The 106,897-nt window shown below is 40.1% G+C and overlaps 2 protein-coding genes across 2 annotated transcripts in view; both read right to left on the bottom strand.

Moving 5' to 3' along the window:
- Positions 1 to 766: 766 nt before the first annotated feature.
- Positions 767 to 70,769, bottom strand: LRRC1 (leucine rich repeat containing 1). Its single transcript, XM_056487955.1, has 14 exons — positions 70,259 to 70,769; positions 54,971 to 55,088; positions 40,866 to 40,944; positions 37,641 to 37,730; positions 23,670 to 23,726; positions 22,024 to 22,087; positions 21,206 to 21,280; positions 19,344 to 19,488; positions 16,691 to 16,809; positions 15,634 to 15,717; positions 6,550 to 6,665; positions 5,463 to 5,635; positions 3,804 to 3,940; positions 767 to 1,991 (listed from the first exon to the last, which is right to left on the bottom strand). Exons 1-14 carry the CDS (start codon positions 70,415 to 70,417, stop codon positions 1,833 to 1,835), a joined length of 1,575 nt encoding a protein of 524 aa, XP_056343930.1. The 5' UTR covers positions 70,418 to 70,769; the 3' UTR covers positions 767 to 1,832.
- A 26,216-nt stretch (positions 70,770 to 96,985) lies between these two features.
- LOC130250585 (elongin-A-like) overlaps positions 96,986 to 106,897 on the bottom strand; it is a 22,645-nt gene continuing 12,733 nt past the window's right edge. Inside the window, exons 2-10 of the mRNA XM_056486401.1 lie at positions 105,344 to 105,456; positions 103,588 to 104,287; positions 102,113 to 102,212; positions 101,122 to 101,295; positions 100,486 to 100,583; positions 99,543 to 99,723; positions 99,086 to 99,209; positions 97,263 to 97,381; positions 96,986 to 97,147 (exon numbers count right to left, since the gene is read on the bottom strand). Of these exons, the coding sequence (XP_056342376.1) occupies positions 97,089 to 97,147; positions 97,263 to 97,381; positions 99,086 to 99,209; positions 99,543 to 99,723; positions 100,486 to 100,583; positions 101,122 to 101,295; positions 102,113 to 102,212; positions 103,588 to 104,287; positions 105,344 to 105,456 (1,668 nt within the window). The 3' untranslated portion in view covers positions 96,986 to 97,088. The remainder of the gene's footprint in view (positions 97,148 to 97,262; positions 97,382 to 99,085; positions 99,210 to 99,542; positions 99,724 to 100,485; positions 100,584 to 101,121; positions 101,296 to 102,112; positions 102,213 to 103,587; positions 104,288 to 105,343; positions 105,457 to 106,897) is intronic.

Here is a 106,897-nt window from a genome sequence, read left to right as displayed (position 1 = left end):
AGCTTACCAAGAATAACCAGGAGAACTCTCCCTTGGGAACAATAAAACTGCACTACCACTGAACTGACCGAACACCTACAAACCTCCAGCACCCTCCTGCAAAATCATGTCTTGAAGTTTAAATGAGGAATCTTTGGGAACAGAAATTAAAACTAACGTGCTTTGCAGGGTTAGATTTGAATACCTGTAGATGGCTTGAAACACCTACTTGTTCAGTAAAGGAAAGACAGCAGTCCCTTTTGTAAAAGCTTCAAATGAAAATTTAGAGTTAAATTAAAAAATTATCACATCTTGTAGATAATTAATTTGAACACAAGTTATTATGACTTCTCAGATCTCCTCCTTTTCTGTCTTCTCCCAGATACCCTCATACAACCAACACTCACTGGAAAAAAATGTTCAGTAGAAGAAGGGCCATGGTTAGCCACACAAAACTTCAGGTCTTTAATTTGTTGAAATTGCATTATCTAACACTGAATACGTGACATTTCTGCTCTGCACCTTAAGTCCCTGCACTGAAGCAGCCAATGGTCTTTGCTAGCTCTTGGCACATACAGAACTCAGAGTCATCAACATCAGTCTTTATGAGCTTTTGTTATTTACTGAATTCAACTCAGTTAATACTTACCTTTATTAATAAACCAGAATTCACAGATTCAGTAAGACCTTGAAATCAGCATTGGACAACTGAAGTGCAACACAGTAACAATGATAGCATTGATGCATAGATACTTTAATTGCTGTTTCAATGATACATCACATCTACTGAAGCTTTTAAAGTTGTTTTTATTATGGTTTTATAAATTTTTATAAAACCACCAAAGCACTTTAAAGAATCATGCTTTCTTGTGTAATACATAAAACTAATTCCATACTGTGCTTCTGAAAGCCTATCGTGCTGTTTTTCAAGTTATTTTACAGATGGCACATTTAAAAAAAAAAAACAATGGAAGCATGAATTTCTAGTGACTGCAATGCAACAAGGCATCCAAACCAAGATGTTTCATTACAACTAAGTTAAAGTGTGAGTGCATTATGTAATAAACAATAGCTGTTTGGTCATTTAATCTTAATTCTGTTTACAACAAAACTAACATTTGTGCTTCACAACCTAAGATCCCATAATATAAACATAAGTTCTCTGCTGTAAAATTCCCAACAAATTACTGTTCAAAAAGAAAAACATATCTAAAGCAGGAGACCAAATCTACTCACTTTCCTCAAGAATTGCTGTATTTAAGACTAGTATGACATACCAGACACAATAAGGCACAATGGGTGGTACAAACAAATGAATACAGCTGTCCATGAAACTTGTTCTCTTCCACAAATACTAAAATATGTACCGCTCAAGATAAATTTTTCTCTTAAAAATGAAATACATCATCTTGTTATGAAAGTCCTATACAAAAATTTAAAATTTACACCATCTGAGCTGCCAAAAAAATAAAAAAGTGTATCGATTTCCCACAAAACTATATTTCTCACCAGCACACCCAGCCACTGGGAAGGAGATATCCCAGCACTCTGGAAAAGAAAAGCATTATTTCCCCTGTGTTTAAGACAAAAATATTGTATTCTGCATACAGTAGTGTATTACACTTAAAAAAGCCTAGGACTATTAAAATTACAATATTGATTTGGAAATTATTGGTTCACTGCCTGGATGAAATAAGGCACTTTCTTCCAGCAGGCCGCACTTCTCATGTGTATGGAGACGATGAATCAGGTTCTGGTTAAAAACAAAAAGGGGCTCAGTGAGGTCCCAGGAGACGACAGGAACATTTCAACAGCAGGGGAAGACACAGGAGGTAAAACCTGGAGATGAAACTCTACACGGAAGTGGTCACTCTGTCAATGGCATTATTGACCTCGTTTTTGTTTGAATCCAGTCCTTTAGCAGCATTCATATCATTCCGTAAATTCTCCACTGTCTTTTTCATGTTCTTTAATTCTCCAGGGTGTGGAGTGGCTCGCCTTAGAAGTGTTCTCTAAAAATAAACAGTGCAATAAGTGGTTTTGCTTTTGTCTCTCTGCAGAAACAACATACACTTTCAAGGCTTCAGCATTCACATACCAAATATTAAGTATCAATTTTTTTTCATTTTTTTCCCCTCTTTTCCTTTTCAAATTGCAATGCTCTGTGCTGAGCATTACTTTAAAAGCTGCTTGTTTATGAAGACAGGGAAAGAGATTTTAAGAAGTCTCTAAGAACATATTTTGTCCTCTTCTGGACTACTAATCTGAAAGCCACTCAAGTGAAGTACAATTACAAGTTATGAAGTGAAGACTCTTTCATAACTATACTTGGGGAATTTCTTCTCCCCAAAACCATACAAGTGATTTAAGATCACACTTAAAACATTCATCTGATTTTGAAAGAATCCCACAAGATCTCTTTACAGTTTTAAAGAGTGTTTTAAAGGGTGTGGAGCTCCATTTGCCTTTCAGCCCCACCACACTGGTTCTCTAGTTAATTGAGAACAAGCACCTTGAGAGGAAGAAGGAGTATTTCTCTCCCACTTTAGACAGAAGAATGTATATCACTGTGCTGAAACCTTTACAAGGAAAACAAGATTCACAAAAGCCCAGTTAGCATCCAGGCTGGAGACCAACAGAACACCACAAATGCACTAGATGTGTAATACATGTATGCATGCAATTATTTTTTAGTGGCACGCATGTTAGCTGTGCAGAGTACAGCAGAACTGATAGCCCACAAGTGGGTGCTTTGGTCAAGACTGCTTCAGAAATCTGCCCTTCTTCCTCCTCAGTAAGATCATGAACTTTTTTCCCCTAATCAGGCAAATCAAGCACTTATCTTCAACACCTGAGCCTTCACTACTCTGTGGACATTCTTGGGTCTGCAAGGTTGTTAAGCAGCATCATTCTGAACTCCCTATCAAGTCAGTGAACCATGCCCCTTAAGAGACATTTTGTTTCTGCTGCTTTAGAGTAAGCAACTACCTTACTTGTTCATTTCCAAACTGAAGTAAGAGTCTTTATGGTCACTTTTTAAACTAAACAATCCAGACAGTGCCCTGAAGTATCTCAAACTGAGATCTAGTGAGGACCACCAGCAACGTTTGAGAGCATCCGAGAACCACACTGAAAACGTGACTGAAGCAGCATTTAACTTTACCAGGAGTTTTAATTGCAATAAAAGCTAGTAAAACTACAGATCATGTTGTGTATTGATCTTCAGGATATGCAGAGCCCAACTTAATGGAGAGGTCTTATAAGTACAGTGACAGATGTTCCCACATCCTTTGTTTAAGTGGGAGACTAATGAGCAACATTCCTGCTGTCTATGGACACTATGGTTGGTTCAATGCAAATGGTGGAGTTAAAAAAAAAAAAAGAATGAGAGAGAGCAAGAAAGAGATTGGAAATAGAAATTAAAGAGACAAACAATAGCAAACTTAAAGGAGACACATGCCAGAGTGCTGGAATCCTAAATTAGACTCTCTAGACTTTCAGGCAGTAAAGCTTCACAGAGGTAGATAAAGATCCTATCTTCTTTCTGGAAAGAAAACATCCTGAGCAGACAGAGGAAAACAAAGCAAAACAGAAGACAGCCCTGCATCAAAATATAAAAGCTATATTCAAAGCAGAAAAAACAAAGGCATTTAAAGTCAACACAAAAAGTTGCAGCAGCCAACATGAACAGTTTCTTCTCCAGATGTACACACAAAGCATGCAGTCCAAGCTGAAATATTTACAGCAAGAATGCTCAGAGACTTTTTTTACTTCTGCAATAATGTCAGAGTGTCTGGAGGTGTCCAAAGGCTTGGGAAACATACCATTTCATTTTCCTCTTCATCTTTTTCATCTTCTAAGAAGCGAATTGCACTGACTCTGTTCACTGCCCGCTCATTCCACGTTTCATCTGACATTTCATTTACCAAACTCTCCAATGCACCACATCGTGGTAGGTTATCTGTTAGAACAGGAAAATGTAACTCAAGATTCACAGCAACATGCATGTGAAGTCACACAATCAACATGCTATATTGTTCATAACTGCAAACAATCACTCATCCAATACTTTTAAGTGGCTATTTCTACTGGTTTTGGAAGAAAACAGAACTTGCATTAGTTTTCTGTTATCAAGTACATGCACTAAACGGTTTCTGTATAAATTAGGTATTTCTGTACTTGGACTGTTTCAGAGTTTTAGAGTACTGGTTATATAATTCAATATACTTGCCACTATACATTCTTTTCTTGTGGAACATGGCTGCCAGCTGACATTAGCCAGTTCCCTAAATGGCATTCCATAACACAGGATCATTGCTTTTACTAACCTCATCCTTTCAGTATTGCTAGGTATACACATCCAACAACCTTTAAATTCCAAGCCTTCTACCCTTGAAGCCATGAGATTCTTCTGGAGAGGAGGAAATCTAATTTCTAGTAGTAAGGCCTTTAGAGAAAGTCAACCTCTGTTACTCTTCTTAGTCCTCTCTAATTCTAAAGGGGTTAATTCATATATTTATTTTAATTCTTAACTATTCTTAAAATCCAGGAGCTGAAAACAGAGGCACTTCTACACTCCTACCATTTAAATGGTTTCTATTTGCTCCAGCCATATATCATTGAAACACTGCAATTAAGTCTGGGTACCTACAATACAGACACCCACTGAAAAGCTGAACTTTTCTCCTCAGGCCCTTTTGTACTCAGTGGAGAAGAATCTACATTCGTTTTTTTTTCAAAGTCCATTCTTGGATGGGATAAATTACTCTCCAGTCATTACAGCAGAAATTTAAATATTAGCTCAGATGAATCCCCTTGAATGCTCACACACAGCTCTAAAAGCTTGAGGACAAAAAACATTCAGAAGTTACTGGAGTAGCAACACAGTCAACAAAAGAGTTTATGGTTCCACCTGGCCCAGAGGCAAGTTTCATCACAAAAGGGAAAAGCAACCTATACAGCAATTCTACACTTGCTAATGAATATAATAAAGTTACTGTATGGCACCTTTGCCTCAAAGAAAATTAGCTTGCTAAAAAGTAAAAATTCCATTGTTTAGTATTTGCTATGCAATTTATTTTGCTGGTAAAGACACTGCAGTTGGAAAACCACAATTTTTCCACATATATATACATATATATATATATATATATATATATATATATATGATGTATAATCAATGTACACAGATATGAACACCACTACTGGGCCCACTGGCAAGCCTCAAAATAGTGATATGAGTAATTCTTTTTTTTCCAGGTCTGTATTTTACTTATTGCAGCTGCTGTCACTGTATTTTCAATAAGACACAATTGAAGTTTTCAAGTCTTCTGAAGACTAGTAGGATAATAGAAAAAAAAGTTTTAATATTGAAAATTCAACCAGAACTTTGCTACTTTGCTCACTAGAGCTTATGTATGTTTTACAACTCTTTATGGGACAGCTCTTCTATACATAATGAAAAGCTGACTCCAGGCACTTACCTTGGCAACCAGGCTCAGAAGGCATTTGAGGAAGTAATACACATGTTAAAATTTTTTCTCCTGTTTCAGGGTCTGTGTCAGTCTGAAATGTCAGCAGAGGTTGGGACTGGTTATCAGACAACCACAAAGCCTTCAGCTTTAAGGTAGTCAGTGAAATGGGAAGATACGTCAGCCTAGTTCAAAAAAGCAAAGTAAAAAAGTCAGGGCAATCCCTGGGAGACTTAACAGATGGTCATGAAGTCCACTCAAGTATACATTGCTGAGTTGGAACAAACAGGATTGAAATGAATGCCTCTAATAGAAGGCATTGCAGTAGTCATCAATTCCAGCTACTCCATTCTTTTAAAATAACAAAAAACCTGCAGCTTAACTTCATTATAACCCTCTGAAGCTGAATAACAGGTAGAACTATGCTGAGCTCTCTCTACTGCAGGAAAGTGCCTGGGAAGGCAGGCAGCTGCTTCCCATCAAGAGCTTCACATGTAAACAGTGGCCAGAACAGAAATACATAAGTGCCTGTGAGACAATTATATTGCATAGATGAGATGCCATTCACTTTTCTTCTGTTTTGGGGTTTTTTTTTCATTTAACTTCCTACTAAGAAACTGAATTAATTTGCTAGTTTGTGCTTTAATCCACTCATTTTTGCACGTTGATATTTGAAGCGTTAAGATTTGTGAGAAGCTGCAAGGTCATCAAAGTTCCTTGTTCCTCACACTGTTTGGTGAACATAAAACATTCAATATTGGTGCCACTTGACATTACAGCTTGGTATCTTCACCTGAAGCTCTATCCATTGCCTAGATTCTCAGTTCAATTCAGAAATATATGAATCCAGAAGGCTTTTTTTAAAAAATCCAATCTCTTCCTCAGGGTCAAAGTAATCCAAAACCCACATTCACGACAACACACAATTTATGCTGCTTTTGGCCCAGGGGGAAGATTACTTTGACAATTTCAACAGTAACACTAACATGAATGTCATAACTAGTTTTTTATTACTCTGTTCTTAGACATAGTATCTTTAGCTATCAGAAAGAATTAAGCAAATACAGCAAAAGAACATGAGAACACAAAAATCTCTTGCCTGTTCCCAGCAACATCCAGGACATGAAGTTCAGTGGCCTGTGAAATCTCAGAGGGAATTCGAGCTAATCTGTTGTCACGTACAGAAAAGACGTTAAGACTGCAGCAGCCCCCAACCTACATTTGAGAAGAGGGGATAAAAAAAATGCAAGTCTGGTTTTGTTGCAGTACCACAGTGTAACAAAGGCATGCAGCACGGGTCATGGAGTGTGTCACAGCACATCCAAGTTACAATGCCTGCCAGACACTTCCCCCAGAGGTACAGACTGCAAACAAGTCTTAGCTTAGGAGAAGTCTGTAGGAACAGTCTCTTGAACATCTATATCTGCAAATAATGGATATCTTTACATATAGGTCACATTCTAGCTATCTTTCAGAGCCTTCCACACCTGGAAGAAACCAGTAACCACACAGAAGCTGTGCCCAGCATTCATAAAAAAATCCCTACACTTAAATTTTTCTAGCTCTACATTTCACATATTAATTCATTCTTTCCTCATGGCAACTTTATATCCAAGCAAGTGCAATAGGGCTCGAAGCAAGGCAAAATGCTAAACACACCAATCAACTCCCAAAATTTGCTGAGTCCACAAAGATTAATGAAGAGTTCACTAGAAGCAAAAGACTGAGTAAAATGTTTGATGTCCTGATTCATAAAAAGCACTTCATTTCAACACAATTCCCACATGAACTGGCCTTCTTTAATCTATTTGAATCTAATATCCTCTCTCTCTCTATCAATTTACCCAAATATAAGCATTTGCATTCTCAAGCTAATTAGTTTTTTGGGTGCAAAGATGGGATTTTCCAGCTTTACCTATAAAAATCTACATTTTGCACCAAAAGTAGCTGTTTTCAGAAAAATAAACCCCCCACGTATGATTTAACAAAAAAAAAAACCACCTCATTCTAACTTTATGTTCCAGAGGGAACTTCTATAAACAGGAAGATTATTAGTTGTAGCAACTCAAAAGCTACTTCAAGTCACTCTTTGTTCCTATTAATAAAGGAAACTTACCTTTGTTTGCTTATTGTACAGAGTTTCAAAAAGCACTGTTGTTTGTTTGCCAGTTACAAAACTCACCGTAACAAGGGGAAAAAATTTTTTTCTTTTCTTACTCCAAGTAATAGAGGCAAAATACCCCAATGCCATTTGAAGCTTTCAAGTTAAGTAGACTTAGAATCTAATAATGGAGTCCAAATTAAACACAGTGGAAAATGTCAGGTCAATTATTAGAGGACATCTATAGTGACATAGAAAGTTCTTCTCTCACATTGTAGTATATGTAACTACACCTTGGCCAAAGTCCCCAAAACTAAGCTGAAATTGTGTTCTTGCTGTCAGTTTGTATTTGCAAAACCAACAACTGAGTCCAAACCCAAGACTGAGATAATAGACAAATAGCATAAAATATTTTAACTAGTCAAAGGAAAAATAGTGTTGATTTAACCTACACTATTTACTAAGGAAAAAGCCGCTTTTAAAGGATGCAACTGTGACTCACAAAATAAAACAAATGGAGCATTTACATCCCACTCACCTTCCTTTGTATCACAAATGCTTTTTAATGGAAGAAAACAGGAATCAGCTGCTCAAGGCTTCTGATTCACAAGCTGTTTACAGCAGAAAGTTAAAGCACTACATTCTTGACAAAACAAAATCTGTGGTATTTCCCTTTAATCACTGCTCTCTTGCAGCTATTTCACAAGATCATCAGTTTTCCCAGCCCTGTGTGTACAACAGAAGCACAAACCTTGCAAGCCATTTTAGCTTGTGAATCAAAGCCCTTAGAAAACAGCACTCAAATAGTAAGCAAACATTTCTTGATTCAAGAATTCTGCTATTCACTTTAAAGCGTGTATAAATTCTTAAATTATGTGCCTTCACACATTCACAGAACACAGTGTGATATTAAAAAAAATACATACACACCAAGTGTCTAATTGGTGTTTCTAACATGAGGAGCTGTGAAAAGCAAGAAATACAATTAGAGAATGTTGATGAGCTGTCAAGTGATGCCCTCAGTGTACACTAAGTGTTCCCTTTCCATGAATGGAGTTTGCTTTATTCAGTCTTGGAGCATGGAGATCCAAACAGGTTAGCCAAACAAACAAAGTAAAGCCATGCAGCCCTGATGAGACCAAAACTTCTATACTTTTGACAATGGAAAAATGCAGCAGTGGAACTGGGACAGCCTGAGTCATCATGCATTTAAAGCAATTTAATGAAAGGTAATAGTAGAACCATGGACTGAAGAATACTTACAGGGTTATCAATTTACCTGACCCATAATTTTCCAAGCGGCTAACAATTAAGAAAATACAAGAGATATTCAATTTATTTTTCTTTATCCATACTGGACAAGAGCATGCCAACAAATGGAGACATAACATACATTCTTCTACCGCCAAAGAGGGTTGGGACTCCTAAATCATTTAAACTTCAGTTAAATTAACTTTGCACTCTATCAGTCAACAGGCTGCTGTTCAAAGGTTTTGTTTCATTCAAAGGTAGTGAAGACCTTTTATTTTAATAGGGTAGTAGGGTACATAAAAAAGACACACTGAATTTTTTTAATGAAACTGTTTTTAGAAAATGCAGATAGCATTTAATGAGCAGCATCAACTGAGATACCACAAAGACAAAAAAAAAAAAAAAAAGACAAGATGACAGTTAAAAATCAACTAAAATCTTTGTCATTTCAAATGAAGATGGCACCCATCCAGCAGTACAGAAAAGACATCAGGTCCAACGTTTGAAAACCTAAACATGAAGCCATTCCACAGAGGCAAAGAGCACACACTACATGGCATGTGGAAAGGAAAACACTGCTGTGGCCACCACGGAGGAACAAGGTACCAGAACATCACTGGTTTGGCTCAGAGTGCTTAACTGAGGAAGAGCCATCCATGCTTCACAACAAACTGTGCCAAACCAGCACTTATGCACCAAGGACACAGCTGAGGCCACAAGTCCATTCACCAGTTAAGCACACACCTCATTTCCAGCACAGACTTCACTTAAGGGGGACAAGCATGTGCTTAGTTCTAGGCACAGGAGTAACTGTTCCAAGGACTGGAGCCTTAAAGAAGTCCTCAGACTCCTCTGCAGTGAGCAGGACATCAGGAAAAGATCTCACATGAGTTGTGCATGCCTAAGTCATCCTCCTGAGACTAAGTTCATTTTAGCAACTTTAACTTAAGGGTTATTGACTTGCCACATCATGCCAAGTCCAAAGAACAGTGAACCTAGATAAAAACAAAATGAAAACCACAAAAACAAAACCCACACATCAGTCAGGCAGTAAATGGTCACTCCTATGAAGTGGTAATTTTAAAATCTTTGATACTATGAAGATGGAACAAAACTGCATATTTGCATTCAGGTGGGCTTGACTGAGAGGATCATTGTCACTAGCAGGCCTCTGGATTCCACACAAAACTTTAACCCTTTACACCCTTTAATGGATGATCTTATAGCTCTTTTCTTCTATCTCAGTCTGAGGCTCATTTTTCTAACATAATCCTCATTCTGGAGAAGCAGTAAGGCTTGGACAAACAAAGACAGGACGTCAGCTCAGTTGCTGAAACTCCCCCTATGTTCTCATCATGACCAGCAATTAGCATTTCACCCTCCTGCTTTTTTCATTCATATACCCACTACTAGTCCATCTTAGTCCTCCAGAACTGCAAGTGTTACCAGAATGCTTCTCTGCTGGTGTTTCTAATGACTCAAAAGTAGATCTGTTTACTACTCAAAAGCTATGAATCAATTCTGCTGTCCTTTACCAGTCAGCATCTTTCACACAACTATAAGCAATGCAAAAAATGACATTTTGACAAACACTGTAATGATTAGTCTTCAGTTGTCGTGTGAATAGCTGAAAGTCCAGTGACACATCTCTTTTATTCAACTCTCAAAACAGTTGTCAGCATCAAAAACTCTGTATAAGTCTAAAAAATACAGTGGTAATTTAAACACAATTCCTCTTGTGATGTAAAATCTTTTCCAGTGTGTCATATCCAAAATTCTGCTTGGGTTCAAAGTAAATAAAAAGTCAGAATTTTCCTTGGCTCCACATAAAGTATACTAATTCTTTAACTGCAAGCACAGAATACTTTTAGGAGTGGAAAAAACTGCCCAACTCATTATTATTAACTATTATCCTGTTGTTGTTATTATTAACTTTAAATTGGCTAGGAAAATCTTCAGCAAACTCACTTCAACACCTCCTGCACCACTGGTGAATAGTAGGAGAGGAGCTCACCAAGACAGCTTCTCAGCCCTCTGACTCAGTACAAGTTTTCCTGCACTTTTCCTTAGTGCCCTTTTTTTTTTTCCTCTGAGACACACATACACAAATGAGAAAAGGGACAAGATATCAAAAGTTAAAATCAGGAAAAACTAAGTGGTCTCAACTTGTTTGAAAAAAATAAAATTTAAAAAGCACAGTCATTGCCAAAAAAAAAACCAACCCTGTAGTTTTACCGAATGGAGTAATAATTCTCACAGGATACCTCAGAGACAGGAAGTACACACTACCAGATCTCTGCAGGTTGTAAAGACTCATTAACAAAGCATATAAACTGGAAAACATTCCAAGGAGGTTATTTATGCAAGTGCCAAAATCAACACACCAGTTTCATCAGCGTTCCTGTGCCAGGGTGGGATTTCAATACCAAAGAGTCACCAGGCAGGTCTTTCAAGTTTCAAGGGAAAAACATTTGTAACTATGAACAGGTTTAGACATTCTCAGTTCTTGCTGAAGTTTGTTTCACCACTTCAGTCAGAGAGGGACTAAGATGCAAAACGGGATATTGAAGATGAAATCTGTCAGTGACTCAAGCCTTGGTCATACATTCAGTTCTTCCACGTTTTACCTTTACCAGCACACAATAAAGAAGAACCTTTGAACCAGGAAACTTCGAAGGTGTATTTGCATACAAACTCCTCAATAATCCCAAGCAAAGAACTTTTACATCAAAAGATAAAGAATGGTTTTACAAGTGTGCCTTGAAGCAGTCTTACAATGTAATGGTTTAACACTCAAAATCCAATTCCCTTAAACTGTTGACAAATCAAAACCAAATCAACTTCTTTCTATACCCCCTTCCCCAAAAAAACCACACACCGCCACAGAAAAGCTAAAACTCAGAGATTATCTCACTAGGCTACATTAGAGCAGGCACATAATTTCCACCATCCTATCTATAAAAGTGTTCTCTGCTACAGGAATGATTCTGGGTGAAATGACAGTGACACCAAGCAGATACAGAATTGGATACATGTACTTTTAGCTGAATTCCACTTTTTTCTACACACATTACAAAGCTGTTTCTTTATCCCTCTCCAGCAGAAACCAGTAACAGCCTCTCCCACATCCATTTTTTATCAAGATGAAGACCATATATGCACAGCTGCTTTAGCACTCTGTAAGGCTAAGAGAAAGAATGGAAGAGGTAAGAGAAACATGTAACAATAAAAAGGGAAAGATACTGAGGAAAAATATCTGCAGTGTGTACTCTACTTTTGCATTCAACTCTGCTTCTGTGAAGGGGGAACCAGTGTACAAGTACTAATTTTGATGTGTCCAAGACCCCATTCTTGGCCATACCATCTCAAGAAATATCTTAAGCAGCACAAAGCATGCAGGGGTGTTGAAAATTACTTCTGTCAGAAGCTTGTGCCTGGTTTTAAATCTTAGTCAGTCAGTTTAGGATCAAAATGAACAGAAAACATAGTATGCTTTCTCAATGTCAAGCAGAGCCTTCCAGCAGACAGAAAAACGGTGACACATTCTTCTGTCTTCCCTAAGTGCACTACCAATGCATTTTGTATTTTTTTTACCAAGTCAGTAACAATGAGAACAAAAATGGAAATAGAACACTTTATTCAAGACACCAAACTGTTCCTCCCTGCTGTCCGAAAAGAAACCCAGAATTGAAATCTTTGCCATTATCAGCCCCCTAAAATGGCTCATGGCACGTGGATGCTTTGCATAACAGCGAACAGTACTTGTTACACCTGTGCACTCAGTTTATGTAGAACAATGTTCTTTTAGAGCTATGAAATGTAACTCTTCACTTAATTCCTCTGAATTTTAAACTGAAAACGTGTTCTAGGAAGTCTTCACATTTGGTTTAAAGCAAAATGCTACTGGTTAAGAAAAATACCATACCAAGAAAATAAAGCTCCAGCAACAGATGGAACACAGGCAGAGAGCAGCAGATTCCCTTGTTTTTAAACTACCACTTCAGCAATGTAAGAAGGCACTCTAAAAACACTCAGGGAAAAATGTATACTGCACAGCCTAAGCCCAAGGAATACAAACAGAAACTTTGAAACTGAGAAGTCTTCTTAGCTAGACAGTAGTTTCTGCAATACACCCATATTAACAGTATTTTGAGGCACACCTTTGCCATCAGTTGTTTATGCCTTCAATTTGTAACATTACCAGCTTGGAATTCAAATGCACTGATCAACAGTGATATGACCCTGCAGTTACAAAAGGGCTGACTTCCTTTAATATTAAATATTTAAAAAAAAAATCTGCAGAGCAAAACAAAATCTTACATTACATGTAATTTCAAAGCATTTGCTCTAATGAGACAGACACGTTGGTGTGGACACTTTAAAAAAAAAATAAAAATGTTATTTCAAAGTCACTGATAGGAAGTCAAAGAGTTCTCTCTGTTTCCCTGCTAGCCCCCTTGGGAACCACCCTCTCCCATGTTTATTTCCTGGACTCTCTAGGCTCACCTCACTCCAGACACTACCTTCCATTTCCTCATTCTCCACCTTCTCCAAACACAGGCTCATCCCTGTCTTCCTCACACTTCTGTGCAGGTGTCCCACTCCCTCTCTCACACGCATAGATATTCTCCAGACACATTTTCATTCTTCACTTCACCTTGGATATCCCCAACACCTTCACTGACTTAACAACACATTCCACCTCTGAAAAATGTTGCTGGTTGCAAGTCTTCAGTATCTTGCTCAGTATTAATCCCTCTATTGTTGTGCACTGAGCTCCTGACCCCATGATACCCCCAAACAGACACACTCCATACTCATCCTGCTTTACCAGCTTCTGCAGCTGAGCCTTCTCCCCTTGCCTGCTCCTGGCCCTGCTTCTTCCAAGCCACACTGATTGCCCTTCTGCACCGCCTCCAATACCATATATTCCACTAACTGAGAAAAGTGCTTACACACTACACAAGTTTTAACAGCCAATCTGGAAATAAACTGTACCAGTAAAACCTTCCATGCAAAACTCAGAACAATTCTGCTCAAAGGTGAAGTGAACATAAAATTGCACAAGCCTCAAGTACAGGTATTTTAGCAAAGAAAGTCTTCTGCTGAATGAGCACAAGATCAGAAAGATATAAAGCTATTAGAGAGCAACCAAAGGAGGGCAGCAAAGCTGGTGAAGGGCCTTGAGGAGAAGCTGCATGAGGAGCAGCTGAGGGCACTTGGTCTGTTCAGCCTGGAGGAGACTGAGGGGAGACCTCACTGCAGTCACAGCTTCTTGTGAGGGGAAGAGGAGGGGCAGACCCTGATCTCTGCTCTGTGGTGTCTGACAGGACCTGAGGAAATGGTCTGAAGCTGAGTCAGGGGATATTTAGGTTGGATATTAGAAAAAGGTTTTCCACCCAGGGTTTTTGGGCACTGTAACAGGCTCCCCAGGGCAGTGGTCACAGCACCAGCCTAAGAGAGTTCAGGAAGTATTTGGACAGTGCTCCTAGGAACATGGGGTGACTCCTGGGGTGTCCTGTGCAGGGCCAGGAGCTGGACTCCTGACAGGTTCCTTCCAACTCACCATATCTTATGATGAAAACTGCTATCAAATACCAACCCAAACAGTTTCCCCAGGGTTGTGCCTCTTGCTAGGTTACACCATGCAACCTGTCTGGGTAAGCCCTATCACAATTCTCTGCTCAGAACCAGAAGCATCACAGCACAGAAGACACTGTTTTGCCAGAAGAGCTGCAGTACTCACATGTCTCCCCCCTCACCCTCCCTCAATTAGGTGATTGGCCTGTGGCAGCTCAGACCCAGGACACTGGAATTGCTGCTGCCAGTGCCACAGCAGCATCCTCTGCCCCTGCTTGATCCTTCTTCTTCAGACAATCAGCTCTACCCCATCTCCTTGCCACTTCACTTCCTTCTCACACCTCTTTCCTGAGCTGTCCAAGCTCCATAAGGAAGTGAGCCAGAGCTGATACTGCTCTCAATTTCCATCCATCGGCTGTCACCTGAGTACATAACCCTCCTGCTCCCTAGGTGACTGAAAGTGGAGAACAAAAGCTCAGAGCCACATGTTAGATAGGAAAACTAAGAGCAGAATTACTTGGATATAAATTACAGAGAAAAACTAGTACCAACAGAACCAACTCATAGCCCCATGCTCCAATCACAGGATGCTGCTTTCCTGACTTTGTTCCACAATTTATTGCTGAACTAAACTTGTAAAGTATTCATTATATTTAGTTTAACAACCCAGACTCTAGCCTCATTTCATTTCACATACTGTTTCAATAGACAAGAAGTCCTAGTGCTCATAGCTGTAAAATTTGAGGTATCTTGGTCACATCAGGACCTTAAATTTAAGGGCAAAAGCAGTCCAGAGATCTCCAAAAAGACTATCAAGACACTCACTGAGCCACTCTTCAGAGTATGAAACTTTCCCTTTGATATTGGTCACAAGAGTAAGGTGGGGAAGAGTGTGGCAGTAGTTTCACACTACATGCAGAAGTGACATATTGGTGCAAATAGCAGCATTCACCCTACCTGAGCTTCAAGTCTTCAAATAGTGCAGGACCTGACATCCACACTGGGAATTACCAGTTAAAAGCTAATTAGACTCAAGTTCATTAAAAGCTAATTAGATCCAAGCTTTTCAGTTCAACTACAAAGACATTTTGCACTTCCAAGCCACCAAATCACTACACATCTAGTGGACAAGTTTCTGGTGGTGATCAGTTTGGAAAGAATACCCACTGGACAGAAGTTGCCTGCTATTTCTTGTAGGCATTTGAAATCAAGAGTTTTCTATTTCTGCAGTCTCATCTGCACAAAACTTACCTCTTTGGGCAAAGATGTTAATTTGTTTCTATCAGCATTCAAATTGTTCAGCTTCTTTAGTTTTCCAATGCTCTTCGGCAATGACTATCACAATAAAAAAAATATACAAACAGAATTCATAAGTACTCAGAGTAGGGAAAAACCACTTAACTCACTTTAAAATTAATTAACAGTCTGATCCACTTTCAAAACTGAAGTGTAGTTAATCCTCATTACTGCCAGACTTTGTAAAGAAGATCCAAAGGTTTATATTTCAGAACAAGTGTCTAGGAATGTCAGTTTCTAACACAAATTCACTCATTAATTATCTCTGCACTACAACAACAGACACACAACAGTTGTGTACAGAATGCATGCACGCAGGATGCATTAGCTAACTTTGCTTCTCAGTTAGCTATTTCCTAACTCAGGTGCTGTGAACTGACTGTTGGAGAGGCCTCCTCCTAGCAGACTTAAGCTTCTAACTCAATCAAGCACCAACTGAGCTTAAGAAATGCTCAAACCTAGTTTATTTACAGACAGCTACTCTCCAAGTGTCAGAGTCACATGAAGCTTCAAAAAAATGGAAGGAAATACCTAACAGAAGGAATGCTGAGATTTTATTTTAATTGACAACATATCATATTTAATACCTGGCTAAAGCAGACCAGCAGAGCAAGGAGCAGCACAAGCTCTGCAGTGCTCAGTTTCTCAGTTTAAGCAAGACTGTTTCAGATAATGCACATCAAAAACTGGCAATATTGCAGTACAGCACAAACCCCAGCATAAAAAACACAATTAAGTAAGTGATACCTGCACTCCATATGCTCCAGTTCTCTCACTGGTCATGAAAGACTCAAGAGTGAACATGTAATTGCTTAAGCAGTTGAAGAGTAGATTGTTACTACACACAACTTGATCTCCAGCATTCATTTAACAAGTAAGAAATAAGGTGCATTTAAAGAAAATGCACTACTTAGCAGTAGCAAGGGTGAGTAACCTAATGAGCTAAGTGATTCAGCACTTAACTGCAGGTCTTATTACCACCTGCCATTTGAGCAGCCATGACCATGCATACCTGCAGCTGGTTTTCTGTGAGAACTAGTTCAGTAAGGCTTTCACAGTCTCCAATAGAATCAGTTAGTTGAATCAATTTGTTCTGATCAACCTTCAAAATGGAGAGCCTCCGCAGTTTTCCTGCACAGGAAAAACAACATGGATTTTTAGTCTAGTATCCTACAATACCTTTAATGGCATAATTTTTTACTGCTGCAAAACTTCCAGAAATCTTCTAAAACAATGATATTTTTTTAAGGCAAAATACAAGAACCCAAGCACTATTTCACTTAGTGCTTCCACTATTTTTGCAAGTTTTGATATCACTGAATTCATACTCAATAAAAATATTCATACCAAACATTTACGGATAATAAATAGTAATAAAGTTACAATCTGAAGTATATCCCATGTAAATATCAAGGATGTGTCTACCCAAATGACTATAAAAAGTTAAAATTACCTGCTTGTTCCTCAATTATACGATGTTTATTAATACAGGAATGTTCAGAAGATGACCTACACCTAATCAGCCACAGTGAGAACATCTTGCACTGAAGTGACAGCCCAAACCCAAACAGGATCAAGGTCTCTTTGTCTTAACAGACAACCTAATTAGTCAGACATGAAACCCAAGTTTATTCTTTAGATGAAAATCAAACTTCTTTGAAGATGATTTTCTCATGAAGTACAAAATACTGTTTCAGGGCAGAAAATTCACTTTGTTCTATTCCTTCATATCAGAATGGTCTTTGATGCAAAAGCTAATTCAGGGAGAGCCCAAGATAGAGAACTCAGGAGGCAACACTAGCTGCTGATACCTCCCTGCCATCCACATGTGGTTCAAAATAGTTGTAATAGTCTAGCGTACCAAATTCATCTGACACACCAAAAGAGAGCAACCTAAACAGAAACCTGAGGTTTAGCACAGAGAAGTGGCAGAGCTCTGCACCCAGACAGAATGAACCTGTGCAGCAGCACAGGCTGGGAAGTGAAATATACAGCTAGACAAGAGCCCTGCAGCAAAGGACATGGATACATACTACGGTGAGCACCAGGCTGAATACTAAACAGCAGTGAGCTCTCATCAGAAACAAACACCAACTGGACTACATTAGAACTACAGCCAACAGATCAATGGAAGTCGCTCTATCCTATCAACCTGCAATTAGTGAAACCACATCTGTAAAATCATTCTCAGTTTCATGTGATGTTCTGTCTTCCTCCTCAACTCCCCTGTTCCAGTGATGGGGGTCCAGCAGGAAGCTATCAAAATGGCCAGAGCACATGAGAGCTGGGGCTGAAGAAGCTGGCTTTGTTGACTCCCACCAAGACACAGCCAAGGAGGCATCTGGGAACTGCCCAGAACCACCTGCAGGGCACTCACAGACACGGCAGAGCCAAACTCCTCTGCAGGGCAGGTCAGGCAGCGATGCTGCAAATCCCAGTGTGGGAGATGCCATTTGCACAGCAGGAGCAGCTTCCTCAGGGATGGTGGTGCAGCACTGGCACTGCTGCCTGGGGGTGCTGGAGCTCCATCAGAGCTCTGGAGGCTGGTGAGACACAGCCACAGCTGGGCTGAGCCCTGTGCTGGTGAGAGCCCTGCTGTGAGAGCTCTACAGATCCACCAATCCCACCAGGGATTCCGTGATCAGCTGGGCAACAACCAGGAGCATCCACAGGGACCAGCAAGGTGCACTTCTGCCAACAAGCTCCACCCAGCCAGGTGCACGGGCTGCTCACTTTCAGAAGCTACAGCTCCATTTCTGATGCACAGAAACTGTACTGGCCAGCACAGGTCATCACAAAAGGCTGCTACAACTCCCTATCAAACACACATTAGGCAGCTGTAGGACCCACAGCTGTCACCCCACTCTCCCAAGTCTAAGTTCTAGAGAAACTTTTCTTAGTCTTATATAGACTATATAGGAAGGGGAAGGTCTGACCACTCTTTTCCAAATGTTAGATATAGTTAAACCACATTCACAAGTCCTCCTTCCCCTACTTCCCCTTTACTTTGGAGGGTTTAAAAAAACAAAGTCCTCTCAAGGAGAAGGCACACTCCTCCAATGTGGAAATTTCCAGAAAAACAGCTTGTTTGTTTACTTGTCACAACGACTGCATGGGTAAAAGGCATACACCTTAAAAAAGGTACTCAGGAATTCTTCAGTTACTGAACCCAATCTAAGGGTCAGAGACAGAAAGGCTGTAGTTCGAGTCCTCAAGGCAAACAGTCTTCCACTAGGTTCAGCAGAGGATTAATCACATTGTACAACTGAAGATAAATATACATCAGCATTCAAAATCCTGTATTTTTTGTAGTGATACTTTCCTCCAGTCTTATCAAGTGACCCACAGCAAGTTGCAAGCTAAAATTTTACAGTGTTAAAGGGTTCTGATGGTGAAATGGATACACTGGGAATTGAACAGACATATTAACTTTTATGCTGTTTGGGAGGTATCAAGTGAAGACTGAAAAAGGATTATGAGGCAGTCATTAAGCAGACAATTAAAATGCAGCATTAATAGAGCTATGCATTTGCTACTAAACGAAAGGAATAAAAACCAACATGAGACAAGCTCATCTCTTGCAGAAAAAAACTTAAAAAACCCAAATGACTTCCAGTTACAGTGGATTAAATGGTTCTGTGTGATAGCATTCACTTTGTACTCACCAATACCATCAGGTAAGACCTGAAGTAAATTCTGAGAAACAAGCAAGTCTGTTAAAGAAGTCAGACCACTAATTTCTTCAGGAAGGCATTCCAATTTATTTTCAGAAACATCCAGACAAAGCAGGTTTTTCAGGTTTCCTACTTCCTGTGATACAAGGAAAAAAATTTAAGTCATGCCCAAACACGTAAGAAAGCACTTTGAAAAATGTACCATCACAATGAAATTCCACAAAGAAAAACAATTATTTGTATGACCTTTTAATTGGCCATTCTTTGTATGACCTCTAAACACAGAAAAAAGTAAATAATTATTACACTTTACATATATAAACTAACCAAGTGATTCAGTCACGGTTTCTTATTTTAAAAATTAAACTGGCTTCAGCAGTTAGGCAAGCTATGCTGAGCACACCCAAGCAAGCACCAGCCAAACTTGGAGTTTCCCTCAAGTAAAGACTGCAGAGTTGGTTTTTTTTCAGAATGGCAGATTATCAACCACTACATAATTAAAGTCTACCCCTCCCAATCAACCCTAGGCAAATTAGGATTAGTGTCTCCTGGCTGCTACAGCAACATGCCATGACATCTAGGGATTTCATATCTTCACATCTCCCAAGTACAACAAATGTAGAAATAGGAATTGGGGGCATGTTTGAACTGCCAAGTTATACTGCCATTATCTACTGTTATTAATGACTACTTAAGTTTTTATCATGGCAATCCAACCACCAGACAGAGAAATACCTTTGCCTCTGTTAGCTATCAGAGCACACCCCCAATTCCCATGCACACAGGCATCCCTATACACAACTGGGGATAGATTTCATTTTAGCCATCCAAACCACCTTTCAGAGAACAGAAGAGCTGAGGAAGAAGTGCCTTTTACATATATGAAATTTTCATACAGCAATGGCCTTGATCCTAACTTACAAGATCAATTCTTTTACTTTTGACATGTCTACCTCTCAAGATGATCTTTCATTAAATACAAACCCTTTATTCTACAAGCTCATCCTTTGGACATTGGACAAAATAGACAGTAAAGGCCAGTTTCAATAGAAACAGCTGCTGAAGTCACACTTGACCTTTTATGAATGATCATCTCTATTTATTAGCTAAGTAAACCCACTAAACTGTAACTGATTTACAAGACACGCAGCTGACAGAGATCCATACAGCAAGTAACAGCAAACTGCAGGAGGAACAGAAGAAAACAGGTTTTGACTTGGCTGTAAGGGAAAAAGAGAGAAGAAGAACCATCCTACATATTACAAAGCTCTTAAGAAAGGGAATTTAGAGTGCCATAAGCTTTAAATGCTAAGTTCCCTCATCCCGTGACTGATGTGAGATGGGGATCTGCCTGCATAAATCAAAATTTCTATTTATGGCAACAGTTCCATATTGTACTTCTTCCAAACACCATGCTTAAATGGATGAAGATGACTACCAAAATATTAAAAAAAAAAAAAAAAAAAAAAAAGTATCCATGCTCAAAACTTTTAAAACTGCAATTCAGATAGATACACAAGGTGAGGGTTAACTCAGACAATTAATGGCTCCCTGATCTTAGGGCAAGAACTATAAACAGAGGATGTGTCATCCTACAAACTGAACAATGTGCCTATTAGGAAATAATTTCTTTGTCAAAATGGTTAAAAGAAAACTTCTGACAACATACAGTATCACAGCCAATCCCTTGCAGAGGAATTTATTAAGAGAAAACCCATACACACCCAAAACCAAACCCAGGCTAGGTAGACTGAGGAAAATATTCCATTTAAAAGCACTTCCCTGTAGGAATGAATGAAAAGGTTTTCATTCAAAAACATCTTCAAAACAGTATCAATAGAGCTCATTTTTACCTGAGGTATTTCAGCTAATTGGTTTCCATCCAACCAAAGGTCTTTAAGATTGAAAAGTGCACCAATTGTTTCTGGCTATAACATAAAAAGTAGTAAAGTTAAGTAGCATAGGGGCTTCAAGTAAAAAGAATGGCCACCCCACAATTACAGTCTAAGTAAACCAATTCTTACTGCAAGCACTATTTAGAGGTACCTTGGTTAGAAGTAGTAAGGGTGACTGTAAGCATTTGGGAACTCCATCATACAAATTACTATAGTTTAATAAGCTACCATTCTTTCCTGGCATGTACTAACAAATTGACTGCACACATTTGATCTACTGAAAATCCATCCAACATTTACCTGAATCACCTCAAGGGAGATGAGATATATTTTTGGTAGACCTCTCAACCAACCTTCAACAGTTTTGCCTCAGCACTTTCCCAAAGATTCCTACTCTCACCATGGAAATTGAACTTTCATCTGTGCTTATTAGCCCATCCAGCTCCTGACCCAAGTCCACATGGTCATTGTAACTGCAAGCACAGACAAGATTTTGTGTCCTTCTGCTCCTTTTTACTTCCATAAAAACAGCTGTGCTGCACTCTCATTTTCTAAAGATCAGCTGCAGTTTCTGAGTAAAGTGATACTGTACTGAACAAGACTGAGCAGATATGAACAGTGAGCTCCAGCTCACTGTCAAAATTCATCTGTACCTATAAAAAGACTCTTCCTCCAAGCATTTTTCTTTCTTCTGTTTTGGACATCCTACAACCTATTTAATCTAAATGATGCATAAAACAAGACCAGTGTGCAGTTTCAGTGGTATGTTCTCTTACCAAATGATAAAGTTCATTGTTTCCTAAATCAAGTTCTTCTAGTCGCTGCAGCTGGGCAAGTGATCTGTGAGATGAGATAAATCAAAACAAAACCACATTAGACTAAAACAACAGAAACCCCATGTATTTGAATAAGCTCATTTTACTGAAACTTGAATTTCAAATTACAATGCACTGTAGGCAGACAGTTATATTATCAGGTACAGACTATTTGCAGTAATATCTTACTGAAAAATTAAATTGGTTTGTCAGTGTTAACTGTATGCCCTTGAAACTTAGAACTTAATATAGACAATCAAATAATTACTTTTTTTTTTTTTTTTAAATAAAAATAAAAGTCCCCGGGGGTAGCAAATGCTAAATACTTTAGTACAGTTAGCTAGATTTATTTTTAGGGGAAATTTAAAGTTATGCAAACTGGATATAAATTCCCCATAATGATAACTATGTGACTCAAGACTCAATATCCATCATTTATCTTCTCAACACAATTCATCAATTTCTGAAACACTCAGCTTTTGAGATTGCTAACAGAGGGAGGCACAAAAGGATGTAAAAGAAGTTCAAACAGACAAGAGAGAGCCACCCTTCAAAATCAGGCTGTCACAGAGCTCTTTCTTGCTTTCCCCAAAGCTGCAGTAGCACAAAAACCATAGAGAATTAGAATTGCCAGCTACATTACCGACAGCCAGAACTTTCCAGGAGCAATAAAACTGTCAATATTTTTGATAGCTTCATACTGACACTTCATGGCCAAACTTTACTAGCAATTCCTATCTTCTGACCATTGACACTTAAGTGTCTTGTGGCTCACTGCTAAGAACTGCCACAACCAAGGCACTGGGTAGACTGACAGGATAAAATTACCTCAAAGCAACTGGGGAAGAGATTCTGATTAAAACAGGTTAAACCTTTTACAGTATCTATTATATTATCTCAACAAGCAGAACAGGAGTCACCAAAACTCTTACAAGAAGCAACCAGATAGTGAAGGAAGAAAACTCCTTCACTAGAGAAAGAAGAGGCTGCTTCTAGGCAGACAAAAAGGATGAAGTGTAAGATACCAAACTAGTCTAAGAAAAGACCACCAGTTCCTCTGCCACAATACAGACAGTACAGATAACATTTTTTCTCCAAAAATCACAGTGGGTGAAGTCAGACTTTAGACATCAGTAGGCCTAGTTTGCTACCAAGGGTTTCATCTCCAGGTTTTAGAAGCCTTTGGTTACTCAGCCCTGAATGCACTTATTTAAATGCTATAAAGGTCTAGAGTGAAAATCTCAGAGATTTTAGTGCCCTACTTTCACAGTTACAAAATTTCATCATGACAACAACCCAAATCACCACTCCCACTGCAGATGGGCTTGTCCAATGCATGCAGGAGATGTTTGGTGCTGCTGTATTTCAGATAGAATAGTTCTTTATAGAACAAAGCCAATCCATGCAGACTGCAGGCTCCTGCCACTAATCAAATACAACTATAAGTAATGGATGTAAGTAGATGTTGCTAAAAGAAGGCTGTATCTCATGTTGTCAGTTGGCTTTGAGTACTTTTTCTAGCTGTCACTCAGTTTCATATGTTAGCAGATTTTAGGAATAAGAACATTTTATGTTAATATTATGAAACACATGCAAATGCGACTTACTCAGGTAAATATGTCAGCAAATTTTCTCTCAGTTCCAGTGAAGCCAGGTTATAAAGACTAAAAAAAAAAAAAAAAAAAACACAAAAAAAATCCCACCACATTTTAATACCATGTTTTTATATTCCATATTTTAAGAAGAAATATGTGTGTTTACACAGCTTAAAGCAAGTTGCTATACACCAATTTTTTTCTTTAGTTACACCAGATCATCCTGTAAAAGGCAGAATACAAAGACTAAGTTTTTGCTTGTTTCTCTGTGATACTTCAACAGATTAAAGCTAGAAAGTAAACAGACAAAACACAAATTTCCATTTGTTAAAAGCTTTGTAGCTGCAAGTTACTAAACAGAGTATATTATATTTTACTTACTTGTCTCCAGAATCTGGCATGGGCTACCAAAGTTGCAGAGCAGCAGGTAAACCCATCACTGTGCTAATGACAGCGTGCTCATTACTCTAAGTGACATTATGCTGCTAAGCCGCTCACTTACTCCATAACCCAGGCTTTTACTAGCATCACCATAGCAACATTCAGATTTCTCAGGGGTTTATTTATGACTAAATGGAACACAAGGAGTCAGACATTATCCCAACACTATAATCTGCTCTAATCCTCCACCATCCCACGGAAAAATGAAAATCAGATATGGTGACTGCAAATAAGTTTTCGACAACAGAATTATGTTCTGTCCTGGTGTGCAGGGAAGGGGGACAGTGGGCTAGGCCTTAAATAAGATCTAGATAAAAAACAACAATTCCACTGAATCTGAAATAGATGTTAATGCTAAATTGTATACTCTAGGGAAAAAACAAACAAACAAAAAAGTCCATGCATTCAGACTACATAAAATTGAAATATTTTCTCATCTTAAACAATACCATCTTACCAAATTACAGAATAATTAGTCAGCTCCAGTAAAAAAAGAGCTGATAAAACTTAAACCTCAGGAAAAAAAAGAAGAAAAATCTTCACATTGCAACTTCAATACAGTTATCTAAGCAGAGAAAAGCAACAGAACTGACGTAATGACTAATTAAAAAGGAAAGCAGAATTTTAATGGATTGACTTTTGATGGTGGCTGAAAAATAAACCCTTATCTCATGCACCTCTTTCATACTGCAGTCAAAAAAACAGTGAATGAAATCTCACAGGAGCTTTGATTATGGTCTCAGCAGCCCTTTCCAGATTTTAAAATAAGCGCATTTTATATTTAAAACACATTTAAAGCACATTTAAAATAACCATTTTACCCAATGGGTTCTGTATTCCTCCAGAAGTATAGTTTAAATACACCATATAGGCAAAGATAGTTTAGTAGAAGTCTATTACAAACTCAATTAAAAGATAAGTGAGAATAACTCTGCTACTGCCACTCAAAACCACTGACAGAAATAAGCAAGCCATCACTCCCAACTACACAAGAGAAAACTCACACATGAAAATTTAACACTATATAAACACAAGTCAAGATGGGACACAGTATCCAACATCCTCACGGAAACCAAACAAGTGGAGCGGGAGAGGAAAGGGGTGATAAGAAATGTTCCTCTTCAAAAGGAATGTGGGTCTGATCTTGCTCACATTGCCACCCACAGACTCCATTATGTTTGTGCTTACAGGTTTTCTAGAAACATATTTCAACCCTCCTTGGAATGTTCCACTTTCTCTTCAAGCCTATATTAGGTGAGGTCCATGATTCATTTTTATCAAGAGAGTACAAAAGGGGTGTGGACATCTCCAAGCTGCCTTATAATCCTGTGTTTACACATCAGCCTGCATCTACTTAGCTCCCTCTCCATCACACTGAAGCATTGATGAGTAAAATGGTGCAGTCTCTTAATTTCTCCTCTTACCTCAGTCACCACTTTTGGCTGTGGCTGAACAGAAATCTTTGTCAGAGAAGCACATTCAACAGCAAGAACTTGGGAACCACCATCTCAACCAGCTTCATTATATCATTAGACTAGGACAGGCCAGTGAGCCAGCTCAAGAAACTGATCCTGCTTAAAAATAACCCAGCAAGGAGAGTAGCACAGATCCCCAGTCCAACACAGAATAAATGCCCTTCAACACCTGGGCCAGAACAGCTGCCAAGAAGGTGCAAGGCAGGCAGCTGTGCTGCAGCACTGTGAGCACCCCCTGGCAGCTGTGCCCTTGTGAGCATCTCTGCAGTGACTTGGCCCACCACACTCCCAGCCTAGGTTCTCTTATGTGGCAGTCAGCTACCTGACAGATTATGTTTTCATCTCTAAAGACATGGCTTTCTGAGGGAGAAATGCTTTATTTATTCTGCAGCTATTCTCACCCACAGCATGCTCACAACCAACCCTAGCTCTCCCCTGGAACAAAAGAATATATACTGCCCCACACTCCTTTATCCTTTTTACTTCTTACAAGGTCTTGAGTCCAAATCCAATATAAGCAGACTCCAATAACCAAAATTAAACTTCCCACCAATACAGAGAAGTTTAAACCAGCAAAGCTGCATCATTAGAGTAAAATATTATGTTTAAGATGGATCCATTCGATAGAGAGGTCAGAAAATGAAAGGAAATTTGTGACTTATTATTCTTAAATCTTGACTAGTTACAGAAACAGCTGCCAGCAAACCTATGTGCTGCAATCTAAAATGTGATAGCTATCATATAACATAGCACCATATAAAAGACATGCTGATGTACTGAAGCACTTATCTCCAATACATTAAAAAGCAGAGGTATAGCTCATCCCTACATTTACCAGCAGGTTCTTAACAAATTGTGTATGTACTAACATTGTTCTAATTTTATGTTTTGTTAAGAAACATAATTTTAAGAAAATTTTAAGGCTTTTGCAAGAAAAATTCTATATGATTTGTTATTTTTCAAGTATCTTTTCTGATTTAGTAACACTCTCTCCAGAAAGTGCAATCCTTCCTCTTCTCAGCTACAAATAGCTATTTTTCACAATATACTAAATGGAATAATTTCTTTTTTCCCTATGCCCTTAATTTCACAGGTGTACTGTCAGCCCAGTATTTCTAAAGTCCCTTAAAAGAACTAAAGCAAGCCATACCTTATTGATTTCAGAATCTTCCCCTAATTATAACCTCCACCTTGTAGAGAAAAATCAGTCATAGGAAGTTACCATAAAACACAAAAGGCAATAGCAATCTAATTCACTTAGACTAAAGAAAGACCCATCAGCAGCTGTTCACCAACTGTATTTAGAAATGCAAACACACCACAGAGCATTGCAGGCTGCTTTCCAACAAGCAGTCCTTGCTCCCCAAAAAAAAAATCCAACAAAAAATGGACAAGCAAATGTAATTTATATTCTAAAGGAGAAAGAAAAACAAAACAACAGCAAAAAAGAGAAAAAAAAATAATAAAAAAAAAGTACAAAAAAACCCACTATCATAGATACTATTTCACCACAGCTTGTAAAAAGCATTAATACTGTAATAATTCTCACTACAAAAGCTACCACACAGACCTCAAACACTGAGCATGTGTGTGAAATTACTGAGCACAAGGAAACAGACAAACCAGGCAGAGGATGAAGTTAACTGAAATAATTACAAGTTTTCCATCTCAGCATTCCAGATTATTTCCCCTGTAAGGCTGGAACCAAGTTAAATTTAAAGGTGCAACATGGCTAAAAATGTCACTTTCAGTATATACTCTTTCAGCACTCTACCTGCAGTAACTGTAGATATTTATATTCATTGTGTGAGCTAGAAGAATGAAGATAACGTGAAATGAATAACTGAGAACAAAACTAATAGCAACAAAGTAGACAAAAATGCTGGAAATGTCTTTCCTGATCATTCCTGTGAGGTTTTGAAAGAGAAACGCACAATTCAACACAATCTACAAAGAGGGAATACCACAAATATTCCTTCATCAACTGCAGCAGTCTACTCTAAAACAAAGGTTGGACTAGAATCATCCACTAAAACCAGAAACAAAGCCTGTTGTTCTTTTTCTTCCACAGCAAGTCAGTTTGGATTGATCACAATGAGATTATCAGCACCACCATGTTCCACAAAACAACCTTTTCACAGACAGATGACTCTCTAAACAACAGATTCACTGCAGTAGGTTAAAAGGCATCACTGAAGTTAAAAAAAGAAAAAAGAAAAAGAATACAGATGTTCAGCAGTTACTCTGGATGAAATTATATTTTCAGTGTACAGCACACATTAGATGTACTTTATTTTTTAACGTTATAAAATACAAAACTGATATGAGTCTATCCTAGAACTTCAACCTTTATTCCTCCATGGGGACAGAAAGTCAGCCTTAAGAGTAACAACAGACAATACAATACACCCCATTTCTATCACAGTCCCTGCAAAAAGACTAGGAGCTTCCAGCCCTTGGCACAGACCAGGTTTCTGAGAGAAGCACTGAGAAGAATGATAAGACATGCTATTTCCTTGTGGGGAGAAAGGAAAAAAACTAAAATTACAAAAGTGGAAAGAGAAATGTGGGAAAAGCTAGGAGAAAACAAAGACAGATGACAAAAAGAACTGATATAAAAGCTAAAGATTCTCAGTCAATAAAAACTGAACAATGCTCTTCTCTTGAGTAATAAAAGCTACACTTTTTAACCTTATGTCAAAAGCAGCACTCAGCTGAGCCAGCAAGACAAGAGTACAGGCTTTGGGAAATAAGGAAGCCAAGCTGGAAGAGATGAAGATCTAAAGCATCTGCAGAAATCCATGGCACAATCTGCACCCCTTCCAGCAATTTTTAGCTGGTTAGGGAATATAAAATCCCAAATGTAATTTTTCCTCACATTTGTAAAACTGCAAAAGAAGAGGAAGACAGGACAATGGGCATAGCCTCCATATTTATAAGAGAAGGTCCTGCACAATACGGACAGGCAAGGTGAAAACACAGTCTAGATTCTGAATATGGTCTGGTATTACACTTTTAATGCAGCAGCAATGACTCCAGAACACAGTCCAAGGATGTAACACAGAGCAATGAGAGATTAAGTCCACATTTTGACCAGTGCACCAGCTCCAAAGGACTCCAATTTACTGGGCCAAAATCTGAAGATTACTGGTACTTAGATACCCTGCCTAGGTATACAGCATAAACACTTTGAAACATTCATTATGACACTAAGCTGGGAAGGAAAGGACTCTCAATAAGGCAATTTAGTGTGGTTTTTGGTTTTTTTTTTGTTTTTATTTTTGCAGAAAAGGAACATATTTTTTTCTGTCCCTTCAAGGGTTTTCCAAGAGATAAGGTAACTGTGGTACTCTGACAATAGCATAAAAATGGATGAAAGTAGCCATATTTAAATATATTACCACCCATCCCCACTGGCCAAATAAAACTACCAATAATGTGTATGACCTGGCCCAGGACATATAGTTAGGTGACTATACACTCAAGTGACAGGATCCTAGTAAGCCACTGCCATCCCACAAGGCTTCTAGCTGCAGATCAACAATGCCCTGAGAGCCTGATGTCTAGCAGCTTTTATTCCCCAAGAAAATGGCAGAGTCAATCAATAACTAGCCAGCTCTCAAAATACCACTTATTCAGACTCTATTTGAAGGTACAGGATAGAGCTTTGGGATAGGCTCCTGTTCCAAGCCACAAAAAAAACCCAAAAAACTTTCCCTATTCCTCTCTTGACTGTTTCCTCAACTACACAGAGACCCTGAAAAGACCAAATGTCCAGACTCCCAAAGCTTCATCAACCACATCATCCTGGTTTGCATAAAAAAGTGTGGCCAGCGGGTTGAGGGAAGTGATTTTATTCAGCACTGTGAGACCCCACCTGGAGCACTGCTTGCAGCTCCAGGGGCCCCAGCACAGGAAAGGCACAGCCCTGCTGGAGCAGCTCCAGAGGAGGGCCACAAAAATGGTGAGAGGACTGGAGCATCTATCCTGTGAGGACAGGCTCAGAGTTGGCACTTTTCAGTCTGGAGAAGAAATTCTTTACAAGGAGGGCAGTGAGACACTCTAAGACACCCAGAGAAGTTTACAGATGCCTTCTCCCTGGAAGTCAAAGTCAGATAGAACAGGGCTTTGAGCAACCATATCTAAGGACAGATATTTCTGCCTACAGCAGAAGGGTTGGGTTAGATGACCTTTGAAGGTCCCTTCCAACCAACCCAAACCATTCTATCAAATTCAGTGCTTAAAGTTGGATTGTTCCAAGAGCTCCTGTAGCATGTACCCCTTTCAGAACTAACTACCACTTCAGTTCTTCCCTAAGTCTGCCTTATTTCACCTAGTTACTACACCTGCCAGCAACCCATCTTCCCTGTGTCTGAACAACCAGCTCCACCTGGATTCTTGGTGTCATGACATTTCCAATGCAACAAAAGCAGTATCAGCACATATAGAAGGATTATGCTTCCAGAAATTACTGAGTCTCTTAACACATAAGCACATAGTTGGTGATCTATATGCTCCAGGCATGCACTTTTCACACCTTTTTTAAAAGGTTCAACACTATATGCCTATTTTGCTTCCAACTATTGCATAATGCTGACATATAATCAGACAAAATTACCATGAAAGAACTTTGGAATTCATATTCATTATATGGTGACCTACAAATAGTACAATAGTCTTGCCTTGGTTACCTTTTGCTTCTTGTTTTACAAGATGTGAACAATAAAAAAGAGCACTAATGAACTTTTGCAAAACTCTTCTGACAGAACTGAAAGAGACCTTCTACCTACACCATGCAACAGTGGAGAGTGATTTATGCAAACTCTCAGATACTGAATGCCAGAAATTCTTACATGAGCTAGAAATTACAGGAAGTATTAATTTCCTAATTGAGGGCACTGCCTTATTTCAAAACAAACTGATCTTCACATACATGAAGTCCTGTGGTTCTACCTCAGAACACAAGAGAAGCTGAAAAAGCAACTACAAAGCAAAGTAACTAGATTTGCTTTTGAAGAAATTGTTATTTTGTCTCACCAATGTTGTTAAAGACCATTCCTTCAGAAATATCTTTGAAAGCTTTCCTCCTCCTCCTCCTTTTTGGAGGCAAAGTAACTTCATGTAACTTGTATCTAAATTAAATGTTATTCTTTCCTCTCAAGTTTAAGTGTACAGCATTCAGATGAAAGGCACAAGCCTTTCCTTAGCAGTCTACTTCTTGAGTTTGATAAGCAGAACAGCATTCTAGAAGTAATTCTTATAAATATCTGAAATTAAGGATTATGTTCTTAACATCTGTACTTTTCTACAGAGCTGGGAGAATTGGACACAAATGAAGGTGGGGAAATACTCCTTCTGAAGAGTGATTTTAAATAGGGACCAAAAAAGTGAAGTTGGTAATTTTGTAATCCCAAACTTAAATGGCAAGAGCACTGAAAGTCAGAGAAAGTGCATTTGCAGAGTCATTTACTTGAATTGATTTGTCAATACCATTAATTGGCTCATAAAAAGTTACATATCTTCCACAAGTAAAAACAGGATAAAAAGGCATTATGTCACTGAGGGAAAGTCTCAATAGATAGCCAGTAGTACAAGTCACATTCAAGTTTTAAAAGCAAAGTTCTACATTTATGGCCAAGGAATTCCCTAAATGTGTTACAGAGATAGTCTAAGTTGGTCTTATTTGCTTATCAAGATTACTGAAATGGATTGGGAAGGCTAATCCAATTGACTGTTATAGCAAAATATTGTTTTTAAATCATCTCCTGTTCCACTCATGCAACATCAATCTCCAACAACATCAATAAAAATGGAATTATTTAACTTTTAAAATATACTGCTAAATATGTGTTAAATATCTTTTTCTTGTGAAACATACAGGATGCAACATCTCTTATTTAAAGGCCAGATGGCACTGCATGTAATGCATGGCACTACATTGCTAGTGCTCCTGAAATAAACTTCCGAGTTCTTAACATTCAGTTTTGTCATTTACCAACCAGCTGTGATTAACACTGAATGCTCTACCTACTCAAACTCTGTAAATATTTCTTGCCATGCTAAATTCAGTTAAGCCACAGTAGGAGTTTTCAATACTATTTATATCAGCCTAGCCAGACCACCTACATACAGTCCTCCTTCTATTTGTGAGATAAGCTTCCCCGTCACTTCTGTTGGATCATGTAAGACTATGTTAATGAGACATTATTATGCTAAACCTGAAAAGAGAATTAAATTGTCTTGTTCCACACAATTTTAAGAACATTTTCTGTTCTTTGTGATGCTACCAGATGCATAAGCTAAACTTGAAACCTCCAGGCATACACTAAGAAAAGCAGCCATGGACTGGCCCAGGGATCCATTCTAAGGATTAGTACAACATTATGATCTGCTTCTGGACCATCTGTACTGAGCAGGTCACCCCTGCCTTTGAAGGTCTTTTATTCTCCAGCTACTTCTTTCATGATCAACATTAGAGATTTTGTTTCAGAAGCTGCTGAAAACTTTGAAACCTCTAGAGTTAAACACATAGATGCAAAACCATGGCCTCAGTGACAAACACGAAATCTCTGGGTATTTGTGGCTCCATGACTGTTGAAAAGCATGCCTGTAACAAATCTTTCTGCAAAACAATGCTCCTAAGCACAGCAACATTTGTTCTATTCTTTTCATTATGTTCACTTTCATAATGAAATGCCTTTTTCAGCATTCTACCTGCTAACTGCAAATGTTAAGAGGAAAATGTCTCTGCTTACCTGGTAATTCCCTTTCAGTAGTAAGGTTCCACAGATCCATTCAGCCTGCTTGCAGCTTGGGGGTAAACCAGACTCATCAGTCATCAGTATCAGAATATCCTTCATACCCTCCCCACCCAAAAGTTTCTGAAGCTAAAATAAAACTATGCTACTTTCCTTCATCACAGATTGTGCAGTTGTTCTTAAAAAAAAAAAGGGGGTGGGGGGGAGGGGGAAAGTGTGAATGATGGGGATACTACAAATTATTAAATTTCTGTGATCATTTTTTGAATCCTCAGGATTTTGAAATCACGTCCAAATAGGAGACCATCTGTGTATTTTTATGGGAGGATTAAAGATTGCATATGGCAGAGGAAAGCTTTTTTCATCTGCCATGTAGGCAACTTCCAAAATACCCTACCTGCCAGTCATGAATAATCTCTTACTTTAAAGCTTAACATCCAAAAAAAAGAAAAAAGAAAAAAAAAAAGAAAAAGTAATCTAGTAATCTTTATCTTTCCCGGGCACAGACAAGACTGCTGAAAAAATGGTGAAAGCTAAAAACTGGGTATGAGTTTGGTGTGAACCAGGTCTTAAATAATAATTTAGAACACTAGTGAAGCTCTGCCCTTTGCTTCATGTATATAAGAACTTAGTTGATTTTGCCAACCCTACAGAATGTGATAGATCACCGTCTTCTTCAAATACGCATTTCATGCTGAAAGGACTGTTTTTTCAGCTAAGGCAAATTCCTCATGAAGGACTGTTCTGAGTGTTCAATGCTAGATTAAACATTAGAGACACATAAAAGGCTTTCCAAAGAAGGTACCTGGATCTTATTCAAGCCTAAGAACCACAAATAAATAATAAACACACAAACTGACACAATCTCTCTTCTCTTTCTAGGCAATAGGCCATAAGACCACTATGCACATCTCTAAAATCATCAATCTTTACTGGTAAAAAAACAGTATTACAGTGATCTGAAGCCAACACTATAGAATGAACACATATGGACAAGAAAGGAGCTGGACACCAGAATATTCATGCTATTATTATAAGACATGCCCTAGAAAGCCTCACAAACATCCCAATTTATTCAAATATCATTACGTACAAGTACTCTGCTTTTTCAATTTCAGGAAAAAGTCATGCCCTGTGTCTTGGGTGCTATGTGAATAAGGAAGTCTTGAAGAAAAATCATCCTAGAAGCAAGGGGAAATTCCTAAATGTTACCCATGCTGGGAGGAACAGGTTATGCCTGCTTGTTGGGCAGCTCTAGACACAGACGGCCCTGCAGAATAGGCAAGGAAATTAGACTTGCTCTAATTAGACGGAGAAAGGCTGTAAAAGACACTCCTACTCACAGCTTAAATGGTGTAACTTGTTTCTCCAAAAGGCTCAACTAGCCAACAGGACAAGCCCTGCTCCAAGCTGCACCCACCTAATTATCAGCTTAAGTATCTCCCATGCATTAGCATTCACTGTTTTACTCTAAATAGCAACCAAACCATGAGTTAAGAGAACACAAATCACAGAGAAACGCAAAGAGCAGCACTGGTAATGTCAGGATATCTAGTCTGTTATCCAGTCCTGTTTTTGTCACACATCTTTCTAGGAAGCCCTGAAACAATACATGAGCTTACAAGAAACAGGTTTAATCCAGCTAGAAAAAACAGCACATGTAACAGCTCTTAGAAAAGCAGAGTGAAGTGGTCACACAGCATAAGAAAAGTTGACATACTCTGAGCATGGCTATGCAGAAGCAGGAGGAAAGACAAAAGGCTCAAGGAAGGCCTTGACTATGTTCTTCAAACATCCAGCTGAAAATACTTAAAAATATCTCTTTTGGCAATACAAAGGAAAATAAAAATATAGAAGAGCTGCAGAGAAGAATGCTTAACAGCACAGTAAAAGTACTGATGGAACTCTACATATCAGTAGTTTGAACAAGTTCAGACACTGGCCTGGAACAGTGAAGCTGAACTCTGGCACTCACACACCAGACCATGGGAAAAACAGACTGGATACCTGACTTCACAAGGAAGACACACTTCCACTAAGGGTTCATTGCAAGGCAATTCAAGTCTATTACCTGCCATTAGTAAGAACTTTCTCACTAACATTAAAGTACTGCTGTTAGTAAAAGATTTGCTTTCACTGCTTTCTCCATTTAAGACAGTCAGACAAATTTCCATCACCACAAGATTATAAGTAGGTGGCTAAAAAAAAAAAAAAAAAAAAAAGAACAGACACTAAGTACATACTGATCTCTGTGTTACATGAAGATGAGTTAGAGATTCTACTGGCTGTATTAGGCAGCTTCCTAGACACTAGCACTATAAGACTGTAAGCAATTAGGATGCATTTCTTCAAGGTTCCACTTACTCCAGTTGCCAGGAGACCTGCAGCAAGCACAGGGACTTCAAATTTTCTCCAAACAAATCCAACTATAGAAGAATAAATACCAGTATATGTTCGCTCATTATTTGGCAGATCTCATATAGAGCACATTAGTCAAGCCTATTCTATCAAATAACAACATGCATTATTATCCAAAGCATACTGAAACTCCAATAAAGACATTTGCTAACATATCCAAACACCTTTAGAGTCTTACACAGTCTGCTCAGCCAGAAAAACAAAATTAACATTACTTTTCAATTTCCAGCACTGGGGGAATGGGGTCCCAGCAGATGAAAAAGAACAAAGGAGGGAACAACAAGTACAAGTTTGTGGGTTTTACCTTTGGAAAAGCCACAGAGCATTTCACTGCTTTTACCAAATACAAGGTGATTGGCAGCACCATCAAATTCACTTGCAGTAAATGAACTAAAATTGGAAAGTTGCACTTGTTGGTAGCCAGACTGAGGAAAAAAAAATTCTTACTTATAGATTTAATGCTAAAAAATCAGTCAATTTCACACTCAGACGTGATCCATAACGACTTCAGGTTGCAGTTCTAGTTCACTACAATACTTCACAATAATTTTCAGTTGGAAACAGATAGAATCTCTCTGTTGGACATTCCTCAGCAGACTTCAGGAACAGTTATATTCTGAGTGGACACTCTATGACTTTCTCTCAGTTAGACTTTCCCATAGTTAGAAACTATGCATTTTCAGTCTAACCTTCCTGTTGACTTCCCAACATATTCCCCCCATTCTGAATATCTGATGAGGCAAAACCAACAGCCCCACACGTCTCTGCTTATTTAAATATAAACCCGGTAATAAAAATTTCTACTAATGCGATAAAAGTCTTTTTGTAAAAACACAATATTCGTATTCTAAACAGCTAATGTGGGAACACTTCCCAGATCAAAGCAGGCCTGTCAGAATTGAATAAAGGTCTATCTCTTCAGGAGAACTCACCAAGACCACCAGGGCAAGCTTGTGGCTCTTCCTAACACAAATGAAGAACACAGATTTTTATCTCTATATCAAGGATCAGATACTGACTTTAAAAGAGGATAGGTTGCATTGCTCTGTTATGCAAGAGATTACAGTATCACAGTATTTCCATTAACTGCTTAGGATTAGTACAAGGCAAATTTTTACCTTTCTTTCTTGAACAGCTCCATATATCAACATCTCTACAAATGCTGGCATCCTCATTTTAACTGTACTTGTTTGCAGCCATCTGCTCCAAATGAGAGCTATCACCACTCACACCACCAAATGAGAGGCAGAACAAGAACAAGAAGCCAGCACCACCACAGGCAGTGAGCTCGCTCTCAGGGAAGCCAACAACCTTCCCACAGCTACTGTCTGCAAAGCAGCAATCCACACCATGCTTTGGGCAATCATGCTTGTCGTGTTTCTTGTATTCATTTTCAGAATCAGGCAGGATCCCAAATTTTTGGCTTTGATTTTCAGTAAATGTGAAGCCTGAACAGGCCTTTTCTTAGCTGCCAGCGCTGAAAAAGCTGCATGAAAAGTTGTGTCAACTTTTACAGTGAAGGAAGAATATCACAGAAGTCCTGGCCCAAGCAATTTTTCTGGTAAGACTCTTCCCTAGTCACTGGGCACACACTATCTGTACCTGTTAGTGCTTGTGGGAGGTTTCAAAAGGTATTTTCCACTTGTGTTGCAGCTGGCATGGTGCCAGCTGAGAGCTTTCATACTCATGGGAAGTGGCAAAAGTAATGCCAGTCTGAACTTGACTACATTGCAGGAGCTCTTATAATTAAGATCCTTTCTGCAGGACTCCTCTGTTCAGAAATGTCTGGATTTTACTGAACTAATAACAAACCAGTAAAATGGATAATAGTTGTGTGCAGCTATTTGCCAGGGGAAAATAATGAAGATGTCTACGTATGCTCAAAGAGAAACTGGACAAGTACTCAAAAGAGAGATTCATTATAGGCTATCAACTAGACAAACCAAAATCCAGAACTCAGGAAATCCTCTGAACCAGAAACAGTCAGAATGGAAAAAAGAGTCATAACACACACACACACATATTGTTCTTCTAAATCCTCACTAGGCATCTACTTACAGCAACAGCAGAAGGAAGCTGGGCCAGATGAGCCTTTGAGCTGGATCAGTGATTCTCATGTATTTTAGTGAGGAGACATGGAACTACTACTACTCCTTTAAACTGGAAGAGACACCCATCTCTCCACTAAGGGGAAAGAGATTTCCTATCTGCAAGCATAGATGTTTCAGTCCAAAGGAGACACATAAACCTTGTTCACTTCACTTCCCACGTTGTCAATTTGAAAGTCTGTCCTTGCAACACTGATCTACCTTCCAGAGTGAACAAACATCTTAAAAGCATATAAAATTTCATCTTAAGAGCTTTTCCATGAGTCTTCATCTCCACAGCTCCCACTGAAGTTTTTTTCAAAACCAGGCTGCTCCCATAGCTAGTTAGGAAGCTTCTAAATTTCCATCCTGATCACAGCCAGCTTTTACCCATCTGTTCTTGTGCCAGCAATTGCCTGGTTTTGAGCTAAGCTGCAAGCCATCTGACATGTTCACAATAATGGATCAATGGTCTACTTAGGAAAGCAAAAGGTCAGATCAGCATGACAAAACACCAAATTAATTCTGCACCTAAAATTCCAAATTATTTTAAATCCTAAAGAACAGAGTTGAACTATAAACATACACACTTAAGGTTTTGCATTAACCTGCTAATGTCAAGTGAAAATGCCGTGTTTCAGGGTTTTTTAAAACAGATCCCTCCAACTTGAAAGAACAGAAGAAAATAAGGATAGACCTGTAAATAATTTTATAGGTGTATTAAATACAATTATGCGAGTCATTCATACAATAAGTGCAACAATAAATAAAATAAAAAAAAGTAAAAATGTACAAAGAACTTACTTCCCAATGTTTTCAGGTAGTGCTTGCAGAGAGATATCATTTACTGAAAGACACGTTAGATTCTGCAATTCAGGAAAGCTTTCAGGCAACCTGTGGAGACATTAATTCAAATCAAGGACTTCCAGAAGTATTCTCATTCATGTGAGCAAGACTTTATTTAGCAAATACACACACAGGGAGGAATGCCCAGATTCCAGCATGACACAGAAAATTCTAAGGATCATAAAAAGCCAGTCATGATTTAGAGTCTTTAAAGTTTATTCTGTGTCAAAGAACAGGTTATATAACACTCTCTTCCCTGCATGCAGTTTGCAGCTTCAAAACACTACAGGGCTTGAGAACATTTAAAGCATTTTCACAAAACTGAAAAATAAAATCAATCACATTAAAAAAAAAAAAACACCAACTTTTCTATTATTATTTTCCTGTATAATCAAATGGTAAAACGAAATTTTATTTTTATTCAGGCTCCAGTAACATATACACTTATAGCAAGGCCATTGTGTATTAGCTGCTAGGCTGCTCTTTAACTGCTGCTTTTTTGAAGAAACATGCTGTTCACTATGAAGACATTGTTCTGCTGTTACAGCATTTCACATTTACTGGTTCACAACACAACAGCATGATAATCTCCCCTTCTTACAGTATAAAATGCAGTTATATGCAGAACACTTCCAAGTTCCCAAAGCCTTTGGGTCCATCACCCAGCTGCAAGGTGAGGCTCCCCATTCCCCCACACTGAGGGGTTCCTGTGCCACTTGCTGCTCACTGGCAATACCAAGCAGCTCATTTTGCAGTTGCACAAGAAACAGGATGAGATAAAGGGGACAACTAGGTAAAGAAGCAGAAGCTCCTGGCCCAGTCACTCAGCTTCTGCTGGACCCCCAGAGCCTGCACCCTAAGATCAAGCTGTAGCATTTGGTTTGGTTCTTGCCCTCCTTATCACTCAGCTCAAGGCACATGGTAAGACCTGCAGGCAACCTGCCAAATGGAGACACACCAACAGGCAAATACAAATCTGCAGAGGGGAGATGGGGAGAAGGAAAAAGGCAAGTTACAATGTGGGGCAAGAGGGATTTTTCATGTGATCAATTCTGTACTGCACTGCTTCATATTCTGGACTTTATTAACAGAAGATGCTCAATATCTTCAAAATGTGAGCTCCACTGGAACTACTCATTACCACTCTAACAGGTTAAGAAAGGAATTAAATGATTTGATTGTCTTTTGCTCAGCCCTGATGTTAACTCAATGATTATTGTAGGTCCCTTCCAACTAGAACTATTCTAGTCTCTCTCCAGCAGACAGTGGACTTCCACATCTATAATAAATCTTATGCAAATATAAATTAAATACAATAAACGTAAATATCCACACATACATATGTATGAGTATCTATAAATAAATGCATCTGCTTTTTACTGATATAAATAATATATAAACCTGAAACAATCTGAAAACAGCTGGAAAAATGGTCTGCTAGCCACCTTTAATGCTCAGTTTAATCAGTGATTTAAGTTTGACAATGAGACAACTGTATTAGTGGTAGGACATTGATTGCAAAGATCTCCAACTGGCTTTTAAGCTTAGAGGAAATAAGGACAAGAATCAAGGACTAAAAAAAAGTTCTAGAATATTACACAAAAATAACTATTTGACTTTCCCACTTTGCCTGGGCAAATCCGTGCAAAAACTTACATGCTATTATTCAGGTAAAACTGAAATTCTGGATCTCATCACAGAAATACCTGGCAACCATATGTAAACAGTTCCTGGAATCTCTGCTTTCTAACTTACTAAACTACTAGGAGTGATGTTTTCCAGGACATGCATATGCTTTGGAGCCAGCTTTATCAAGAATTTTTAGAATTCCCTTAAATTATCAACAAAGAGTCATGAGATCTGTTTCAACACCACTGAAAAACTCTCTTGTGAATTCCATGAAGCTGTGACTGTGCATTACAGGTATTGTTTAAGGAAACACATTACTCAGGGCTCAGGCCCTATTGAGCACAGAGAATGAAGGATAACTAGAACACTACACTGACACTTTTGATTTCAATACCACGAGACACAGATCTGAGCTTTATACACTGCACTGCCTGGAAAAAAGCTGCTCAGTGACCCTCACCACTTGTGTATCTAAACATCAGCTCAGCCTCAGTTTGCTTTGCCGGATTTTTGTGGTATTATTATCCTCACTATATAAATAGGCTACAGAGCCACGGGGATTAAGATCACAAGTGTCCCTTTAAAGCTCAGCGATGTGACTTTCAGAGAACTTAGGAGGCACTATGGGCCATATTCAAAGCACGCTTCTGAAGAATCTGAGTGCACACGTGGGAGAAGCAGTCTTGCAAAACCACTGGAGTGGCTTAAGCTCTCACAGACTCCTGTTTGTTACACTGCAGCAGCCCAGGCAGCCAGCTAACCCTGCAAGTATCTGGCCATCTCAGTACAAAGCAAAGCAGGTCAGTGAGCACCCACTGTGAACACTCTGGCTTATGTGACTTGCTCAGCATCACAAAGGAGCTCTGTGGCAATGGCTGGTTCAAGAAAAAGCATTCAAAGGCTTTAATTAGCAAATCACCTCTTCCTTGCCATCTCCACTCTCACTTTACTAGATAAATTCCAAATTCTTCAGAAAATTGAACAGAGAAACGTAAGCAAAACTCCTCTTCCATACCAAAAGTGTGCATAACCTCTGAAGCTCAGCTCATGAGAACACAGGCTGGCAGCAGACACAGCAGCAAGCTGTGCACAAGCACAGTGTATTTCTACCTCATGTTACTGCATGTCACTGTGTCCCAATTGACAGGAGGGTGATGAAATGCTTGTCCAAGCTTTAATCATTAGTAAAAGCCATTATCTGCAGCAGCTGATCTAAAGTCTATTCCAAATCATCAGGCACCTGGCTTTGTGCCAATTCATTCGCTCTACCCATTGCTGTATGAACATGGTTTTCTTATGCATTTCAGAAAAGGAATGAAAATCATTTTATAGACAAACAGATTTAACAAATCAGATTTTTCAGGTTTGGCCCACCCATAGAAAGATGCAAATCACTTTTTATTCTGAACTTTTATTGCAGTCCCTGCCAGAGACAAACACAGTTGGCAATATTACACAGTCTAGGTCACAATTTCTAAGGGCTTATATAAAATTGTAATTATTACAGCAAGATTGCAATTCTGGTATGTCATTCTAAAAAGAAGGTGAAGTTACCTAGTCAGTGGATTGCCACTGAAATCTGCTACCTGTAGTGCTCTGCAGAATGAGATGCTTTCAGGTATTTCAGGAATATCTGCAGAAGGAAAAAAAAAAATGAAAAAATTGTCAGCAACTGTAGTGAAACTGCACTGAAATTATTGCATAATGGCAGTAAGTAACTCACTACTGCAAGGAGTTATCTTGGTATCTTTCAAGACATTTCAACATGCAAGACTGTTCCTGTCCAAGTACAGAACGACAGAAGCAGACACATTTTGTGCTTTTCACACCCCATTTTCTCCTCCTGCGCCATGTTCATCTTCCTTCTGCTCACCTGTCCTCCGTCTTTATCAGACTCTGCTCATGAAAAGGATCAGACAACCAAAGTGCTAGGGCTGTCCTAAAGAGCCAATTATAATCTGAATCTCTGGTGAACTATCAATACATGTCCACATTCTGTTGTGTAATTAAGTACACAGGAAAGGAAAACAGTGGAAGGAAGAAGAGAATGTGCAAGTCTCTCCACATGTAACATACACCTATTGAGCAGAAACATCCTCCCTGACACCATAGCCAAGTAATTCTGAAATTATGTTCACGCTGACCAGTCGCAAATAAGTCCTACTACACCATTTCAGACTGCCAGGAAGAAAACAGATATTTGTTCATGAGAACAGGTAGGTTTTTTTCAAGAAACTTCAATACAGCACATTTATCTACTCAAGTCAAATACATCTTAGAAATAAAATTGTCTTCTGGCACTCTTACAGCAAACTGAATATCCACAAACAGGCTGTGAGTCTTCTCATTTAGTACCTGTTTACTGTCACTGAGATCCAGCAAAAATTAAACAAATATTTTGGTTTCCTTGAATGTCAAAATTGATCTTTACGAATTATTCTGAAAAGTACATTTTTTTTAAAAGCATATTTTTAAGTAAAGGTTAGACTTCTGTTTCAAATTTCCACTGACCTTCACCAGCCATGTATAATCTAAATACACTGGAAACAAATTGGAAATTAGTTCTTTTCCTACCTAGCCAAGTAACCCAGAATTGACTACCTATGTATTTTGTTCAGATTTTCTTCCCAAAAGAGGTGTGATGGAGAAAGAAGGGTCAAAAAGAGGAAAGTACCTGTTCACAAGGTTCATCTCTTGCAAGTAATCTCATAAAATACATCTATTTTGAATGTTTCCCAACCCAGAACAGAACCACAGAATGGTTTAACTTGGAAAGCATCACCAAGTCCCACGCCCCTGCCATGGGCAGGGACACCTTCCACTAGACCAGGTAGCTCAAAGCCCCAAAACTTGGCCTTGAAGATTTCCAGGAATGGAGGGCATCCTCAGCTCTGGGCAACCTATTCCAGTGCCTCATCACCCTCACTGAAGTTAATTTCTTCCTAAAATCTCATCTAAACCTAGTCAAACAGACACTGGAACTCTTATCTTGCATTACAGCAACAACTAATACTGACACTGATCTTGGCTAACCAACAGCAAGTAAAGACTGTGTCATCCACTACCTAGTCTTCATGCTATTCATCCCTGGGAGCTAGCTGGAAACATTCTGAACTGGACATCTCTATTTCAAAGCTTCTGAGCACTGAGAATTACTTATATCTTTGCAACCAAGTCAGCATCCACAAATTTAAAAATGCATTTATGTACACACACAACCCTTTCACACAGAGATACATGCTTTAGCATGACAACCATTCTCACACTGTTTAAAAACAAGCCAAAAAACAAACAAGAAAAAAGTAAAGCTTAAGTAAAAATAACTACCCTAATTTGTTTGGGGGAAACAAATATATATACATAAAAATGCAACATATAAAGTAGAAGGTAAATCCTCATGCAGAAGCTTCTAAAACTATCCATGCTACTGATTTCCTCCACCAAAACATATTTTCACTGCCATACTGCAAAATAGTTTCTCTTGTACATCTGTATGATGTGCTACAAAACCCAGAAAATATGCCTTCTCAGCAAAACTCTTTTGACATGCTTTTTCTGTTGTAACAGTCTTGGATGCTATCTGTAAAAGCCAACAAGTACCCAAGCTAAGAAAAAATTACTCTAACTTAATATACCATTTTCAAAAACACAGTATAGGCACTGCTAATAGTTTGGATGCATTTGCAAATTACTGAATCTGTTCAGGAAATAAAATGTGTTTTCCCAGACTATGAAGTCTCTACATGAGCAAAACTCTTCAATAAGAAATGCAAACAGACACAGGGAAAACAGGAGAAATTCCATTTTTGTGGGTTTTTTTCAAATAATCTCTGACCCAGGAGACAGAGGTAAAGCAATGCTGGAAGGCAGACTTTTCCATGGTTGAGGGATTGGGTTAGGGAACACCTAAGGCAGACTTGCCTTCCACAAGTACTTGGGCCCTGCTGGCACATGTTCACATGTGCTGAGGGAGCTGGTGGAAACCACAGCCAGGCCACCCACCATCATCTCTGAAAGGTCATGGGGATGAAGAGAAGTGTCTGAGGACTGGACAAAAGCAAATGCCAGCCCAGTCTATCAAAAGGGCAAGAAGGAGGGCCCAAGGAACTGCTGGCCTGCCAGCTTCACCCAACCCCTCCAAATGGATGGCAAGAAGGTGATCAGGAATAGTCAGCACAGATTCACACCTGATCAAATCTATTGCCTTCTATAATGAAACAACTATCTGGATGGATGAAGGGAGAGCAATGGATATTGTCTCTGGACTGGAGCAAGGCTTTTGATACTGTCTTCCACAATAACCTTGCAGGCAAACTCAGGAGGAGCAGACTGATCATGAGCGGAAAGCGAGGCGGACAGAGAACTCACTGAGCTGTGAGTCCACACCTGGACAGCTGTGTCACATTCCAGGCTCCCCAGTATGACAGGGGGCTCCTGAAACACAGGGCAACAAAGATGAGGAAGGGACAGGGGCACCTCTCTTACAAGGAAAGGCTGAGGGAGCTGGGCCTGTTCACCTCAAGAAGAGACAACTGAGAGGGGAACTCGCCAATGTCTATCAGTAGCTAAGGGAGGGTGTCAAGGGGATGTTTCCAGGCTCTTCATGGTGGTGCCAAGCAATGGGACAAAAGAGAGAAACTGATGCACAGACAGGTCCACCTGACTATAAGGAGAAACATCTTTACTGTGCAGGTGACAAAGCATTGAAACAGACTGCCCAGAGAGGTTATGGAGTTCTCTCCTTGGAGATATTCAAGAATCAGCTAGACACAATCCTGTGCAATGTGGTCTAGGACAATCCTGCTTGAGCAGGGAGGTTGTATCAATGACCCACTGTGATCCTTTTCAACATTACCCATTCTCTGATTTTGCAAAGTGCATTTTCCTCCCCCTCACTTGATACTTTTTTACTATTCATTTCTCTCCTCTGCCTATCTGGACAGAGGATGGTCAAAAATTCAGTGCAGCTCTCTGAAGTTAGGAAATTATACAATTACTGAATTCAAAAAGGTTGAAATGTAACTTTTTCACTGCAAAGCATCTTACAAAGACTTCTCAAGCAAAACACAAGTTATGAGAAGATACTTTATCACTACATGTGAAGACTAGTGTAACATTGCACTGGCTAAATGAATTCAGAAGAGAAGAGGCGTAATTTGAGTGACAATTGTAGCAGAGAAGGTAATGGTACATAATAAAACCTAAAAACATAATCAACTGGAATGCAGCAGAGGATATTAAAATATATAAAGAAGTCCTTGTGTCTCTTGATGGATTAAGAACCTTTCACCATTAGTTTTGACTACTCAATTCTGGTACAGACATTAACATGTACATACCTGCCAATATCAGCAACCGTAAGGTTGAATACTTTTCTTGCAACTGCTGGATAACCAGCTCAAATCCTACTTAAATATGTAGGATTCTTCTAATGCTACACTCTGATGAATGCTTTGCACTTACAGGATGCCCCAGATGTTCTGGCATGCAGATTGTGCAGCACTGCTAATAATAAAGCCATAAACCAAACATAAGCCCTGTGACGTCTGACAGTACAGATACACTGACAGCAGAAAAGAAGTTGTGGCAGCAGCACTGGATCAAAATCAAGCTCAGCAGTCATGTGTACAAGAGGGCATGTGTGCCCTTCTCCATTCAAAACACCTCTTCAGATATTTATTGTTACAGTTCAAACAAGAATTTGCTAACGATTTAGCAAGCCCTGTACAAGTAACTTTAGAAGTAAGTTTGACACTAGGGAATTCTGTACTGTTTAGATGAGGAAATGACTTCTCAAAATCCTTCTGCTTGATGATAATCCTTTCTTCTCCCCCCCCACCCCCGTTTTTGAGGGGGGAAGATTTTTACAACAGTTACATCACACAATCCACAATCCCCCACTTTCCTTCCTCTAATGGCTGGGAGGGTGACTTTTTAAACTGATACAATTTTTGTATCACACATTTTTCCAGCATTCTATATTAAATTTCAAGAACTGATAATATTCCATCTACACAAAGGCTACAGTACAGCCGGCATCCTTTACACATCCTGCAATACTGAACATAATTTCCAACATCTAATCAATATCACAACAGCAATGGCCAGGAAAGTCCTAGGCTGTGACAGGGTTGCCAGACCAGAGCTACTCAAACAGTGACTCTCAAGTAAAAAAGCAAAAGTAAAAAAGTATTTTTGCAAGAACTTTGCTGAAGTCTCAGATATGAGAGATGCATCACATTCCTAAGAGAGAGTTTACCATGCTCCAGAGTCTTTCAGGGAGCAACTACTAGATGCAGTCATATTTTCCAACTATAAGGCAACACCAAGCACTGTGCATTAGGAGCACTGGAGCTGGCACGTTGCATACACCTCAGCCAAAGTCAGCTGAGCAGACCTGAAAAAAAAGTGGAAAGTCCACCAAGAGCACAGAACTTTTACATAAGACAGAGCCCTTTAACTGCTTAGTAACTAGTAGTAATTCATAAGTGTAATTCAGCAGTTGATTAGTTTACACAGAATTTATAGCCAAGGAAGCCCATTATAGACACAAAGACTGAATCCATGCAGCATTATCCCTCAGGAGAGATAAGCAGCACCAAACCAGTCTCATCCATCCAATTCAATACACAGATTATATTTCATCCTCCTTTTTTCACATATATAATACACATTATCAACTACTGTATTTACACATACACCCACACACACAAAAGGTCTATTGAAGCATTAAGCCCTGCAATACTCAAGTGATTTAGGAGCCTAAAGGTTCTCTTGTCACTTCCAGGGAGGTTGGTCTGTGCCACCCACCTTCTCAGAGGGATCTCTGACAAGCTTGCCCTTGGAAAAGCTCAGTTTTCCAGCCCTGCTCTCCAACTCTCCTCCCCCAACTAAACATGAAAGGAAACTGCCTATTTTGTCAAACACCTTTCAAGGGGGAATCTGTGCTGCAAGCATTTGTTTGTCTTTTTGACAGGCTCTCCAGCTGGACAGCCCAGCTGAGCATGCTGCTAACAGATGTCACAGATGTCCCCACCAGATCTCTCTACCCTCCCAAAAAAACCAAATGCAGCTCCCAAGGGTCTGATCCTGCAGGGGGAAGGGATGGAAGGAAGTTACTCATTCTCTCCCTCCATTTCCATACTGAGATCATGACATTCACAATGATCAGACAGGTTTCCCTTTCTTTAAAACCAGGAGGCTTTGCCACTAGCCCTGAACTCAGAAGACATCAACCTCTTCCGATGAAGTACTACAATTTTTGGGGCATAATGTGGCAGGAGTCATGGGGTTCTTGCAAAGTCTATTGAGGTTAAGTGGCTCTTGAACAGGTTTTCCTCTTCAGGCTCTGAGGCTGAGGATATACAGCACACAAGAGATAAAATTCTTTTAAGACCTGTCTTTAAAGCTTTAAGGAAAATTCGCCAACAGGTTCAGGTTGCATTTTCTCAAGTAAATCCCTTACTGAATAATTAACAAGAAACTGAAGAGACGTGTCTCATTTCTCCTCCTCACTGTTTCTGGAAACATCCCTTTTTGACAAGAGCAGCAGGGGAAAAAAGTCCTCACAAAACAGCACTTCATGCCTACATATATATTACACATGTTACTTGAAAGAAAACTGTGCAGGGACATAGGAACAAGCTGGGTTTCTCAAGAAAGAGCATGAGGTAATCCCACAGACTATCCTTCTCAGCTGCAGCAAGCAGCAGGAACAGAGATCAGGAGCTGTAAATTCAAAACAGAAGGAAAAAAAGAAGTGGGGGAGAGAGAGGGGAGAGCTGGAAGACCAGATCAGAAGGAAACAATAGTTCCAGGTGAATTAAGTGGAAGAAGACAAGTTTACAACAAATTTATGTATTCTACCTTTTTACTTATACATGCCAGTCAAGAGTTAAACAGAAGAGTTAATGGAGATATTTTTTGTAAGAATTTCCACCTTGGACCTCAAGGATAACAGAATTAAATACTTTTAGTATGAGAAGTAAGAGGGTAAAAAAATGTGAAAACTAGTATTCTACATACAAAGCTGTGGATGAAAGGAAGTGTTTTAACAGAAAAGTTCCAGAATTAATCCAGATTAATTCTTCAGGAATTTCATTGTCATACCATCTTACGTTCTCAATAAAATAGAAACCAAAACCCAAGCAAATCTGTGAATACAAGAACTAAAAATGTCTGTCAGCAGATTGCCATTTTATGATCTCTAATCTAGATTATCCAGAAAATTAAGTCTTTATTTTATGTCACTCCTGTATGTACTGCCTGATGTTTAACACTCTAGCTGACTTGAGGCAGGCCTAAGGTTTCTGCCTCCAACTTGCTCCCCTCCACAGCTTTCCCCTGAACTTTCACGAAGGCATTATTGCTAGATGCACACATAAGTACATTAGCAGTCTCATCAGAAAGAACAGTTAAACCTGGCAGAACATGCCATGATGGGAAAATCCACTTTTCTGTAATCTATTTAAAAATAATAACTTCTAGACTTCTCAAATTAAATTATTCTATCATGAGATTTCATTTATCTTCTTTTTCTCAACCACAGTCAGCACTTGCTGCTTCTTCCTTCTCCTTGATGAGAAGCTCTATGCAAGGACATGATCCAGTAATTCCTCTCCTTACCTTATTTCTCCAGCTGTATATAAAGCTCTCCTTTTTCTCCAACAGACTGACATCAAATTAATTTTAGTTACACAGATTCACAAATCAGATTCACTTTTACATCACTTCTTTAAAGCAAGTAAGAATTTCTTAGGCACTCTGCAGAGCTCCAGAACCCAAAAGTAATTTGCAGCAGGTTTCTCTTCCTTCCCTAATATGCTCCTTTGTACATTGATCCCTAAACTTCAGTGTAAGACATTAAAGTGTTGATGTTTTTAAGTACAAATTTTAAACAAGAGACAAATGGGAGATAATACAAAGAAAAGGTATGTCACAAGAAATAAGATGTGTCAAAAAAACCCCAACCCAAACATCAAAACTCAAATACCCAACTCAACTGTTAGCAAGCAACCATCCAAAAGAGCAAAAAGTTCTCTTATCTCCAAGTCTGCTTTGCTTTCATTCGCACCAAAAATATCCCAAAACTTCCCACAAAACCAAAAACCAGCCACTGTTCAGATGCAGACTGAAGTTTAAATTACCACCACACAAAACACAGGTCTCTGGTGGGATGTTCCATCACTTTCAGGTGTGCACACCAGGGTTGCAGCAACTGCATTCACAGGATGCTTTCTCCTATCAGATAAGACATGTGCAAGCAGGAGTAGGAGAGCAATCCTTGTTTGTGTGTAAGTCCTCACTTGGACACAAATCAGTTCAGAGAGCAAACAAGCAACATCCAGCAGTTGCATATGTTAACAAGACAGATCCATTTGTCAACTACACTGCCTTCCAGCACAGGTTGCTGGCTTAGGGTTTTTCCTTATCCACTGAGAAAGAAAGCATCAATTCCCATCTATTTCTCAGCATTCTAGGTTTTGCTCTTTGCCACCAGACCTGTATCAGCACATTCATGTCAAGGCAGCTGGTGGCACGGAGAGAAGAAGAGGATTTCTGGAGGAAGTCTCTACTGAGATGCTGTGGAAGTACAGCAGAGGCAGAAGTGGACAGACAGACAGGCAAGAGCACAAAGCAACAGCAGCAGCTGCTAGACAAGACAGCAGAGTCCATGGGAGGCTGCAGAACAAGATCAGAAGACTCAAAAGTGCTCTCCCTACTCAGCTTATCTCTTCGTTGGAAAATAGCTGGATCACCAGCCCAAGCTGAGCCAAAACAAGTGTTCAAGCCTTTCCTCCGCCAGAATTTCTCATTTGAAAAAGTGCTGGTTATGCTGCTTTCAGTGGGGGAGAGGAAGAGGGGAACACTCTCTCACTTTGTGGGCAGAAAGGAAGCAATCCTACAGTACAGATCACGGGTACAGCTTGGAGAGCAGATGGCTGAATTAAAAAGGGAAAGCACTGATGCACAGGCACTGATATGAACAGTGAGCTGAGTCTCAGAGAGCAAAGCAGAGATTCTACACCACCTTCAGCAGAATGGACTGATGGACACTGCAGGAAAGCTTCTGCCTACTCACCTGGCCCTCTAATGCCTCGCTGAATAGTGTCCTGAGGATGACCAAGATCTATTTAGAGAGATTTAGTCTCTAAAGAGACTTTCAATTAGGTTGCAAAGAATGAACACTTCAAATAAAACGCAGAAATATCAAATCACCTGCATCCAAAAGCAGAACAGTTAAATACCATTGTTGTAGAGTTCTTCAAGCACTCTGGGAGCTGAAGACAAAAGAAAATGTAAGTTTCTAAATTTGCAACTGTGATCCATTTAGGAAGCAAGGAAAACTAAATAAAGCTCATGGAGCATTTGGGATACCAATCTTCTAGAGAATGACTTCCAAAAGTCTTGGACCCTGCTCAGACCTTGCATAGCAGCAGTGTAGTCTTTCCTTACACAGTGTAGTGACTATTGACATGCTTGTGAGCAACCATCTCTACCATTACAGTAATCCTAAAGCAGCATATTTATCTTTGTTTAAATCTGTAATTATTTTCCTATAAATGACAGATATGGCAACTGCTTGGATTTTGAAACAAAAACAACATTATCAATACAGTCATAAGGTCAGTTTAAGCAGAAACTACAAAAATGGGTAGCAACTAATATATCATATAGCATGAATTTATCTCTATGGTGGGTATGAAATATGAATTGTACACATTAAACAAACAGTGTTATTCTTACTGGATATCATAGTAAAGAACCATGTTGGGATTTTGGTGTCAAGCATCGTGCAGAGCCAAATACAGCTTAACAAGATGTGCCCACACACAGATTTCCTCAAGAGATGCCACAGCAAAATCCATCACTCCTCAGTTCACAAAGTAATGGATCTCAGCTCCACTAGGAGCTGAATCAGCAAACAGTACCAGAATAATCTATCTACCAATAATGTAAAAAAACATTTAATTCTCCCATTGCACTCACCTTGCATCTTTTCACCAGTTTTGAGTTTCAGCACTTGGACATAACACCAAACTGCGAGGTCACAGAAGACCACACCATCTGAGTCCCCTCAGCTGCTGCCAAGTCACTACACTCAGTCAGTGCAAAACTGCCAGCACAGAGCAACTACAAATGCTATGGGCTTGCATGACCAAGTCCTTGGAACACAAATTCAATGGAAGCACGAGGAGCAGCAGAAAAGCTGCCAGGCTTTGATCACAAATAGACAGCAACTCACAGCAGTGCAAATAGCTCCTCTCCCACAAAAGCAACAGGGTCAGGCAGCACCACAGAAAGGGGGAAGAGAACAGCAGGACACTTCAAATGGCACTGCTGAAGCTGAAAAGGACAGGAAAGCCACTCCAGTGCCTAATGCCTAGCATCCCAACACACAGTGATTTTTTTTATGCTAAAAGAGCTGAATGAAACAAGCTGCTGGCAATTTGTCAATGGCTGTGAAAGGTGTGTAACATTAGGAATAAAAACAGGTGTGTGTGGAAGCCAGGGTAAGAGGAAGTGTGAGCACGATAGAATTTCTTTCAAAAAAGAATACAACAGTTAAATTTAAACCTTCAGGGCATTTTAAGGAACACACAATATCATGACAAAAACATTAGACAACAACAATTAGACAAAAACATGGAGTTTAGAGTATTTAATATTTGTCAAACAAAACCCCTCTTCTTGGTGCAGAGGGATACTAAAAAGGATTGCACCACCTCTGCAAGAACACAGCATACATACATAATATATATATAATACTGAATATCAGCATGCATTAAATTAACTACAGAAACTTTATGCATTGCCCCTCCTGTCTAGAAGAAGCTACAGAACAAGAAAACCATTAACATTTTTATGGATGTCAGATCCCTAAGCTTTAAGAATTTGGCCTCCAGGAGCTGTGCAAGAAAAAAAGAGGAGCCGCAGAGGGAAATCTCTGGGGGCTGAGCAGCATGGGTAGCAACCTGCTACAACTCACAGGGATCTGAAACATAGGGCATGCCTTTGGAAGAATGGGAAGCTTAATTAAGTGCCAGTCAAGGCACCAGGAAAAAACCAAAGAAATTTCATCTTTCTATCACTGGAGACTGCACTTTATGAATCACAGGGTCTTTTAGGACTTACCTGAGAGAATGTCCAAGTGCTGTGAGAAAAAAAATAGCACACAGGCACTTCTGACTGTGCTTAGAGCAGAATCTCCCCCTCTGTCATGCAGGGCAAAGACTTGCACTGGAGCTCAATGCAAAGCACCTGAGCCTAAACTTTAGGGTCATCAAGCAAGAATGCTTCAGTGACCCAGTATCTTCACAAAATTCACCTGCGATATGAGAATCCAGGAAAAGATTTAATCAGCCTTGGGGAGTCTGAGGGAACCAGCAGCAGCTTCAGACACACAGCAGGTGAGTATCTATCTCAGAAGATTCCTCAGGGAACATTCCTGAGTTTCAGACATGCTTTGCCAGCAAGCCAAAAGCTCAGGCATCCTCTGTTGAAATCCTACAAGTCTGTTCCCTTTAGCCTTAGAATGAGTACATGAGATTTTTGAACAACTTGATACCAAGAGGCAGAGATAAACTGGATTATAACCAAATAACCTTCAAAGTGTTCACCACCACTATGCTGTTTTCTTAGCACAGCTTCTCTGCCCTCTTATATCCCAGTCCTTGATTCATCCTTTCAACCTTAGTGCAAATAACAGCCCCAGCCAGACTAGAAAAGCACAGTAGGGATGCTTCCTAGGAAAAACTGAATGAACACATGGGCCTTGCAGGGAATGAGAAATGGCATCAACATGCAAATACTCCAGGAAAAGTTTAAGAATGTATGGCTGCTAGCCCTTCCAAATCCTTTTCCTTCTGCACCACTGAGGCTATCCTTACCCTCCCCAGACTTCTCTCACATACACAGGGAGCATCAAATTTACATCTATTCAAGATTTTTTACTTTTATTTCTTTGTAGATCTAGATTCACTCATTAACCAAGAAAGAATTAATTACTTAAATGTTTAAAGAATTAATTACTGCAGCACATTTTTAAAATATATAGTAGCACATCTTGGGGCATTTTAAAACACCTTAGAATTTAAGAAAGACACATTTCAGAGTTTCCCTATGGACCCTACCCAAGAGTCTACAAAGCAGGGCACATGGCACAGGCATACAGAGCTATCTCCAAAGATCAGGAGAGATTGATCCTTCCTCTAGATTCAACACCCCACAGCAGCACCAAACACCCAAATCCACCTGTGTGACACACCACCATCTCATGTGGCTTCAAAGATCATATGGGTTATAAACTCTGGCCAAAGGGTTATAAAGTAGGAGAAAGGAAGATATGTTACCATTTTATTACAGCAGAAATGAAAGTACTCTGTTTATTCAAAACCCTTTCCTCTTTCTGTGATCAGAGGTTAAAATAGAAAAAGCTATTCCTGTACAGAGAACATTAAATGAATTTATATTAGCATTTTTAAGCTCTTGAGGAAACAGAATGGCCAGAACTGAAGGCAATTAGTGCACCAAACCAGACAACCAGAACAACAAAAAAACACAGAACAATGATCTCTTATTTCCCAAGCTCAGATGTCACCATCACACTCTCCTATTCATGCAGCATACTGCATTTTGAAAAGCAGGGCTGTTTTTCTCTGCCTCAAAGGAATATGAGGAGTTCCTAATTTTTTTTCCTAAGTAGTTTTGGACAGTCAGAAACCTTTTGGAGTGCAAACCACAGAACAGGACAAACCTGTGGCAGGTTTAGAACAAGACACACTGGCAGGTGGGCTCAAAATATAAAGTTCATAAATTAAAATACGGTAAATCTCAAAAAACCTTTTGCAAGAATTCCCCCTGCAGCCTCCCAGATGGTGTGTGTTTTGCCTTTTGATTTGGAGAACCATGAGACAATCATAAAACAGCCAAACAGTAGAAAGTAAGACTAGTTATCTTCTGCCACACCCCTGCACCACATTGCACAGTGCATTTTTAATTTCAGTAGTCAAGTCATGCAGTGACAGAATTGTGACATAATTAAGCAGAGGGAAATGGTATCAGTCACCTTCTGCAATGAACCACAGAGAAAAGAAAGCAATGCAATAAAATGGATAATTAACACTGAACCTTGGATATAGGAAAGCAACTGCTCCCTGCCACCTGCATTAGTTCAACACATCACTGGAAAAAATACTTCCCTGTGCAGTAACTTCTAATGACACACACATTTACCCAGCCATAAACATTCACACCATCTGCTCTTGTTACAGCTGAGCTCTCAAGCCAACTTCCAAGTCAGGCTGACAAGAGTTCACATGGCTCTGATCCACCAGCTCTTTTACAACTAGTCATTCATTTGCAAAGAGAATTACTAAGCCAACAGAGGGTTTCTTTTTGTATAGTCTGTCACTGACAGCACCCAACTCAGCCAAACTCAGTAGCCAAATACCACATCAACTAATGTTTATGTATTTCTAAAATGTTTTAACTAATCTGTCTCTTCAGTCTCTGGGTTTTTTTCCAGTTTTCTTCTCTTAAAAGGTTTTCCAAATGTGCATAAAATTACATGGTTCACAGAAATTTTTCAGCAATTGCCTGGAGACTCACCATGCTTCATTAATTATATTATCAGATAAAGACAGAATTTAAACCACCAAACAAATAAAGGAAATATGCTATAGAAAGGTGAAGTACCAACAATATTCTTCAGTCAAAGAGTCAATGTGAAGTTAAACCATAAAGAAAAAAACACTCCCTGTTACATTATTTCTTTTCTTGAATATTCAATTACATCTCTCACTTATTTACGAGGTTACACAACCGTGATCACTCCCACCCCTTCCATCACAGTTGAGAGAGCATTTTGTGCACATCCACTGCATGTAAGGAGGCAAAAATAGCTGACAGTTGCTCTAATTTGGTAACACAGATTCACTGTTTTCAGATCACTGGGACATAAGGCTGCTTAAAGGTGACCCAGCAGCCCCTGAATTTCTTGTAGAACTAGTAAGTTCACCAGACCACAGAAAAAAAAAAGTGTTTTCACTCCATCACAATGCAGGACAATATACGCAGCAAGCATTGCAAGCAAACAATAAACCCACGTTGTTTCCAACAATGCATTTTAGAGAACAGTTTCTCCCAGCATTCTTTTCTGAATTTATCTCTGCAGTTGACAAACAGGCTGATTCTTCTTCCAAAAGTACAACTAGAAATACCAGCACTCTGCCTCTTGCTAATACCAGGTAAAGAGCAGAGCAGAGATAAAGAATTGGACTTCTAACTCACAGGTAGTCCTTTTCTTAGGACAGAAAACTTTTTTTTTTCTTTTTTTTCTGTTTTTTTCCTTCTCTAAATGTCAGGCATTTCAGAGAGCTTGGGAAAAGAAGTCAACATTGTGTCAGATACACACATAAAACTACCACATAAAGCATTTTTAAATTGGAAAATAAAGCAGGCTCTCAGAAACACAGAACTACAGTCAAGCATTATTTTATTACTGTATTTCCACCACAAGCACCCCTCTGCTCTTTCCCTTCTTCCCATCTAGAACCAGAGGTAAATCCATGAATTAGACAAAAAAGTGGTCTATAGGACATAGATAAGAATAGATAACAATTTACTAAGCTTTATAGGAGAGCATAGAATCAACTTACCATTTCGAGACAAATCAAGTTCCACCAGCTGCATGAAATTCGCTATTTCTGGAGGGAGCCGTTGGATTTCATTATCACTAAGTCCAAGTTTCCGTAACTTCACAAGCTGGAAGAAAGGCTGAAAGAAAGAAAAAATTGCATTTCAGAAAATATTCACGTAACTCACATACAGGCATGATAAATGATGAGGAATAACTGGAATTACTTTCAAAATGTGAGGTAATTAAAACTATTGCATGGCATTAGTTACACAGGTCTCCTTCACAACTGTATCAGAATGAACATTTTAATTTTCACATGCAAGCAAACTATAACCTGTGTTTCAGCTAAAATGAAAATTTATGTAAAAAAAAAAAATAATGCTTGCTGTTATGATTTTTAGATCATTGCATATAGACAGTAGCAAAATCCAGAGTGCCAGCTTCAAGTCATTAAGGGGGCAAGGCTACCAAGCAGAGTAATTAAAAGCATCCTAATTACACACCAGGGCTCATTAGGAAGTTAATGCAGAGGGACACTTCTAAAGAACAAGATCCAGAAAACTGATGAAGAGGGTCTCAAAGTCTTTTTCACCAGTGAACACCAAAACCAACTAGGTTACAGAACCAGCCTCCCTCAGGAAGGCTTTCTTTCCAGCCTCAAGCACCCCCTGTTCCACGGCCCACTTTCAGAAGGACTAATGAAAGCTGGGCAGAATTTCAGGTCCCTGCTTGAGGACAACCCTAGCCCAGCCCTGTGCACAGTGAGAACACAATGCAGGCAGGATGCTAACATCCCCTGACCCCAGCTATGGGCTCAGGGGGTCTGGCAGCCCCCAAGACAATAAACAATCAAACAGCCCAAACTGAAAGTCAGGTCAACCCCAGGCACTGGGAGCAGCTGGTGAGTGAAAGAGAAAAATGCTCATTCAAAACCTATTGAGATGTAGGAATTTCGAAGAAAGCTGTGGAGCTCTTATCACAACTTTCTTCCAGTCAAGCCTTTCAAGGAGAGTGACTGCAAGGGATGAGGATTTGTGCAGAATGAAATGACTTCACATACAAATCATCTTGATCAAAAAAACTGAACAGACTCCTCCAACTTTGAGTGAGTTTTGTGCCCCCAGAGTGCACACGGAGTTTTACCCAGAAATCAAACACGTTCATCTCACCCACTCCCAGCACATGTGTGTGCCTGCACCCCCATGGTTTTGCCCCCTTAGGATAACTGAAAGATACTTGTGAATTTGGGATACCCACTTACATTTAATCACCTGCAATCCCTTTGAGGAAATCAGCACCTCTTTTTGAGTTTTTATTTTATTTAGGTGATAGAGTACGTGGCCTAAACATCACTCAGATATGACTTAAATTGATACAAAAAGGGGCAGTAAGGCATCTTACTTGGACACAAGACAAAATCAGTGAATCTGCTTCACAGTACAGGTTTTCAATCTTATTTTGAGTGTATTGTGCTCAAGATCATAAATCAGGGTTTTAAGTGCACAGTTTTGCACTTCTGCATCAATCTCTCAATATACACTGCATCACAGAAAAATAAAACACAACTGAAACTAATGTGGTTTCCCTCAAAAACATGGGCTCCTTTCAGGGGCTAAGAAGGATAGAGCTTTAAAAACTTTATAAACACTCAACAGTAAAAGATGCACCTGATCTGAATGTGGAATTTCAAAGGCATTTTTTAGTCAAAATGGCACTCTTTCACCTTCTCCCATATTAAAAGTGTTTTATAACTGAGTGAAATTTTAAAAGGAAAATCCTATATAATTCCATATTTCTAGCTCCTTAAAAACTTATATTCCAATTAAAATAGTCACAAATGCTTTTTAATCCTTCACTGTCCTCAAAAGATCTTTAAGTGCATTTTCATATCGTTACCATTCTTACCTTAAAACAAATGTAGTCCTTTCTCTAAATATTTACTAATGACTAAACCAAGAATCCATCAGAAGCTTAGAATAGCACTTAAAGACACTTTTGTGGAAACATAGGAGTATGCTCTGCAGAGGAGATCCCAATCTGTCCTAACACTCCAAAATAAATACTTGCCAAAATGTGTTCCTCAAAGCAGTGTGTAGCTGCTAAACTATATGACAGCTATAAATATTGATGTTCTACTACAAATCTTATCCTGAGCAACAGCTGTCCCTGACAGATATTCAACAGCAAGTGAGCAAAGACAGAAGGAATGTAGTTAAAACAGAATAGTCATCAAGAGCCTGTTAAGAGCTGGATATCCCCAGGAAGGCTGAAGGGCCCTCACAGTACCATGTGTCAATGCAATACATATTTATTAAATGTGCAGAGCATGTGTGCAACAAGCAGTATTACACAACACTTAAAGGCATTCCTGTTTCTTTAGCTGACTACTACTGAAAAGAAAAATTAACTGGAAGCTTTATTTTCCATCTGCATAACAATTTTTAATGAATGACACCGTTTCCTAGATAAAATCAAACTGCAGTTACGTGAATGGTATTTCTTTGAACTTCTTGTTTGTTTTTTTTTCCTTTAAACTACAGGACTCAATCACTCTTGCATGTTTGGTGCATCCTACTTCCATTTCAGTAAATGTTCTTCCTTTATCTAAGACACATCATTAGTGCTCTGAAGCACTGCTGGAAAGGCAAACAACTCCTTTTGGCCATATATGTTTTACCTTTCAAAAAGGCCACAGGGAAAAAAAAAGAATTAAAAGCTTACTCAATAGAGTTCAACAAATAAATATATTATATATACACACACACACATAAATAAATATCTTGTACGCATGTGTATAAATACCTGCAATTTTTTTAATACATGCCAACAAGAAACATGTTTAATTTGATGTATCTAAGACAGTTCTGCCTCTATTTGATAAGCTCCAACACGATCCAAAGTGCAGTGGGGTTGTTGGCCAGGGCAGCATATCCGCCCAGCACGCTCCAATAGCTGGTTTTGATTGCACACCCAATGGCTCTGTGAGTATCTTGGCAACACTTGTAATGCTGCTTAGCTTAGCCAGACTAATTAATAGTGCCTCAATGAGAAAAATAATGCCATGAGTATAAGCACTGAAGTAGCCTACAACTTGCTATTTAGTAACAGTTCCTGACCCTCAACTGGAGTTTTTCCTGCTATTAAAGAATTTATAGAGGTTTCTACTATGAGGATTTTCTAAGAACATACATCTCAAACAGATCCCTTCTCTCACTGGAAAACTAACCAAGTCTCTCACACCCATATTTAAAAAAAACTTCATTCTGACAAAATTGGGTCGATGTCAGGCAACAGAAGAAAAATTAACAGATAAGTGCATGACTCACTGAAAAGTATAAACAGACAGTGTGATCCCACAGCCCTCATTTTTATATCTTCTTTCTTTTTAAGAATACCACTACAACTGGCACTCAATTCTAAAAAAAAAAAAAAAAAAAAAAAGAAAAGAAAAGGGTTAAGAGAATTAAACCAAACTAGTAGAATATTTTCTTCCATGCAAGTGGCCAAGACAATGTAGCTCTGGGTTTCTTTCAGTGGTTCTCTCCTGAAACAAAAAATATTAATGTCTGAGAATTTTCCCTGAAAATTCATCACCTTAGCTGATGGGAATAAATGGAAATACATTAAAACAATAAACAACTGAAGTAAAACACATAGGAGGGAATGAAGACATATTTGCAGCTAATGTTGTTTAAGGGGAAGAGCAACATTTCAGCAACATCTGAGCTGCTAGAGCCTTTGCAGTGCTAGAGACATGTCACACTCCAAACCCATCTGGCACAGGTAGCATAACTAAATGTTTACTGTGTTAAGCAAAACATTCCCATAAAAAGGCTACTACTAGCAGCAAAGAGAATTAAAACAAGAACCTTTACGAATCCACTGCCTAATTCTCCCAATGGGCTAGCATAAGCAGCAGAAATTAGAAAGAGATGTAAAAGAGAATTGCAAATTAACTTGTTTCACGGTTACATACACACCAGATAGGATGAGGGTTTGGTGGTTTTTTGCTTCAGGTTTGTTTTTGGTTTTTTGCAGGCACTTGAGCTGTTGCTGACAAGATTAAGAACTCATAAGCATTTGCTCTTATGTCACATTTCCCTTAGATGCCAATATGGATTTTCCACACACCCATGCTGCCTCAGCTTTTAAGGCTTCTTTGGGCAATCACATTATTGCATTAAAATGAATTAAGTAAGCTATAAGACAGAGTATGTTATTAGGTTCTGTTTCTTAAGTACATCTGTATTTATTTCACCCATTTTCCAAACTTACAAATGACCAACTAAAGTGTATCTGTGCTTTGGAATGAAGAAGTGGCACGTAGTAATTTAAACATAGTTCAACTCCTAAATGCATTCCTGTTTCAAAATCTTACATCAGGTTCCATTTTCTTCTCCTACACTGTAAACAGAAATCAATGGGGACACCATTTCATTTGTTTACTTCCAATCCCCAGCTATGCATCTTCCTTTAGTCATTGAATAAGGGAAATGACAGCCAATCCTTCCCCACACGTTTTATACTGCTTCAGAAAGGTCTTTTTCTGAGTTCCTTCTGCAGGCAATCAGAAGAAGAAGAGGTAATTTTGGTAAGCAAAGCAGTGAATAAGAGAAGGCATCAAATCCATGAAATAACCTTGCAACATAGCTGCTCCCCTACAAGGTCCCTAGTCCCTTGGTTTTGGCCCCTAGAAGTGACCATTTTGTCTGCATTGTTGCTTCAGTGAGAGCAGAGGAAGCCCAGCTCACTTCAGGTGAACACACTGCTGGGTGGTCAGGACAGCATGAGGAAAATAAAGATTAAATCCTGTAATGAAGCAGCACCACTGAATCCAGGCATTCTGCTCCCTCAGAAAGGGTTTAATAACCAGGCTCTGGCACAAGCATACCTGCACATTCCCCACCTGCCTGAAGGGCCAAGGCAAAGAGGGAAGGGTGAGATTTTCCTCATTCCTCTTCATCCCCTTTGGTGGAAGTCACCAACAGAATGGCCTTTGACAGACTATCCACAGGGGCCACTCAGTGCTCAGAATTCCAAGAAGACATGACACCCAATGCCCTCCACTCACCAACTAGTGGGATTTCAAAAATCTCTTCTACTCCAGTCAGCCAGTGCACACACCAGTCTGGAGCTCTCAGCAAGCTGGGATGCACCCTGCACTCCACTCCAGCATTAAGACATCCACCCTCAGTCAAAATCCACAGTTAGGCTGAGAGCAAAAAACTCCATCTAGGATGCAATCCTGTACATCATCTTAAAATCCAACCCAGAGACTTCTGCCAGTAGCACAGGTGGGAGGGAGCACAGAGGAAAAGCAACAGGAGCACAGAAAACAGACACCTTTCTTGTAAAAGCACATCCGAACAGACGCACAATAAAATGCTGAGGAAGCTGAATCCTGCTCTGGATTCATGAAGTGTGAGAAGAGATCTCATCAGACTCCAGTAAAGGCTGGCATGGGCATTATCAGTTTGGCATCTCCCACCAAGCCTGCGAGCAGCACCAGGACCCTTCAAGTCACCCTGTGCTTTTACCTGCGAGCAAGGACAGCTGACAAGGGCAACGGGTTCACAAATACAGATCCCATGTGATCCTTTGGGCACAACACACTTTGATTCTCAAATAAAATACTCCCTGAGATACTGAAACAATTTCTGAGGGCAGGGACGAACTCTTAGTGCAGCACAGGAGGGTCATCATGCATTTGATGACTCTGCATCAAAAAAGCAGATGATGGATTTCCTCTGGAGCCATGAAGAGATGCAGCAGCAGCTGGTGATGGATAGCAGCACACAAACCTCTGCCTGCCTGTTTTGTGGCAAGCTGGCAGATGTACAACTACTCCATGCAGCTGAGGTCTCTAATTCTGTCCTCACACGTGCCAGCAGAAAAACCAGAACACATTTGGCACGATGAAAGATTGTTTCACACACCCAACCATGCATGCAGAGTATATTCAAGCTGTCCTTTGGTCTCACAACATTCTACTTACCAACTTTATCATCATGAATATTAATGAAAGGCATTATGGAGGTGGACATTTAAGCAGGAGTCCATTAAAAAAATTAATAAAATTACTAGATTTCACAAGAGAAAAATACTAATGAAAGATCACAGCTCATGGGCACATATCCTAAACAGAACCTGATGCTGCAACTGCTGTCTCTCCCTCCAATGGGTACTTGAAATGAAAGCCCAACAGAAAGATCAGCCAGGTAAGAAAGGCTCTTGGGGAAGGCCTAGAGAAGACAGAGCAAAAATGACACCACTGCCTCACTGAAGCTGTATTCAGCATCGACCTGCTATGCTTCTGACACCCTATTTTCAAAGCATCTGCCATTTTCTGAACCACAGACAAGGATGGGCCAATTGCAGGTCCAACTCTCAGTTTTACAAACCCTTTTAAAAAATAAATGGGGACTATCTACTCTCAAAATCCAGTGCAGGGCAGCACTGAATCAAAATGCTGTGCTACCAAGCAGTGCATTGACCAGGTTGTCTCCTACTGCTCCTGGCAGGCAAGGATCTACTTGCTCTTTTATGTCACTTAAGCAGAGGCTAAAGAGCACTCCATGTTAGAGCTGTTTGTCAGAGCACAGTGGTGAGAGGGACTACCTCTGCCTTTAAGAGAGGTCAGAAAACTACTACTACAGTGAAAATACAGATTCACTGCAGCCAAATGCATTTGCCATTTGAAGAAAAAAAAACAAAAACAAAAAAAAAAACAACCAAAGCCCACATTAATCTCTCTAATGAATTTCTAGCATGCATTTTTCCAGTATACAAGACTGTTGGCAGGAGGTAATGTTTTTTTTTTTAGATCAACTGATATAATTAGAAAAATAACTCTATGTATAATCATAAAATTTATTTTAGAGCTACATTTGTATAATCTCTGCCCACAAACCTTGTCTCACCTATGTACATCACAAAGAGAAGGAAATGCTACCAGTTTACTACAAAAGTACACACCTTACAAAAAAAAAGTTAAAGGTATTGAAACATTACTTAATTACTTTCTTTCAACTCAGGTCAAAAATCAGTAGAGCTGAGCTGTTGATAGAAAAAACTGCCATTAGAAAGTATTTTAAAACTGCCATTAGAGAATATTTCAAACCAACCAGACTTCAAAAATCTTTTCAACAATTGCAGGGATACTAACAGGGAAGATAACAACATTGCTTAGGAAACAGCAGATAAGTTCTTCCTCTGCTCCCATTAGACTGTGGTCTTCCATATTTGATGTCAAAAGGCAAAGTATTTCTTAAAGTGTGAAGCCATACATAAAAATCTGGGAACTAGGAGGAATAAACCTAGATATATTTATCTGCTAATAAACTTCTTTGTGGCCTTCAACACAGAGCTCTATGTTTAGAGATATGTTAATATAAGTATTAAATGTTGCTTCTCTACAAACCCATTATGGATTTTAATAATTCAAGCATATAGTGCATGATAGCACTAATTGACTCTACTCACAAGAGGTTACAAAAGGTAGCATTCTCAAGATACTGAAGTTGTAAAGTCATACGTGTTCTTAGCAAGTATTTTAAATAGCATTTGTCATGCTGAAAAAAAATTTAAACTTTCAATAAAACTGCTTTTACTGTGTGCATACAGTCTGCTTCAGCTTCACCCAGTGGCACAGTTCCCTCTCTGACATTAACTGTAAATATATGCTTGTTCAAATCATACAGTGGTATTTCTTTAAGGATTTACAGCAAGATGTGCAAAAATACCATGACATTATCAATGTAGAAAGTAGAACAATTAAACATTTGAGGGTGAATAAACCATGAAAACCACAATTCAATCTGTATCATTAAAAACAGGCAAAATCTTTTATATGCCCTCTACAGAATCATGTAACAGCTGAGGTTGAAATGGACTCTAGAAATCACCCAGTGCAACCCCTGGTCAAAGCGTGGTCACCTAGGACCATGTCCAGTCAGTCTACAGCATCTTCATGAACAGAGATTGCACAACCTCTCTGGACAATCTATGCCAGTGTTTGACCATCCTAACAGTAAAAAAAAGTATTTTCATATTTCAGACAATTCCCTGTGTTCCAGCCTTTGCCCACTGCCTCTTGTAATGTCACAGGGCATCCCAAGCAAGGTTTCATGCTGATTAACATGTTTTTATATACAACCATGAGCCTTTTTCTTCTCAAGCCTGAACTATTCTGCCTCTTTCAGCCTTCTCTCCTGAGGGATGCTCCAAGCCCTTAACAGTCTTTGTGGCCCCTAGAGTGTATGTCCAGTATATCCATGCCTCTTCTTTAGGGATAACCAGCACTAGACAAAGGACTCCAGGTCTGTTTCCCAGTTCTAGCCAGAGAACAAGGATCACCTGCTGGCAATACTTTGTGTTACAAAGCCCAGGACACTGTTGGCTCTCTCTGTCTTGAAGGAGCATTGCTGGCTGACAGTCAGCTTGCCCATCAGGTTAGCCACAGCCTTTTACTGGAAAACTGTTTTCCAGATGGTTGGCCCTCAGCCTGTACTGGAGAATTGGGTAATTTCTCTCCAGGTGCAGGTGTATTTCTCTTTGCTGAACTTCAAGAGATTCCTCTCTGCCCTGTTTTCCAGCCTCTCCCTGCCCTGTCCTGCTGAGTGGTAGAATAAACATCTTTTTTACCAACCTCTTCCAAGCAGAATCCTAAACTTACCAAAAAGTTTGTCTTCTCAAGATGCTGTTTATTGTCCCGTTCCTTCCTCTCAGAACCCTAAACTCTACCACCTCATGGTCACTACAGCTACCACAATCCTGATCTTCACATCTCAACCTCCCTTTTCTTCTTTAAGTATGAGATCACCAACAGATCACCTATGTCCTTGAGCAGCTGTGCTAGGAAACCATCAAAGCACTTTAGAAAACTGGACTGCTTACGTCCCATTGTGTTGTCCTTCCAGCTGTCACATCCTTCAAGACTCCTGTGAGGACCTGAGACTTCTTCCAGTTATCTGAAGAAGGCATCATCATCTGCTATTTCATCCTGATCAAGCAGTCTACCCAAACAAGAGTGTCAAGACACCCAAAACAATGTCATACACTAATCCCAAGCTGCTCTCAGCTGGCCCATCATCCATCCCAAAGCAAAACTTCACACATGCCTGCTGCTCTCATCTGAAAGGCAGCTCCATATCTTTGCCTTCCTGGTCTGTCCTGTCCTTAAAGAGCCTGTGCTCATCCACTGCAGCACTCCAGCCATGTGAGATATCCCACCACATCTCTCCAAACCCAAGGAGATCTATACATTCAAAAAAAAAGGAAACGAAGTTCCTATATATGTACAATTTAAGCAGCCACAAACACAAATTTAAAGAGAGGTGTAGTATGATTATCATGTCTTCCCACAGATTACTGGCCACTGCCCAAACAAGTGTCTTTCAGGCTTATGGCTGCATAATGATAGAAACAATGAAACAGTGAAATTCAGCCCAGAACAGGCTTTCTCCTGAGACAAAAGTGTGGTATGGGAAGAGGGACTGTTACTTAAGGAACTTTCACATGATTTTGGTAAGATAACAGTACCCTGGATTTCACACCACACACAGCAGAGATACCAACAGTGCTGAATGCCAAGCAGCAGCAGCAGACCAGCAGCATCTCTAACAAATAAACTGGGACACAGGAAGAGGACAGGGTTTAACCAGGTCTCTTGGGAAAAAGGTCTCACATCTATCTAATAATTCTACAGAGAAGCTTATGTATATAACACCAAGAAGAAAAATCACATATGACAAATACAATTTGTAAGATCAGAGATGTGAAATGATTCAGAGCTGCATTAGGTTTACAAATGTTGCATAAAAATTATTCCCCAAAGGAAAAAAAAAATAAGATCCTCAGACTCTAAGGCTAAACTAAGTGCATAGAAAAAAATTTTGAATTTTTTTTTTTTTTTTTTTGCCACTGGAGTTTTTCCATAAACAACATCTGCAAGAACTATCATGGGAAAGCGGTCTTTATTCTTTGAGTTACAGAACTGAACAGCAGCAAGACAAACCAGCAGCAAAACAAGAGTTATAAGCTATTTCCACCACCCACCAATGCAAAGAATGCTGTGATTTAATACAAAGGCAAAAATATAATACTGCTTTCAAGGGTTCCTAAGCCTTTTTTTTTTTTAATCACTGGAAAAAGAAATATACAGGGATCCAGTTTTGTACTGCAAATTTGAGTCACAGAGAAATTAGGCTGACAGGATGTATTTGCCCTTAAATTCTAATGTTCAGGAGTAGAAAACAACATTTCATCAACTACAGACTGATCTATAGAACTGAAAGCATTTTATTTTTATCTGATGCTTTTCATTAGAAAAGCTATTGAAACACATCATGCAGAATGTGTTATTTTCTTCTATCAAAGCAATTTGCCAGAAAGCCTGCTCTTCAGTGAAGAATAGTTTTTGACATGCAGCAAATTATATACTACACATTACAGCTTGAGTTGAAAAATTCTTCAAGTTTTCACTCCCAAGGAAAATAAAAATTCTACAGGTTTAGGAAAAGAATCACACAAACTACACTTTTAAGTTGCTCTACACACACTGGTAACCACTTACTTTTTTTCCAATAAAATCAGATACACAAAATAATGAACAGAAGGCACTTGGGATCCTCCAACAGAGGAGGAGGAATTATTTAAGCAAGTTAAGAGCTACACTTTACCACCAAGTTTATACATAACCCATCCTTTTCAGACCAAAGGGTGCAGCTCTTTAATTTGTCTTGTAAAACAGAAGTGGCGAGAAGCATGCTGACAGCTAGAAATTGCTGTTCTGTGGGAAAACAGCCACATCTGCTGAGAAAGGCTTCAGAGAGACTTCATTATTGTGGAAAACCACCAGCAGCTTAATAGTATACAGGCTGCTCCTCCAGCACATTCCACCAGGCTGGCTTATCCTGCAAGAAGGGCAAGAGCAGAGGAGGGAACCTGGGAGGCAGCAGAAAGGAAGGGGAAAGAGCAGAGTACAAAGAAAAGAGAAGTTTGCAAGGGCAGTCAAGAACCCAGCACAGAAGGGGCAGGAGAGCAAGCAAAGCATCAGAAACAGATGGCAGACAGAGCTCTTCGAGTTGGAGGAAATAAGCAAGATCCTGGAACCTGAAGGACGGGGGAGGATGGGAAAGGATGAACGTGCAGGGTGAGGAGTCTGAGACACTAGTGGTTAAGGACAGACAGAAAAAGGTCACTGCCAAAATAAGTGCAAGCTCTGCATCACATAACTGGGGAGTGGAGCAAAGAAGGGACCCAGGGATCCAGCAGAGCAATTAAGGAGACCTTGACAAAGAGTCACTTACTGACATGAGAAAGCAAATGTGCAGCAGCCAAACTATACTAAAAAAAACCCTTAAAATTACTCTACAAACAAAAACTATTACCTTGCATTCTTGAAATGCTGACAGATACAGCTTGGTGAAAAAAAGGTATTTGTAGGGAAAAGGAGTCAGAGAAACAGTTCTTCTGGTCCACATATGAATGCACAAGGAAGCAAACATGGGGAAGAGTAAATAATGGGGGCAGTGACATCCACCTCTCTCTGCTTCTCAAGACATTTCTTTTCAATTGTTTTCTGGATGAACCCTTCCTACCCTCTGCCCTTAGAAAAAGGTGAAGAATTCTACCATACATTTTGGTCAACTTACAGAACAGAAATACAACTAGCAAAGTAATTCCTTCAACATGATTCAAGTGTATTTCCTGTTTCTTCTGAGGATACTTCACATGACTCTCATAATATAACTCAGCAATAGTGCTGGGTACTTCTACTAGTCATTTTCCTTCAAGACACTAAAGCAATTCTCTAAGTTGCCTTCTGTATTTTGAATGGATTTTTATGTGTGTTTTTTTCTGTTGGGTTTTTTCATTAACATCCTAACATATGCCACATTCTACTGGCTTATTCTAGAATAAGAGATGTTTTAAGTATGCTAGGAAAGACTGCAAATGAAACAAAGCCCAGGACTACTTGTGTATCTCAAAATTGAGATTTTAGGATGTATTAAGAGTATATTCTTTTATTGGTGTATTGTATCAAACGAACCAAAGAACACCTTTTATTGTTACTTGATAGAAATGAGGGCAGAGAGAACTAAGGGAGAAGGGGGGAAGTGTGTGCATCCAACACAAATTGCCTCATCAGCTTGAGAGAAATGCAGTAGGTCCACATATTTCATCATGCCATTTGCTGATATTTATCTCCCTCAGAAGGCTTCACATTTGAAGGGATGAAAAAAAAATATGCAAGTGGATGGCAAGTGGATGTCTAGAAATAAAGCCATCATCACTGTCTGACTGGTAGCCATGGCAAAGCTGGTAAAAGAACTCACCAGTATCTACTGGATTTCAGAGAAGCATTACAAGATGTCCTGCCTGCTGCAATAGACCTTCCAGACCACAGCTGCCCACACTGGGAAAATGAGTCTGAACTACCTGTGTGCACAATGAAGAGCTGAGCAGCAGAGCTGGGTTTCCTCCTCCATCACTGCAACTTCTGCTGCAAGTGACAGAGTTTACAGGGCAATTCCTCTTCACTGTGACAAGGTGAGGCTTTACAGCAGCAATTTCCTACGGGCATCACAACCATCTCAGCAACACAAACACCTTATCAGTGTTAAGGGATTATATGGCATCAGCACAGCCCACAGGTGATTCACCAGGAATTGGCACAGATCACTGTGAACCTCAGGACTTCATCAAGCACTGAAAAACACCTAACTAACCAGCCACTGAGAGTTACACAATTCTCCTGACTTGTTTAGGTCTCAACTGAGCCCAAATCTAGCTTGATTTTGTGTTACTGCCTTTAGGTATGTAGAGAAGAAACTTAGTGGAGGTAAGGTCAGACTAATATAATGAATTACACTAAATTAAGGATATAACAACCACTTTTATCTATGCTGACCTAACAGTTTGTTAATTATACACTCTGATGATTTCCCCCATGTTTTCTCTACCAGAAGTATGGTCTAGCCCAGCTTTTTGCACCAATTTCCAATTCTATGGCTGTACTTTGCATTGACACTACCCTTTTAATAACAGGAATGAGCAATGTATGCTGTAGCTACCTTCCACTCAGAGATCTTCCACGATTCTCCTCAACCAGATTCCTAGAGGAGAACTTTTAGAACTATCTGCTGGTAGAAAAGTTGAACAGGGCTCTTGCCATCAGTTTCACCTTCAACAGATTAATTTCACATTCAGGACTGCAGCTCTATTTTTGTACCTCAAAACTCTGCAGAATCAACACTTTCATGAGGTGATGGTGCTATATTCCATTTACCAGAAATCATTAATAAGGAACTGACAAGGAAAGTTCATAGGTTTGTGCAAGAAGCCCAATAAAAATGCCTCCCTGCATTGCTGACAAGGCACAAAGTACTTAGAACAGATAAAAAGTATGTTTCTGTGGTTGTATTTCATCAGATTCCTTCTAGTCCAGCTAAAAACCCACAAACATATTCCTACAGTATATTTAGGCACTCCTGTAATATGATCCATGCACATTTAAAAAAAAAAAAAATCCAACCCAAAAACAAAAAACCCCCTTCCTTCTAACTTCAACATTTGCTTGATTCCACCATAATGCCAAGGAACCTGGGTTGGTCTTTGGAGTTTTTTAACCCCCTCAGCTATTTCTTATATTATGGGATGTAATGCATAGTCACATGTAACTAATGGCATGAAGTGGTCTTTCTAAGCACCACAGGGCAAAAAAAGGATATTTCATATACTACGTACGGTTCAAGGAATAGAAGAGAAACAATAAATAGTTGCACTCTATTTACAGAAATTAATACCATATCACACCACGAACAGACATCATCTTTTACATTTGTACACAGCAACCAGTTGCTGGTGGATTTATAATTTTTTTTTAAAAAATCAGAGAGCCATGAGTTTCAATGGGATTTTAGTCACACGCACATTAAATACCCCTGTAATATGATGTGTACAAGCCTGAAAGCCAACTCTAAGAAGAAAGGTCTGGTACAAAGGGACTCCTGAGTTTGGTCTGTGCACAAAGCCAGCAAAAACGCTGGAAGTAAAAATAGCACACACACACAGGCTATGTAAACCAGTTTTGCTCTGCTTCAGAAGGATAAAGAGTTCAGTCACAAGAAGATGCAAACTTGCACCTAGGTTTGTCAAAAGCAAAAGCCAAATTTAGCACGTCAGTTCAAGTGAGTATTTTTACTACTGTCTGAAAGAAAATGTAGCCACCACGATTACTCTTACTATGTAGAGTTGAAAAAAGAGAGTGTATGTGAGTGCACTGAATTTCAAAAAGGAAAAAGTAAGGCTGTTTAAGTCTGGCTATGAACAGAGCAACTTTGATTCAGGTACAAACAAAGGTGCTTTTGAAAAATTTTCTGGCTAGTGAGTTCAGTTTCTTGGATTCCAAGTCAGTAAGACTCCACACAGTTTTAAGATGTAGCTTCCAGGTAACACTTCCCGTGTCAAACTCTACCAGCCACAACTCACAAAGGCTTCTGAGTAGTCCAAAGTTTAAGGAACAAACACGGGGAAAAGCCCGTGGCTCCCCAGGTCAGAAGCCGAGCATGCCTCCCACTCACTCTGCATCTTCGGGGCCGCAGTCCCTCGCTGGAACCACTCTGGCGTCCCTCTGGCAAAGTCTGCAAGTGCCACCTGGAGAGGCTCAGTGGCAGGTACCACCTCAAGGTCTCAAAACCATGTTGAATTTAAAGTGAATTCGCCTTTGACAATAATACCAAAAATACAGTATGCATAAAACTCTGACTATATGCTTCCTGTGAGAAGCAAACACTGACAACTGTGTGGAACTTAGACGGAGACACAGAGAAGGCTTATTCGTCTCTCGTGTTTGGCACAACCAAGTTTCCAGGAGTAGAAGGCAGAAACGGGAACGCGGATATCTGCTGGAGGGTTTTGGTTTTCCCATGTACGGAGCAGATTGTATCTACCGAAAGGGGAAAAAGGGGAGGGCTGAATACCCTCCAAGGTCTCGTAATTCCGATGACGTGCGCGTTAATCACAATATACAGATAATCGTGTCCAGCGTCTCGGGCACCAACCCCCCTGCCCTCCAGCAGGACCCGTCCTGCCGCAAGACGCGGATCTCCAGGTCTGGCTGGTGAAAGCCCATCTCCCATCTAACTCCGGGGAAACGCTACCCTGGAACTCCGCTCGTCCTTTACCCCCAGGGGCTGCTACCCCAGTCCGGCGGCCCCCGCAGCCCCTCACGGCCGCTCGGTGCGGGCTGGACCGCGGCGGCACCGCCGGGCAGCTCACCTGGCCCGCTCCCAGCCCCGCTCACCTTGGGCAGCTCGCGGAGCTGGTTGGCGTCCAGCAGCAGCTCCTCCAGGCTGCGGCTGTAGCGGTAGATCTCCTCGGGCACGGCGGCCAGCGAGCAGTGCCGCTTGTCGATGGACTCCACATGGCGGTTGCACCGCCACAGGGGGATGCAGTGGAACATCGCCCCGCCGCCGGGGGCCGCGGGGCGGGCGCCGCCGCTCACCGCCGCCCCCTCCTCGCCGCCGGCCGCGGGAGCCGCTGGCCGCTCCGCCGCCGCGCAGCGCGGGTCCCGCCGAGCCGGCGGCCGCAAGCCGCATCCAGCGCAACGCCGCCGCCGGCGGGAAGCAGCCCCGGGCGAGCGCGCCGGCCCCGGGAGAACAATGGGCGGGAGCCGGAGGGCGGAACCGGGGCCGTCCCCTAGTGCCTGTCGGCGGGCCGCTGCCCTCCCCGCAGGGGCATCGCGGGGCGCCGAGCGCAGCGCTGCCGGCCGCCGCCGCGCATTCCCGCGCCTGACCCGGAACACGGGCGGCCGCTCCCGCTCCCCCTCCCCTCCTCCCCCGTCCCGGCTGACATCAGCGGGGCCGGGCCCTGCCGCCCTGCCCCGCCCCGGCCCGGACCCGGCCCGCCGCTCGCACACCCCCCGCGCCCGCCCCGGCGCCGCCGCGCCCCGGGCAGCTGGCGGCGGCACCCGCACAACTTTCTGCCAAGGGAAGGAAAAGCGGCGGCGAAGGCGGCACGGAGCTTCTCCCGGCTGGACGCGCACCGTGCAGCCCGGGCAGCGGGGCTCCGGGCGCGGCTCCCCCAGCGCGGCCGGGCCGCAGCCGCCTGCGGGCTGTGCCCCCGCCCCGTGCCCGGCTGCTGCCACACCGCGGTGTCCGCAGGCACCGGAGCGCCGGGCACCGCTTTGGGACGCTGCGTTACCCACTCTGGGACATGCCGTTTCCTACCTGGAGCGCCCGAACACCGAGCGGGAGCGTGCGCACACACGCTCACAGTTTCTTTCAATTGCTAGAACACTGTTTGGAAAGTAACACAAAAAAATGTATGGAACGCACTCTAGGTACATGGCTGTGAGTAATGTTTTCCCTCTCAAATTGCATTGATCTAACATTAAGAAAAAAAAAATTCAAAAGTATATACACTATTCTCAAGGCTTTCTGAAATATGTTTTATTTTTTAAGTCCACTTCCAAGAGAGCAATTGTAAGGCCACGAGGGTTAGTAAAGACAAATGCTCCGGCAGTCCCCTGCCCGTGTCTGCCGGCTCTGGGCTCCAGCAGTACCATTCCACACCCCTGTGAGTGGGGCGATGTGCTCCTGAGCTCCGATGGCAAAACAGTTTCAAAGGATCTCGTCTTTCTGGTTGCATAATAGAAATTTTGTAATCTTCACAGCAACACAAAATACTTTTGAAAACAGCCAGTTAAAATCAGAGCTGTTCTTGAAATATTGCTAATTTCTTGCATAATTATAATTGGGCGCAGATATATGAATAGGGGAGAGGGGGAGTTTACTGTAGTCATATCTGTTCTTCAATCCCTGCATGATACCAACAATACTTAATCTTACAAAGTTACAACATATTTGTTGTTGTGTTCTTCTTAAATCAGCTGATAAATCTTACAAGCTGCACTTTTTAAATTTCTGTGGGAATTGGAGTGATCTATTCTTTGGTTTTAAAAAGCACATTTTAGGCGCTAGCATACTATTACTCTTTGCAGACCTACAAAACAAGAAACTTTAAAAATGTTAACTTTTTCTTATAAATACCTTTAAAAATAGCCATCAGAACCAATAGTTCATTCCTTTCATCAATATATTCAGTAATTACAAAATAGCATTCATAAATGTGTTCACATGTGCTTGGGAACAGGGCAGGCACACACCAGCACTCCCAAGCCTTCCCAGTCCCACAGCTGCAGATTAGACAACTTTGACAGGAGAAAATCAAACCAACCTGTTAGCAGACCTTGGCAAAGACAGGGATGCAGGAAGCTGCTCAGCAGATTTTAGAGGTGGAGATGAGGAGGACCATCTCTGTCAGAGTTAGTGAGCTCCAGCCAGGTCCAGCCAGGTACTTCAGATGCACTTCTTGCAGCTGCTGGTGAGACTGGTCCTCCCTGATGCCAGGCAGAGGAGCTAGGTTTAGAAAATCAATCTTCTTATGGCAGCTCCAACCCAAGATTTGACACTGAATGTATTGAACTAGATGCAGGGAATGTGGAGGCTCAGCAGAGATCAACTGAACAAATATTGAAGCAGATAAAAGGCTCAAACTGTTCACAAGCCTTTGTGACTGACCAATTTGCTGCCAAGATTGCTTTGCCTAAATTCAATTACCTTAGTGCCTCTTTTCCAAGGGAACCCTCTGAAGAAGTGAGACTACAGAGGAGCCGTGCAGCAGGGCACATGAACAAGGGAGGGCTGCAGCTGACTGCCCCCAGTTTACCTAGGACATGCAGTACTAATCATGGGGATGGGATAAATCAAAGCATTTGAAGCTGGAGAACAATGTGACTTTCTTAATTGCCAAACAGAAGGATGAGCACATTGACTCCTGAACTCCAGAAAATCAGACTGGTCAATGGCTACCCAGGACCTCATGTCCATCTTCTGCTTGTCTGGAAGCATCCACATTGTCCTACAGCTGAGTCTGAAAACAGGCAAGAGCTCTAGCAGTGACCTCAGTGGAAAGGTTTTCTCACCGTCGTATGCTGCTCTCTGTCCCACCGTCCTCTGTGGCATTTGGGAGAAATGCCCTCCAGACAAAGAGGACTTCAGATCCCAGCACTACACTGATTGTCTCAGATGCTTGTAAACATGAAAGCTGAAACCTTTCTTGCATGATTTGGACACAAAGTCTGACATGAGATGTCACTTCTGCAGATGCTGTCATGTGTCTCATGACTAGGACTCATTGTGACAAGTCTAGGCAGTAACAGGAGAGTGACTGACAGTCGGGTGAGTCTGTGTACTTCAATGAAGAATGAGTCAAACTGTTTGCACACTTCTCATGAATGTCAGGGAGTCCAGGGGACAGAGTGATGGCAAGAAAGCTTAATACTTATTTATGAGATCTGCCTTCACCAGCTGACACTGAATATAAGGATAAAGATCTTTCCCTTCTCTAAGGTGGACAGCTACTGTCATAGGATCTTTGATACAATCCTTGGAAGCTTAGGAAGTTAAATCAGTGCTAGTGCCCCTGGCCCACTGCAGAGGTGAAGATATAGCCTGAAGTTATGGTGTGGAAATAGGCATTGAGGAAGTCAGAAGGCATCCAGTGACATTCTTGAGGAAATAGTATTCTCACAGCAGAAAGCAAGCAAACTTCCCAAGCAAGCAAATTTGTTCAGCTTTGGTCTGTGTAGTAAGTTATTGGTGTCTGTAGCTCTTCTGCACTAGAAAGTAGCAGCAATAAAAGCCTTCCCTAAATGAAGAAGAGACCTCATATTGGGACAAGCTTTGGTGGGAGAAGTCTTGGAAAAAAGGTGAGAAAAGAGAATTGTGATACAATACATAACTAGAAGCTACTGCCAGGTATGCAAGTTGAGAGAAAGAACAGGATGACAAGTTGCCAGGATTCATGCTAACACATACCTGACGACCTTATTACTTGGGGCAACTGTGCCCCCCCGGGGGTCAGAGCAGTATTGCCCTCTCTGATAGAAGCAGTCCTGCTGCATTACACATTTCCATAACAAGCTAAGGTGTGGCTTACATGCAGAAGGAATTACGGTGTGTGACTCTCGAAGTCCTGCAGGGGGATTACCTGTCTCTGCTATTTGATAAAAGAGGTAAAGCCACTACCTCTTCTGCAGGAGGGGTAAATGAGCAGCTTTGTGCTTCTTTCCCAGCTGTCTGCTTTCTTCAGCCTTGTGCAGACAAGAGGTCAAACTTCGACCTGCTCTGATTTGGAGAGGAAGAGATTAAGTCTGCTCTCACTGTGATATCACAGGTCACATATCTTCCTGCTGGGATCAGGCAACCCACAGGGTTTGTGACAGTCACTGTTGCCCCCATTCTTAAATGGTGTTAAGGTGCTCATAAACAAAGGTTGCAGCTGGTTATTTGCAGGACATACACAGCTGGAGGTTAGCAAACTCTCCTGCATGACATTGCCAACAGAGCTGTGTTGAGTGCAAGAGATGACCCTGCTGAACAGTTCAGTGCTTCCAGTAGGGAATGACACCAGGGGTACCAGTTAAACACACAGTCTCTTCATAGTTGAAACCCGGGAGACTGGTCATGACCAAAAAATTAATGTCCATCAAACAAAGAGCCATCCTTCAGTCACTACCAGCCTGGTCTGGGCATGTAGCCAAGAGCTTCAGTGCTGAAAATCTCAATTTCTCTTGCTAGATACCATCATCCTGTGTGATCCTGAACAAAAAATTAGGTCTCTATGACTTATAAAGAACTCAGACAATGAAACGTGAAATACAGATAAGGCTGGACTGATCTCAGGAGTGTTCCTGGAAGTTATGGTTTGAAAGAAGCAAGAGCAAGGTCATGCAGACAGAATTGCTTTCTGGCTTGTCAAAAGGCAATTCAAGCAAACGACGCCAAGTTTCATGTTGAGGTTCTCATAAAAAGACCTAGAGCAAGGATATCCACGGGCTTGAGTGAGTGCAGAGAAGGCTAGTGCTGCTACAAGGAAAGCAATTATATTCAGAATAATCAAAATTGATTAGTAATGTACACTGTGGGATACAGAGAAAACAAAAAATGGATAGAAATAGACTTTGCATCACCATAGTTTAAGTAATTAATAAAGCTTATAGTTCAAAATCCACTTAACACTAGGGAAAGTACAATGAATAACTAAAAAAAAAACAAAAACAAAAAAAACAAAAAAAAACAAACAAAAAAAAAAAAAAAAAAAAAAAACAAAACAAAACAAAAAAAACCACCCACAGATAAAGCAGGGGAAGCAATGCTCTTTCTGCATTCAGGACTTTTTCCTTCCTCCAGATTCCTTGCTGTAAAGACATAGAGTTTTATAGCACAGAGAATCCAGGGCAAAACAAGAAGAGTATGAAGACAGAAAGGCCCAAGGATTATAGCTAAAAAGACTAGATTTGGGGAAAATAATTTAACTAGCATTGGATTTCTGCTAGAAGATTAGTTACTCAGCACCTCTGAGCAAATTGAACAAGAGTACTACTGAACCCACAGTAACTGTATTTCAGCCTGCAGAGCTGCTGAGAGGCAGCCCCGGCAGGGTGCTGGAGGTAATTAGCACTGACATACTTCTCTTCGCTCAGTTTTGCTGGCTGAGGACTCTGGTCTCATTTGCTCTTCGTTTCTATGTAAATTGTTTAGAGGAGGGCTGTTAAAACAGCAGGTAGATGTGACTATGAAGTGTTCCCATACTGATTACACAGCTACAGTTACAAATTATGGTTTAATCATCACACGTACCACCACATCTACAAGGTTTTTGTATGCCTAGAATAACTGATACAGAATCACATAATGTATTGCTAGTACAAAGGCACGTCTAAAAGCCACAATGAATTATTACAGCCATAATACCAAGCTGAAGTGGCTGAGCATTTAACACGTTCACTGTGGTTTTACAGTGTTCCAAATAGCAATCACTGTGAGCAAAAGCTGTAGCATCTCCTCTCCTCTCCACCCCCACCACCAAACAAATCACTCGTTAACGTCAGCTTTTATTTGAACACAATGAGCTGTAATCACATGAGGTATTACTGTGATTTAATCCTACTTGCTTCAGTTTGGTTTGTAAGGAGTGGCCAGTCATATGTGGTTGCATTGTATCCAGTAGTTTCATATTTCATACCAACTTTCAAGGGCTGACACCCCTCATCTTCTTTGGCCAGAAGAACAAACAGATGTGTTCATGCAAATAAGGAAAAGACATTCTGGAAGCTGGGATGGGCTTTTTCCTTCTTTCTTCCCCACATCCAAATTGTTGGGCTGGCTGTGGTAGCTGATGGATAGATTCTGAGTCCAAACCATGTTTACAGGTTTTTGCTGTTTTCAGCTGGTTCAGTACAACCTCTCACAGCGAATTTTGCTTCTCCAACCATCGTGAAGAGAACAAGTAGACACAAGAATTCAGGTCTATGTTTATTTTTTCATATCAACATCATGATGTAACTAAATAATCCTTGACTGGATATAGTCTGGTACTCTATTTCCTCTGGCCAGCAAAAACAACCACACTGCTGGATTTGGCATGAAGTAAAAAAGTAGATACAAGCACAAGGAAGGTCACCCTGCCTATCAGCCCAGCCTGAGATTTGGGTTGCAATTAAGCCTCACCTGCATTTCATGATCTCTAGTGGCTGAATGATGAGAGACCCCAGCTTCCCATGGGCTTTCAGCATTGCTAGGGTCAGGAGGTCACATCTCTCCCGGGGAAGCTGAGCTGGTGATTCCCACCAGTGCAAGGGTAGCACCAAGGAACAGCACTTGGCATGTCAAGAACTCATATCAGGAGCATTCTTACAGCCCATCATTCTGTGGACTCATTGATGGGCCAGGAGCATGTTTTACAGAGAGGAGGAAGAAGGAGCTAGTACTAGGGCTAATGTAAATTTTACAGCAATGAAAAGTATTTTGACTGGCTCATAATTTCTTAAACCTTTTTTTTATGTGTGGTTTCTTATTTTCTTCCTCTCAGCTGGAAGGGAATTTAATGCCCTTATAATAGTCAAATGGGGTATTATCAACAATTGCACACACACAGTTCCACATTTAGCATTCAGAAATGCAAGTTTAATGTTAAGTCTACCCTTCACTACTTCCCTATATTAGCTCATTTAAATGCATGTTCATTGGACAGCTATTCTTCAACTAATTTTACCACAGAAGTTTGGGGTTTTTTATTTAAATTATAAAATACCATGTTAAAAATGTGTTGCTGATCTTCAGGAAAAAAAATGAAAAAATTTCTGACATTTCTCTTTAGAGCAAGAGGAACTGAACTGTGAAAGTTGCTTATTTAAGGAATCAGCCCAAGGATAAATAAAATATAACCAGTAATTATATTTGGAGTACCAAAAGGAAAGATTATAGTAAGAAGCTGAATATAACATTCAGTTGTTATTTCACAATAGCAATTGGCATTAAAAGCAGATACCTGAATCCAGTGGGCTACCTGGTATGATGTAACTACTCAGTGAGAATCACAGCTGTCTTCAGAATTAAATCTCTTTCTGGAGAGATGTTATGATGAGGACTGAAAGGTGAACTAGCAATTTAGGACACATATATAACAGTTCAATCTCACAGTTAGGAAAAAAAAAATAGTTTAAGACATCAGGAGCATTAAAAAAATTAATAAAATTGAAAAAAACCCACCTTCCTGTACTGTTGACACAATGTCAGAGCTTGTGAGTCCAGGTCACAGTGCTTATTAATCAGCTACCCAGTTCTGTAAAGCCTGTGTGAAGTTGTCACAAATGATGGTTTTCAAAAGAATTTAGGTCAAGTAAATACTTGGCAAACATACAGTGGTGAACTAGGAAGTCCATGCAGGCACCTCCAAAGCTCTGCTGGCAAACAGAAGGAGTAAAAGGAAAGCAGAGTGGGCTGGAGTGTGACCCTTCAGTAAACTCCTAACTGCAAGGAACTTCCAGCAGCCCAGAAGCTCAGCTAGATAAGCACTGCAGGTCCCTTCACACAGAACTATTCTATCCTATCCTTGGTCATAAAATGAGAGAATAGGTTTTCCAAGGTACGACGTGCTCAGTTAAGACTGTTTTGTGTTGGAAGAAAGTATTTATATTAATTTGATTGTGACAAGATCTGAGATGACTGCAAATGTGAAATTAGATGACTTGAAAATATGTGGACCAGAAAAGGGCCTGGTGCTTCAGGAAATAGGTTTCTTCCAGCTGACACCAGAGGAGTCTTGCCCAGTATGGGAATCCTGGCATGGAAGCACTTCACCCCACTGTGGATACTGCTCAGCTCTAATTGTAAAATGCCCACTAGTTTTTTCAACCGTTGCAGAAACACAGATTCTGAGCCTGGACATTTTATTCAAGTTTTTAACTCTGTACTTCTATTTCCAGTTTTTAGCGTTTTGTCCAGACGCTGTGCAGAGGCGTAGGCTGACAGGAAGCCAGACAAGGGTGAGAGGGAAACCCAGTCTCTGGCATGCTCCTTCCAGCCACACAGTTGGCAAGCAGCAGCTTGTAATTTTGGCTGCAGTTCTGCAGCCTAGCTGTCCGTACCACTTTGCTGTGCATGGCGCCAGGCTCTGCTTGTGGCAGAGGCTTGACTTCTCGTCTCCCACTCCTTCCCATGGGCTTCCTTGGTTTAAGGCTGTCCAGATACTTCAGTGCTTTGAGGTGTAGGAGCTGTACAGATGGGGTTGTCCCCAGGTAGAAGTGCTGCTGGGATATGGGCTACCCCAAAGAAACAGGCCCACCCAGAGCCCCCTTTCCTATATGTTACTTTTCCTCCAACTTTCCCAACACAGCCATGGTCATCTTGTGGCTCACCCTGTGTCTCTTCCCAGCATGAAGGACAAGCTGCCCTCAAGCAAAATCTAGCAGGAATCTGAGCCCAGAATAAAGATGTTGGGCCTAATACAGACGTAGCTGCATGATGCAGTTTTCTCTGGATTCTTTTCAATCTCCTGTTTCATCCCTGTGTATCTTCTACAGGACCAGCACTAGATCACATCATTTATTTTCTGGAAGGTAGGAAGCTTTATGCTGTATTTTTAATTGATCTCAGGGCTGCAAGCTGGAAACAGGGGAAGTTGAGAGTACACAACAGCTATAAATAAAACCAAAAATGAAAGCATCTTGCCTTTTCTAGCTTCTGGAAATACACTTGGCACCAAATGGGCAGCTTCTATCTCACACACAATGCCAAGCTGCTGCAGGTTTCCTATATTTGCTTCCCTGTTAACTTTCCTCAGCCAAAATCCCTCTCACCAAAAACAAAGACCTGTTCTTTAGTTTGGAAACCTCCCTAGGAAGCAGAAGGGCACCTTTTGTCCTGTCATCAGCAGCAATGGGAAGAGATTATAATCTCCATCATTAGCTGGCCCAGTACTTCCTTCTGTAAGATCTAGTTTCTACTTGCTTGCAACATCCCCAACCTCCATCTGTCAGGACAACATCTTCTGCCTTACATGTCTGGCTCAGATTCAGGTATTTTAAGAAGGTTTCCTCTAAAATGATCATCTGGTTCTAAGAATACACTTAGCAGACAATACACTAAGTGTCTCTTGAAAAGATGCACAGTAGTTTTGCTGCTGTGACCATTTGCTTTGGAAGAAAAAGAGCCTTTTTACCAGAAAGCAGTGAGCTCAGCCTCCTGCCACCAATGAGCCTTTTGCTGCCACAACCATGAAACTTGTCCAAGATTCCTTTGGGAAAAAAATTAAAAATCAGTTCACAAAGGCCCAGCAGCATGTACATCTAACAAGCCTAGTATTTAGCAGCTAAAAATCCCAGAAATCCTCCATAGACTGCATCGTGCTGCCCAGGCTGTCCAGGTGCTGCATCCAGCATCCAGCTGGAGCAAGACATGGGTTCATTAACCAGCTGAAGCAAAAATGAAATTCCTCATAGATCTGTTGTTAACAGGAATTATTATCTATATAAGGACTTTAGATGTGTGACCCACACCTTGGTGTGGCTGTTCAGTCAAAGATCAGGGATTCAGAGCACTGAACAGGGGAGAGTCACAATACGTTTGCTCAGCATCATCCCATATTATAGCTGAAATAAAAAGGGTTTATTTGGAGTTCAGCCTCACTGGCTGCATCCATGCTGCTTATTTTGAGGCAGCTTTGTTGCCCATGCAAACTACTTACTTTGAGGGTTGCTGCCACTTCTCAAGAGGTAAATCCTGGCTGCAGCCTCAGCTTTAAAGGGTTCTGCACTTCCCTAACAAGCTGTGTAACAGTTCAGCAGCTTCCATCTGTCTTGTCAGTCCTACTCTTGGCTTCCTGTAGAAAAAAATGTCCCTGGCTCATTTCTAGAAGGGACTGAGTGTGGCCCTGTTGATGAACAGATACATTTGCAGGCAGCCTGAGTAGAAGCTGCTTAAAAGGAAAATATGCACCCAGGAATAAGGCTTCCTAGCCTGAATGAAGGCAGATGTATCTGTAAATGGAAATAGATTGATTTTGAGCTACATCAGGGTTTTTGTACTGAGGAAGCAAAATCCTCTGTGTTTGCTATAAACCTGGGGTTTGCTTCTTGCAAAACCTTTAATCTACTTTCATCACTCCAAGTGAAATCTTCAATTTTACAATCTCTAAAAGCAGCACCTGACATTTTCCAAAGAGCTCTTCAAAAGCCACAAGAGGAAAGAGTAGGTAGATCCCTGCAAGAATCACAGCAGGCTTCAGCTCTCCAGGGATGACCATGAGCACCAGAGGGAAAAGTGTACATGTCCAACCTCAGTATGTAAATGTTGGACTCCAATCCCGTTTCTTCATCTGCATTTGCCACCACTGTTTACATGGCCCACAATGCCCTTCAGAATGGCAGATAAGGATCAGTAAGTCCTCTCATAAAGGGAGAAGGCTGAGCAGTCTGTGAGCTGCCACCAGTTTCTAAGCAGTTTAGAAATTGTGTTTTCAGAGAGATGATCATTTAGCTTAAGGTGAGAAAATTTCAGAGTAGTATCACAGTTTCTAGGGCAGGGACATGACTTTTGGTTCACTCCCTGGCCAAGTTAGTCTCCAAGAGTGGAGAGAGCTCATTTCCAGTCACCCATTTCCTGGCTCCTCAGCTGCTGTCAGCTCTGGGATGGGAGAAGTCGTGCAACACACATTTTCTTCAGAAGCTGCTCTTTGCTCTTTACTCTTTCTGCAGAGCAGTCTGTTCCTACCACCCTTGGCTCTTGTCCCTGTTACAGAAACATGAGCACGTACTTGGGATTAAGGTAAGAGAATTGTGACAAGAATTGTGTCATTCATTGTGTCATTGTGCCCATGGTGGTTTTCTCTCTGTCTTCCATCTTCTGAATCTTTCACGTCAATGTTATGCTTGTTCCAGAGTCCAGAAATCAGCACAGTTACTTAGCTGGAGCAAATCCCAGGACTGAGACTCCTATAAGAAGCACCCCAGGTTTCTGCCCACCTAAGCAGCTCTGGGCATGCCTCCCTTTCCACAGTGGGCATGAAAGAATGCATAGGAGGTGAGCAACTTCCCATGAGGATATACCAGTCCTGAAGACCTGCATGTGAAAACATGACATGTTAATCTCTTTTTCTAAGGCACTCACCCAGTGCTGAACCACTGAGTGAGGAGATAAATAAATGCATACCTGGCATCAGTAATCTTAGGAAATTTCAGCAACTACAGAGGCTGACTCCTGCTGGAGATATGCCCCATGCATGAGCCTGGTAAGAACAAAACTACCATCCTGGTACATGAAGGGCAGGTATCTGGTGTTAGCGTGTCCATTTATACCAGAAGGTGAGTTTCCCTAATGAAGGAAAGAAGTCTAGCCTTAATTTTTCTTCTGAGTTTCCACTTGCAGTAAAACCTGCTTTCACAATTTCAAACAAGTGTTTAGAGAGCACAAGCTGCTGCCTTGATAGAATGTGGTTTAAAAGCAGCTTAAAGTAATAAAAAGCAGAAAGCTAAGCTTTTGTCCTTGAAATTTCCAACTGAAAAAAATCAGCAGTACAGATTTTCATTAATGTTTTCCACATTTCATGAACAAATGTGAAACACACGTGTACTACAGACAGCTCATTGCCAATTTTTCTGCCAGCTCAGATTTTTATAAGTTGCTGTCTGACAAGCAATGTCAAATCATCATCAGAAGACAGGAATGTTTGGCAATGAGGATGATGCCATTAGAGCTGCAAGAATGAGGAGACTGGATGAGAGCTTTACCTGCAGGGGAAGCTTGGGCTGGGAAACACCCTCCGTGACGGTGCAGGCAGGGGAGCCTGCAGCAAAGGAAAGGTGGGTGATGGTGGCTCATGAGCTGCAGGAGAGAGCAGGCCAGGTTGGATGGGGCTCTGAGCAGCCTGGTCTAGTGAAAGGTGTCCCTGTCCATGGCAGGGGCATTGCAACTAGATGATCTTTGAGGTTGCTTCCAATCCAAACCATTTTAAGATTCTGAGAGAAAGCAAAGTTAAGCTCTCAGGCAGGTGTAGCTACATGCACAATGTGATTACCTAACCCTGGCAAAATCTTTGTGGGATCAAACAATCAGAACTCTGCAAGCAGCGAGATTGCACCCTTGGGAATTCACAAGAACTTTAAAAACCAAACTGCTGTCCAAAGCCACAGTAAAAACTGCAGTAAATTCCAGCAAGGTAGTACTGGAAGAAGGAAGAAATATAGTGCACTTCTCAGTGTTTAGGAATGCAAGTCCTGCAAAGCAAGGTGTTACATAAATTACTCTTAAGTCATTAAAAAAGCTCCAAAACAACAAGAAAATAAGAGAAAATAAAAGAGAGGATTGAGAATACATGTTCTGCATCCAGTAGTAGTTCAAATACCTTGATAAGGGAAACCAATTCTGTTGCTACATGATTGGTAAGCTTGGAGTTTAGCAACACCCAATACACACAGAATATGTACATGCAAGAATATTTTTATGCAATGCTCTGCAAACTGTCAGCAACTCATGGCTTTCCACTTGATGAACCTTTGCAGACCTTTGAAAATGAGGCCATCCAGTGGCTGAATGTTATAACTGGGATTTTCATCAAGAGTTTATGCCTGGAATAGAAACTCACCAGTTATGCCAAATTTCTGCCCTTCACAGAGACCTGAAGTAGGTCATGTGTGGAGCAAAGGCTTTAACAGAAATCCTCTATGCTGGGGTGAATTCTACTGAATTACAGGGCTCATTGTTGTAACAAACTGAGGCAAGCTCCAATCACTCAGTAATACGTAGAATATTGTTTCACCTTTCTTTCTCTGCTTCCCTATCATCATATGTTGATACTTATATTTAAAAGAAACAAGGAAAAATAAAACAAAACAAAAACAAAACAACAAAAAAAAAATAAAAAGAAAGAAAAGAAAAGCAAGCTTCCGACTCCCATTGTGTTTCTAGTTTGGTCTCTAGGTCTCTTATTTAGTTACAGAGAGTAAACACAGCTGTGAGTTTTAGAAACCCTTAGTACCTAGCCTGTCCCTTTGGAACCAATCAGTACAGCAAGTGTCATGCACCATGCTTTTAGTAATTTAGCCTTAGAGGTACCAATTTGAATATTTACACCTAGTTCCTGTATTACAAGAATATTTAAAGACCAGTTGCAGTAATTAATCTAAATTCTAAACACACAGTGTAGGAGAAGAACTAAAATAACAATAGATCAAATTAATGCTTTCCTGCCATGAAAGTGCAATATCACATGCTAGGACAAAAATATTGTGCATTGTACAAAACATAAGAGAAGCAGAATAGAAATATGGAAAAAGTAAAGTAACATCTAAAGAAAATGGGCCACTGAAGCTTTTGCACATTTGCAGGCCATCAATTCCCCTGGGGAATGACCTGTATAAAAGGATAATATCACTGTCTAATAGAAGAAACATCTCACCCAACATTAGGCACTGAATTTCATTCAGCACTGAATATGGCAGCTGAGAATTGTAAAACTGTGCTGAGTTTCCTGGATGAGCAAGCTAAGGCCAGCAAGAAGAAAAACCCTTACCTTCCTCAAAAGCTAATTTGAGCAAATGTCACCCTGGATTGTATTTGCATGCTCCAGAATAATCCCTTGAAGACTTTTCAGGTACATTTCATTTTCATACAATTCATACCTCGGAACCAGCAAAGCCAACTACTTAAAACAGAGGGGAAAAGAGCATCCCAGACCTTCTCCCATCCTCCACCAATCCATTTCAACATGGAGTGAGTGCATGGTACAGTCTCCACCTTCTTCTCCCACTGTTTTTTTCTGGTCAAGGCTGATTGTAGTTGCACCTGGACAGACATAAGCTGCTTCTCAGCTCACTCTACTGCAAAATGTCATTGCAATTTACACCTATGTTACTATAGCCTTGTCCTCCTCTCCCCTGCTCTCTCCTGTGCCAGCCAGCACTAATGCTCATGCAGGCACATGATAGACAGTTCATGCAAGCTGATTCAACTGGAAGCCAATCCAGCCATTCTTAGTAGCTGAATCTGCTCTCTGAACTACTTCAGTTCCCAATTCCATGGGACAAGTACCAATTCAATACACTTTTTATTATTTGAGGCTACACTTTCAGTCTAAGCTTAAACACTTAGACAGTGAGTTACTTTAGGCTTATACAATTATGCCAGAAACTGAACCCACTGCCCTTGTGATCAGCAAAAGACTCAGTTTAGCCCTAAAACTCCCCAGCAAGACAATTCTCTCACACATTGCCAGTGCTCTTGCAGCAGAGCACAGGCAGGACCATTTCTCAGAGGGCTTCAGGTCAATTTTGACCGTCTTGAGCCACTCTTCAGCCTAAACCTCTCTACTTAGATGTTTGTACTAGAGACTTTCATTAAAAAAAAAACAAAACAAAAACAAACCAACAACAAAAATCAAAACCCTTTTCTCCTTTGCCTCCCCTTCCCCAATCTCTCCTGTGCCTTGGTCACAGCTGTGGGAAACTAAACTGGTATGAGAAATACAAAGAAACAGACCGGGTTTTTATTTCATTGGTTTTGAATGCTGAATCAACAGGGCATATAGTATATGAGCATTAGATCTGATTGAAGAAAGGAGGTGGAAATGTTTGGTCAGCAGTTTGGGAGTCTATTTTTACCAATTTGGCTCACAGCTTAGTCAGAAAAACACTCAGCTTGGTGCAAAGAAGGTGCCAGGAACATACAGCAAGAGAGGAGAGAGAGACTGTACCAATGCCAGTTTTGATCAGTTCACATTGTTCTTTCTTAGACTTGAAAATTTTACAGCTTTTTCATTTGGGAACTATATTTAGAGCTCATAAAAAAAAATATTGTGAGCAAAAAGTGTGCTGGGCAGTACCAGGAATTTACTTTGTTTGAAGGAGAGATGTAGTGTTCACAGACTGACTCTTCTAGAATTATAACACATTTTTCTTCTCTGGTTTGGGGCTTATGAAGAGCAGAATGAGAATCCCACCATGGATTTCAGGACCCTGTATTAAAAACTTCCTGTATGATAGGTGATATTTGGGGTGGCCATGCCTGCTGGTTAACAGCATATAAGCTTCTGCAATCTTTCACACATTGTAATGTGGAAGCAAAGAGCAAGTGAGAAATTCACGTTATTTTTCTCCCCATTACTCTTAGTGTTTTCTGTGTCTCTAGTATCTTATGTATGTTCTGGACCATTAGTGTCATACTCAGCTACTTGATTTTATGTTGCGTTGAGGAAACAAGTGCACTAAGAAAAGTCAAGTCAAGGTCCCTAATCAAACTGAATTGTTCTTTATTCCTTCACAAAGGTTATTTTAATTACATAAACTTCACAGAGGAGCTCATGAGGCTCACTGAATTACAGTCAGCATGCAGGGATGGGAGCAGAGGGGGAAGTGGCTTGGAACTCTGAGAAGTGTTGCATCCTGTGCTGAAACATAAGAGACCTGGCAGAACAACTGAATACCAATACCAGAAGGTGCTTTTCTTCCTTCAACAGCACTGTGACATGTTTTTTACATAGAGCCCTACCAGCTCACAAGGACTTCATTCTGAAATTAGAAAGATCTTTTCAATTAGCATAGTTTTATGGCTAGACTATCCAGGCTTTACACAAGGTATCTGCACTTCATTGAATTCATTATGAATGCAACCACAAAGCATGTATTTATTTCTCCAGAGGCTGCTTTAGATTATATGTTGACAAATTATATATTGACAGATTACACCGTGACAAGCAGCTCATCCATGCATTCCTTTCACCAGCCCATCAGACAGAAACCTCACAGCAGGCAGGCTGAAAATGACAAAACAACCACATTACTTCCCGCTCATGTGTCTAATTTGCTCTCAAAGTGCCTGTTTTCATCTGATAGGCATAAAGGCAGAAATATTGTCATCCTTTCTACTTCAGGGAGGAAAAAAATAGGTGTAAGTACTATAAGTAAAATATCAACAGCAAATATCTATTTTGATTTTTTCAATAGTACAAAGCTTATAGAGCCATTGTTGATATAAGAATCAACCTTGGATATCTGCAGAGATGACTAAATACTTCCCCCCCTTCCACTTTGTATGGTATGAAAACTGTTCTTTTCAGCTAAAAACATTCAGAAAGTTATGTAGAACCTATAGCTCATCCTCTGCCTCCTCTAGAGTAAAAATATAAAAAACAAATAAAATAATAATGTAAATAATAAATAGAAATAAAGAAATAATTAAAATAAATAAAAATATAAATTAATAAATCCCTATTCTCCTTTAATACAAACTGGATGCTACAACATGATTTTGTCTGTATCACCCTGAGCCAGTGGTCTGGATCTAATTCAGTTGTCTGTAAGACAGAACTGCTGGCTGTATCCTGCTGAGGTTTGAAAATAGTGAGGCAACATGTACTGTGTTTTGAAGAGATTCATCCATACATTCACCAGATTTGCTTACAATTTTAAATTCCTAATGGATACAAGCTATGCTTAACATATCAAAAAATAACGGATGTATATCACAGACCTTTGGTTTTCCACTTAAATGATAGTGGATTTTTTTATTTCACTTAATGGACTGTGAATACTGGAATTCATCTGACTGTTTGAGTGCATATTGCCATTCCTGTGTTTCTCCAGTTCCAGCATGATTTGCTAGAATAAATCCCACATGCTGCATATTAGCACAGATTTAAATGGTTCAGCTTCACAGCTACTGGCTGCTGACCAGTTATGGAAACAGCCTTTGCACAGCTGTTGGCATCCATTCCACTCCAACACAGGCACTACAGAGGCATTAATAAAGAGATAGGATCTTGCCCTGATGCTCAAAAAACAGATTCTGAAGGGATTATCCAAGCAATGGAAAATTAGTTTTCCTGAGTTCAATGCGCATGCCCTCTCCTGCCCATCCACAGCAGTGTTTAGGGTCAACATCTCCACTCAGATTTATTCTTCAATCAAAGTCTGCAGGACTCATGGATATAATAGGATGACTCCTATTAGCATTCCCTTAAAGTAAACATTACCACCTCTCTGTCCTACCAGCAGTGGGTTTCTCTAACTTTCTGAAACATCAATTTTTATGTAAGCTTTATCTCATAAAAGCAAAAGATTTTTAGATGACCTAACAACCTGCTCCATTTAGAGCAGGTAAAAAAACGATGAGTATAAAGGGCCAATGAAGCTCCCCATGAAGAGAAGCAATGACCCTCATAGTCTATACACAAATAAGTTATGGCATATCTTGAAACTAATGTCACTCTCCTTCAACCTTTTGTGCTTAATTTTCTGTAGTGGAAAGTGGCAGGCCATTAGCAGCACACTCAAGTGAATTGCTGACTCCTCCTGAATGAAACCTGGAGGCTTGCTGCCAGTCACCTCCTGTACTGCAGGGACTGGTGTGACCAGAGGATTTATTTTACATAGCCCAGACAGAAAATTGTGGTGCTCCTGCAAGGCATTTGAGGAAGTCTTCCCTTTACATGTCTGCCTCTTATTTAAAAGGGACAAGTGACACCTGATTAAAGTGCAAAAAATGCAAGAACAGGCATTGCTCTCTGGTCTTTTAGACTGCTATGCTGAGGCCACGAGAGCCACGTGTGGTCTTATATGGAGACTAATATAGTTACTACTGCTTTGAAGTATCTTGTCTCCACTAGATAAAATAGCACAATGTTTTTCCTCTGAAAACAAGAAAAGAAAGCAGTCTTTTTTTAAACCTGCCAAAAGGCATGGGAGCCAGGGTTAGGTGAGCAGAGGACAACATGTTTGTCTACTCGCTTCCAAACAGGCACAGCCCACTCATCATATGAGGCAGTAAGCAGGGCAGCACACAAGCAATACCTGAGAGCAAGGCAGGTTTTGAGAAAAGAGAAAGCTCCCTTTTTTTCTTTTTTTAAAGTTCCATTTTCAAGTACAGGAACTGAAATTGGACTGTCTAAACCTGAATTTGAAGCACCTGCTTTCAGGAGCAAAAGCACTTATTTCACACTTAACAACAAATCAGCAAGTCAAAGTGCAAAGAAAACAAATTTAGCAGATTGAAAAGTATGAACAAACACTTGAAGACACATCCTCATTTTAGAGATTATTTTGGGATATGTTAGCAAGGAACAGCTGCATCTCAAACTAGGAAGCTTTAATTTCCTGTTGGAGTGCTATGAAAAATAAAAAATGCCACTGGAAATACATTTATGGAGTTATCTGTAATGAGGAACAGGGAATGGTTTTCATGTTGGAACTATGGTGACACCCATAAAAACAAGGAAAGAAAGGCATGCATGTGCAACATAAGAAGGCAGAGTATACACACTAGGGCTTCTCACAGAGACATTTCTTTGTGCAGCATTGCTATATTGCATCAGGAGCTAGAGGAGGAAGGGTTATGATAAAAAGAAGAGGCATAAAGACAGCAGGATCTGGGTGAACAGAGGATGTCAGGGGTGGGAGGGCAGGTAAGGACACAGCAGGCTTTGGATAAAAAAAGAGGTAGAACCAAACTCGCTTTACTCAATGTTACTGGGAAAGCTGTCAAGGCACAGTGTTACACTAGCATTTTGGATGACAGACTCAAAAAACTTTATATTATTCTTGACCTCTCAAGTTTCTCTGATTTTTCAGATTTTCCATGCTTGTGGCTTGGCATCTGTCCTGAGGAAATGAAGCTGCCCACCAATATTCTCAGAAAGGGGCTGTTAAGGCAGAAGTGACCCAAACGATAATTTTCATAATTGCCAAGAGGAGTTACAGAGTCCAACTGTACCCAGCTTCAGCAGGACACAGGGACCTGGTTCTTGCAGCTTTTCTGTAGCACTGCAAACCCTCTGTAGCAATCTTTCCTGGGCCATGAAGCAGCCACAGGAAGGATGGACAAGTAGGGACAGGAGCCATGCCCCAAGAAGGACACAGAAGATGGGATGCACACACCCACCCTACTCCTTAACACCCTCAGGACTGCATGGTGACACTGAGAGCCTTCTGCTGCCAAAATTCTCACCACATTCTGTTACCTGATAACCACCTAAAAAGACTGAATAGCCTTTAAACTTAGGTAAGCAGGATGTATCTCAGAGCACAGAAAGGAAAAGGCTTTGCTCTCTTTCCACAGATAAGAGCCCTAACTTCCCCAGCAGCAGCATGCTGACAGAGAAAGTAGAGAATAATGGATAGGCATCCAGGAAGACAGCACCCAAGGAAAAGTGTCTTCTCTCCAAGGGAAACAGTAGTGCCATAGGAAATGGTCATTTTTTGAGAATTATAGCAATTCACTCTTAGAAGAAAAGCATTACTCTCAAAATAATTCAACAGATTATTATAAACAAGGGATAAGAGATGAAGCTTCCAGTTGCAGAAAAATGAGAAAAATACTGGTGAACAAGAATGACTATCTTCTCACTGACCAGCTCAAACATATCTCAGTGGGTTTTAACTACCAAGAACTAAGAAGAATGTAAACAGCTGCTGCTAGTCACAGCAGCACCAAAAACATGGTGTTACATCCTTGGTTTTTCCCTTAAATCTTAAAAATCCTTTCTGTGCTATAAGTGCCATAATTTTGAGAAAATTATATAATGTTTTGAATGCTTAACACTGACTTAAATGCAAAATATAGCTGAGAGTTATTTAAACAATCTAGAAAAACACTTCATACATTATGCATGAGGTCTTCCACAAAGCTCTTGATTCAAATTATAGAGAAACAAGATACACTGAGTGTTGAAAGTTTTGATAACACTGAAGATTAAATAACTTCATAGTAAATGAAACTCTAAGGTTTTCTTGAGGAAACTCTTTCCTATGCTTCTCTTGTTAGGCAAGCCAAAGGGATTCAAGCTCTCAGCAATGAAGAGCATGTTGCTGTACCAACAGCAGAGCAAACACAGGTACAGCTTACTACAGCTCCCAGGAAACTTCTGGAAAAAGCATTCAATACAGACCATGGACATTTCCCTTCCTAGGGGCCCATAGCTTGCTTGTTAAATTTTAACTACTTCTTAAGACCACTAAAACCTTTTATGATCCCAGTCAACCTGTATGTATACAGGATCTGCTGTTCCAGATGGATCCCTGTAAGTCTATGAGGCCTGACAGAACTCATCCCAGAGAATACTTAAAGAGCTGGCTGATGTCATCGTAAGATCTCTCAATTACTTTTGAATGGTCTTGGGAATCTGGAGAGGTTCCAGCTCATTGGAAGCTGAAAATTGTTGGCCCAATTTTCAAGAAGGGCAAGAAGGATGAACTTGGAAACCACAGGAAAAACCAGGTCTATCAGTGTCTCTTCTATAACTGGCAAAACTGTGCAGAATATCATTCTCGAAGTTACTGAAAGACACCTGAAAGATGACACAGTCATCACTCACAGCCAGCAGGACTTCATAAGGGGAAATTCCTACTCATCAAACCTAACTTGCTTTTAAAACAAGTAACCCACCTAGTTGATGTAATCTTAGATTTCAGCAAAGCTTTTGATACTGTCTCCCACCAAATCCTTCTGGACAAAACATCCTGCACTCAGCTGGATACACACATCATGTGATGCATAACCAACTGGCTCATGGTTTGTGCACAAAGGGTGACAGCAACTGGGGTGACGCCAGACAGGGGAACTGTCACTAGTGGGGTTCCACAAGGCTGCATCCTAGACCCTGCACTCTTCCACACCTTCATAAATGACTGGGATGCAAGACAGGAAGGGACACTGAGCAAGTTTGCAGATGACACTAAATTGAGGGGAGCTGTTGACTCTCTTAAGGGCAGAGAAGCTCTGCAGAGAAACACAAACAAATTAGACAGCTGGGCAATCATCAACCATATGAAGTTTAACAAGGAAAAGTGATACATCTTGCACCTTATCAAAGAAAGGAATTTGAAATTATGCCAACTAATTAATCAGCTGGTGATCAACATCCAGGTCAACAAAACCTTGTGGCACAGAGACTTCCTTGTCACAATGAAGTGCCCAGTATATCGATTTTGCCTTTTCAGAAACACAAAGAATATTTTTCTCCTTTCCTATAGAGGGATTGCTACCTCTGGTCAGGGCCTGTGATCTTCCATCCCTCAGCTGCAGAAGCAAACTCAAGTCTCAAGTCTTTCTGGAAACCTGGAGAAGCTTCTTTGTGCATAAGCCTTTGGGACTTCATTAAAACGTTTCATTCTCCAAACGCTTTTCTAAATACCTAAGCCTAGAACTCAGTTGTCAGCACTGCTCGAGCATGATACTAATGCTCTGAAAAAGTCACACTTTAATACACCACTTTGGTGTTTATCTAAAATTGAGACAGATTAATTATCTAACTTTCAGACTGAAAGGTCTGAAAGTATTAAAAAGCACATCAACACAGGTAACTGCAGGAAAATGTATTTTGCAGAGAGCTGGCTACAGCACATCCGTGGGAGAGAAAAGCTGAGAGTTGAGCATTGTGAAGAGCTGTAAGTAGCAAAAGTGCCTTGTCTGGTGAAAGAAACTTATGTAATACATAGAGCTAGATAGCATAAGGAAGAGTGCTTCAATGTTTGCTCCTCAGAGAGGTCAGCAACTTGAAAAGAGGGAATATTGCTACCCAATCTGGTCTCAGCAGCTTTTTCCCGGACTTGCAGGTTAACTCCTTCCTCCTTCCAGAACCAGCAGTAGTTTTCTCATTATTTCTGTCTGAGCAGTTAATTTTCCTGCTCCTGAAGCAACATCTCTTTCTGCAGTCTCAGCAGTTCCATAAACACAAAGGGATAAGGCCTGAATATATAAAAAGCTTTGTCTACTGCTTGGATACCTATTTACAGTTCTGTGGGCGGACAGCTATGGAAGATTTTACAAAGGTGTTCAGCCCTGTCCCTCAGCAAGTGCCATTTTTAGGTCTGCCATCAGGGATAAAAAGAGGCAACTTCTCTGTAAACAGAGTTCACATAACAGACGCTGCTGAAAGCTTCCTCCAGCACTTCCCACAACAAGCATGCCATTTAGGGCTTAAGCTACAAAGATTACATTCATGACTTTGTAGTTTCACATTTAAAGCAGGAATTTTATAATTCTGCAATTTGAGGGGGGAAAAAAATAAAACTGCAACCTCCTGCACTATTCTGACCTGAATTAGTTTTATCTTCAGAAATTAAGAAAAACACTTGGATTCTGAAACTGGATTTCTATGCCTTTAAATAGTTGGCAATTTCCTAAGTTTTTGATGCTTCATTTCTGAAAAACTATGATGGTCTCATTGTGTATTTTTTTCTAGAAAACCTAGCACTTCCAAGCTCTATCTCTAGTATAATTTTTGTTTAGGCACATAGGTGAGGAAGTTGGATAGGGTTAAATGAACAGGACTGTTAGACCTCAGATTCCAGGATGTTTCCTCTTCAGGTCATCATAGAGCTGGACTTGGTAAGTTCATCCATGGAAACAATCTCCTCAAGTTTTCTGGGATTAGTACATTCCTCTACACATTTGGGAATGCTTGTCTTTCATCTGCTTTTTTGTTGTTTTAGATGCAAACTCTTTACAAATTATATTCATATTTTGAAAAGCTGACAATACTGTCTCTATAACGTGTGCAGTCACAGAGCCCCTTTGTTGCTAACAATTAGAGTTGAAGTTTTAAAAACCCAAGGCATTTAATCGAATGAATTCTTTACCACAGAATAAAACATAATTCAGCTCTGTGAAAAGTTTAGAGGGAGAAGATGCGATAGCTGCGTAAGGATGTAACTCACATGTGCAAAACAGAAAATCAAATAAAGCACATTAAAAAATGTTTTCTAGAATTTGTAAGAGAGGAGGCAGACACATTGCCCATCACTTCCATTAAGCAGGAAGAACAACCTGCTGCCATTCTCATGTCAAGCAGCACAACTGCAGAGTAATTCCATCACTTTGCTGAAAGGTTTCACTGCTAAACAATGGTACCCAAAACAGAGACCATTGAAAACCAAAGGCAAATAATCACACCAAGAAATGCTGAACCCAGCCCCTAGACTGGATCAAATATGATTGATCAGAAGAACCCAACACTATTCTTTTTCCCCTCCAACTGCTTCAGCAGATTGGAAAGGAAATGTTTAGGGGGCTGGAAGAAAGAACTGCTCATATGGAAATTAGTGAGAGAGAAAAAAACAAAAATCATGATACATTTGTCCTGTAAATAAACAAACCCAAGATCCTTTCTGCCACAGTGGTGACCCAGGAGAAACTTGTTCCTCCACTGGCAGTAACTGGTTACAGCTGCAGGAAAACAATCTCGATAAATTTCACCTCTGCTCAATGGTGGGGTTGGCTGAAAGGGGAGACAGTAAGCTGTCTAACCAAGGCCTTCAATTACCCACTCAAAAACCTCTCCTGTTTTTACAGGAAGAGCAGGGAAAGAAAATAAATAAAAGAATGAGGCAACTCACTGAGTAATTTGGGTTTTTGTCAAGTGGTGTTTTGTTTGGTTGTTTTTTTTTTTTCCCCAAAAGCAATATATAGAAGTCTTCTTATCAATCAACATTTTTCACCACACTAAATCTTTTCACAGACATTTTGCCAAGTTTTCAGATGGCCAGTTTGAGATCTGCACTATGTGAAGGGATTTCTTTTCCCTCTCCTGAGGTTCTCTCCTATGACTACCAGAAATCCTCAGACATCCCCAGGTACCACACAGCCAATGGCATCATGCTCAGAGCTGTAACAACAGCCCTGCTCACAGGGATCCCAGCAGTGCCTTGCTTTAGCAGCAGCTCAGATACTGATACCTGAACAGCAACAACTGACAACAGTATGCATGGGCCACTACACTGATGTCTACAAATTCTTCCAGAAGGATCATGCCAAACCCTACACCCTGTTCTGGACTTGGCCCAGGACTTAAGCTAACATTTAAATGCCTACAAAGCTCCCAAGAAGACCTTAGCTCCTGGAATTCACATGCCTTCTGAGCAGGGGCTCAAGATTGAATGCTTCACCTCAAAACTGTTTTCCTTCTCCTACCACAGGGACTGTTTAGATGGCAACATCATGCATCCTCCTTTTTTAAGTGGTATAGTAGTCAGGCCAAGCTTTCTTCTTGGGCCCAACCACTAACAGGATGGGAACGCTCCTGAATGCTATGAAACAAACACTGCTGGGAAGTGGAAAGTGGTTTCTATGATTGAAAAGAGAAAAGCTCAAGAAGAAAAGAAATATTATGCATTTGTGGTCTTTTCTACAACAGCAGGACATTCCTTTTGTGCCCATATTTTTCTGTCATTACTTATTCAATGTTCTAGAAATTACTATGGAAGTTGCTTATCACCTAGAGGGAAAAGCATTATGCTGCTAGGATAAAAGGCTCCAGAGATCCTGCAGGAGGACTAGGAGCCGAATGTGATTTTAGGGAAGAAAATGCCATTGTGCACTTGTAATATTCAGTCTTTCTGTGAAAATAGCCTCTTATCCAAGAAGGATCAGAGGTCTCCTCTGAAGAGATGTGGCAGCCAACCTAGGGAATATGCAACAAAACCAACCAAACATCTTTCACCCATCCACCAGAAGGAAAATCATCTGCCTCAGGCCGATATACTCCAATACCATGGTTTTGGTGTTAGAACATGTCAGATGCTGGGAGCACATATCTAGCAATAATTCCTCTATACTGGAGTAACTATGTACAGGGATGGAAGGCAGGAGACTGCAGAAGCATTTGCATTAGTGTTCTAGTTCAAATTAAAAGGGTATGCTTTTGAAGTCGCCTTTGAATTTGCCTCCATGATTGATTTGTAATGTATAATCAAGCAGAGTCAAAGACAAAAAAAAGATTGCTGAAAAGGATGCATTCCCAGAGCACCCCAGCATGCTGCAGCCTCAGGTAAGCATTAGTCCATTGAAACAGACCACAGCACAAGCAAATGAAAAACCCTAGCCTAAAGTGTGTGTAGTGGCAACTACTTTACAGTAAAGAGATTTGCTTGTCTACTGTATTTTCTAAATTATAAATTGTCAGGACAACAATCTGATCCCATGACCACCCTCTGCATATCTCTATCCAGAGCTATGTCTAGAGCCTTTGAAATGAAAATGAGAAGAGGCAATGAAAGCCACCTAATCTTGAAGTCAAATTTGCCCTCCACATAATTCTGTTCTGTTAGGTTGGGAAAAGTTAGTGCCAATCAACAATGTAAGTCTATCAGTTAAAACAACTATTTATCCTTCAGATTCCAAAGTGGATATTCCCATCATCTGTATCTGTTCTGGATGGCTACAGCAGTGTTCTCAAATGCCAGAGCCAAACCAATGACTTTGTCTTTTCTTACACAAAAGGATACCACACTTGATAGAAACCTTCAGCTGAATTGAGTTCTGCCACCAACTGATTAGCAACAAAGAGTGATACATTAGTCATTCAGACAAATTTATGTCTTGTGAATAATGCTTCTGGGATGAACTGTTTAGGTACATCCTATATGACAGATGCTGCATTACCTCTCCTACTAGTTAATGTTTTTATTTTATTCCAGAATGTTTTGATTTCAGAAACAGTGAAAGCTTCCTCCAGCCTTTCCAGTTCAACATGCATGTTTTCAACTTCCATTTTTTTAGTGCAACTATAATGGATTGAGAAAAAACACAACATACCAGCACACTTGCTGACTTCAAATTCCTGTACAAACAGGGCATTTGCACAAGCTGTTACGTATGGGTGATTAAGTTAATGGCTGTAAGAGCCATTTTTAGTAGGAATATTTTTGCAATCTACTTGTAATACCTAACATTAGGATGGTGAGGAAATACACACAATGTATTTTGAGCAAGAGACATCAACTCAAAGGTTTCATGACAACTTTACCCTGTGCTTTGTGAGGAGTTCTAAGATGCTATGGAAATACAAAGGAAGAAATACTTGCAACTACTGAGTGCAATTGATAGAGTTCCTCCATTTCTAAGCCATGCCTTCAAGGCAAACTTAGGCTTACAATTCATGTAAATGAACTGGTTTAGAAGAAGAAACTACAAAGACATACCTCATTTCTAAAACTAAGCCCATTCACAGACCAACCTCAAATTGCAGCAGTCCCTAACTTTTCAAAAGACAGCTTCTTCACTTTAAAAAAAACTGGCTGTGAGGTTGTGAGCTAGGCCTCTTCATGACAGAGCAGCAGATCAGAGTATAGTCCATGCTTTCTTTCATCTCCACACTTACATACAATCACAGAATCACAGAATTGTTTGGGTTGGAAAAGACCTTGAAGATCATCAATGGCCAACTACTAACCCCAGCATTCTGATCCTCATCTACACCTTTTAAATATCTCTACAGATGACAACACAGCCTGTTCCTTGGACAGCCTGTTCCAATGGCATCCCTTTCAGTGAAGAAATTTTTCCTAATATCCAAAGTTTCACTGGTGCAACTTGAGGCAATTTTCTCTTGTCCTGTGACTTGGGAGGAAAGATCAATCCCTACCCATGTACAATCTCATTTCAGGCACCTGTAGAGAACATTAAGGTCTTCCCTCAGCCTCCTTTACTCCAGACTAAACAACCCCCCTTCCCTCAGCCATTCCTAACAAAACTTGTGCCCCAGTTTCATATACATCAGTTTTATATAAACTGATTTGTCATTAGTGTGTACTTATCTTACTTTAATACAAGTAAGAAAGCAACAGTAAGAAAGGACTCTGAGGTTTCAGTATTTATTGCTAATTATTCACCCATGCATGCAATTTTTCAGGACTATTTTTAACTAAAGCAAATTGAACAGTGCTTACATGAACATTGATTTCATTCACTGTAGCATAATATACAATCATGTCAAATAAGCTTCAAATACACAGCCTCATTTTATCAGTGTCCAACTCTGCTCCTCAGCGCTTTCAATGTTTTCTTCATGATTGGTGCTATTTCTTCAATAGCAAAACAAAGAGACTGGTTAGGATTACAGCTATGAGCAACTTAAATTGGTATTATAGGCAGAAGGTTAAAACAATTAAATTGATCATCTTAGGAAATGCCACTTACTTTTGGTAGGCTTCTTTCCATCTTGAATGATGACACATGAGCTAGAACTTCTGCTGCTGCCAGTAAGTATCAGATTTGATAATGTGTTATTTCTGTCTCTCATTTCTAGAATCCCTGCTCTTTTAAAAGAAGCAAGTAAGAAAAAATTTAGCATTTAATATCAAGCTACTATTTGCTCTGGCTCATTTTGAAGAAAAAAACCAAAACCAACGTCCTGATTGGATACATTTAAGAGACTATATATTTCAAAATCATAGGATAGGTTAGAAGAGATCACACAGATTACCATATTTTCCATTTAAATTCTTGAACAAATATTGCATTTATAAGACTTCATGTCTCTCATTAGTATTTAAAACTAAATGATCAGAGTTTGTGACAAATCAAAATGGCCAGCAACACCACTGTGATTCATAATGTCCTGTGCCCTAGTTTGCACCTGGTGTTTATTTTCCTCTTTGAACACAGCTGAACTGCTAACTAGCTCATTGACAGAAAATTAGGGTGAATATTTAAAAACAAAACCTCTGTGACTGACTAGCAAAAGGCACAATAACTAACTAATCATATTGGAATCCTCAATCAACAGGACAAGGACTGAGGCAGATGCATATACAGAGCTGATGCCTCCTGCTGAAGACCATCAGCCCAACATAACATTAAAGTGTCAGCACAATGTCACCAAGAGTTACCAGCCCTGTGCTCCTCAGATCCAGTCACTGAGGATTCTGCCAGCACTCAGTACCACAGCACAGTAAGTGAGAATAACAGCCTGCTAAGGATCTGCATGCTTGCATGCAAATCCTTAGCAGGATTTTTTAGCTCTTGCAAAACCAGCTTCTCAAGTAAGAATTTCAACTGTACAAATTCTGCAGCTTAAAAAACCAATAGGTCAGAGCAGTGAAGTTTAACTCATTGTGCCAAAACAAACTCTTTGGTTCTCAAGAAGGAAAACCAATTACCCTCTTATGGCTTCTTTCATGTCTGAGGAAAAATAAAATCATGTAAGGCTTGGTCTACATCATTCAGTTACTGGTCCAGAGATTACTGGAACCCAAAGGACAGATGTACTTGTATGCTACTGTACTTGAAGCACCTAAACTAGGAAGGCAGGTCTGTCACAATACAGAATCAACCTCCCATAGAGCAGCTGAAAGCAAAAGTGCAACCCAAAGTGCCTTAAGCTACTGCCTTGGTGGGGGACTATCTTTTCATTGGCAATAGCAACAGTATGGAAAGAACCTTCCAAATCACACCAGCTAAAGGCAGAATTATGAAAATTTATCTGGTAAAAGCTGAGTTTAAGAAAATTCTTACATCCAGGCTGCCCTTTCTAACCCATACTTATAACCACCTTGAGCAGCAAGGCTGTTCAACTAAGCTTCAGAAATTCTGAAAAAAAAGAGTATGAAAAGTTCCTGAGGTTCATTCTGGTCAGCTGTATCACACCAGGCAGCTGACTGGGATTCTATCAAAGCAGAAGGACATGTGAGGCTACTAGGCAGGTTTATAGACCCAAAACACCAACAATGGAATTGCCCTAGGATGCCAAGCAGTTTTAGTGTAATCTGGAGAAAAGAAGCACCGTCTGCTTACTCCAGCTAGGAGGGTGAATTCACTGGCACTTTTGGGAAACGTGCATTGATAATGCACACATGGCAGAGAGCACACAAGATTTAAAAGGCAAGTTTGTTTCTAGCTACTAGTCACTTAAAAAAAAAGGAAAGTAAAAGAGTTATTTAGAACTTTAAAATTATTTTGCAAGCACGATTTTGAACTGACAAAGACACATTCAAATTAAAAGCACAGTACATAGCACTTACTTGCACTTCTCTGTGGGATGAAGCTGGATGACAGGTCCTGCTCTCCCATGGATTTCTTGCTGTTGGCAAACGCTCCTGGATGGTTTTGCTGCACCAGTCACATAAGCCATTTTTACTTGCCTGCCTAATATAGGAGCAAGGAGCAGAGGATATATGACTTTTCATGCCCTTTATGTCCAAAACGCTTTGCATTGCTGCTTAGAATCCTTAGTCCAACCAGTAAGGTAAGATTTGCCTAATGCATAATATTTGCAGGATACACCAGAGTATTGTATTAATGGACATGTTTATTTTTTAAACAAATTTTAATTTAAGAGTAACAGTGTTTGTTGCTGATGATTTCTCCTGGAAGCATAGCATTACAACTCACTGCAAACAAATCACTAAACCAAACATATTGTCAAGAACAACAGAAAAGACTGGGTTTGTAAGTGGAAAAGCTAACTGGAGATTTTACCTTTTGGTTTTTCAGACTGAGCTGAAAGAATATTTTTTGTAAGGATCTTCAGTTTTTCTTCTCTCTGATGAAACAGTCTGCAGTACATTTCACGCCAAGACTCGTATTCCAGGAGGCTCTCATTTTTAAAGTCTCTTTGGCAGTGTTTCTTCCACAAGTGGTCAGTCTCTTCTATAAACATCTAATTCAAACACAAAATATCTTAAATCAGAGATTTAAAAAAAAACTTTAAAAATTTTCAATCTTACCTGCTCTCTGAGCCTACAGACACAACCCAAACCTCTGGTGGAAGAAGGTACAGAAGAAATCCCACCACATGTGCTGACACAGATAGCCACACCATGGCAATACCATGCAGGGACACTGACTACAGCCTGGAAATCACACAGCTTCAAGCAGCAGAACTGGAGTCAGTGAGCCATGCTTACAGGCTACACTTGTGTCATATCACAGGCTCAGGCTACTCCAGCTCTCAACTCGAAGCACACAGAGAAAAGGATAACTTGCCCTATGAAGGACTGCACGCACACTCAGAACATCAATGTCCAAGTGCACCATGCACCTCAAGTCCTGACAGGGTAGGTAAGAAATCTATCACACACAAAATCCCACCCCAGCTACTTCCTGACCAATTTTGCAGCTTTGAAGGCTTAATAGTTTATAACTTGAAAACAGTTGGTTCTGACTTTCCCAGCTATTTCAGAGGTAAATACCATGGTCATCTTTTTTTCTTTCTTATTTTTAGAAACAGAAATACTCTTCTATACACACTCTTTTCACGTAGTCATCAGCAGTAATTCTCCTGAATGTTTTAAACTTGAGAAAGGGAGGCTTGATAATGACAGCTGAATTCAAGGAAATCAATATGCAAGACAGAAAACCAGTGCAGCCCATGGAGTTCTGGAACTCTGTGGTTCCCCAAATTTAACAAGGCAGAATTTACCGGATTACATTTCTCTATTCGAAACAACTGCTCTGGTGTGCAACGTGTTAGCACAGGCTCAAGAATTTCAAAAGGCACACCTCCTGCTTCTTGTAGCACTACAAAAGAGGACAGTACTTTCAGTATCTCACTTATTTTACTCAATGGGTAACATTACTCAGACAGTTTAAAAATAAAAACACAAGTTAATTTTAGTAAGCACTAGCACAACATCCAATGTCAAGTTATGAAAATATTTATAACTCAGCAGTTCCATAACTGACTAGCAGTTATACTTGAGGATGGATAAAGCATCTTTGGATAGTCATTGCCCCATCTTTACTGATATGCATCACTTCCTCCCCTGCCTATGCAAGGAAGAAAATAATGTCTTGATCAAAACAAGCGTTGGGGGAGGGGCAGAATTTTTAATTTATCATTTATAGGACATTACTTCAAGCAAACCTGAACTTTTAAAAATTGTAAGCTTTAAAAACAAAGCAACATTTTTGCACTGTCACCATTCCATTTCTGCAAGTGCCTTTCAACCTGCTGAAGGGAGGGACTATATATTTTAGTAGGCCAGTGGCTGGCATGGAAAAAAACAATCTCATATCCTTAAAGTCACAAGTGCTGCAAATCCCCTGAAGTACTCACACTCAATATTGTTGTGAAGCATGCGGACACACTGCTCGTACAGCGTCAGCATCTTCGAAAGGCAGACTGCCTTAGAGCCAGAGTAAACCTGCATTTTAGAGTTCAGTCTCTGTCCAGTGAATTCAACCATCTCACTGACTTGCTGGGGTGCTTCTGCAACAGGTGCAACAGACACTGCAAGCAAAACATCAGGCAGTTTTCACAATGCTTTAAACATTCAGCTCTGAGATAAACAGAAATTACTTTTACTTACATATACAAAGTATTTTCTTAATACAATGTTACTACATTACAGCTGGGACCCTTGCACATACTGTAAATTGCAGGAGTCCATTCACCATCATATAACTCCAAGATGTACACTGCAAGTGAGCTGCACCAACTCAAACCAGTCTTACATTAATTATCTCCAGTCTACAAGAGTTGTATTCACACCTCGATTGCTCTGTTACCCATCTACAGAACCTTACTAATCCTCCTGAATTATCCTAGAGAAGCCAGAAGCTGCAATAGCAGCAATGTATCAAGATCACATTGGTAGGAAACCACTGAAAAATCTGGAGAGCTGCTAGGGGAACCACTGGTGCTTTATGTCACCTATCTATAGTGATGCTAGTAGTTCCTATACCAAAGCTAGACTCACCGTCTCATATTTGTTTTATCTAAGAAAATTTCTGATACGGCTTTGCCTATTCCAAGGTATATACAGGAGTAAAGATAAATGGAGCCTGTAGAACTGCCACTTGATTTATGCCTTCTCTAAGTCTGTGGTAATCTTTCTCAGCATTCCTTGATTCAACAAGCCATACGAAGGAAGGCCTTGTAACTCCCTTCAGCTTCAACATGATTTCTACAGATGAGAAAGTGAGGCCCTTCTTAGCCATGGACTGATGAGCTAATACAGTTTATTAGAAAAGGGGATAAAACTTTTCTACACAGAGCTGTAAAAACCTGCACTCTTTCATATTTATCAGCCTTGTGTATTACTTACCTGTAAAGTCTGTAGCACATGGGGGAGATGATTCTGAGATGCCTGGCAGAGTTTTAGGTAGTGGAGTATTAAGAAGCTCTTGGAGGGATACCACTTTGGCCTGCACACAGTCAAGGAAAGATTGCTTCAATGTTATAGATTTGGGGTTAACCAGGCTTAAAATAAACTACAATAAAACCCCCAAACATTTATGCAAATGCCAAAATTAACTAGGATAACTAGAATTCATGCTTTTCTACACTCACAGGATTACTTTTCAGTATATCCTTTCATACCCCACTTACCAAGACTATCCCACAAAAGGAACTTAGTGGGACATCTGCAGTTAGCACACAAAGATTAAAGAACAGAGTAGACATGTAGAGCTAATGGGCTTTCAGATAAATCACTACTGAGGCATGCAGTGAATGAGTCAAAACTGCATGACAAAAGCATAATTCTAAAAGACAAGAAACAGCTTTATACCTGGTCCTATGAAGTCTCCTAGATCACACTCAGTAAGCCATTTAGTCTAAAACGTTCACAGCTAATCCCTTGAAAACGGATTTAAAGATGCAAGCCTGTTAAATATGGGTCCCTACAAATGGATCAGGTGCAACATGTAACTTGGGTCTCAGGTATCTTCCAATTTCAAGTCAGGCACTTACAGGCCAAAACTTGCATTCCCTGCACTTCACTTAAGTTTCTATAGTAAATTTTCACATCTGCTTGAATATCTGAGGTTTTTCCTCAGTTTATCTTAGAATATCATGCATATGCCTCTACATTAATATTTCCCCATCTGGGACAGAAGATACCACATCCAGATCACAGATCTTCCATAATAAAAAAAGCCTAAAGCTTTCACATCACAGTGAAGATATAAATCTGAAGATAACTCTGATTTCCAGTACACAAAAAGTCTTCATGTAAAAGACCTAATTAACACATATTTTTGCATACACATTTTCTCAGAAGAGCTACTTAAGCTTTTTGCATTCCAAGGGACTAGGACAGCTCAGATTAAGAATATGTATAATCTAGTTTTATATGCAATACTGTGGTTTACCTCAATGCATTTAAAGAATGTTCAGTTCCACTGCAAACTTTAACATTCACTATTAAAGAGCAACAGCATCTGACAAAAGGACTGTTGTATACACAAAGAGCTGCAGCAGCCACAAACTAGGATGGCCAAGAAAGAAAAAAGGTGAACGTCTTTCCAAAAGGAACTGCCTTTGCATTTTGCAAGTCAAATGCAGATTAGCTGGTAAGGATCAAACACTATTGTATATTGAAAATAATGCTAAAATTACAAGTAATTGAATTGCAAACTGTATCTCTTTTTTCCCCCATTATTGCAATTACTGGCAACTGCAATGCAGCTAATACAGTCATGCAATCTGTTCCTTAAAATAAATACAGAAAAAATTCACTGAAATTAAAAGACCAAGGCACTTGCTTGTCTGCAGTTTCTCACTTCTGTAGTGGTTTACCTTTTTATTGGGAGTTTCTGATTGACCACTCTCACATTTTTTTACATCTTCAACTCCTTTTGCCCGAGAAAGTTTTGAAGTCTTTAGTGGTAATGAGCTGTTCTTCTGTTCACTGCACATTTTTGGCCGTGCACCTGTAGAGCAAGCCTTTCTCTTTCTTTTGTTGGTAACCTCATCATAAGTAAGATAAGATTCAAATGACATGGCAGGGGGTTCAAATTCCTCATCACTAGATGATTTGGCTTGGTCTTTCATGACCAGATTTTGTTTTAGTTTCTTCACACATTTAGGATTTCTCTGTTTGGAAGCATCCTTACTAGGCTTTTCCTTCAGGGGCAATAAGCCTTTATCAGCTGCAGAGGAATGCTGCTTTTCTGAAATTTTCTTGCTCTCTGTGGAGGTGCTCTCTTTGAACTCACTTTCTTTAGCCTGAGAATAGGTACCCTGGGAAGCATGCTTAGAACCACTGCTGCTACATTCTTTATTGTCACATTCTTTCAGAGACTCGGAATTTGTACTTTGAAGGGTCTTTTCACTACCAATATGCTTCTTATTCAATTTTGTAGAAATGGGAGCACTATTGGAACTTCTAAAGGCCAGTACAGATGTTTCAGGTTTCTCTGAAGGCTTAATCTCCTTGGAAACAGAAGATTTTGTCTCACATTTTTCTTTTTCATTATTTTTTCTTCCTCTGTGATCACTGCAATAATAAAAAAATTACATCCCATTCTGCAGCTGATGCTAAATTCTAATGTAAACAATCTGTTTTTCTGATATTAGTAAAACTAAAAGCATAAAATCACACCATGTGTCATAGTTTCACAAAACCCAGAACTTAGTTTTGCGCTGTGTTCTTATTCTTCCATTATCAGTACAGAATCACAGAGCTCTTGGGTCCAGCATTGCTAAATATTGAAACAAAAATTGATAGCAAAATAAGTGGGAGTAGCGACATAACCTTGAGCAGGAAAACAAACCTGGCAGTACTATCTGCTTATAACATGCTGGACACCACTTCTCACAAAGCTTCCCTGCATGCTTTATAACAATGACTAGGAGACAGAATAATTTACAGCATGCTCTGTAGGTGATACAGATTAACACATCAGCATTTATGATTTCCTTATCACAGGTTCTGGTATTTTACTTTCCTGTTGTTTGAACAACTTCAGACTTAAAACACACTATGTAGTCAAATTATTCCCTTGGCTTTCTCAGCTTAACTGTCTGGAACTGTTGGAATTCCACCAAAGAAAAACAAAGGAGAGAGGGCTTGGTCATGGCAGTGGTGGCTGCTCCAGTTTCAGAAGAAACTGCATCTCTTCACTGTGCCTCCTCCAATGTTGGAAGGCCCTCTCACTCCAGAAGAACATTACAAGAAAAACATTTATACAACCACATCACTGGAGAGCTGCCTTATTTAACCACCACCTCTGAGAAGAAAGAGCAAGTTCCCCAATTTCCTGAAGTGCAGAGCAGTGCCCATCATGGTTTAGTCCCATTTACACCAGCTGGGACCTAAGAACTTGTGCCAGGCACAAAAAGCAGCTGAAGTCAGAGTGCCAGCGGGCTAATTGACCAATAATGGTTTGATTGTTTTCTTCATATTTTACAACTGCATTCTCATTTCTTGCATTCAATTCCCATTCCAATTCAATGTACATTTGTCACTCCAAACACCCTTATAAGTTTACAATCAGTATTTTAAAACTACACTACAGTATAATTAACTTTAAGGAAAAAAGTTACCACCTACCTTTTACTTTTTGGAGAAAAAAGCCTTTCCCATTGTTTTAACAGGCTTTTAGCTACATTCCCAGCAGTGGCATGTTCCCTAAAACTGTTAACTGTTTTGTCTATGCCAGTTTCCTGTTGAAGATAGTGCAAGAAAGATGGGCAGAATAAATCATAACTCTCATCCCAAATAAAACCTCCTCTAAAACTGCTACAAGCAGTATTAGCCTAGTATCCAGGACAGTCTTATGGCAGAGAATAAATTCCCTCTTTATAATTCAAACAGAATTGAAGGAAGTAGTTATTTATAACGAAATATGGGGGGGGGAATGCATGCTTAATTAATAAAACTAAGATAAGGGATTTTCCTCCATTAAATGTACATATTTCAGGAATTTCACTTCTCAAGTGCTTAAGCCCACTAAATGCATCAATTCAAATTTCCTTCAGGTTTATGAAGTGCTTTTGAACACGTTAGAGAGCAGACATGTTGGGCATGGAGTAATATAAAATACATTTCAACCAGCAGCACAGGGTTGAAGGGTCAGAGCAGCAGTTATTTTCACAATATCAGTGTGTCTTCAAGTCTCACTCTAGAATGTTTTGTTTAAGCAAAAATATCTTGCAGACTTTTAGTGTCTGTAGAATCACAGGTGATTTTAATCCTGTATTATCAGTAATTATCTCTGATTCACAAACCTCACTTTTAAGATGCATGCAAAATATGAAATTCACTAGGTTCACTGCAACCTGTGAATGCTCTTGCTAACTAGTGAAATTATCCTACTGTGAAGTCCGAGCTATACACGTTACTGCCACAATCTGCTCAGCCTCTAGAAAGGGCTTCCTTAAATTCACTTCAAGTATATTTAGCTCATGTATAATTTGAGCAACCTGATTTGGTAAGTCAGTTATTGAAAACAGATGGAAGAAATCTGGTGGGACTACTTCATAAAGCTATTTATGTTCTTCAAATGCATTAAAAATATGTGGAGCCCTCCGATGTAAGACATCACTTTCCTCTATTTGACTTGAAGACTTCCATCAAAGTCTGTCCCATTATAAAGCATGCAAAATTTCTGGGAACATGAATCATCCACAACTAATAATTTTAAACAACTAATTGCAATATGAGGTGATGTATTTTTATTTGGAAACAAAATAAACATTGCTTCATTTCAGTAGAAGTCTGCTAGTGTCTGGGCAGGCAAATGCCTTTACCTGAATAGGCCATACAAATATCTTGGCAACTATATTTTTCTTCTTACTCTTCAAAGAATTATCTCAAAAAACCCATTTTTCTTCTCAAAACACAGACACATTGCTTATAATAGCTAGTAGCTTCACAGACCAGTGTGAGAATATCTAATACAGAATTTGATAGTATGCAGCTTGGATGAGGATAAAAGCCACAGGAATCATCATTTGGGATTCCTGTTCTTTAAATGCAAGAAACTACTTCGAGCTGCTAATGAAAGATGGAGGAGTTAGACAATTGACCTAAAGAATGGTTCACCCATATTTGCTTTAAGCATTGATTGAAGGTAGTTTTACAGAGAAAATAAGCCAACCTGAT

This window comes from Oenanthe melanoleuca, chromosome 3, assembly GCF_029582105.1.
Source record: "Oenanthe melanoleuca isolate GR-GAL-2019-014 chromosome 3, OMel1.0, whole genome shotgun sequence".
Lineage (NCBI taxonomy): Eukaryota > Metazoa > Chordata > Aves > Passeriformes > Muscicapidae > Oenanthe > Oenanthe melanoleuca.
This window is presented reverse-complemented; position numbering and strand designations above follow the sequence as displayed.

Bases quoted from the DNA above. Each gene is read 5' to 3' on its own strand.
- LRRC1 (XM_056487955.1), bottom strand. From the start codon at position 70,417: ATGTTCCACTGCATCCCCCTGTGGCGGTGCAACCGCCATGTGGAGTCC. The intron at 21,281-22,023 runs GTAAGAGAACAT...TTTATGTTATAG, and splicing joins ACAATGAACTTTATCATTTG to CCAGAAACAATTGGTGCACT. The intron at 1,992-3,803 runs GTATGTTTCCCA...GTTTATTTTTAG, and splicing joins ATGAAGAGGAAAATGAAATG to AGAACACTTCTAAGGCGAGC.